At 37.5% G+C, this 144,179-nt stretch overlaps 1 pseudogene; it reads left to right on the top strand.

The window, feature by feature from the left end:
- The first annotated feature begins 29,345 nt into the window (after nt 1-29,345).
- Nucleotides 29,346-124,505, top strand: LOC131279082 (eukaryotic translation initiation factor 4 gamma 2 pseudogene; annotated as a pseudogene).
- The last annotated feature ends 19,674 nt before the right edge of the window (nt 124,506-144,179 follow it).

The following is a 144,179-nucleotide window of genomic DNA, read 5'->3' as shown; positions in this document are numbered from 1 at the left end:
GAGACAGTGGGCATCCTTGTCTTGTTCCTGAGTTTAGAGGGAAGGAGTCTAGGATTTCTCCATTGTAAACAATATTGGCTTTAGGTTTTTCATATATACTCTTTATCATGTTCAAAAAATTCCCTTGTATTCCAATCTTTTGGAGTGTTTTTATCAAGAAAGGGTGCTGTATTTTGTCAAATGCTTTTTCTGCATCAATAGATATAATCATGTGATTTTTTTCCTTCCATCTGTTTATATGGTGTATTACGTTGATTGATTTTCTTATGTTGAACCATCCTTGCATACCTGGGATGAATCCCACTTGGTCGTGGTGTATAATACGTTTAATGTGTTGTTGAATACGATTAGCAAGTATTTTGTTAAGTATTTTTGCGTCTAGGTTCATTAGAGAAATTGGTCTGTAATTTTCCTTTCTTGTGATGTCTTTGTTTGGCTTTGGTACTAGGGTAATGTTGGCATCATAGAAGGAATTGGGTAATGTTCTTTCCGTTTCAATGTTTTGGAATAGTTTCAGCAGGATTGGTGTCAGTTCTTTCCGGAATGTTTTGTAGAATTCACCTGTGAAGCCATCTGGCCCTGGGCTCTTCTTAGTTGGGAGATTTTTGATAACCAATTCTATCTCTCTGCTTGTGATTGGTTTGTTAAGATCATCAATTTCTTCTTTCGTCAATATGGGCTGCTTATGTGTTTCTAGGAATTTGTCCATTTCCTCTAGATTGTCATTTTTGTTGGAATATAGTTTTTCAAAATATCCTCTTATGATAGTCTTTATTTCTGTGGGGTCAGTGGTGATATCGCCTTTCTCATTTCTTATTTTGTGTATTTGCATCTTCTCTCTTTTTTTCTTTGTTAGTGTTGCTAAAGGTTTGTCAATTTTGTTAATCTTCTCAAAAAACCAGCTCTTGGTCTTGTTTATCTGTTCAAGTGCTTTCTTATTTTCTATTTCATTTAGTTCTGCTCTTATCTTTGTTATTTCCTTCCTTCTTCTTCCTGTTGGGCTACTTTGTTGTTGTTTTTCTAATTCCTTCAAATGTGCAGTTAGTTCTTCAATTTTTGCTCTTTCTTCTTTTTTGAGGTATGAATTTATGGCTATAAACTTCCCTCTCAGTACTGCTTTTGCTGCATCCCATAAATTTTGGTATGTTGTGTTATCATTATCATTTGTTTCAAGGTAGTCATTGATTTCTTTTGAGATTTCCTCTTTGACCCACTGTTTTTCTAAGAGTGTGCTGTTTAATTTCCAAATCGTGGTGTGAAATCTGGGCTTCTGTCCCTTGCAAATCTCCAGCTTGACTCCACTGTGGTCAGAGATAATGTTTTGTATGATTTCAATCTTTCTGAATTCGTTCAGCCTTTCTTTGTGGCCTAGCATATGATCTATCTTGGAGAATGATCCATGTGCGCTTGAGAAAAATGTATATCCTGCTGTGTTTGGGTGTAGCGATCTATATATGTCTATTAGATCGAGCTCCTCTAATATACTATTCAGATGTTTTGTTTCTTTGGTGATTCTCTTTTGAGATGTTCTGTCCAGAGTTGATAGTGGTGTATTAAAATCCCCCACTATAAGTGTAGATGTATCTATTCTTTCACTTAGTTTTTCCAGCGTTTGCCTGACGTATTTAGAGGCACCCTTGTTAGGGGCATAGATATTTATGATTGTTCGATCTTCTTGACAGATTTTCCCTTTCACTAAAATGTAGTATCCTTCTTTGTCTCTCACAATTGTTTCACATTTAAAGTCTATTTTGTCTGATATTAATATAGCTACTCCTGCCTTTTTTTGGTTATTGTTAGCTTGTATGATTGTTTTCCAGCCATTCACTTTCAATCTCCATGCGTCTCTGGGTCTAAGATGTGTCTCTTGTAGACAGCATATGGATGGGTCATATTTCCTTATCCAATGTCCCAGTCTGAATCTTTTGATAGGTGAGTTTAATCCGTTGACATTCAATGTTATTACTATCAAGGAATTATTTGTGTTAGCCATATTTTGATTGGATTTGTGTTTGTCATATTTTGTTTGTATATATTTTTTTGTCTTTTTTGTTGTTGTTGTTGGTCTTATACTCTCCTCCAACTTTGCCTTTCCTGTTTTTTCCTTTCTTCCTGCAGAACTCCCTTTAGAATTTCTTGAAGGGGAGGTTTCTTGTTGGTATACTCTTTCAGTTTCTGTTTGTCTGTGAATATTTTGAACTCTCCTTCATGTTTGAATGCTAGTTTAGCTGGATAGAGTATTCTTGGTTGGAAGTTCTTTTCCTTTAGTACCTTGACTATATCATACCACTGTCTTCTTGCCTCCATGGTTTCAGAAGAGAAATCAGCACTTAATCTAATTGAGCTTCCCTTGTATGTGATGGTTTTCTTTTCTCTTGCTGCTTTTAGGATTTTCTCTTTGTCTTGAGCTTTGGATAATTTGATAAGTATATGTCTTGGGGTGGGCCTGTTGGGGTTTATGACTTGTGGAGTGCGCTGTGCTTCTTGGATATGTACATCTGTCTCTTTCAGTAGATTTGGGAAGTTTTCAGCCATTATTTCCTGCAACACTCCTTCTGACCCCTTTCCCTTCTCTTCACCTTCTGGAATGCCTATAATACGTATGTTTGAGCGTTTTGCATTGTCATTCAGGTCCCTAAATCCTAATTGGATTTTTTCTATCTTCTTATTGACCCCTTCTACTATCTGTTTGATTTCTGATGTACTGTCTTCCACATCACTAATTCTCTGCTCTGTCTCTTCTAGTCTGCTGATATTTGCTGCAAGTGTATTTTTGATTTCTTGAACTGTGGTGTTCATTCCCATCATATCTGTTATGTTTTTACGTATGTCTGCAATTTCCCCTGCAAGTGATGTCTTCATGTTGTTAACCTCTTTCATTACTGCATCAAATTTGTCGGTGATAAATGTTCTGAGTTCTTTCATTGCTTGTGCCAAGTTTTGCTCCCCTTCGTGATTATTGGTTTGTTGATTGGATTCAGTCATGTTTTCCTGATTATTGGTTTGGTTTGTAGATTTTTGTTGCTTTCTGGTCATCTCTTTATTTTGACGAATTTAATCAGTTCCTTAGCTTCTTTGTCTGCTTTTGGAGGTTAATTAGTTGTTATTTTTGCATAGGTGTTATATCTTCTCTTTGTCGCTTTTTTCTTCTTATTCAAGTTACTTGTTGTTGGTTAAGTTCACTTTAGAAGAAAGTATTAGTGTTGGGGAAATGCAATTGTGTCAGCAAGGGAAAAGTGTAAAGTAGTATTAGTAATGTATGTTAACAAAGCAAGAATATGAGATCTGGGAGGATGGAGGTTAGATTCATGTAGATTGTACAGAGTTATAGCTGTAGGTAGAGTACCTTTTATGAAGTAGATGACTGAATATGGGCGGAATATGGTATGAACTACAAAGCTATTGTTTTCATGAGAGAGGGAAAAAGAAAAGAAAGGTAATAGTTTCAAGAGTGGATAACAGACAGAAAACAGAGCAAAGGTATTAGAAATTAAGAGTTAGACACTTTGTGGATCAAAGAATGGGAGGTGGGGGTTGGAATATAGTAGAGACAGTAGATGATAGTGGATATCAAGATGCAGGGGAAGGGGGATAGTGTAGGTAACCTAAATCAGTTCACACAGAAATGAGGCAGTGGAGGATGGGAAAACCCAGCAAATGTGAGGTGTTCCCTGTAGCACCTATTGTGTACTTGAATTAAAATAAAATAAGTGGAAAATGAGGGACAAGAGGGAAAGAGAAAACCGAGAAAAAAAAAACTAATTATAATAAAGAAAAAAAGAAAGACAAGAAGAAAGGAAGAAAGAAAAAGAGGATAAGCAAACGGTGGGGAACAGATAGGGGGAAGAGTGATACAGGTATACACGTGTCACATTTGCAACACTATCTAAAACAACAACCAAAAAAACCCCTAAATAACTGTATATAAAAAAAAAAAAAGGACTTTGGGGGACACGCTAGGAGAAAAGACTAGGGGATAATGCAATATTAGCAATCAGGGCGTCAAAAAGAGTAAAAAATAAGATAAAGTGAAAATAAAAACAAAACAATATGAACCAATATAGATAAAACACAAACGTTAAGGTCCAAAGCACTCAAGGATCCCAGGTAGACCCCAGAGCGTGATGGATTCAGGTGTGGAAAGTCTGAGACACTGAAGACTCAAGAGGTGTGAGTCTGGGGTGTGGACCGCCAGAGTCCAGGGGACCCAGACCTGGGAACCTCAAATCTGGTCCACGGAAAGCTTAGGAGCCCCGCAGTGCAACACAGCCCTCAGGGATCCCCGTAGCTGGGTGCCAGCCCCGTGGGGGAAGCCAGATCCGCGAATTCTAAATTGAATGTCTAATCCCTGAAATTCACCTACTCCTCAGGGTATCAGCCTTTGGACAGCTCGCTCCCTGTGCTCCCATGCAACGGCCACTTGAGGGCGCCTCTACACCACGGCCCGTTCAATGACCCAGATCCCAAGCCCCACCGGGTGGGGTGGGCTTCAGCTGGAAACGCGGAAAACAGACTCTAAGATCCGAAATCCCAAACTTCGCAAAATATTCCCCAATCAGCTTCCAGACGTGTCCTCCTCCCTCACTGCACCCTACAACAGTCTCCCAATTGTGTCCCCTTATTGCTCAAAATCCAATTCCGTTGAAGATCGGCAGCCGGACCTGTGGGGATGGGGCTCCAGGCGGAAGCGCTTCCCCCCCTGTCCGGCGACTAAAACGTCCCCCGCTTCACAAGAAAACACCGTCTGTCTCCCCAAATCAATCCGCCAAGGAGTCTTGTCCCAACAATCCCCCACCAGCCAGCACAGTATCCGCGAATTTCTCAGCACCGCAAAGCCTCCAGATAAAGGAAAAAAAAACAAAAACCCTGGCCGCCGCGGCTCCGGAGCTGCAAGAGCACCCGCTACCGCGGCTCCGCCCACCCAAGGAGGGAACTTCCGCGCCCAGCTGGGATCTCCGTTTATATATTATAGACGTATCCTCTCTGTTACCTTCCCACTGAATTGACGTCCAGACACCTTCCAACCAGCAAAAATCCCCGAAACAGCGCGGTCCTAAAGAGCCTTCAACGCTGCCCAGCCGCCCCCTGCAGAGACACTACCAGGCAAGCTCACGCAGCCACCATCTTGCCAGCCTCCAATCTGTCTGTACTTGTTAACACTGAATTCCCTAAACTGACAGAGTTCATGCCAGATAGTAAGTGCACAGTATGTATTTCTTGAATGAATAACTATAATAATATTTGGACATTACCTGAAAATATTGGGGGAAAGACTGACAACTAAAAAACAACCTCAAATTAAGCAGAAAAATAAATGTTGTGAAATGTACATAATGTGTGACTTTTAATTATACTCTGTCACTTAGATATAGTGCTCAGCATAACTAGATTACCAAGTTAAACTGCCTTTTGGTTGAATAAGTTCTACTTTAACAGAAAAGAGCAGGCACCTGATGCCTTTCAACTTTCCTGTTTTTCTTTCTTGATTATTACTAAAAACAGGAACAATATGAAAAATGAACACTGAAGTGTTCATTCATCATCTAGCCCCTAAAGAACAACACAGACAGCTGGGGAATCCCATCCAAAGGCCACATGAAGTCAATTAAAAACTTTCACCAGACAGCCTCCATTTGGCTTGGGAGGAGCGTGGAACAGCTACAGATAAAGGGTGAGGTAAAATCTGCCAGGCATTTACAAAGAATCCTGGGAGATGGACTGTCAAGTGGTTGTGTTTTACCCTCACTTATTTAGAACAATCAGATCTTACCACTTACCCATTTCAGACAAAGTCTTAATATTTATCTATAACTTGGAGTTTACAATACACCGTCAGATGATCTGATACTGCCTCACAACCTGAGTCACAGTAAGAACATTATTTGCATTTTACAGATGAGATGCCTGAGCCCAAGAAAGTACCATAGCTAGTAAGTGTAAGAGAAACCAGGTCTCCTAATTATTCTTAGCTTCTATTAATTCAGAGTTCATAACTGCTCAATAAATAGTTATTAATCAAAGAATATAGCCAAAAAATGACACTATTAAACAATTAAAAAGTATTTCAGAGGCAACTTCTACCGAACACATCATTTTAGACACAAAGAGGGGATTTACATCAAAACATGGAGGGTTTCCATGCTGCCCATACGGAAATCCTGGTGGTGGTGTTAAGATGAGATATTTTCATACACCACAAGCAAGAGAAACAATATTTTTGCATAAAATTTGAATGATACCCATAGAGATTTATAATTTGGGGGATTTGATAAGGAACAATGTTATATAGTAAAGTACTAGATTCCAAACATTTTTGGTGCTGGAGAACCTAAATGCCATGGTTTTCTATACTGAACACAATGAAATACAGATATTTCATGTTTAACTCTATCTTGTGAACAAGGAAAATAATTGTTAGATAATTCTATGAAAAAATGTACAACTACGAAGTCACATCTAAGCAAAAATATGAATTATTAAAGAAACCATGATAGGCAATAAACTAATTTTTGACTCGAGAAAGTGAATGAGGACAAATAGCAGAGGAGCGAAAGTGTAGAGAATATAGGGTGATTTCAGATTGACATAAGAAAAGCGTCCCAATGCGTGACAGGTGAGAGTCTGTCGGTAATACCACAAAGGAAACACCTTAAAAATTTCATAATTAAAATGCCAATTATAATAGCAACAGAAACCTCCAACCAAACAACACACCTTTTGAGTGGATATACGGAATGAGCTCAGCATCTGAAGTCAGACTGCCTGAGTTCAAAGGCTGGCTCTACCACCTGTAAGGTGTGAGCAATTCAGTTCAGTAGCCCCATTCCCTCAGGTTCCTCCTCCGTTAAATGGTGATGAAAGAAGTACCTACCTCACAGTGCTGTTACGAGGAATAAGTGGATTATTAGACTACTGTCTGGCACACAGCCTGCCCTCAATAGAGATAGCTCCAGTTTACATTATTACTCCCTACCAATTCATCCTCCATGAGGTAGAAGAGATTTTTTAATGCAAATTTGTTTCCGTCACCTGCCTAAAACACTCAAACAGCTTCTTTTGCTCTTAGTCGAAGACCAAGCATCCTAAAACGTGGCCTACAAGGGTCTGGAAGGCCTTGCCCGCAATCCCTCCTCCAGCCTCATTTTGTACCAAGTTCCCTCTCACTGTCTGTGCTCCTGCAACACTCACCTTCCAGTTATGCCTTCTCTCTCTTTTCCTTCTTGCCACAGTATGCTTGTACATCCTTTTGTCTGTAGCATTCTTCTTATTCTCTCCCCCACCCCCAATGGCTCCCTCATCTGTTTGCTTGTTGTTTTCTTTGCTCATTATCTGCTCATTTCTTCTTTAGGAGGCACCAAGAACTGAACATGGGACCTCCCATGTGCGAGGCAGGTGCACAACTGCTTAAGCCACATCCACTCCCTACTTGCTTTGTTTTTGCTTGCTATCCACTCATTGTTATACTCATTGTTTGCTTGGCGTTTTTTTCTAGTGTCTGTTTGTTGTTTTTTCTTGTCTGCTCATTGTTTTTGCTCCATGTCTGCTCATTGTTTGCTTGCTGTTTGTTTATCTTCTTTAGGAGGAACCAGGAACTGAACCTGGGACCTCCCAAGTAAGAGGCAGTTGCAAACTGCCTGAGCCACATCTGCCTCCCTCTTCCAGCTCTCTCTTTTTTTTTTTTTTTATTGACTTTGTAATAATATTACATTAAAAATATATATGTGAGGTCCCATTCAACCCCACCCCCCCACACCCCCTTTCCCCCCCCAACAACACTCGTTCCCATCATCATGACACATCCATTGGATTTGGTAAGTACATCTTTGGGCACCTCTGCACCTCATAGACAATGGTCCACATCATGGCCCATACTCTCCTCCATTCCATCCAGTGGGCCCTGTGAGGATCCACGATGTCCGGTGATTACCCCCGAGGCGCCATCCAGGGCAGCTCCACATCCCAAATACACCCCTACCTCTCATCTCTTCCTGCCCTTCCCCATACCCATCGTCCACCATGTCCACTTTTCCCAATCCAATGCCACCTCTTCTATGTGGACATTGGATTGGTTGTGTCCATTGCACCTCTATGTCAAGAGGAGGCTCAGATTCCACATGGATGCTGGCTGCCATCCTCCCATTTTCAGTTGTAATCACTCTAGGCTCCATGGTGTGGTGATTGTCCTTCTTCAACTCCATCTTAGCTGAGTGTGGTAAGTCCAATAAATCAGATTGTAGGTGCTGGAGTCTGTTGAGGCTCAGGACCTGGCTATCACATTATCAGTCCAGAGATTCAAATCCCCTAACTATATCTTAAACCCCAACGTTAACTGCACCTCCAGCAGATTAGTATGAAAGTCTTATGAAGGGAGATCCCATCTGAGTCCAGATTCATCACACATAAACACCATTTCCAGAGAGGGGCCATCTGCCCTGGTAGTAAACCCCATTGGCCATGACCATAACTCTCATGGGTCTCTTTAGCCTTCATAGGAACTAATATCTGGGGGTTGTATCTGCTTTATCTGTCTCTCTGATTCTGCTCAGTTGTGCATGAGGGCAATCCTTCTGCCAGCCTCCAGACTCTTTTTTAGAAACTCATAGCCATATAAACTCATTTCTCCTTTCCATTTCCCCCTTACTTTAGGTCAAACAGCATTTTAAAGTCATGTTGTTTTATGTAGACATGGATATTCTGCTGATCCGCATTGAACCTTCCATATAAGGTCCTTCTCCAGTTGCATCATCAGTTGGTATTTGATAGTGGTCCCTCGTTGCCAGGGAGGCTCATCCCCGGGTGTCATGTCCCACGCTGGAGGGAAGGCATTGCATTTACATGCTGAGTTTGGCTTCGAGACTGGCCACATTTGAGTAACATGAAGGCTGACAGGAGGAAATTCCCAGGCACAATGTTGCTCTAGGCCTTGTTCTTATTTTAGGTTTATCAGCTCACAAGCATAGTCATTAGCATCAGGGGCTCACTGTTGAACCCTCACTCCCTCCCGGTCCCCGCCGCTGTACCTGGGAGACTATCGCTGCTCCCCTAGGGACCACGACAGAGCACCACTGGCCAGGAACCCAGTACCCCCCCTGCTGGGTTTTTAATTGTTGCCACTATGAGTATATCCAATCATTACCATGCACCCTGGACATATGTTCTGTGCAGCTCCCTGTCAGCCATATATCACCTGTCATTGGTATCCCATACCAGTATCCCTCCATTGCCATTGTTGAAACACTCTGTGATCCAGAACTCCCCGAAATTTGAAGCCCAATATAATGTCATGGTCCCTTACTAGGGAATGGCATATAGCTATGGGTTTAAAGGATAGATAAAGAACTTGGATAAAGTTAGATAAAGAACTTAGATAAAGAATGTTGACTTGAAAAAATTCCACATCCTATCCTTCCCCCCCCCCCCCAATTATTCAGCGTTTCTTCGTAGGAGTCCTAGACCACAGCAATGCATATATATAATATACAGCACTCCCATACATCCACAACACCTTTTTCCTTCCACAGCGATACTCTTACAACCTATTCACATCATATTTACTTAAGGTGATGTACAGAGTCTGAGATATTAGCTTTCTAACATGGTAATATCTGTGCTTACATTATGGTGCATACTTTAGGATACACAGTTCTTTACATTTTTAGTTCTCCTATGTTTTACATTATGGTTTACATTATCAGTCTGTCGTCTCCTATATGTTATGGTGTAATATTACATGTTTTATATCCATCCTTGTGTACTCTCAAGAAACTCCTCCCTTGCCCCCCATTAACTTTGGTTCCACACATTTAACGTCCATTTTCCCTTCCACCTTGGTACCCACAGTGACAGTCAACCTCCGTTTCCTGAGGAGCCACTTCCAGAGATAGATGGAATAGTGTTTAGGGCCTAACTTGCTCATCTGCCCCAATGCCCTGGGAGCCACCCTTTCTCTCAAGGGATAGAGTTCCCTCTGTTTGGTGGCATTAGTCCTCCCCAGGATGTGGGTCCACCCCCACTCTCACTACTTGGGATTCTACCCCATGGTGTCACCCACTCTGGCAGAATGCCAGCTCTCTCTTATGCTTCCTGGAGCTCTCAGCTTAGTTGTCATTTCAAGGAAGCAGCCTCTGCCAATCTTCTTGATCATGTTAAATATCCTCTGTTTCAAGGTTAAACTCACACTTTGTGTCATTCTTCTCAAACGAAAATTCCAGGGAGAGAAGTACTGACTGGCTTACCTTGGGTCTTGTGTCCATTCTTGGGTGAAGGGAAGAGAGGGCACCTTGGTTGGCAGGTGCATCAACTGCAGTAGATGCCCCAAAACAAAATCAGGGAAGTCATAGGAAAATAGTGGGAAGACAAAGCACACATACGCCTGGTGTATGTTACTATTTAGTCATTCATTAGCATGACGGTTTTGAGAACAGGAACTATGTCTGTCTTGGCTAACCATTTTACCCTCAGCACACAGCAGTGCTTAGAAATTAGTTGTCCCAATAAATACTTGTGCAGTGATACTGCAGGGGCTAGCACTGGGAATATAACCGAGAAGAGAACAGATTTGGTCCCAACCCTCCTAAAGCTTACAGATAGAAGATCGACTAGATAACTTCAGGATTTTTCCAAAATAAGATCATGACATTGTATTTTTGCATGAAAATATGTTATGCGTGCATTTTTGAGAAAGTCTTGAACTTTTCAAGATGATGTATAAAATCTCAAAATTTCACCTATTTTAAACTTGCAGCTTTTGATAAAGACCAAAAATGAAGGACAATTTTCCATTATTAGAGTTTTCAAGAATATTTTAAAATGTTTTTTATGCTGCTCAGAAGCTTTGAGAATAATTGACTTGGTTTAAAATGACAATATGTGTGTTTTTCTTTAGAATCTGATAGATGAATTGCTTTGGGTTTAGATTTAATTTTAGTAGATCAAAGTATCCTACTGTTTTGCAACATGTTAGGATGGAAAAAAAAAAAACCTAATCAACCAGCATTAAAGGAAAGGTGCTGCTTTTATGGGACAATAAACACACATGCTTATCTTTGTTGGAAATAAAAATAAGCAGAAATCAATATAACAAAAATGCAGTTACATTATCATAAGCTATTATAATTACTTTAATATTAGGTAGTAGGTGTTTTAGTTTACTAAAAACTGCCAAAAAGCAATATACCAGAAATGGGCTGACTTTTGCAGTGGGGGTTTATTGGCTTGCAAGCTTACAGTTCCAAGACTATGAAAAGTGTCCAAATCAAGGTGTCATCAAGTGACACTCTCTCCCTGAAGACCAGTTGTGGGTAGTCCTGGGCTCCTCTGTCACAGTCTGCTGGTCCCTGCCTCCTCTTCCAGCACCTTTGCTTTCAGCTCCTCTGTGGCTTTCTCTCTCAGCTTCCATGGGTTTCTCTCTGAGGTCCTGTCGCCTTTTCTCTTCGTGTGTCTCTGTATTCATTCTGTTTTTATAAAAGACTCCAGGAAGAAAATTAAGACCCATCTTGGGTAACATCTTACTGGAGTAATCTAATCCAAGCCCCTCAAGTGAGGTAACTTAATCAAAAGATTCACACCCCCAGGAATGGATTAGCTCTAAGGACATGGCCTTTTCTGGCATACATATTGTCTCATACTACCACTGTAGGTATGCAGCAAATCCTACTGGTATGTTCCAGAGTCACTGTTAAGTTCTTTACATCCATTATCAGATTTAGTTTTTGCAAAAGCCCTATGTGAAGACAGGGAAACTGAGGCTCAGAGAGGTTAAGTAGTATGCCTAAGTCCAGCAAAGGGTCTGCCCAGTACCTAAGCCTGAACTTGATGTGCATCAGCTTTCAGGCCAGGCATGGTATTAAGGACTTCATGTGCATCAATCTTATTTAGCATTCGTAATTACCCTGTAAAGTAGGTGTTTTTATCATCACCATTTTAGAGATGAGAAAACTTAGGCCCAGAGCTCACAAGCCTTGACCATGGTCCCAAAGCTGTTGGTCACTGAGCCAGCATTTGAACCCATATCTATTTCTAAAGGCTGGATCTGTCTCAGTGCTTGTCAGTGTGGCCTTGTGTCTTAAATGCTACATTAAACTGAACCTGGACCACCTGGAAGATCCTATGATCTACTTGCAGAGGAATATTATACTCCAATAAAGGACAAAAACATCAAGAATAAGAACATGTGTGAACTACAAATAGTATAATATGATTTTAAAAAAACGTTCAATCTTTTTTCTCCTTCCTTTTCACTTACCTTGTGCATTAGTCAGGGTTCCTCAGGGAACAGAATCAACAGGAGATATCTGTAAATAGTATGAGATTTTATAAGGTTCTTTCACGTGACTGTGGGTATGCACAAGTCCAGGTTCTGCAGGCAGGATGCAAACCAGGGTCTCCGGTGAAAGCCCAATGAAGTTCCTTGATGAGTTTCTGGTAAAGAATGGCTGTCCAAAGACTAGCTAGGAAAATTCTCTCTGAATGCTGAAATCACTTGTCCTTTAAAGGCATTTAACCGACTGGATAAAATGTTGCTGACAGCAATCTCCCTTGCTGATCATAGATGTAATCTGCCATCTATGAAGTAAACTCACTAAGAACTAAATCCCATAAATGTCCTTGTATTACAGTTAGCCCAATGCTTGCTTGACTGAACAACTGGACACAATTACCTGGCCGAGTTGACACATTAGCTTAACCATCACACCTTGCATTGATAACCCTTGGAGAAGGCAGAGGGAAGTTCTTGGGGCCAGAAATATGCTACCAATGGTGCACTGGACTTTTAAACTCACCACAAATGATGGCTTCATGCCTTTAATGAGGATAATGGGGCTGAGAAGGATATGTGAGAAGCTATAGGAAAACAGGTGACTGTTGATTTTTTTTTTTTAATTAGAATTCTTTTGTTCTGAGGTGAAACCATAATGGAACTTTGCTCACCAGCTAGAAAATCAGAGTTTTGGACGTCAGAGTCTCCTGCCTTTTTGATTCCTGTTGGCTCCAAATTAGGAGCATATAGGTCCATTAATTAGTCAAAGAAATATTACTCCTATGTACATTTGATGATTTGAGCATGAGACCATTGGCCTTTATGAATAAATTAAATCAAATATCTTGCAGGGTTGTAATAATGTCAAATGCATTATAATGCTTTTCGGTTTTTTTGGTTTTTCATTTTCCCATGTATCATTGCTTCTAATATGAGGGTATCTGTTCAATTCACTCTATACTTGAATAGCCTCTTATATTTAAAAAAATCATAAATTTTAAACCTAAGGAGTGAAAGACTTAATGGATGATTTTCCACTGTATAATATTATGAAAAAGGATTAAGGATGATAAAAAGCACAATACAAATACATAGAAGCCAGAAAGTACATTTCAATTCAACTAATGCATTAATGTTAGAAACTTTATTAATAGTGATTCAAACTACTTAAAATGCATTTTTAATATTTAATATATCCTGAGAGATAAAATGAACGTACACTAAGATGAAGAAAAACTGCAACAAAGAAAATAGGATGATAGCAATAAGAGAGAATTTCCTTGGTTCCTCCCAAGACAGCAATAAGAGAGAATTTCCTCGGTTTCTCCCATGACCATCCAACCAATTGACCTCAAGGACAACCTGCCTGAGTAACTTTTATATTTCTATATTTCTGTATTTTATATTTCTATATTCCCAGTTTGTATGTAACACTTTCTTAAAAATCTGCTCAATTCCTATGTCATCTAGGATGTTTTTTCCAAAAAGTCAAACCAATTATCTGTAGTGATTTCTTTGTTTAAATTCCAGTGTTCACTTGGTGATTTGATGATTTAATCAATCAACTTGATGATTGATTAATGATATTTAATTGCACCTCCTCTTAACATTTATTATATGCCTGTTATCTGCAAAGCATTGTTCTAGGCTCAGGGGATATATTAATAGCAATGATCAAAAGAGACAACAGCCCTTTCTCATGGAATTTATATTCTAGTTTGGGATAGAAAACTAGTGAAATAATTTCGTTTTGTGTTAAAAAGAAGAAAAGCACAATGAACTCTGTGGTATTGGATTGGAATTGGTAGTATCCATATAAACTCATGATTTCAATATTTGTAGATAGATCTAGAAATAAATAAAGAAGTAAAAGTGCATATCTATCTCCCTACCTATCATCTATCTATCTATCTATCTATCTTTCTGTCTATCTATCTATCTATCTAGTTTTATCCCTTAGAGTACAGTGAGGCAGGCTAGAAAAATGGGGACTCAATAGATGAATCTGGAACCTGGCAGAAAAACTGCCACCATTAAGCCCATAGCCTTTGCTACCTCCAAGATGGCTGCTGGAAGACCTTTGTGAGAACTCCCATTCAGAACGATATTTCCTCCAGAAGCCAAGAGAAGCCCTGAATATTCTCCAGGGGCCTTATCATTAGGCTGTCCCGGGATTGATGGCTAGGGTAATCAATCAAAACTCCTCCCCTGTCATTGGCAAAGGGGCAGAATAATTAATGGTTTAAAAAGCAAGTGCCAAAGCAGAATGGTCCTTGTTCTTGCTTTCTGCCCCCTGCTCTTACCTTCTTCCCCCCTGCCTGGAATGAGAAACAAGTAAAACCTAGGTATTTATAATCTGTAATGTGGAATTGTGTCTGTAAATCCACCCTCTTTATTACTTTTTAGCCCCTTCCTCTGTATTTGGGACACATGATCTGTTATTTTCTCCATTTTCTCTTCCCTCCTTTCCTTAATATATTACTGACCTGACTGTAGCAGTTTGATATTACTGATGAATTCCAAAAAGAAATATTAGATTATGTTTGTAAATAGTCTGTACCTGGCCATGATTAAATTATGATTTGGGCTTTGATTGGGCCACATCAGTAGGGTGTTGAGTCTTCGCCCCTTGGTGGGTGGGAACTTACAGATAAAAGACATGGCAAAGGACAGAGTCAGAGATTTGGTGTTGTGGATTTGATTTTGGAGTTTTGATTTTGGAGTTTTGAGCCGAAGCCCCAGAGAGTAATCCCACAGGGGAGTTTGGTCATGAGGAAAGAGAAAAGGCCCTGGGAATAGGAATAAGCCATTCGCCTGATAGTTTATAGCTGGCCTTGTGGAGATAGCAAAGATGCTGAGCCCAGGGACAAGCAAGCTGTGAGAAGAAAGGACCCCAGGAAGCCTGAGCCCTCACAGATGTTGGCAGCCATCTTGCTCCAACACGTGGAAATAGACATTGGTGAGGGAAGTAACTTATGCTTTATGACCTGGTAACTGTGGGCTTCTACCTCAAATAAATACCCTTTATAAAATCCAACAGGTTTCTGATATTTTACATCAGCACCCATCTGGCTAACTAATACACTGACTAACCTGATTTACTCTTGAAATTCATTTCTTGTAGCTTAGCCAAGAACATAGAGAAAATTCACCAACACCAGCAGCAGCAACAACATGATAGCAATGAATATGCCTGGTCTAGACTTTGGCTTATAAACCTATTCTCTGCTAAAAACAAAAAAAGATGCAAGCAAGCAAACACAAAACAATAACACAAGAAAAATAAGGATCTTTGGAGGAATAGCCGATTCTAGAACTCCATCAGGAAAGTAAAAGATGAGCCCAGAACATTTTTGTTTTGTGCCAGAAATAAAGGAAATGCTCAAATAATGTTGAAGCAATGTCAAAAAACAGAGAAGCCAACTTGAAGAGGCCCCTTTGATAAAACTGGGGAGAGTGTAATCATCAAAACAATAGTGATGAATTACAACCTCTTGAGGAAAATAATAAAACCTGAGTCCATACTGATAAATGTAAATAAATGAATATAAAAACTTGATGAACAGGGAAGCGGACTTGGCCCAATGGATAGGGCATCTGCCTACCACATGGGAGGTCAGTGGTTCAAACTCCAGGCCTCCTTGACACATGTGGAGCTGGCCCATGTGCAGTGTTGATGTGCACAAAGGAGTACCCTGCCGTGCAGCGGTGTTCCTCACGTAGGGGAGCCCCATGCGCAAGGAGTGTGCCCCGTAAGGAGAGCCGCCCAGCGCGAAAGAATGTGCAGCCTGCCCAAGAATGGCGCCACACACAGAGAGCTGACACAACAATGACTCAACAAAAAGAAACACAGATTCCTGGTGGTGCTGATAAGGATAGAAGCATTTACAGAAGAACACACAGCAAATGGACACAGAGAGCAGACACCTGGCAGGGGGTGGGGAGGAAGGGGAGAGATATAAATAAAAAATAAATCTTTAAAAAAAATGATGAACATTATACTTAAACACTTTCCACAAAATACTTATTAATTACAAAACTAAAAATCTGTACAGTGGAGAAGTCTGGTAGCCACCATCTTAATCAAGTGATCAAAATGAACATAATTGGTAATGAGACAAATGGGAAATCTTATGCCATCTGATAAGATGCATTGAAAAGAACATAGCATCATTTCTGTGATATTCTGGCCAAAGATTTGAAGATAATTCAAATGAGCCCAAATTGAAGGACCATATTACAAAAGAGTTGGCCTGTAATCTTCAAAAGTGTTAAAGTCATGAAAGTCAAGTCAAAATTCAAAAACAATTCCGTACTAAAGAAGCCTAATGACACATGTCTTAGTTTCCTGGGCTGCTCAAGAAAATACCATGAAAAGAGTTAGTTTGAACAATGGGAATTTATTCGCTCGTGGTTTGAAGCTGGGAAAAAGTCCAAATCAAGAAGTCATCAAAACAACAATGCTTTCTTCCCAAAGACTGTGGCCTTCTGGAGTTGGCCACTGGTGATCTTTGGTCCTTAGCTTGTCACTTGGCAAGGCACTGGCACCATCTCCTGGTCTCTCTTTTCTGGATTCTGCTATTTTCAGCTTCTTGCTTCTTGTTGCTTTCTCTTTATGTCTGAATTTCGTTCTGCATATAAAGGACTTCAGTAATAGGACTAAGGCCCATCCTGACTAAGGTGGACAGCACCGTAACTGAAGTAACTCTGCTTATAATAGGTTCACACCCACAGTAATGGATTAAGTTTAAAAACACATTTTTCTTGGGTATATACAGCTCTCAACTATAATACATGATAACTAAATGAAACACAGGATTTTGAATGGGTTCCTTGTGCTATAAAGGATATTTTTGGGACAATGAGAGAAATAAAATGGATTTGAGAATTAGATAGCAGTAATGAGTCTAATTGTGGTTATACTGGTGAATGACCATTATAAAGAAAAACACACTAAAATGTTCAGAGATTATGGAGCTTCAGGTTAGCAACTTACTCCCAACTCTCAAATAGCTCAGAAAAAGAAAAAAATATTCTATATAAATATAAATGCATATATTTTTATACTGTACTTGTAATTTTTTTATTTGTGATTGTTTCAAAAAAATTAATTGTATAATAAAGTATGTTTAGAGGAAATATAAGCATCTGAAAATCATATTCCAGACATTTAACTTAGACCTAAATAGTGTCTCCAGAAAAGAGAAGAGTCCATAGAGAAACAGAAGGAAAAGATTCAATAGAGAAGTAAGAATAGAAAAAAGCTTTCATCTCAAGTTGCAAATTGAAAATGTACTTGGTGTACTGGACAGAAACCATGAAAATAGAAATTAGATATTGTTTTGTGTAATATTGACCTTTGGAAAATGATTCTTATGAATTTTCAGGATAAGAAACTAGTTATTTACAACAAAATATCAACTAAGTTTTCCTGTGGTTGAAGGAAAATAAAATAAAGAGTTCGTAGGTCAACTGTGGACTAAAATTTCTACCTGTGGGAGCAATGTGGCTCAAGCAGTTGAGCACCCACCTCCCACATGGGAGGCCCCTGGTTCAGTTCCCAGTGCCTCCTAAAGAAAAAACAGACAAGGAGCAAATACAACAAGCAAACAGATGAGGAAGCCATCTTGCAAGGGAGGAATTTCTACATGGCATTAAGTTAGCATTTACGGAAGAAGGAACAAAAAATACATAGTCAGACTCAACAACTCAGGTAATATATGCCCCAATTTATGTTCCATAATAAATTTCTTGAGTATGTCAGTGAAATGAACAATGAATCAAATCTAAGAACTCAAGAAACGATTGTTGGTGAAGGTTGAAACTGATTAACAAGTAGTAATAACTTGAAATGATTGTTTTATATTTGAATACAAAGTTGATTATGTATTTTTTCTCTTGAAAAGTAATAATTCTGGTTTAACTGGAGAGCAAAATCCCTATATCCATGAACAAATACTGGGAAAGAGTGAAAATGGGAGAAATGAGTTTCTCATAACTCACAGTAGGGAGTCATATGTATCAATTTCTTACGGGCAGTCATGGTTAGTTATAATTTTAAGTTTAAGGTAATGAAAAAGAAAAAAGCAGCCTGATTTTCTAAGAATCGGGGAACCGCCTGATTTTTAGAGCTATCCCTTGGTATTGTTAGAAGCCAGTTTATTACTCACCGCTAGGTTATATTGTATACTCTCTTTTTGGAAATAAACAATTTCATAAGACACTGTCAAGGCCTTTCTGTGACAATGGTAAAGTGAGACAAAAAAGACTACTGCATAATTTTCTCTAAGCACAGACAAAACCAAAGTCACTGTGCAAACTACAAAATACCAAACATCCCCTCTCTTGTTTAAAATGAGTGACTGTCATTATCAATTACACCTGTATCTTTGCTCTTGTCTGCCCTCCTTTTAAATAAAATTTGTTAAGATACCCAATTATAGCTTTTTCTCCACTTTCTGATAGTACAGAATTTAGAGTAAAATTACCTAACCAAAATTCAAGCCCTATAGTAAAACTTTTCTAACACCCTCTGACTAAGAAGCCCCAGAGTTCCCATGGTGTGTGGTGTCCCTTGTTGCAAGGAACCTGAAAGATATTGACAGTCACCACTAGAAATCAATAGTGGCATAAAATAAGTCATAGGGTAAAGGGAATCTTTAATTTATTTACAGGTTTTAAATTTTGCCATTTCATTGCATAAAAATCAGTATAAATTTTAGTTATTTAGAATGACAACTGCTTATTATTAAGAATTTTATGAAGAATAGATTTAATACATTAAAAACTGTTAATATGATACAAGCCATCCAAAAGACAGTACAAAATAACCAAAGGAATGAAACTGCATGCCTTTTTAAGGGCAGCATCCTGGGCCCACATAAATATTTATAATTCTCATAATATTCCAATCAATAAAACTTAATTGAAGTAAAACTTAACTTAAAAAGAAAGCATTTCACTCCATATATAATAAACTGGAATCTAACTTCTGACAAAATATGTGTATGAAACTATGCTAATTTAAAGGTTGGTAACAGAGAAGTGACTGTGTGGTATTCTCTGGAACAATACTTTGATATAATAACATACGTATTGGTGTCTCTTTTGACAGTAGAAATTTCAGTTGGCTGTTAGTATAGTGAAAAAATGACACTTTCAACAAAAGTGGAGAAATAAGACCAAACTATTTATATAAAGAAAATTATGAAGTTGTTAAAGAGACAAAGTTGGTTCAGAAATCAAAGTTCCTGGTAATAAGCAAGAGATGGGGAAAAATAAGAATGTGTTTGGTTGAAGAAAAATAAATACTGAAATCATTAGCATTCACCTTTCCTTTTCTACACATCAATTAAGAAGAAATGTAAAAACATTCATTTTCAACATTTGTTTTTAATATAGTAAGGACAACTCAAGTGAGATATACTGTATTTATTCTTTAAGAGTGTAGTTTCTTTTCCATCCAGTTTTATGTTTATGTTTGGCAAAATAGAGTAGATAAAACAACTTCACATATAAACACAGTATGAACAATATAGTTCTGAGAATTAACCTAGCTGTACCAACACTTACATTTTTTTTGATCATTGGGTCCCCGTGTGTAGCAAATGAAGCAAGCGAATTCAAGCAACTTCTCTAATTGTTGAGATAAATTGTGCCCCCACCCCCACCCCAAAGATATGTTCAAGTCCTTACCCCTGGCCCCCCGGGAATGTGATACTATTAGGAAATAGGATCTTTGAAGATGTTATTAGTTAAGATGAAGCCAAACTGGATTAAGCTGGGTTCTAATTCAATATGACTGGTGTCCTTATAAGAAGAGGAATTTTGGATATAGTTCGTAGGAGAGAGAGAGATGGCCATGTGACAGAAGCCAAGATTAAGTTGTGCCAAGGATAATCATGGGTGGCCAGCCATCGCCAGAACCCTACAGACATCTGGGGAAGCATGACCATGTCAACACCTTGATTTTGGACTTCTCTCCAAAAGTATGAAACAATAAATTCCTATTGTTTTAAGCCACCCATTATATGGTACTTTGATACAGTCCTCCCAGGAAATGAAAACACTAATAAAACCCATGAAACACATCAATGGACAAGTTTGAGCCAAGATTCGCTATGAATTATTCAGTTGTAGAGTCCTGCAAAGGAGATATAATATTATGAATATTATGGATGATTATGCTTTCTTGTAAGATTTTGGAAAAATAATTCAAATTAATAATAATGAGAAATAAAAAGGTCTTAAAACACTATAGCAAAGAAAAGGATTATGGCAGCCTCTCATTGCTGATATAATTACTATTAAAAAATAACTACTGAAATACTTTTGAGTATTTAGTCAATTAAATGGTGGCTGAGTTATACAGGCAGAGCAAAACTCTCAAAACAAAATCACTACATATTTCACTTTGAACATTTTCTAACTATTAAAGACTGGAATTGCAGAAAAAGAGAGAGAAGTAAATAAATCATAACTCCAAAAAGATGGTTTATTACTGATATAGTTATTAGCTAGTTAACATACTATATTACTGCATTTAATATAATTTTGCTTGAGCTGTCAACAATAGCAATGACTTATTTTACAACTTGTTATTAAGCTATCTGATAAATAAAAATGTCAAATAGGGATGCTTGGCTAATTTAGGCTCACCTCACTATGCCAATATTGTTGTGGACAAATTAATAAAGGTGTAAAGAAAGGTAAGAGGCCCACATGTATACACTGGCAAGTGTATCAAATGGACTAGTTCTAAGACTGAAAATCTCTCAATCATGAACACACACATTGTTTGTGTTGTAATAGTTTGTAGGTCCAGGCGAGTTAAACATGCTACTACCATTTGGCAAGTCATCTATGGCAGAAGTGAAGTCATAAAAATACTATGGATTTCCTGGAGTCAGGGCAATCTTTTTCTTTCCTTTATACACTTAAAAAATATAGTTGGTTCACTGGTTCCTAAAGCTTCTTAAGGTTAACTCTTGAATGATTCAAAACTATTAAATGCCTTTATATTCTTCCACTATCAGGCAATCTCATTCTCAAATAATAATAAATGAGTAAAACAAGAAAAGTAGATGCCCTTTAAGTAAATATGAGCCAGATTATTCTTTTTAAAATATCTGTTATGTTGAAGAGCATATCTTCTTAATCCAGCCACTTTTATAATCAGCTACATAATTTTACCAGTGAAGGCTGTGGGTGGTTTGGAGCTATCTAACTCCAAAAAACATGTTCTTAAACTTGATTCATTCCTATGAATATGAAATCTTATAAATAGGATCTTTTGATGAGGTTACTTCAGTTAAGATGTGGCCCAGATGAATCAGGATGAATCTTAATCCTATAACTGAAGGCCTTCTAGGGTAGATCACAGAAAGAGAGAAAGCCAGAGGGAGCAGCCAGAAGCTGAAAATCAAAGGATCCCAAAATGGAAAGGAGAAACCAGGAGAGGCCTCATTTGCATTATCATGTGACACAAAAGCCAAGGATCAAGGATCACCAGCAGCCAGCCCTCGCAGACTTAGTCTTCAGGAAGAAAGTATTGCCTTGATGACACCTTGATTTTGGACTTCTCCTAGCCTCAAAATCATGAGCCAATAAATCCCCATTGTTTAAGCCAAACCATCACATGGTATTTTTTTTGGCAGCTAGGGAACTAAAACCAATGCATTACAATCACTTTGGTGCTGCTATTAATAGAAACAGCTACCTAAATATCTCTTTATTACAGCAGTCCCATTATTTTATTAAAGGAGTTAGGTAAGAATACAATGATTGTAGTTGTTTAAATTAGATCATTTCTAAGGAAGAAATCAGAAAACTTCTGTTGACTTAAAAAATCTAATAAGATTAGTTATTCCTGATATCAAAATAAGACTGTGTGTGTGTAAATTTTATGACTGGTTTTCTGTCATAGATACCATAATTTTTAGTATTCACCCTCTCTTAACTGAATGTACATATTATATATGTTACAGAAGTTTCTGTGATTTATTCTCCTTGTTGCCTGTTTATTACTGTCTAAATGATGATCAGTTGGGATGGCAATATTAGATATTCATTTAAAGATTGCAGGAAGTTTATCATTCAAATCCAGTTTCCCTGGACTTCTATTTTCCAGTTGTCTGCTATTTCATGATTGTTTGGATACTACCAAACAAATGCCAGTACACCAGTATGGGTGGATTTTCAAACAAAGATTTAACAAATAGTCAAGAAAGAGATCCCATCCTTCAGGCCATTCATTGGTTTTCAAAACTTGAGGCTAACAGAGAAACAAGCCCCAGGCCCACACAGAACAGCTGCAGGGCCCATTATTATGGCCATTATCAACTAAAGAGATACCCTAGGCTTCACACATGCCTCCCTGTTCAAACTGGGCGAGAGACGCTCATGTCCATCTTTTCATGTTCCTCGCTGTTGTGAGGGCCTGGAAAAGAGTAGCAGCTAGGAAGAAGAAACTAATTTATAACAATCAGAAATTGAGACAAAGTAAAATTACTACATGGGACAAAAGGTTATTTTATAATTTGGGGCACAATCTTTTGAACAAACTTGAGGGGGTAGATTCAAAGAGAAGCAACCTAATATGAAGGTGGCTGTAAGCCAATTTCCATCCCCAAGAAGACATCACATTTCAGACATGGTATTAAACATGAATTTCCAAGTTATTCAATTTTAGAAACACTGTCTAAAATTTTGAGCCCAAAAAACAGAATTGCAGAGGTCAGGTAGGCCTTTCTCATCTCTGATTTAGTGTACCATCTAATGTGCATAGACATGGAGTTAAAGACAAAAATAACACACATTAGGATCAAGGAAAATATAGAGGGAGACACTAAAGTCCTGGGTTGCTGCAAAGGGCTTACCTTAGCTTTCTGGCTGCTGAAATACATATCATACAAACATTGGCTTAAAAAGGGCAATGTACTGGTTCATGGTTTTGAGACTAGGACGAATCCAAAATCAAGGAGTCCACAAGGCAATGCTTTCTTCCCAGACACTGTGGTATTCTGGGTCTGGCTACCACCACTGCTGGGGTCCCTGGCTTTCCTGCCACTTGGCAATGCTCATGGCCATATCCTTTATTTTCTTTTCCACTCCTCCCTTGGCTTTCTCTCTGTGGCCTTCTCCAACAGGCCTTCCCTAATAGGTTTAAGATTAGAACATATATTTGAGGGGGACATAATTTGACCTACAACAGGACTCATCTTTGCATTATTATGAATTCCTGTGCTCAGTATCTCTGTGAAATGTGGCGTTGTTTTAAAAATGAGAAGACCAGGAAAAATAAATTTTAAGTGGCAGGAAATCCTTTAGCCAGTTGTTTATCTACAATCTAGACCAAATTATACTTGTGCATCAGCAAGGACAATTGAGTTCAGTCATTCTACAAATATGTATTGCGGCTTACATGGGCAAAGCACTCTCTATAGGCATCATGGCAGAAAATGGGTGGGCAAAGCCAAGGTTATAGCCATCCAATAGTTTAGGAGGTACAAAACATTCTCAAGCACTTGGAACACAATTACCCCTCCTGGTACCAAAGGCAGTTGGTCCATTACTAAAGTGTTACTAGTGGGTGGGAATGGTGCTATGCAAGGTATTTGGAATAGATTTCATAGGCATTTTTGGCTAGTAGGTAAAGTCCCACTGAGTTTTGTAAGCATTGTTTTCACTTGAGATTCTTTCAGACTCTCAGAGAGCTCTAGGCTGTGTTAGTCAATATGAAAAATGCACTGAAGTGTTGCTTACATGACAACCACAAGCTATTAAGGACTTTTATGTCTTGCAGACTTTACACATCTAGGAAATGAGCTGCCAGAATATGTGATGAAACTAGAAGTTACATTTTGGAGCTCATTAAATGTGTGTCTTTCTGAAATTGTGGAAACTAACTCTTGTTGTACTGTAGGCAGAAAAATATGCAAGCTCCCGTAGATCTCATACTCACTCAATGGGTCTAACTACATTATAAACACAAATAAAAATCCCTCTCTTATAAGAACAGAGCCAACCTAGATATATGAGTAATTTGAATGACAAAGAGTTTATTGATGAGTAATGTAAGTGACAATCTTATTAGTAAATTGTTATCAGTTTTAATGTACTATTAATCAATTAGAGGCAGGAGTCTATCATGAGGGACATTTTATACATAAGGTCTGCTCTTACCTTACTAGCTAAACATTCAGCCAGAAAGTATTTAAAGTTGTTTTTGGATTTTTTTCCTGAATATTTTACTTTTTTATTGCTCTATATCTTATTCTTATGAAGAATGGTCCTTATAGCTGTATTAATACATACATTAACATTTAATGAGCATCTACTATGTGCCATTCATAGTGAGCAAATGATTAAGAATCGGTTCTTGCTCTTTTGTTCAGCTCCAATCTGGAGTTGGAGCTTAATATTATGTGTTTACAGATGTTCAAAATACATAATGCATTCTTTGCCATTTTATATGAAATTTGGTAAATATTAAATTAAAAAATATATCTCATGGTAATTCAAAACTCTAATACAGAATTACGTTTAATCAAATTCTCAAGGATGATTAACTGGCTCAAGTGTTTTTCTTGGGTTGTTTCATGTAACTCTCATAACAATCCAGTGAAATTTTCTCTCCTCAATATAACTTTACAAAAGAAGTGAGTTTTGGAGATGCTAAGTAACTAATATAAGACTTTGCAGCTAGTTTGTGGCATAACCACACTCAATTCCAGTTGTCTGACATTAGAGCCCAAAAACTCAGCCATTGTGTGTTTTTTTTTTCCACTGGGCTTGTAAAACCCCATCAGTCAATCGGATAATTGCTAAGCCAAACACTTAGCCTATTCTAAATGTCAGTAAAAGACAAGAGTGGCGTTTTGAAATATTGAGTTCTTTTGGAGAGAAGATTTACCAGAAACCTACAACTATTGCTTTCCTATGTCTTTATGTTATAAAGCCATGTCCAGTTCCTTCATCTGTACTTGGCTTTATCCATTCCTTTTCCTTTGCACACAATTATCTATTTGTAATGGTTAATTTTCTGTCAACATAGCGAGGTTATGACACCCAGTTGTTTGGTCAAATGCGGCTGGGGCGGCTTGCACCCCAACGCTGACGGGGGGGTCTGGAGGGGTCAGGCTAGACCGCAGCGGCGTCTGAGGCTGAGGCAGACAGCCTCAGAGGGGCTCTCAGGTGTGGAGGACGCACGGCAAGGGGAGGAAGAAAGCCGCGGAGACCAGGTCTGTGCGCAAGTCCGGTTTATTGCGGAAGGGGACACAGCTTTATAGGGTTAGGGACTGCGTGGAGGGATTTGATAGGTGCGGGCGGGTACTGCTTCCTGATAGGTGATTGTAAGCGGTTGCTAGGCAGAGGGCTGGCTGAGAGGTTTAGAATAGGGGAGGGGAAAGGGGGAGTGAGAGCTGGCCGGATGTTGGGCTAGGCGGGAGATAGAAAGGGGGAGGGCAGCGCCGGCCAGCCGCTAGCAGCAAAGGCCTAGTCAGGCGTAGTCACCTTATCTAGGCCCAGTGGGCAGAGGCGGTATCACCTCTTGCTTCACTGTTTGCTACTGTGGCAAGCCGGGCGCCCTTCCTCCCACATCTCCCCCTTTGTTTTTAATATGGCGGGGCTCTCAACGCTGGGGGGGGCAATGGGCTTGGGGTTTTTGGGGTTTTCGTGGCAGGCGTGGTGGCTGTTTGCACCGGCAGGGGCTCTTGGTGGGACTCGGAGGGGAATGTGGCAGATGGGGGGCTTTTTGGGCTTTACTTTCTACTGGTCCCCTTCAACCCCTAGCTTTCCACTGCCAATCTCTTGGACCCTGATACCTATCTGAAATTGGCCCCGCCTATCAACAAGGCCAGCCACAAGCCTGAAAATCCAGCAAACGCCCGCCTTGAGACTTCCATGGCCCACCTTGAAACATCTCTCAACTCCCTGTCCGAGGTCGTTCTCCAAAACCACAGGGGCCTAGACCTCCTCCTCCTAAAAGAAGGGGGGCTCTGCACAGCGTTAGGAAAAGAATGCTGCTTCTATGCTAACCACTCTGGCCTCGTTCGAGATAACCTCGCACAAGTTAGAGAGGGCCTCCGCAAGAGAAAGCAAGAACGTGAAGCCGGATGGTCTTTCTCTTGGGGGCTGCCCAATGGAATCCTTTCTTACTTTCTCCCCTTTCTAGGCCCACTCCTCACCCTTATCCTCCTATTAGCCCTAGGACCCTGGATCATCAGGCGAATTGTCCGGCTCGTAAAAGTCCAGATTAACTCTGTCACCAGCCTAACTCCACAGGTCCAATACCAGCAACTCCCTACAACCGACACCACCGAGCCAAGACCCTGCCAGCACAGCCGACAACCTCGTCAGCGTCGGGGTTAAACCAACCCCAGCCGCAGTCAAACATAAGTTTAGTTGTCCCTGGGAATGTATTTTTGTAGTTGTGATTAACATCTACATTCAGTTGTCTTCATATTATGGAGATTAACCTCCATTATATGACTGAGCCTCATCTAATCGGGTGAAAGTCTTATAAGCAAAAACTGAAGTTTCTCAGAGAACAAAAAATTCTGCTTCAAGACTGCAGCATAAAAATTCTGAGTTTCCAGCCTGCCAGCCTTCCCTATGGATTTGGGACTTGCCAGCTGCCACAACTGTGTGAACCAATCCCTTAAAGAAAATCTTTTTATAGATACTGTTTATTAGTTGTTTTTCTGGAGAACCCTGACAGATACAGTATTTAAAATAAAAATTGAAATGATTAGAGACTTAAGTTTCAAATGGACTAATCAGTATGAATTTTCTCTGAATAAAGTACAAATTTTCTCCTTCCAAAACTTATTGAGCACTTATCATCCAAAATGTATCCCCTGCTAGGTGCCATAGGGGATACAAAGCTGTTTCTAATCTATCAGTAATCTTATAGAATTGAAAATTGCTTGCTTTTTCAAAAGAACTAATTTAGCTAATCACCCTTCTTTTTTTTTCCTTCAATTAAACTCTTATTGAATAATCTGATTCACACATGTGGTTTCAGCTACTATTACTGTTGAACTTATAAAGTTAAATCCATATCTTAAATTCAGTTGGCTTTTTAAAATTCCATATCAATTTATCTAACAACTCTTGGCTTTTTTCAGTTTGCCTACTGAAAGAAATCTTATCTAAAATTCAGCAGATGGGAAGTGAACTTGGCCCAATGGATAGGGCGTCCGCCTACCACATGGGAGGTCCACACACGATTCAAACCCTGGGCCTCCTTGACCCATGTGGAGCTGGCCCATGTGCAGTGCTGGCGCGCAAGGAGTGTCGTGCCACGCAGGGGTGTCCCCCACGTGCAAGGAGTGCACCCCATAAGGAGAGCCGCCCAGCGCAAAAGAAAATGTAGCCTGCCCAAGAATGGCCCACACATCCAGAGAGCTGACACAACAAAAAGAAACACAGATTCCAGGTGCTGCTGATAAGGATAGAAGTGGTGACAGAAGAACACACAGTGAATGGACACAGAGAGCAGACAACTGGGGGGCGGGGTGGGGGGAGAAATACATAAAAAATAAATCTTTAAAAAATAAAATAAAATAAAATTCAGCAGAACATCTTTCTCTTTACTCATTCTAGCCCCACTTTTCCTCAATTTAATGTAACTGTCTTGTGATAATATTCACTATTTATTGTACATTAAGCACTTATTCTGCATAAGCCCACACCTTATGGATGATTTCCTTTATGAACTTTTAAAATAGCATTTGTTCAATCAACTTTGGGACTCATGAATTAGCAGGATTAACTAAGTACTGTAATAAACTGTACTAATTTTTCAAAAGTACTATCTCATGTTGCCAATAAAATTAGAAAATAGAATATAAAGAATGCCTCTATATTATTCAAATCTTCTTACACCTCCAAATAAATAAATGAAATTTCAAAGCAGGAAATATCCCTAACTTAACATTTAATCGATTCAATTTTAACAATGTTTTATTTTTTATTTTTTTTTAGATTTGTTTTTCTCCCCTTCCCCCCTTCCCCCCGCCCCCCCCAGTTGTCTGCTCTTTGTGTCCGTTCACTGTGTTCTTCTGTGACCGCTTCCTATCCTCATCAGTGGCCCTGGGAATCTGTGTTTCTTTTTGTTGCTTCATCTTGTTGTGTCAGCTCTCCATGTGTGCAGCACCATTCTTGGGCAGACTGCACTTTCTTTCATGCTGGGCGGCTCTCCTTACGGGGCACACTCCTTGCACGAGGGGATTCCCTATGCAGGCGACACCCCTGCGTGGCAGGGCACTCCTTGCAGGCATCAGCACTGCACATGGGCCAGCTCCACACGGGTCAAGGAGGCCTAGGGTTTGAACCGCAGCCCTCCCATGTGGTAGGTGGATGCCGTATCCATTGGGCCAAGTCCGCTTCCCTTAACAATGTTTTAAAACAAAGAAAATGAAGGTCAGAAAAAGATAGATTTCCCTGCACTCATATTCCTCTTACTACCCTGGTGGCAAAATTCAGATGACAAGAGTCTGGTGCCAATCAGTGCATGCAACATGAGTGGCTTGGCCTCAGTCTATGTTAAATACCTGACTACATTGGTCAAAGCCTAAGTATTCAGAAATGTTTCTCTTTTGTAGAAATAACTTCTTAATTTATGACTCTGACAGGTAGTTTAAAGCAAAATACTATTTTGGGAATAAGTGAACTTTTTAACCTGGTCATCCCAAAGCCAAGTATAGGGTATTCATGTAGATCATAGCAGTATAGGAATCACTGGCTTAAAAAGCGCCTAAGACTTTGATTGGACGGTCTCAGTGCGCCCCCTAACGTCCTAAAGCTAGAAATAAAAATGTAAAATAATATAGAGCTTACTTTGTTTAAGGATGCAAAATATTCCCCTCTACAGCAACTTCCTCTAACGCGCATAAAACTCGAGTGTGAATCTTACATTTTATTAGGGTCAACAGATCTGCAGATAATTTCAAATTGGAGAAGCTCCATTGTGAAATAACCCACCATACACATTCTCTAAGATGATTTATTTTTATTATGAAATCCATAACCTCCACTACCATCACATTAAATATTAAGATCAGTTTTGTTTACAGACGCCAAGATGTTGGTCCAAACAGTGCCCGTCCCAGATCTTCCATCTAGCCGAAAGCATCTTAGTGCAGCTCCAGTAAATGCTTCCCAAACTCCGCCGGGGGTTACGCGTGTGTCTGTGTCTGTGTCTTAGAGTTCACGGGTATGTCAGCGTGAGCGCCCGCGCGCCTTCCTCTTGGTCTCCTGGCGCCTGGAAGCAGTGCCGCCCGACTTAGACTCTTACCTGGGCGGGACGAGTTGGCAGCTGCTGAGTGTCAGCCACCCCCAGACGTGGAGCACCGTCCCCAGCCCTGCCAAGGCCGGAACAAATAGAGGCAGAAGCAGCGCCGCTCTCTCGGAGCCGGACAGAAACTCTCTGACTCAACACCTTGAGCCGCTGAGTGCAAACCTGTAGCCCTGAGCGCGAAGCAGCTGCCCCGCTGGGGGCGCCCGGGGCCAGGGACCTACTCGTCAGGGGATGCCCGCGGCTGGGAGAAGACGGCGCTGGTACTGGGTGGCCCCTGCGCCCTGCAAGTCCTGGGCCCGCCCCCCGAGGCGGCAGGAGTTGCTGGAAGGGTAACGCTCTCCTCCAGATTCACACCTACCCGCAGCCTAGGGGGCACCTGCGCACACTCCGAACTCGCACGTTCTCTGTTTCCCTCTGCTCTGTCCCGCGTTCCCAAAGTCCTGTCTCTAAAGGGGCCCCCACTCCTCTGGGGTTGCTCCTCGATATTCCCTACCATCCAGAAGCGCGCTGCGGGTCAGCCACGAGAGACACTGGAGACAGGTGGGTTAAAGCCTCTGCGTCCAGAAGGGTCCTGTGTCTGTGGCTGTTTATTGAACAGACTCTACCGCCCTCTATATGTCCGTATTTATAAAGAAATGTCAATTGGCCGCCTAAAAAAAAAATTGAACTCATGCAGTAGATATTTTTGACACTTTTACACCTATGGAAAAGAAGTTTAGCTACATAACTGTTAGAATGTAACCTCTTGCCCACAGAGTTCACAAGTGCTCAGACACCAGATGCCCCGTCCCGCAAGGCCACTGAACATTCCTTCCCCAAGCATCCTGCAATTCCCAAACCAGCACGTGCCACCCTGAGAAAGCGAACTTGGTACTTCTCCACCAGAGACCTTCCGGCCACATTTAAGCTCCCCTTCTGAAAGGCACCCCTCTCCCCGCTTCTCCCAGCTTAAAAGCAGCAGTCCTAGGAGGGCCAGCTGAAGTCTCACTTCAGACTCCTCCATGCAGGTGATCTATTAAACTCCTGCCTGAATCTTGATCTGTCTCCAATCCTCATTAACCTGGGATCTAACATTTGGTGCTGAAACCCGGGAGGCTTTGTTGAGACAGAGCAGACTGGCAGTGATCCTCCACCTTGCCATTGCAGCTTTTCCATCTAACACTGGATGCAGATTTGTCTTTGAGTCTCAGAACCTCTCCAGAGGATCCTGTTCCTCTTTCCAGAAATCCTAGCTCTAGGTCAGAGATCCTTTCTAGTATCGGGGGAACTGTCCCCCTTACCTGACCTTCCTGGCTCAGGGGATACCCAGTCCCAGGTTCGGTGACCAGCCCTTAACTGGCCCTTAACCAGTCTGGAAGGGAAAAATTCAAGGATGCTTGCTTCTTTCTGCCCACACCCTCTTTCCTAAAAGGTCCCCAAACTCACCCTTGCCTCACCAAACATGGAACGCTCCCAGTCATTACCTCCAAAAGAAACCCCCCTCGGCTGTCTCCTCTGTAACCCCAAAACTCTCTACCCTGGAGGAGAAATCAAACTGAAATAGCTCATTTTTACTCTACCACTCTTTGGCCTCAGTATAAATTAAACAACAAAAGCCAATGGCCAGAACACAGCACTTTCGATATCCAAGTTCTCCGAGATCTCAAGAGCTTTATCCAACACACTGGCAAATGTTCAGGCTTTTTCCTTCCTCCACCACCATCCATCCCTTTGCCAGTCCTGCACCACCTATCAAATTCTTCTTCCCTAGGACTCACCTCTCCTCCCTTGTGAAAATTTCTCCTCCGACTTCAACCCTTCTGATCACACCCCCGTCCCCCAACCTATGTCCCATCAGCTCCCTCGAAATCCACCCCATCTTCCTCCTGTTCCACTATCCCTCCTCCCTTGCCCCTGCCCCCCTTTTTCCCCATCCATCACCTGCTTCTGGACTCAACTCATTGCTCCCAACTCCCCATCCCCTGTCTCCCCTACAGGGAAGCGGCCAGGGCCGAAGGAATTGTTGGCCTTCACGTCCCCTTTTCCTTCTCAGACCTTGCCCACATCAAAAAACATTTTAGGCTCCTTTTCCACCAGTTCTGCAGAGTTCACTAAGTAATTCCAGCACATTACCAGTCATACAACCTAACCTCTCAGGATGTCTCTATTATTATCAGCTCCTCCACCACTTCTGAAGAAAAAACCCGTGTTTGGGCAGTGGCTACAGCCTTTGCCAACACCCTTCATATCTAGGATCCTAACTGCCACCCTGCTGGCCCTATGGCAGTACCCACTACAGTCCCGGACTGGAACTATGAACCCAACTCCCCAGATCTTGCCTGTATGTCACATTTCCTAACTTGCATAACTGAAGAAATGAAAAAAAGCATCCTAAAAGCAGTAAGATATGACAAAATCCAGGAAAAAATCCAAAAGCCCCAAGAAAATTTGATGGTATTCATGAACAGACTAACTGAAACCCTTTTAAATATACTTTTTAAAAAAATTTCCCCCCCCCCCCCCCGTTGTCTGCTCTCTTGTGTCCATTTGCTTTGTGTTCTTCTGTGTCCTCTTGCATTCTCAGCAACACTGGGAATCTTGTCTCTTTTTGTTGCGTCATCTTGCTGCTTGAGCTCTCCGTGTGTGTGGCGCCACTCCTGGGCAGGCTGTGCTTTTTTTCGCATGGGCTGGCTCAATGCAGGGTGCATTCCTTGCACATGGAGTTCCCCTACGTGGGGCACACCCTTGCACGGCACAGCACTCCTTGTGCATGGCAGCACCGCGCGTGGGCCAGTTCACCCCATGGGTCAGGAGACCCTGGGTTTGAACCCTGGACCTCCCATGTTGTAGATGGACGCTCTATCAGTTGAGCCACGTCCGCTTCCCCTTTTGAATATACTGATCTCTATTCCAACTCAGAAGCAGGAAAAATTATATCTACACACCCACTTTATCTCCCAATCTTCCCCAGATATTAGGAAAAGATTACGAAAAGTAGAAGATGAGCCACAAACCCCTCAAAAAGACCTAATTAAAACTGCTTTTAAGGCTTTAACAATAGAAATGAAGAACTTAACAAAAAATTAAAACAAGTTCAAACTAAGTATAAGTTAATTGCAGCCACTATCCAGGACAGCTGAAAATGACCTTCTGACTCTAATCAAGCTCTACCAGAACCCTGCTTCAAGTGTGCCCAAGAAGGACACTGGGCAAAAACATGCCCCAATCCCAAGGCACAGGGTTAAAGGACGTTGGAAATCAGACTGCCCTCAGGCCCCAGGCCAGAAAGCTCTCGTCCCCAAAACAAGCCCAAACCCAGAGCTGGGATTGTCCCTCCCAGAATTACTGGGACTGGCCACTGAAGACTGATGCTTCCCGGGGTCAGATGCCCCCACCATCTCTATCATCTCCTTTTTAATAGACACAGGGACCATATATTTGGTCTTACAAGAATACTCCAGACTTTTAGTCCAATCGTCTATCTCTTTTGTGGGGATTAACGGCCAAGTGTCCAATCCCCTCCAAATCCACCTTTAACCTGTCTCTCAGAAACCATTTCCTTTATACACACCTTCCTAATTATACCTGCCTGTCCCACTCCACTAATAGGGCAATACTTGCTTACAAAACTTCATGCCACCATCACTATTCCATTCTCTAACTCCCAAATATCACCCCTCCTCCTTTTAGCCCCACAGCCAACTCCACTTCCCGATCTCCTCTCTATCCTCCTAGAGCATGTAAGCCCTATAGTGTGAGATACTGAATGTCCTTCTATAGCAAAACACCATACCTCAATTAAAGTGACATTCAAAAATAATAGCCCTTTTTCTAACAAATCCCAATATCCGCCCCCTTCCCAAGCTTTGCTAGGGTTAAAGCCGATCATTAACAAACTCCTTGCCACCAGAATTCTGCGCCCACCTGACTCTCCCCCTAATACTCCAATCCTAGCTGTTAAAAAACCAAACAGCTCCTATCACCTGGTCCAAGACTTCTGAACCATCAATGAGGGCATTCAACCCATCATTTCAGTTGTCCCTAAACCCATATACCCTCCTTCACACATCCCTCTCGAAACCTCCCATTTCACAGTCTTAGACCTCAAGGATGCTTTTTTCACCATCCCTCTAAACTACTCTTCCCAAAACTTATTTGCCTTTACAAGGACAGACCCAACCACGTAAATAAACCCAACCACTCAACAACTTACCTGGATTATCCTTCCCCAAGAGTTTCATAACAGTCCCTACCTTTTCGGTCAGGCCTTGTCCAAGGACCTCTCACCATTACCCCTAAGCCCTCACTTGCTCGTACAGTATGTCGATGACCTTCTCCTATGTAGTCCTTCCCTCCCCCACTCCATAACCCACACCATTTAACTCATGAATTTCCTCATTGAAAAGGGGTACTGAGTATCCCTGGCAAAAGCCAGTTCTTTCCAACAGAAGTCACCTATTTAGGCCTGCATGTTACTCCTGTCCACTGGAGCCTCAAGCAAAACAGAAAGAAATTTATTTCTGACGTCCCTTTGCCAAACACCAAGTCTGAATTGCTCTCCTTTTGGAGGCTTCCCAATTTCTTCCACCTCTGGATTCCTAATTGCAGTCTTATAGCTAAGCCCCTATACCAAGCGGCCTCCAGGAATCCACAAGAACCCCTTGCCTCCCCTAATTCAATTACAAAGTCTTTCCAGTTAAAACAAGCCCTAACCACTGCACCAGCCCCAGCCCTCCTCAACCCCACCAAACCCTTCTAACTACATGTAGACTCAAGACAGGGCTACATGCTAGGCCTCCTTCCACAGGCCTATGATCTCGATGGTCATGCCATAGCTTACTTCTCTAAACAATGGAACCAAACTCTTCTGGGATAGCCAAACTGCCTCTGTACCCAACCACTGCCACCCTTCTAATCCTTGAAAGTTCAAAACCACTACCCTTTCAAATCCTTGCCATTTATATCTCTCATTCCCTAGAGTCCCTTCTAACCCATCAAGCAATATCAATAATCTCAAACACCTGTTTATAGGCCCAACCCACAACTCTTTTAGAAAACCCTGTCACCCTCCACCAGTGTTCCTCCCTTAACCCAGCCACCCTTCTTCCAACACCAAGTTGTCACCCCCAGACAACACCAACCACAGTTGCTCAGAAATATTAAATCATTTCCTAAACTCCTTTCCTAACATCTATAATCCTTCGCTATCTACTCCCAACTGGTTCATTGATGGCAGTTCCACCAAAATGAACAATTCCACTCTAGCAGGATATGCCATTGTAATTCTAAATGGTATCATAGAATTAAGTGCTTTCCTACCGGCACAACCTCACAACAAGCAGAACTCATTGTCTTAACTAGGGCCCTAACCAGGGCCAAAGGCCTCACTGTAAACATATACACAGACGCGAAATATGCCTCCACAACATCCACTCACATGCCCCAATCTGAAGAAAAAGAAGATACCTCGCAACTACAGAATCCACCATCAACACTCACCTCATCCTAAAGCTCCTTCATGCAGCATCTCTCCCCCTACAGGCAGCTATTCTCCATTGCCAAGGGCATCAAAAATGATCCACACCCATATCTCAAGGCAAAAACAAGGCAGACAAGAAAGCTAAATTACAGGCCACATGAACTCAAGTCACCCCATTATTCTTTCCCTTCCTTCCTTCCTTCCTTCTTTCCTTCCTTCCTTCCTTCCTTCCTTCCTTCCTTCTTTCCTTCTTTCCTTCCTTCCTCCCTTCCTTCCTTCCTCCCTTCCTCCCTTCCTCCCTTCCTCCCTTCCTCTTAACCCTACCTCTATCCCCACCCACTTATCCCTCAGAAGATATAAATTCCTCACACTAACCCTGGAGCATCTCTCAAAGAAGTTTTGTTCATAAAAAAAAACACAATCATTTTACCAAAGCAAAAAAAAGTCTTAACATTCCTTCTGCCCTTCATAACCACTTCCATGTTAAACCCAAACCACTAACATGATTACTTTCCCAATTCCTGGACCATCCCGATTTCTTCAAAACCTCTCCTCAATCTCCTCCTCCTGCTCTATCTGTCAAAAAATCTTCACCTCAAAAACACCTCCCATCTCCACCTTTCCCAACACACCAAGCCCAAGGTCAAATTCCTGGACAAGACTGGCAAATCGACTTCATACACATGCCTCTGGTCAAGAAGCTCAAATACTTTCCAGTTTTTGTAGACACGTTTTCAGACCTGATAAAAAAGCCTCCCCTACAACCTCTGAAAGGGCAGATGTAGTTGTTAAAATCCTAACCAATGAAATCATCCCCTGATTTGGTCTTCCCACCTCCATACAATCAGACAACAGCCTGCTTTCACCTCCCAAATCACACAAGGTGTCTGCACTTCCCTCAACATCACCTGGAAACTACACATTCTTTACATACCTCAATCTTCTGGCAAGGTAAAACAAATAAACAGTTTAATCAAAACCCATCTCACCGAACTCATGATTCCAATTCAGGCTACCTAGATAGACTTACTACTTATTACCCTCCTAAGACTCTGTTCCATACCTCACCACCCTCACCTCCTAAGTCCATTTGAAATAATGTACAGATGCCCTTATGCACTGGAAAACATACCCTCCACCTCCTTCTTGCTAACAAATTATCTCCCTATATCCTAAATCAAACATGACACTTTCTGTGAAAAGCAGCCCACAATATTCTACCAAAACCTGTGCTGAGACATTTACCCACTAATCTAGATCCTGGAAACTGAGTCTATTTAAAAACCCTACATCCCAAACCACTCCAGCCTTTATGGTCAGGCCTATATCTAATTCTAACAACTCCAATGGCAGCAAAACTATCAAGTTTTCCCTCTTGGATTCACCATTCCAGGTTAAAACTTGCCCACAAATCAGCAGACTCCAGTCCCACTCCGTCCTCATGCCTTAACCCCATCCTAGAAGAATCAATTCCAGCAAACAAAGAAAAGCCTCCTACCTTCACCTGCGAACCCCACAGAAACCTCAAATTACAAATAAGAAAGCTCCCTGGTGAGATCCCCCCAATTCCTCTCCTTGATGAACTTCCACCATAATTTCCTTAAAATTTTGTTCTCACACTTACCTCCCACACCACAGTCCTTCACCATAATCCAACTCCTAAGCTTTATCCAAGATTTGTGGCTTCAAAGAGACCTCATATCCTTCATCCCTATCCAAATCCAGTTCTTCTCCTTTGTCCTGCTGATACTCCTTTTCATAATTAAAACACTCTTTCTCGTTCTGTCCCTTACTTTCGTGTTACATAACCACATTGCCCCTACCTCCCCACCCCTAAATCAAATTGCCCCGATACAAAACCTGCCTAATGCCCAACAACCTCAAATGAACTCTAAACTTAACCTTCAATCTGCTGAATAACACCAACCCCTCTCTAGCCTAAAACTGCTGATTTTGTATCTCACTATCTTCCTCTGCATATATGGCACTCCTTACTCTAACAAACTGAATTAACACCCCAACTTCATTAACATACTCAATTAGGGAATATCATCAAAGACAGAGCCGACACCCTCTTAGGCAACTACCATACTGCCCCTGCCAACCACGCTTCCAAATTATGCATAGCCTAGATAAAAATACTCACTAAATTTCCCCATTTCGTTACTCCATTATGGGATCCCTGACAGCCAACACCTGCTTCTCACACAGGCCCCTCTGTGTATCACCCACCAGCACAGCTGGGAAGCAGTCCCGTTGGATCACTACCCCCAACACTCCGCAACACCACGCTTACCATTAACCCACCACAAAACCATCTGTATTGGTCAGCCAAAGGGGTGCTGATACAAAATACCAGAAATCTGTTGGTTTTTATAAAGGGTATTTATTTGGGGTAGAAGCTTACAGTTATAAGGCCCTAAAGAGTCCAACTCAAGTTACCATATGAGATACTGTCTGGGAAAAGAACCTAAAGACCCCCTCCAATACCTGTTTTCCATACACATTTCTACCTGTCTACACAGGCAGGGAATTTTCTTCCTTTGCAGCACAGCTGCCTACTATGCTTTCCCACCAATTGAACTGGAAGCTGCACTTTAGTATTCCTCTCTCCCAATGTAAACATAGCTTCAAATAACCAGAGCCTGCCAGTCCCAGCTCAAAAAACATATTCAACTAAAAGGAGCTGTCATTGTACTCCCTCTCCTGGCAACCCTGGAAATAATGGATACAATAGGCACTGGAATTGGAGGACTAACTATATCTCTTACCTATTTCCAAACATTGTCTCAGGTTCTCCAGGAGAGTCTAGATGAAATCTCCAAAAGCCTTATACAAGTACAAGGTCAGGTAGATTCCTGGCAGTGGTCAACTTACAAAATTGTAAGTTGCAAAAAAGGCAGACTCTGCTTACTCTTAGAAGAACGCTGTTTTTAGGTCAACCAATCTGGAATAGAGATGCAGCAAAAAAAGTAGTTGACTAAGCCTCCAAAATCTGCCAACACTCCTCAAACTCCTGGGGACAATAAACACATAATCCACCATGGCTTTCATGACTAATTCCTATTCTTATCCCACTTACAACTCACGTTCTCCTCTTATCAGCAGTTCCATACATCTTCCATGCGATAACTCAATTTATCCAAATGAACATCTGGAATGTCACCCATAATCATGTAGATAATCTTCTCCTGTTGTGGGAAATACAGTACCAGCCACTGAACTAGAAGCCACAATATCTCAACTTTGAAAAGGGAACAACAGAATCCAACACCAACCTATAACAGCAGGAAGTAGCCAGAAGAATCTTGATGCCCCCACTCCCACACCTTCCCTCTTTCAAACTTTTAAAAGATTTTCTTTAGCCAAATTTGGGAATGTTAGAATGTAACGTTTTGCCCACTGAGTTCATAAGTGCTCAGACACCACATGTCCCATTCCAGCCCTTGCTTATCACCATCTCCATAAGGCCACTGAACATTCCTTTCCCAAGTGATCTGGCAGTTCCCAAAACAGCACACCCCACCCTAAGAAAGCTAACTTGGTACTTTCCCACCACAGACCTTTGTGTCACATTTACATGCCCCTTCTGAAAATTCTCCCAGTTCTCCAAGATCAAAAGCAGCACTCCCAACCTAGGGAGGCAGGCTGAAGTCTCACTTCAGACCCCCACCATGCCAGCAATCTATTAAACTTCAGCCTAAATCTTGATCTGTCTCTGAGCTCATTAACCTGGGATTTAACAATATCAAAGAAATGAATTTATATCTTGGCATTAGTGTTCCAGATACTTATTGACATTTATAAATAAGATGCTGATGTTTCCCTTATTGCTTCATTCCACTGTATGACTCATTTTGAAAAATGTTTGTCCTCAATTTTAAACCAAGCTATGCAAGATGTCATAGATAGACTTGTTAAAATTGTTCATTGTATACATGCAAATAGTATGAATCTTCATCAGTTTATGGAACTGTTGAAAGAAATAAAACATGATTTATTTCATTATCTTGTACTGTTTTGCTAAATGTTCTTTGGTTGCATATTAGAAGAGTTTTACTAATTTGCTTGACACAAAAGCAATGCTTGACAAATATTCAATATTCAAAGATCAAAAAAAAAGTGGTGTGATTTATGTTTTTCCACTACTATCTCACTGCATATAAATGAGCTAAATTCCAACTACAAGGAAGAAAAACTTTTCAAAATACAAATAAATAAGATTTTAAGTATTGTCTAACATGAATCAACATGCAGAAGATTTTAATTTGATCAATAGCATTGTATAAATTGACTTCAAAATTCACAAGAAAAATTTGAAGGCTGCTTTGTTGATAGATTAAAATTTAAGGTTGCTTTTAAATTTATGCAATTCTTCTTTGAATTTAATATTAGTAGTAAGTTGACCCAAGAGTTAACAAATTTACTTAACTTGCAGAGACTCTGAAACAGAGGTGCTTTTGCTTCTAAGAATGATGAATCAATATTAACAACTTAGGTGTAAATAGTGAAAGAAGATGATTTTTTGGTACTCTATTGGAAAGTGATTAAGAATGTTTGACACAGTTCAGGTACATGAATATATTTTTCAACTATAAATTTTATAAAACCTAAATATAAAGCTAGTATTTCTGATGAAAATGTAGTGTTCTGAGATGTGCTATTCACTGAATTTCAAAGATGTTATGAAAAAAATAATCTAAAATAGCTCATTAATAAATTTATATTGATTTTGTGATAGGTAATATTTTGGATATATTGTATTAAATAAAATACAATATTAATTTCACTTGTTTCATTTTACCTTTAATTATAGCTACTATTTTTTTAATTACATATATAGACAGAACTGTTCTAGAGTAATAGCTAAGTTGCCCCTTATCTTCCCAAGGGTATCTTTAAAACATTGTAATTATTGTGCATGCTATTGTAATGACAGCTACAGATCATTATACATTTTCAGAAAATCTATAAAATTGTGCAGTACAAAATGGAAACCATAATGTAAAGTATAGACTATGGTTAATAGCAATACTTCAGTATTTGTTCATCAATTGTAACAAATTTACCATGCTAATGAAAGATGTTGTTAATGGAGGAAAGTGTGGGAGGGGAGGGAGTAGGATATATGAGAATCCCCCTATATATTTTCAATTCAACTTTTATACAATCTAAAACTTCTTTAAAAAATAAAGAAAAAATGAAAAAATAGAAACACTCATCTTTTCCACCTCAGAATATTCTTTGAAAACTCAGATACAGTATTTTGACAGTATGAAGTGCTCTCTATACAGTCACAAGATTTATAAATGGTGATGATGAAGATCATAGTTAAAAAAAAACCCATATCGCAAGAGGCAGAAAACATTTAGCCAAATTGTTAGCCCTACCTAGAATTAAATAGTAAAATTTAAAAGGCACATACACAGAAGTTTCCATTTAAAAGTAAAACTCTACAAAATATCAATGATGTCTCACGCATAGAATATAAAGCCCTAAAACTTTTAAACAATTTCAAGCAAAATATCTTGCCCATTTTGTTAGCATATGTACACCCTCTTATTTTGTCTCTCTCTCTTTCTCTCTCTCACATACAAAAGCTGATAATTATTCATATTATAATACGCGAGGCATTCAGCTAAAATCATTTCATATTAATTATCACAACAATTGATAAAGGTACAAGTATCATGTCCTCATTTTTAAGAGGCAAAAACAACTGATGAAAACCTAGAGAGATTAAATAACACATCCGCATCAGGTAACCATTAGGAAACAGGCAAAATCCAAATTCAGGGCCTCTTGACCCTAAAGCTTTTGCACTAAACTACTTCTACATCGAATCTTATATGTACATTATCTAACTACATATTGGACCTATATTAAAACTAACTAAATGTGACTTATATATATGGACATCTCAGCATTAGGTGAGCATGGATTCTTACTGCATACATAGAGCATTTTCATTATTTCAATAATAATAAACAATAAACAATGACAAGGAAAGAGAATGTGTTTTCAGGTTTAAGTGGAAATCTAGCCTTTTCAGTAACAAAATCTAATGAAATATTCCATTCTTCCAGATAAGTGTAACGAATATCAAATTTGGTGATATCCAGAAATTACACTTGCTCTCAAAGAACAAAGTAGAAGCTATGACATTATTGACTGATTTCTGGATTACTGGAAAAGAAACCCACATAAAATTTTATCCTACTTTAATTTTATATCTTGCCATAACCTACAGAATTGAGTGGGAGAGAGTGTGAACTACAGTGTAGCTGTAATCCATGCTGTGTGGCAATGCTCAAAATGTGTTCGATTGTAATGAATGTACCACACTAATGAAAGAAGTTGTTAACGTGGGGTAAAGTGGAACATGTGGGCAGTGGGGCATATGGGAATCTCATATTTTTTTATGTAACATTTTATGTAGTCTAACTATCTTTTAAAAATAAATTTAAATATATATATGTGTGTAGATTTATTAAACTATCTTCAATTGCATCCTGCTTAAAGTACTTATCTTTGCTTAGAAAATCATATTTGTATAATTTTCATATTTTAGTTAATACATGATTATTAATGCATGTAATATAAAATATAATTTCTTATGAATATCTAATTTAAAATATATGTTGAGAATCATAATGTCATCACCAAGAGATAATTACTGTTAATATTTTGGTTTTTTTCTGCTTGCCTTTTTCTATTTTATATAGTTTTCAATGTTTATTTTAATTTGTATGTATTTTCTCTCATATAACATTTTCATATATCAGTAGTCTGTCTTTGAAAATGATTTTCAATGACTTCATTATAGTTCATCAGATTGTAATATCATAATTGATTTTAAAACTGCCTGTTCACATTGTGAATGTACAGCATTCACAATAATAAATAATCTCTAATATGTATTTATTTATTTTTATATTACTAAGTATTTCTATTAGATTTTAAGTTTCCCTATTTCAAATGTATCACAACATTGTCCATAAGTGTTTTGGACACTGTCATTTTTCTATATGAATACTATTTTTTTAAATTCAATAAACAAATTAAGCATCTGCTGTGTAGAAATAGAGCTCTGTTCATGAACACTGTTTCCATTAACACATGGTGTTTTCTTAAAACATGCACTGTTGATCTAATTCCTGTACTTCTGTTTTCTGAAAAGTTCAGTTTTTGAAGAAAAATACAAAAGTAGGGAGTTGGAGGCAGTAAACTCAGTAGATTAAAAAATTAGCCACAGGGTAGAATGAAAATGGTAGCACACCTTTTTGGCTTTTCAGAATTGAGGAGAGGGTGAGTAGATAAATCAGGAGACTTTGCAATTTCTTCATACCTGCTTTCAGAGCAGCAGGTGGATAAAGCTGCTATATTTTATGTTAATAATTGTGAATAAACTATTTCTCTCCCCTCGGTGTATCTCAAATATCCTTCTAATAAGTGAAAACCCTACAATATCTTGACAGTAGTTTATATTGACTTTGGTTTTGATTATATGAGTTTTAGTCTGTGTCTGATGCTTCATAAGTATTTTCCTGTAAAGTTATCTTACAATCCAGCAATTGCACTCTTGAGGATTTATCCCAGAGAAATAAAAAATGTTCACACAAAAACATGTACATCAGTACTCACAGGAGTTTTATTCATTACCTGGAAACAACCCAAATGTCTTTCCATGTATGCACGGTTACATAAGCTGTGGTACAGCCATATTTTAGAATACCACAGAGCAATTTACAGAGAATAACCACTCGTGGCAGTTTAAGATTATTTTATGAATACCCAAAAGAGAATGATTATGTTTTTAACTAATCTTTTCCTGTGGATGTGATACTGTTTGATTGCATTAAATTCATGCATTAAATAATGCATTAAATGCATTAAATCAAAGGAGTCCTTTGATTAGATTATTGAAAAGGTTGATTTAGGGCTTTTAATTAGAATTTGTCAGTGAGATACCAGTCCCTTGCTGGGTCTGATAAAATCCCAGAGACACAGACAGAGAGAGACAGAGACACATAGGAAAAGGAAGCCACCATATTTGATTCTGCCATGTGACAGAGGCCTAGAGAATTCCTTAAGCATGAAGACTCCAAGAGGCTGGGCCCATGGAGCAGCTCAAGAAAAGGCAAGTGTTATGCCTGGTCACCCTCAGCTGAGCTCAAACCTCGACAGAGACCAGTGGCCAACACATGGCAGCTGACTTGGGTGAGACAGCACCTCTAATGGTGCCTTGATTTGGACTTTTCATGGCCTTGGAACTGTAAGCTTTTATTGCAAATAAACCCCTTTATAAAAGCCAACCCATTTCCGGTACTTTTCATCAGCAGCCCTTTGGCAAACTAAAACACCATTGACACATGCAACAACTTGGGTGAATCTCCAGTAAATTATGAGTGAGAAAAGCCAATCCCAAAAGTTTACCTACTCTATGATCATACAAAATTCTTGAAACAAGGATTTTCCCATAGAATGGGGTCAGAAAGTTAATTTCACTTTTCAGCAACTTTTATTGCTATTGAAATAACACTACTAGATAATATAACTTGGAAAATGGCAAATACAAATTATTTTTTCCTCTACAATTCTCCTAGGCACAAAGCTTTTATTTTGGTTTTGAGATTGAGGGTAGAAACAGGAGATGAGTGGTTTTAGAATATTCATGCTGTTTCTGCTTCTACTTTTCTAGCTAATTTGTAAGCATTTAAACAGCATCAATTTGCTATTCATCATATAAATAACAAAAGAGTCTTTCTGATTATATTTAAGTGTTTTTATTTAGTGGGAATAAAAAAGTATCTTAATTTGTCACATTTTTTCTAACTGAATATTTCTCAGAAGAAAAAAAAAGATTTTTAAAGACGTGAGTACACAGTATGTAGCACTAAATTACAATAAAAGTCAATAATCTTTAATATTAAATTATTGTGAGTAGAACCATTTTTTGTGGAGGAGGTAATAGATTGGCACAGTGGTTTGGGTTTACCACTTAACTCTTTTTTTAACAGTTAGATTACATTTTTGGAAAATAACTCATCATTTATCACCAAAGCTCCAAATGTCCATGGTCACTTATTAATCCTCTTCAAACTTGTTATCATGATCCTACATATTTTTCCTTTATCAGCCAAAAGTTTTCCTGATGCAAAAATTTCAATGTCTATAGACACAATCACTTCTTGACATAAGATGCTTTGCGATTAGCGGCAAGATGGTGGCAGCGTGAGCTTGCCTGGTAGTGTCTCTGCAGGGGGCGGCTGGGCAGCGTTGAAGGCTCTTTGGGACCGCGCTGTTTCGGGGATTTTTGCTGGTTGGAAGGTGTCTGGACGTCAATTCGGTGGGAAGGTAACAGAGAGGATACGTCTATAATATATAAACGGAGGTCCCAGCTGGGCGCGGGAAGTTCCCTCCTTGGGTGGGCGGAGCCGCGGTAGCGGGCGCTCCGGCAGCTCCGGAGCCGCGGCGGCCAGGGTTTTTGTTTTTTTTTCCTTATTCTAGAGGCTTTGTGGTGCTGAAAAATTCGCGGATACTGGGCTGGCTGGTGAGGGATTGTTGGGACAAGACTCCTTGGCGGATTGATTTGCGGAGACAGACGGTGTTTCCCTGTGAAGCGGGGGACGTTTTAGCCTCCGGACAGGGGGGGCAGTGCTTCCGCCTGGAGCCCCATCCCCACAGGTCCGGCTGCCGATCTGCAACGGAATTGGATTTTGGACAATAAGGGGACACAATTGGGAGACTGTTGTAGGGTGCAGTGAGGGAGGAGGACACGTCTGGAAGCAGATTGGGGAATATTTTGCGAAGTTTGGGATTTAGGATCTTAGAGTCTGTTTTCGGCGTTTCCAGCTGAAGCCCACCCCACCCGGCGGGGCTTGGGATCTGGGTCATTGAACGGGCCGTGGTGTAGAGGCGCCCTCAAGTGGCCGTTGCGTGTGAGCACAGGGAGGGAGCTGTCCAAAGGCTGATACCCTGAGGAGTTAGGTGAATTTCAGAGATCAGACATTCAATATAGAATTCGCCGATCTGGCTTCCCCCACGGGGCTGGCACCCAGCTACGGGGATCCCTGAGGGCTGTGTTGCACCGCGGGGCTCCTAAGCTTTCTGTGGACCAGATTTGAGGTTGCCAGGTCTGGGTCCCCTGGACTCTGGCGGTCCACACCCCAGACTCACACCTCTTGAGTCTTCAGTGTCTCAGACTTTCCACCCCCGAATCCATCACGCCCTGGGGTCTACCTGGGGTCCTTGAGTGCTCTGGACCTTAACGTTGGCGTTTTATCTTTATTGGTTCATATTGTTTTGTTTTTATTTTCACTTTATCTTATTTTCTACTCTTTTTGACGCCCTGATTGCTAATATTGCATTATCCTCTAGTCTTTTCTCCTAGCGTGCCCCCCAAAGTCTTTTTTTTTTTTTATATATATATACAGTTATTTAGGGGTTTCTTTGCTTGTTGTTTTAGATAGGGTTGTAATTGTGACACGTGTATACCTGAATCTCTCTTTGCCCTCTCTGTTCCCCACCGTGTGCCTATCCTCTTTTTCTTTCTTTCTTTCTTCTTGTCTTTCTTTTTTTTCTTTATTATAATTAGTGTTTTTTTTTCCGGTTTTCTCTTTCCCTCTTGTCCCTCATTTTCCACTTATTTTATTTTAATTCAAGTACACAATAGGTGCTACAGGGAACACCTCATATTTACTGGGTTTTCCCATCCTCCACTACCTCATTTCTGTGTGAACTGATTTAGGCTACCTACACTATCCCCCTTCCCCTGCATCTTCATATCCACTATCATCTACTGTCTCTCCTATATTCCACCCCCCACCTCCCATTCTTTGACCCACAAACTGTCTAACTCTTAATTTCTAATACCTTTGTCCTGTTTTCTGTCTGTTATCCACTCTTGAAACTATTACCTTTCTTTTCCTTTTCCCTCTCTCATGAAAACAATAGCTTTGTAGTTCATACCATATTCTGCCTATATTCAGTCATCTACTTCATAAAAGGTACTCTACCTACAGCTATAACTCTATACAATCTACATGAATCTAACCTCCATCCTCCCAGATCTCATATTCTTGCTTTGTTAACATACATTACTAATACTACTTTACACTTTTCCCTTGCTGACACAATTGCCTTTCCCCAACACTAATACTTTCTTCTAAAGTGAACTTAACCAACAACAAGTAACTTGAATAAGAAGAAAAAAGTGACAAAGAGAAGATATAACACCTATGCAAAAATAACAACTAATTAACCTCCAAAAGTAGACAAAGAAGCTAAGGAACTGATTAAATTCGACAAAATAAAGAGATGACCAGAAAGCAACAAAAATCTACAAACCAAACCAATAATCAGGAAAACATGACTGAATCCAATCAACAAACCAATAATCACGAAGGGGAGCAAAACTTGGCACAAGCAATGAAAGAACTCAGAACACTTATCACCGACAAATTTGATGCAGTAATGAAAGAGGTTAACAACATGAAGACATCACTTGGAGGGGAAATTGCAGACATACGCAAAAACATAACAGATATGATGGGAATGAACACCACAGTTCAAGAAATCAAAAATACACTTGCAGCAAATATCAGCAGGCTAGAAGAGACAGAGCAGAGAATTAGTGATGTGGAAGACAGTACATCAGAAATCAAACAGATAGTAGAAGGGGTCAATAAGAAGATAGAAAAAATCCAATTAGGATTTAGGGACCTGAATGACAATGCAAAACGCTCAAACATACGTATTATAGGCATTCCAGAAGGTGAAGAGAAGGGAAAGGGGTCAGAAGGAGTGTTGCAGGAAATAATGGCTGAAAACTTCCCAAATCTACTGAAAGAGACAGATGTCCATATCCAAGAAGCACAGCGCACTCCACAAGTCATAAACCCCAACAGGCCCACCCCAAGACATATACTTATCAAATTATCCAAGGCTCAAGACAAAGAGAAAATCCTAAAAGCAGCAAGAGAAAAGAAAACCATCACATACAAGGGAAGCTCAATTAGATTAAGTGCTGATTTCTCTTCTGAAACCATGGAGGCAAGAAGACAGTGGTATGATATAGTCAAGGTACTAAAGGAAAAGAACTTCCAACCAAGAATACTCTATCCAGCTAAACTAGCATTCAAACATGATGGAGAGTTCAAAATATTCAGACAAACAGAAACTGAAAGAGTATACCAACAAGAAACCTCCCCTTCAAGAAATTCTAAAGGGAGTTCTGCAGGAAGAAAGGAAAAAACAGGAAAGGCAAAGTTGGAGGAGAGTATAAGACCAACAACAACAACAAAAAAGACAAAAAAATATATACAAACAAAATATGACAAACACAAATCCAATCAAAATATGGCTAACACAAATAATTCCTTGATAGTAATAACACTGAATGTCAACGGATTAAACTCACCTATCAAAAGATTCAGACTGGGACATTGGATAAGGAAATATGACCCATCCATATGCTGTCTACAAGAGACACATCTTAGACCCAGAGACGCATGGAGACTGAAAGTGAATGGCTGGAAAACAATCATACAAGCTAACAATAACCAAAAAAAGGCAGGAGTAGCTATATTAATATCAGACAAAATAGACTTTAAATGTGAAACAATTGTGAGAGACAAAGAAGGATACTACATTTTAGTGAAAGGGAAAATCTGTCAAGAAGATCGAACAATCATAAATATCTATGCCCCTAACAAGGGTGCCTCTAAATACGTCAGGCAAACGCTGGAAAAACTAAGTGAAAGTATAGATACATCTACAATTATAGTGGGGGATTTCAATACACCACTATCAAATCTGGACAGAACATCTCAAAAGAGAATCACCAAAGAAACAAAACATCTGAATAGTATATTAGAGGAGCTCGATCTAATAGACATATATAGATCGCTACACCCAAACACAGCAGGATATACATTTTTCTCAAGCGCACATGGATCATTCTCCAAGATAGATCATATGCTAGGCCACAAAGAAAGGCTGAACGAATTCAGAAAGATTGAAATCATACAAAACATTATCTCTGACCACAGTGGAGTCAAGCTGGAGATTTGCAAGGGACAGAAGCCCAGATTTCACCCCACGATTTGGAAATTAAACAGCACACTCTTAGAAAAACAGTGGGTCAAAGAGGAAATCTCAAAAGAAATCAATGACTACCTTGAAACAAATGATAATGACAACACAACATACCAAAATTTATGGGATGCAGCAAAAGCAGTACTGAGAGGGAAGCTTATAGCCATAAATTCATATATCAAAAAAGAAGAAAGAGCAAAAATTGAAGAACTAACTGCACATTTGAAGGAACTAGAAAAACAACAACAAAGTAACCCAACAGGAAGAAGAAGGAAGGAAATAACAAAGATAAGAGCAGAACTAAATGAAATAGAAAATAAGAAAGCACTTGAACAGATAAACAAAACCAAGAGCTGGTTTTTTGAGAAGATTAACAAAATTGACAAACCTTTAGCAACACTAACAAAGAAAAAAAGAGAGAAGATGCAAATACACAAAATAAGAAATGAGAAAGGCGATATCACCACTGACCCCACAGAAATAAAGACTATCATAAGAGGATATTTTGAAAAACTATATTCCAACAAAAATGACAATCTAGAGGAAATGGACAAATTCCTAGAAACACATAAGCAGCCCATATTGACGAAAGAAGAAATTGATGATCTTAACAAACCAATCACAAGCAGAGAGATAGAATCAGTTATCAAAAATCTCCCAACTAAGAAGAGCCCAGGGCCAGATGGTTTCACAGGTGAATTCTACAAAACATTCCGGAAAGAACTGACACCAATCCTGCTGAAACTATTCCAAAACATCGAAACGGAAAGAACATTACCCAACTCCTTCTATGATGCCAACATTACCCTAGTACCAAAGCCAAACAAAGACATCACAAGAAAGGAAAATTACAGACCAATTTCTCTAATGAACCTAGACGCAAAAATACTCAACAAAATACTTGCTAATCGTATTCAACAACACATTAAACGTATTTTACACCACGACCAAGTGGGATTCATCCCAGGTATGCAAGGATGGTTCAACATAAGAAAATCAATCAACGTAATACACCATATAAACAGATTGAAGGAAAAAAATCACATGATTATATCTATTGATGCAGAAAAAGCATTTGACAAAATACAGCACCCTTTCTTGATAAAAACACTCCAAAAGATTGGAATACAAGGGAATTTTTTGAACATGATAAAGAGTATATATGAAAAACCTAAAGCCAATATTGTTTACAATGGAGAAATCCTAGACTCCTTCCCTCTAAACTCAGGAACAAGACAAGGATGCCCACTGTCTCCACTCCTATTTAACATTGTCTTAGAAGTACTTGCACGAGCACTGAGGCAAGAACCAGAAATAAAAGGCATTCAAATTGGAAAGGAAGAAGTCAAAATTTCATTATTTGCAGATGACATGATCCTATACATAGAAAACCCTGAGAGATCTACAACGAAGATTCTAGAACTCATAAATGAGTTTAGTAAAGTCGCAGGTTATAAGATCAATGCGCAAAAATCAGTAGCATTTCTGTACACCAATAATGAGCAAGATCAGGAGGAAATCAAGAAACAAATACCATTCACAATAGTAAATAAAAAAATCAAATACTTAGGAATAAATTTAACTAAAGAGGTAAAGAACTTATACAACGAGAATTATACAAGATTGTTCAAGGAAATCAAAGAAGACCTAAATAAATGGAAGACTATTCCTTGTTCATGGATAGGAAGACTGAACATTATTAAGATGTCTATCCTACCAAAACTGATCTACACATTCAATGCAATCCCAATAAAAATCAACGCAGCCTTCTTTAAGGAACTAGAAAAACTAACTATGAAATTTATTTGGAAAGGAAAGAGACCCCGAATAGCCAAAGACATACTGAAAAAGAAAAACGAAATTGGAGGAATCACACTACCTGACTTCAAAACATACTATAAAGCTACGGTGGTGAAAACAGCATGGTATTGGCATAAAGAGAGACACATAGACCAATGGAATCGAATTGAAACCTCTGATATAGAACCTCACATATACAGCCACATAATATTCGATAAACCCACCAAACCCTCTCAATTGGGAGAGAGTGGCCTATTCAACAAATGGTGTCTGGAGAACTGGATAGCCATATGTAGAAGAATGAAAGAGGATTACCATCTCACACCTTATACAAAGATCAACTCAAGATGGATCAAAGACCTAAATATAAGAGCCAAGACCATAAAAACCTTAGAAAGCAGTGTAGGGAAACATCTACAGGACCTAGTAATAGGAAATGGATTTATGAATATCTCACCAAAAGCACGAGCAGCAAAAGAACTAATAGATAAATGGGACTACCTCAAAATTAAAGCCTTCTGCACCTCAAAGGAGTTTGTCAAGAAAGTAAAAAGGGAGCCCACACAGTGGGAGAAAATATTTGGCAATCATATATCTGATAAGAAACTTATAACTTGCATATATAAAGAACTCCTATATCTTGAAAATAAAAAGATAAACAACCCATTTAAAAAATGGGAAAAAGACTTAAACAGACACTTCTCCGAAGAAGAAATACAAATGGCAAGAAAGCACATGAAAAAATGTTCCAAATCTCTAGCTATCAGGGAAATGCAAATCAAAACTACAATGAGATACCATCTTACACCCATAAGATTGGCAGCTATGAAAAAAACAGAAGAATACAAGTGCTGGAGAGGATGTGAAGGAAGGGGAACACTCATCCACTGCTGGTGGGAATGCAGAAGGATCCAACCATTCTGGAGGACAGTATGGCGGTTTCTCAAAAAACTAGCCATAGATTTGCCATATGACCCAGCAATACCACTACTGGGTATATACCCAGCAGAACTGAAAACAAGGACACAAACCGATATATGTACACCAATGTTCATAGCAGCATTGTTCACTATTGCCAAAAGTTGGAATCAACCCAAATGCCCATCAACAGATGAGTGGATCAATAAAATGTGGTATATACACACAATGGAATACTACTCGGCTGTAAGAACAAACACACTACAAACACATGTGATAACATGGATGAATCTTGAGAACCTTATGTTGAGTGAAGCAACCCAGACATTGAAGGACAAATACTACATGACCTCAATGATATGAAATAACCAAGCTGCCCTAGATAGCAAGAGACTGAACGATAGGCTTACAGGAAATCGGAGGGTGGAGGAAGGATATGAGCCGATGTCTGCAGGGGTGCAATTTAAGACGAGAGGGTGGTAAGTATGAACACAAAGAAGAGATAAAATGGGGGCAAGGGGTTACCTTTTGTTGGGGCTTTACGGGTTTGAGGGTGGCTGGGGAGGGACGGTTGGGTAACGGTGCCCAAAAGTGGGGGGAGGGAGGGGTAGCATACGAACACAGGAGAGGGACAGGAGGTGGTGGAGAGTAAAATGCCGAGAAAATCATAACAAAATATAATAAAGAGGGTTACCTGTTTAGAATGCTCGGAGGGGAGGGTCTGAAGCAGGACGGGCTCCTGGGGAATGTCTAAATGCTCATTCTGCCAGAGTGGGTGACACCATGGGGTAGAATCCCAAGTAGTGAGAGTGGGGGTGGACCCACATCCTGGGGAGGACTGATGCCACCAAATAGAGGGAACTCTATCCCTCGAGAGAAAGGGTGGCCCCCAGGGCATTGGGGCAGTTGAGCAGGTTAGGCCCTGAACACTATTCCATCTATCTCTGGAAGTGGCTCCTCAGGAAACGGAGGTTGGCTGTCACTGTGGGCACCAAGGTGGAAGGGAAAATGGATGCTAAATGTGTGGAACCAAAGTAAAAGGGGGGTAAGAGAGGAGTTTTTTGAGAGTACACAAGGATGGATATAAAACATGTAATATTACACCATAACATATAGGAGATGATAGACTGATAATGTAAACCATAATGTAAAACATAGGATAACTAAAAATGTAAAGAACTGTGTATCCTAAAGTATGCATCATAATGTAAGCACAGATATTACCTTGTTAGAAAGCTAATGTCTCAGACTCTGTACATCACTTTAAGTAAATATGATGTGAATAGGGTGTAAGAGTATCGCTGTGGAAGGGAAAAGGTTTTGTGATGGATGTATGGGAGTGCTGTATATTGTATATATGCATTGCTGTGGTCTAGGACTCCTATGAAGAAATGCTGAATAATTAGGGGGGGGGGGAAAAAAAGGATAGGATGTGGAAATTTTTTCAAGTCAACATTCTTTATCTAAGTTCTTTATTTAACTTTATCCAAGTTCTTTATATATCCTTTAAACCCATCGCTATATGCCATTCCCTAGTAAGGGACCATGACATTATATTGGGCCTCAAATTTCGGGGAGTTCTGGATCACAGAGTGTTTCAACAATGGCAAAGGAGGAATACTGGTATGGGATACCAATGACAGGTGATATATGGCTGACAGGGAGCTATACAGAACATATGTCCAGGGTGCATGGTAATGATTGGATATACTCATGGTGGCAACAATTGGAAACCACAGCAGGGGGGGTACTGGGTTCCTGGCCAGTGGTGCTCTGTCGTGGTCCCTAGGGGAGCAGCGACAGTCTCCCAGGTACAGCGGCGGGGACCGGGAGGGAGTGAGGGTTCAACGATGAACCCCTGATGCTAATGACTATGCTTGTGAGCTGATAAACCTAAAATAAGAACAAGACCTAGAGCAACATTGTGCCAGGGAATTTCCTCCTGTCAGCCTTCATGTTACTCAAATGTGGCCAGTCTCGAAGCCAAACTCAGCATGTAAATGCAATGCCTTCCCTCCAGCGTGGGACATGACACCCGGGGATGAGCCTCCCTGGCGACGAGGGACCACTATCAAATACCAACTGATAATGCAACTGGAAAAGGACCTTATACGGAAGGTTCAATGCGGATCAGCAGAATATCCATGTCTACATAAAATACCATGACTTTAAAATGCTGTTTGACCTAAAGTAAGGGGGAAATGGAAAGGAGAAATGAGTTTATATGGCTACGAGTTTCTAAAAAAGAGTCTGGAGGCTGGCAGAAGGATTGCCCTCATGCACAACTGAGCAGAGTCAGAGAGACAGATAAAGCAGATACAACCCCCAGATAATAGTTCCTTTGAAGGCTAAAGAGACCCATGAGAGTTATGGTCATGGCCGATGGGGTTAACTATCAGGGCAGATGGCCCCTCTTTGGAAATGGTGTGTATGTGTGATGAATCTGGACTCAGATGGGATCTCCCTTCATAAGTCTTTCATGCTAATGTGCCGGAGGTGCAGTTAACGTTGGGGTTTAAGATATATTTAGGGGATTTGAATCTCTGGACCGACAATGTGATAGCCAGGTCCTGAGCCTCAACAGACTCCAGCACCTACAATCTGATTTATTGGACTTACCACACTCAGCTAAGATGGAGTTGAAGAAGGACAATCACCACACCGTGGAGCCTAGAGTGATTACAACTGAAAATGGGAGGACTGCATCCAGCATCCATGTGGAATCTGAGCCTCCTCTTGACATAGAGGTGCAATGGACACAACCAATCCAATATCCACATAGAAGAGGTGGCATGGAATTGGGAAAAGTGGACATGGTGGACGATGGGTATGGGGAAGGGCAGGAGGAGATGAGAGATGGAGGCATCTTTGGGACATGGAGCTGCCCTGGATGGTGCCTCAGAGGTAATCACCGGACATTGTAAATCCTCACAGGGCCCACTGGATGGAATGGAGGAGAGTGGGGGCCATGATGTGGACCATTGTCTATAAGGTGCAGAGGTGCCCAAAGATGTACTTACCAAATCCAATGGATGTGTCATGATGATGGAAACGAGTGTTGTTGGGGGGGGAGAGGGGGGGTGGGGGGGGGTGGGGATGAATGGGACCTCACATATATATTTTTAATGTAACATTATTACAAAGTCAATAAAAAAAAATTAATTAAAAAAAAAAAAAAGATGCTTTGCAATCTATTCCACCAATCAAAATTCTTTAACACTTAAGTTAGTTCTCACCTTCACTATAAACTTGACTCTAAGTATCCTAGTTTCCACTGAGCTATCACCATGCCAAACTACTGTTGCATTAGTTATCTGTACTCCTCATTCTGTTTCATTGTTCATTTTCTTCTATTATGCCTTCTACTCCAAACTGATACTTAGGAGAGAAAATGAATTCCCCGGAACACCTGTGAGCAGCGAGAGACACCTTAAAGTTGGACTGCTTGTTCTTCAATATTTTGAGTGGGAGAAATATACTGGTAATTAGTTTCGGAGAGAGGTTGAGATGGTCCCTTGTGAGTTAGTGCTATTGAAGAAATAGCCTCAGCTGTTGGTCCAGACTTTTCTCTCTCAGAAGTTCTCATGAAGATTTTTTAAAATATGGATGCCAAGACTTGAGTTCCAAAGACTCAGGTATACTAAAGTGATAACTAGGGAATGTAACACCATGGAAAAAGTATAAATTATTTGCTCACCAGAGTTCCAACCTTAGCTCTTCCAGTTCCAATCAGCTGAATATCTGGGTAAATGGAAATTACAGTAATACTTTACTAACAGTGTTTTTGCAAGTATTAGATGGTATGATACATATAAAACAACTTCCTCATTTTTTATCCCTCTTTTATATACTATATATTTAAGTACTCAAATATGTTTTATAATTCTTTGTGAACCTTTATTGATGCAGTTTTGAAATTTCAGTTTCACTTAATACCAATGCAGCCTGTCTTAGTACAGAAAACTTTTAAGTCATAAATATTCCTCACCCAATTTTTGTGGTTAAAAATTACTGGCTAATTTAAATGCAAAATTTGTCAAAATATGCCACCTATTTGACTCTATAATCCAGGTTTATTTTAGAGTTTATCAAGTTGTTCTCTAATTCATATTCAATAGATTTATATTTGTGCACTGTTTTAGTTTCCTGAGCCACTCAAGCAAATACCCTAAAATGTGTCTGGTTAAACAATGGAAATTTATTAGCTCAAGGTTTTGAGGCTAAAAGAAAGTCCAAATTGAGGTATCATCAAGCAATGTTTTCTTCCCAAAGACTGATGTTCTGGGGTAGGTTGCCAGTGATCCCTGGTCCTTGACTTCTCTGTCACATGGCAATGCTCACGGCAACCTCTTCTGGTCTCTTTTCTGGGTTCCATTGATGTTCAGATTCTGGCTGCCCCTTCTGTGGTGTTCTCTTGGTCTGGATTTCATTCTGTTTATAAATGACTCCGGTAGTACAATAAAAGCCCCCTTGATTGGAGTGGGCCACATCTTAACTGAAGTAACCTTATTAAAAAGTCCTACTTACAATGGGTTCACACCCACAGGAATGGATTTAGTTTAAGAACATGTTTTTCTGGGGTACATATAGATTCAAAACATCATAAGCACTAATCTGGGCAAAGGTATTGGTGAAGTTCAACATTATATAAGTTAAAATATATTCAACAGATATTACAAATTAATGTCTTTTAAAAGTGAGGAACAAAATAGAATAGTATAAGCCTTTGTGTCACATACTTCATGATTCCAGATGAAATGATAATGGGACATTTTTATTTTAATTTCACTTTTCTTTGGAAAATATCTGCATGATTTTAGCTTTAATTAAATTCCAAAATGTTTTATCTCTAAGTCAATTGACCTCCAAGGGCACTCCCTATTTATTTCATGCTCTGTAAAAGGAGATTTCAACTAGTGCTAGTCCCTGTGACACATCAATTAATATTTTTAAATCTCTCTTTTTATAATTTTTCACTTTTTAAAATTTTCTCTCATCTGCCATTCATTTTCTTTACTAGTTTTTCTTTTTTTTTAACTTTTTATTTTGAAATACTTTCATATTTACTGAAAAATTTAAAAATAACATAAACGCTATGCAGAGAATTCCAGCAAACCTCTACACTCCCAGACACCCAGACCCACAAATTTAACCACATTGCTGCATCATTCTATCTATCATCCATCTATCTATCTATCTATCTATCTATCTATCTATCTATCTATCTATCTATCTATCTCTCTATCTATCTTCTGAATACTTGCATGTAAATTGTATACATCATGTTCCTTGAACACTTGTTATTTCCATACACATTTCCTAAGAATAAGAATATTAACTTATGTAACCATTTCAGGTGTATTTATCAATTTTTAGATATTTAACATTGATATAAACCTTACAGTCTGTGTTCCAGTTTTTCATATGTCTTTATAATGTTCCTTGAGCCTTTTTTCCTCCCTTATTAGATCCCATTCAGAATGATGTGATGCATTTAATTATCATTGTCTCTTTAGTTGTTGTTTCTTTTGTTCCTTTTTTTTTTTAGTGTGGGAACATATATGCAACTTAAACATTCCCATCTCAATCACTCCCAAGCATATCATTCAATGGAATTAATCACATTCACAATATTATGGGACACTCACCACCTCCCATTACTAAAATCTTCCCATTTCTCTGAACAGAAACTCAACACCCATGTGGAGGCTTGAAGCTATGTACCACAGAAAAGCATGTTCTTAATTTAATCCATTCCCATGGTGTAAATCCATTGTAAATAGGACCTTTTGATGAGGTTACTTCAGTTCAGATGTAGTCCAACTAATTTAGGGTGGGTCTTAATCCTATTACTGAAGTCTTTTATAGGCAGAATAAAATTCAGATGTACAGAGAGAAAGGAACAGGTAGCAGGGAGAAGTTGGGAGTCAATAGAACCCAGAAGAGAAAAAAGAAGCCAGGATAGGCTGCCATGAGCATTGTAATGTGATAGAAAAGCTAAGGACCATGAGTCACTGGCAGCCAGCCCCAGAATGCTACAGTCTTTAGGGAAAAACATCACCTGATGACACCTTGATTTTGGTCTCCTCTCTAGTGCCAAAACTGTGAGCCAATACATTTGTGTTGTTTAAGCCAATCCATCACATGGCATTTGCTTTAGTAGCCAGGAAACTAAAACAACCCATTATACATGAACTCCCCAAACACTCTGTCCCCCACCCCAGTACAAAATGCTGTTTTAGTTTCCTAGGCTGTTCAAAGGATATACAATGAAATGAGTTGGCTTTAACCATTGGGAATTGTTTAGCTTATAGTTTGAGGCTGTGAGAATGTCCAAATCAAGGGATCTTCAAACAATTCTTTCTTCCCCAAGACCAGCTGCTGGTGATCCTTGGCTCCTCTGCCATGTGGCAAGGCACATGGTGGCATCTGCTGATCTCTCTTCTCTTCCATTTTCTGTTGATTTCAGCATCTTGCTCCCATGGCTTACTCTCTGTCTCTCTGTATTCATTCCATACATAAAGGACTCCAGTAATAGATTAAGTCCCATCCTGAATGAGATCGGTCTCACCTTAGCTGAAGTAGCCTCATCACAAGATCTTACCATGGTTTGACACCCATAGGAATGAATTAAATTTAAGTACATGTTTTTCTGAAGTACATACAGCTTCAAACTGTCACACCTATATATGAATTTTTGACACTACAAACTTGCATATCCTCCAATATTTTCTTTGTAGGTGCCATGGGGCATAAATTTGACATCTTAAATCTCTAACAATCTTATTTCCCTTACTACCAAATTACTTTTAATAGTATACACTTTCCCAACTCTAATGAAGCACATGAATATACATATCCAGGAAGCACAGCCACTCCAATCAGAATAAATCCAAATAGAACTACCCCAAGACACATAATATGCACAGTGCCAAATACCAAAGATAAAGAGAAAGTTCTGAAAGCACCAAGGGAAAAACCAAAGATCACATCCATGGGAAGTTCAATAAGGCTCAATGCAGATTTCTCTTCAGAAACCATGAAGGCAAGAAGGCAGTGTTATGATATAAAAAGGTACTGAAAGAGAAAAACTGCCAACCAAGAGTTCTTTATCTGGCAAAACTGTCCTTCAAATATGATGGTGAGTTTAAAATATTCACATAAACAGAAATGAAGAGAGTTCATAAACAAAAATCCAACTCTGCAGGAAACGCTAAAGTGAACTCTGCAGTCAGAAGAGAAAAGAGAAGAGAGAGAGTCTTGGAAGAGAATGTAGAAGTGAAGACTATCAGAAAGAGCAACCAAATCGGTAAAAAGATGGAAAAAAATAAGATATGACATACAAAAGCCAAAGAGTAAAATGGATGAAATAAACAATGCCTTTACAGTAATAACATAGAATGTTAAACTCTCCAATGAAAAGACAGGCTGGGGAGCTGATGTGGCTCAAGCAGGTGGGTGCCCATATCCCACATGGAAGGTATGGGGTTCATTTCCTAGTGCCTCCTAAAGAAGACATGCAGACAACAAGTGGACACAATGAGCAGACAGATGAGGGAGACATCTCAGGGCAGGAAGGAAGGCATAGGCTGTCAGAACAGATAAGAAAATATGAGCATTCATATGCAGTCTGCCGGAAACTCACCTTAGACACAAGGATGCAAATAGTCTAAAATTAAAAAGTTAGAAAAAGATATTTCATGCAAATAGTAGCCAAAATAGAGCAGGGAACAGGGGTAATATACTGGTGTCAGACAAAACAGATTTTAAATGTAAAAAAATGGTAAGAGATGCAGAATGCCATTGTATATTAATAAAAGGCACAATCTACCAGGAAGGAGTAATGGTCATAAATACCTATGCACCTAACCAGTGTGCCCCAAAGTACTTGAGGCAAGCTCTGGCAAAACTGAAAAGAGAAATAGACATCTCTACAAAAATAGCTGGAGATTTCAACATGCCACTCCCATCAATAGATTAAAAAAACTAGATAGAAAAGCAACAAGGAATCAGAGAACTTGAACCTAATGAAAAATGAGCTGGATCTGGCAGACAATACAGAGCATTACATCACAAATCAGCAGGTAATACATTCCTCTTAAGTGTTCATGGATCTTTTTCCAGGATAGACCACATGTTGAGTCACAGCATGACTCTCAATAAATTTAAGAAGATTGACATTATACAAAGTACCTTCTCTGATCATAATGGAATGAAGCTGGAAATCAATAATAAGCAGAAAATGGGAAATTCTGCAAATATGTGAAGGCTAAACAACAAACTCCTAAACAATCAGTAGGTCAAAGAAGAAATTGCAGAGGAAATTAGTAGATATCTTGCAACAAATGAAAATGAGAACACAACTTATCGAAACTTATGGGATATAGGTTTATATCTCTATATGCCTATATTTTATAAGAAGAAAGAGCTAAAACCAAAGATCTAACTGTACAACTGGACAAACTAGAAAAAGAACAGCAAAACAATCCCAAAGCAAGCAAAAAGAAAGAACAAAGACTAGAGCAGAAATAAATGAAATTGAAAACAAAACAAAACAAAAAAATAGAGAAAATCAACAAAACCAAAAGCTTGTTCTTTGAGAAAATCAGTAAAATTGACAAACACTTAGCAAGACTCACAAAGAAAAAAGAGAAAAGATGAAAATAAATAAAATTAGGAATGATGGGGGGGACATTATAACTGAGCCCTCAGAAATAAAAAGGATCATAAGAAAATATTATGAGAAACTTCATGCCAACACATTAGATAACCTAAATGAAAAGGACAAATTCCTAGAAATGCATAAATAGCCCACATTGACTCTCTATGAAATACAGGAACTGAACAAACCAATCACAAACAAGGAGACTGAATCAGTCATAAAAAAAAAAAAAATTTAAAAACTTCCAATAAAGAAAGGCCGAGGACCAGATGGATTCACAGGTAAATTTTATCAAACATTTTGAGAACAATTAATATCAATCCTGTTTAAACTCTTCCAAAAAATTGAAAAGGACAGAAAATTACCCAATGCATTTTATGAAGGCAACATCACCCTAATCCCTAATAGCAAAGCTAGATAAAGATACTACCAGAAAAGAAAATTGCAGACCAATCCCTCTAATGAACACAGATGCAAAAGTTCTCAAAAAAATACTTGCAAATCAAATCCAGCAGCATATAAAACCTATTATACATCATGATCAAGTGGGTTTTATTGCTTATATGCCAAGGTGGTTCAACATAAAAAAACAGTTAATGTAATACACCACATTAGCAAATTGAAGGGAAAAAATGATATGACATCTTGATAGATGCAAAAAGGCTTTTGACAATATCCATCATCCTTTCTTGATAAAAGCACTTCAAAAGATAGGTATAGAAGGAATGTTCCTCAACATAATAAAGGGCATATATGAAAATCCCATAGCCAACATTGTACTCAAAGGGGAGAGGTTGAAAACTTTGGCTGTAAGATCAGGAACAAGATAAGGATGCCCACTCTTACCACTGTTACTCAACATTATGCTAGAAATTCTAGCTAGAGCAATTAGGCAAGAAAAAGAAATAAAAGGTCTCCAAATTGGAAAACAGGAAGTAAAGATTTTACTATTCACAGATAACATGATCCTGTATTTTAAAATCCCAAAATATTTACAACAAAGCAATTAGAGTTAATAAATGAATATAGTAAACTAGCAGGATATATGATCAACATGCAAAAATGTGTAGTATTTCTGTACAATACTGTATTAGTCAGGGCTTTCTTGGGAAACAAAACAGACAGGAGATATCTGTAAATAATATGAAATTTTACCAAATTCTCTCACACAAACATGGGGACACACAAGTTCAAATTCCACAAGACTGGCTGCAAGCAAAGGCTCTGATGAAGATGAAGGTCCTTGATGAGTTCCCAGGAGACATTGGCTGTATGAAGTGGAATTCTCTCTCTGAATACTGAAATCACTTCCCCTTTTAAGGCCTTCAACTGATTGGATAAGATGCCATGATTGCTGACAGAAGTCTCCTTGATTGATTGTAGATATAATCAGCCATCTATGCAATCAACTTACTGATGATTAAAGCCCATGAAATGTCCTTGTATTACAAATAGCCAGTGCTTGCTTGACCAAACAACTGGGCACCATTACCTAGATGGGTTGACACATTAGCCTAGACATCACCCCTGGTCAACTTGGCAGGCGTACACATCACCTTAAACCATACTTAGTCTCTAAATAAAAATGATAACATATACCTGCCTAAAATATTCAACTGTCCTGCATACAACAATAAATGCACTAATTCCCTCCAGAATAGGATAAGTCCTTGGGTAATAGTCACTCTTAAAATTGAAAAGCTAGTAGGAACCCTTATTCACTGTGAGTGGGAATGTAGAATGTGGAACTGTGGAAGTCTGTTTGGTGGTTCCTAAGGAAGTTGGATATAGGGGAGGCTTTGATTAAATTACCTGTTAAGATTAGGGCTTCGATTTGAGCATGTCAGTAAGGCATGACTCAGGTTGAGTTCCTACCCTCTTGGTGGGCTAATATAAATGGACATTCACTTAAGAATACATACAGGGAGAGAGAGCTATGTCATTTTTGATCTTGGGGACCAGGGGGGAGATTAGCCATTTGCCTGATAGTTTGCTAGTTTGCTGCTGATATAGAAAACCCAGAAAGACATGAGCCCTATACTAAGAAAGAGATGAAGCCCTGAGAAACAATCTCTATTCCAGTCTACAGCTGAGATTGAGAAGAACCTGGGCTACAGAGACTTAAGAGGAAGAAGAAGCCCAGATAGTAGAGACTAGACAGAGATCAGCAACCATCTTGCTCTAACATGTGGCAACTGACTTTAGTGAGAAAGCAACCTTGAATTGGATTCTTTAGGGCCTTCAACTGTAAGGTTTTATCCCAAATAAATACTCTTTATAAAAACCAACAGATTTCTGGTACCTTGGATTGGCATCCCATTGGCAGACTAATGGAGAATTTGGTACCAGGAATGGGGTACAGTCCAATGCAATTACCAAAAATGCTGGAATGATTTTATAAATGGGTAAGGGGTATTTTTTTTTTTGAGGAATTGCAAGATGTTTGATGAAAAAGGCCTAGATTGCTTTGAAGAGACTATTGGTAGGAATATGGAGGGAGTCTAAAATTTTTTCTGATAAGACCTTAGAAGCAAATTATGAAACTTATTGGAAACTGGAGAAAGGCAATGCTCATTTTAAAGTTGCCTCCCCAACAGAATCCAATAAAATCAAAAGGGTGTTACACCCAGAAGAATAGATTAGTTTAAAATGTAATCTTTCTCTTTTGGAGATTCATAAAGTAATCTCAAACTGCTACACGTACTAAGTCCACTTTTCTTGGACATAACAGTCTCTAACAAATGGTGCTGTGAGAAGTGGATATCCACACTAAAAAGAATGAAAGAGGACCTCTATCTCACTTCCTATACAAAAATCAACTCTAAATGGACCAAAGACCTAACCATAAAAGCCAGGACCATAACACTCCTAGAAGACAACATAGAGATCATCTACAAGAACTTGTAGTATGTTGAGGTCTCTTGAACCTTACAACCAAAGCACAGACAAAAAAGGAAAAAAAAAATGGATAAGTGGAACCTTCTAAAAATTAAACACTTCTGAAACTCAAAGGACTTTGTGAAGAGAATCTACAGGAGAAAATATTTGGAAATCACACATCCAACAACAGCCTAATATCCATGATACATAAAGAGATCCTACAACTCAACAATAAAAAGCCAAATGACCCCAATTTTAAAGTGGGCAAAAGATCTGAATAGACATTTTTCTAAAGAAGGAATACAAATGGTGGTAAAAAAACACATGAAAAAAAAATGTTAAATATCACTGGCTGTTAGGGACATGCAGAGCAAAGCTACAGTGAGATATCATTTCACACCTACTAGAATGACCACTATTAAAACAAAAACTACAAGTGTTGCAGAGGATGTGGTAAAATAGGAACCCTTATTCACTGTGAGTGGGAATGTAGAATGTGGAACTGTGGAAGTCTGTTTGGTGGTTCCTAAGGAAGTTGGATATAGATCTACCATGTGACCTGGCAATACCTCAATTAGGTATGTACTCAGAAGAACTTAAAGCAGTGACATGAGCAGACACCTGCATACCAATGTTCATATTGACATTATTCACAATTGCCAAAAGATAGAAACAACCCAGATGCCCATCATCTGATGAATGGATAAAAAAGTTGTGGTACATACACACAATGGAATATTATGCAGCAGTAAGAAGAAATGAAGTCATGAAGCATATGACGATGTGAATGAACCTGAAGGACATTATGTAAAGCAAAGCAAGCCAGGCAGAAAAGAACAAATACTGTATGATTTTGCTATTATGAATTAAACATAATGAGCAAACTCATGGAGTTAATATCTAGAATATAAGTCACCAGAGAACACAATGAGTGTGGAGAATGGAAAGCTGATGTTTAATCAGAGCAAAATTGTGAAAAAGTTGTTTGCAAAGGTTTGTAAATGAATAAAAATGGTGAAAGCACATTATAGGATTTGTGACTAATAACGTGGATATGATGGTTTGTTTTTTCCTGTTTTTTTCTTTTGAGTAACAAAAATGCTCTCATATTGACTAAAGTGATGCATATGCAACTCAGTGATTATATCAAATACCATTGATTGTACACTTTAGATAGATTTTATGGTTTATGACCAAAAAAAAAAAAAAAAAAAGAACATCGTTGGTGGGTTGGGGGGAAAATACACCAAATGTAAGATATGGACTACAGTTAGTAGTAATAATTTCATGATGTTCTTTCATAAATTTTGCAAATGTTTCACAGCAATGCAAGGTATTTGTGGTAAGGTGATGTATGGAAGACCTATATGAGGTTATGCATGTTTGTTTTATAAATTCACAACTTTTAATATATACTTATTGTTTATATGTGTTCGTGTATGAATGATATCCTTCAAAAATGTTTTAAATTGAAAATATATAGTATATGCAAACTCTGTTCCTAAACCCCTCTATTCCCCCAAATTTGTTACAAATAACACATTTAAACATCATGAGGACAAAACTACTGAATGAGCATTATAGCTTATCCTTTGCCTTTTAGATACTGCAAGAAGTAAAAAGTGGAATAAAACCCAAACATACAATAGTACAGGAACTGATATTTACTTATGTTGTTACCATCAATGAAAATTGTTATTTCTTCCTGTATCTTTACTCTATCATCTATAATCCTTTCTTTTCAACTTGTAGAACTCTCTTTAGCATCTCCTATAAGTTCGGTCTAGTGATGGCAAACTCCCTCAGCTTTTGTTTATCTTAGGATGTCTTCATCTCTTCCTTACTTTTGAAAGACAATTTTTTTTTTGGATATAGAATTCTTCAGTGGACATTTTTTAGTTCCAGTTCTTTAAATGTCATTCCACTGCCTTCTCGCCTCCATGGTTTGTGAAGTTTAAAGAAGCCATCACTAAAGTAGGCTTGGGACTGAATCAAAAAATACGTAAAGATGGAGTCTATATTTCTAGTTTATGGAACAATATAAGCTGACAGCCCAATGTCCTTGAAACATGGTAAATGAGTAGCAGAGGAAAAGTAATTTTGAAAAAATTGCCAATTATAATATTTGTCTGTGTTCATGGAACAGGAATGAAGATCTACCACCCATTCGTCAGTCTTTCTGTATAATTGGGTTCAGAGTCTTAGGTAATAGATCAGGTAGAAAATAAAATCAAAGCTGATAGGAAGGGGGAATTTTGTGGTCTATCCTGGGTTTTTGAAGAGTTAGAATTGAAAAGTAGGTGAGTTCTGGAAAGCAGCAGAAACTAATACGATTTTGGAATTCCTGGGTAGAACATATGGATGTTGAGAGAGGACAACAGTGTACTCTTCCACTCACATTGCTCAAGATACATGGCTGATTATCTGATTAGAATATTAAAGCTTGAACCCAGCCAAGCAGGGTGCCCATGGGAATTTGCCTAGGGAATCTGACTGGAATCCAATGAAAAATCAAACTCAAATTTATACAGTCAAGAGACTGGGAAGGCAAAAATAACAGGTAGGCTCTAGTAATCTGTTTATTAGTACCTAAGAAAGCCAGATATCTTTACAATTAAACATTCTTTTTCTTATGCCTTTCTTTCTTACTTTTCCCAATAAATGTTATCAGCTTTTTTGTTTGGAAGCAACAAAAAAAAAAATAGATAAAAGGAAGTGAGATTTGAGAGTTCATAGAAAGAAGAAGGGCTTGCATGAGTGTTAGATTTCTGCTAGCTAAGAACTTTGGTGGAAGCATAGGAATCTGAAGGAGCTAAATAAACTCATCAAGGTTGAGTGTGTGTGAGTAGAGGTTTTATGGCTGAAGTTGGACTCCTCATTCTGGCCCTGCAAAGTTTCACTATATACATAAAAACAAGCAAATCTGCCAAAAGTCAGGGTTGAGACATTTTCATATGCTGCACGGTGATTATGTCACTGAGAAAGATTTCATTCACACCCTATTTTGACAATTCAGAGCAAAATGGGACTTTAAATTTGGTGCTTCTAATATTTTAATAAATAATTCCCTCATAAACACAACTAATTTTCATAAAATAATTTCCAAGATATAAGCAATATTCAAAATATTAAAATAAATATTATAACTTCTGAGAGGAATTGTTGCTAACAATCTTTTAGGCTTTATTAAATTCCTCCTGCTTTGGAAACCAAACTTTCTATCTGTACAAATTTGTGCAATTCACCTCATGGTGTGTAGATAGAAAATTATCCATCAACAAAAATTTTACTTCCCAGTTATCGGCTTACTCTCAAGTATAGACTCAAAATACTATATTACTATAAGGATACCCCTGCACAGAAGAAGAAAAAGTTTCAAATATAAAACTGCCCAAATTCATTTTGCCTGGGAAATTATCAATAAAAACTGCCCAAATTCATTTTGCCTGGGAGATTATCAATGAAAAATTTTCATGCTATTTCTCTTTGATAACTAAAATAAACACTATGTTAGATTTGTATAGAGGAGACAGAAAGTAGCACATAATCTCTATTCAGATACGGTCCACGCAAATGAAAATTAATAAGAGGCAGTTCCTCTCTTTATGAAGTTTATTCTCAAGAAAGGGGAATATAATATCAGTTTAGAATTTTTAGTGTATTACTGCTCTCCTCTGGAGATTTCACTTTAACCAGTGCCAGCAGTTAAGAGATATAGTGCTTCTGGGTCATTTTCCTGTATTTTATGCTCTTTATTTATCCATTTAGCCAATTTCCCCAGTTCCATGTCTATTTTGTCCAGATCTGATTGATAGGATCTATATCCTGTGATAAATGCTTTAGCCACTTCAAACCATGGACAAATCAGCAACTACCAGCCATCACATTCTTGTCATCTTTCTTTTATCTCATTTTTCTTGCCTAAAAGTACCTAAGCCATTTTAAATCATTGATCTCAATGACAATCCTACCACTATCACTAATAAGTGTAATCATGAAGGCCAAATGGTGAATTCAACCCACATAACTATCAAGTTGAGCACTGCACCAAGCTTTACCAATGATTAAAGTATGCAAGACAGGAGCAACATCATATGCCAGACTCTGGATTCATCAAATTCAACTTTTTGAGTCCTGCTTTCCAGATTGAGATACATTTTCATTTCAGAATGAGGAGAGTTAATTGCCTGTGAAACAAACTAGACAAAGAGGCTATTAATTTTGGAGATGCTAAACTTGCTAATCAGAGAGCTTCTGCAGCTACATGACAAATTTCATTCTTTTTTTTTTTTTAAAGATTTATTTATTTATTTAATGTCCCCCCCCCTCCCCTGGTTGTCTGTTCTTGGTGTCTATTTGCTGCGTCTTGTTTCTTTGTCGCTTCTGTTGTCGTCAGCGGCACGGGAAGTGTGGGCGGCGCCATTCCTGGGCAGGCTGCACTTTCTTTTCACGCTGGGCAGCTTTCCTCACGGGCGCACTCCTTGCGCGTGGGGCTCCCCCACGCGGGGGACACCCCTGTGTGGCAGGGCACTCCTTGCGCGCATCAGCACTGCGCATGGCCAGCTCCACACGGGTCAAGGAGGCCCGGGGTTTGAACCAGGGACCTCCCATATGGTAGACGGACGCCAAATTTCATTCTTTAGTGCCATTGTAGGCATAAATTGTAGATTTATTCACAACAATCAGAATGGAAAACTGAATATGATCTACTGAAATATGATCTACCAGTATTCAGGACATAGTAACTCTAGTAAGACCCAGAGCTAATGGATTCATTTATACGAAGTGATTTCCTAAGCTTTAAGCCTGACTTTGAAGAACCAATTCAGCCCTTAGGGCTAGTAATGGGTACAGAGACGATATAATATGTTATCCAAACTGAGACTCTTCTGACAGTAAATCGGAGTACTATTAATAATTAGGCAGGGAAAACAGACATTAACAAGTCACCTCCCCATTGACCTCCTGCTGTCATTACTACTCATTTCTGTAGGTCAAACCCAACACTTCATTGTGTGACACTGAACAAAATTTTAATCTCCCTCTGGGGCAGATTTCTCATCTCTAAGAGGAAATAAAAATTGTATGTACCTCATAGGGTTGTTGGGATCTAATGATGCAATATGTGTGAAACGATTAGATGAGTACCTTACAAATAATAGAAATCATTAAGATGATAAAAATTATGATTGTTATTCATATAGACACACTGGGTATGAATGTTTGAAGATTCAGATCTTTACATAAAGCCCCTTTTCATCTCATTCTTCTGACAAATATTTAATTATGCATGGAGGGTATAGTATTCCTTAACATGTTGGAAGTTGCTCCCTGCTCTTTTGATTAAAAATGACACATGAGGAATGAAATTTTTACAAGAATAATGGGTCACAATTTCCATTAAATTTCTTCACTATTTCAGCCATAATATCTAATAACATTTGAGCTAGTTTTAAAAACTATTTATGTTATGCATATATTCCTTCTGAAATTCTTATGAACTGTAACAACTCTAGAGTGTAAATCTGCTTTATTTGCAACTTTGTCATCTCAGGATGTTGAAGGACCTTAGCTCTTCCTTTGTTCTACTTCAGTGTGGACAACTCTGAAATCATGTAAGGTAATGACTTAGCTATTTATATTCCACCTATTTAAAGAAGGTACAGAGGCAGCTTACCTGATGCAGTAGGCAAGAAATTGACCAAGCAAAATCACTTTATTCAAAGTCAAATGATTCTAAAGTTTAAGCTAAGTCAGCTGTGCTAGGCATTGTGGAATATTTCCCACCACATCCACCCAAAGTAAAGTTGATGGCATTGTCCTTGCCCTCTCACTTAAGTCAAGATACAATTTATGGGAAGTGCCCCAGTGGTTAGGGTGTCCGTCTACCACATGGGAGGTCCGTGGTTCAAACTCCGGACCTCCTTGATCCGTGTGGAGCTGGCACATGCGCATTGCTGATGTGCGCAAGGAGTGCCATGCCACCAGGGGTGTCCCCGCGTAGGGAAGCCCCATGCGCAAGGAGTGCACCTCGTAAGGAGAGCCACCCAGCGCAGAAGAAAATTCAGCCTGCCCAGGAATGGCACCGCACACAGGGAGAGCTGACACAACAAGATGACACAACAAAAAAAAGTGGCACGGGTGCTGCTGGCAACAACAGAAGCAGACAAAGAAGAACATGCAGCAAAATAGACACAGAGAACAGACAACTGGGGGGGGGGGCAAGAAAAAAAAAAGAATACAATTTATATTAATGAAGATGATTTTTACATTAAGCACCCTTGACGATAAGTCTATGTTTATAGTAGCTCCAAGCAGTCTGAATTATATAACGTTTAGAGTTGTAGAAAATATTTTCATACTTCTTATGGTGTTTATTATGTTAACATCATCATACTTATTTTCTTGAATTTTTATCATACCAATTTAAATTCAGTAGCTTTATTTTTCAATTACATTGTTTGTCTCTGTATTCAAGTTTTATTTATAGTTGCTTGGCTTTGAAAATAATGCTCTATTTAAGAGCAAACCATTCAAAATTTATAGGTATTTTACTTGCGTAGTTTTTTTTCAAAGACGTTCAACATTACACCACCATGCAGTGACTACAGATGTGAAGATCATGAGTTCCAGTCTTGTAAACAAAATCGGTCACTTAGTCAAAACAAATATGTGAATGTGAACCCAAGCAGGCAATGAGCCCAGAAAACAGTCAGATGGCAACCATGACTAAACAGCAAAATTCTTCAGATGAAGAGCTAAGAAAACCAATGTTTGAAATCCTTAGGGAAATAGAGTTGAAGACAGTAATGCTGTGCCTTCACGCCCAAGGTTGCTACACATTTAATAATTAATGATAAAGAATGAAAGTTGGAAGTCCTGAACATGACATTCACCTCAGTTTTGCAAGATGCATCCTGCTGAAGATGAGAAAAATACATTTAAGAAAAAGATACCCCAAAGTCAACTGAGTAAAATCTCCTAAATAATTTTTCCAGTCTTTATGAAAAAAAATTCCTGGTACTCTTCAATCCTGGAAATGGCTATACAATATATGCACTCACTCCTTGCAGCATTTTGGCAAAATACAGGGCTGTTTGGTTTTTCTAGGCCTAAATGTGTAATTTTAATCATGTTATCTTATTATCTAATAAAATTTATATATATATGTACACACACACACACACACATATATATATATATGCACACACCATAACCATGTTAGGTATATTATAAGCATCATCTAGCACAAAATAATATCTCTTTTAATTTATTGTTATTATTATACATTTTCCATAAGGTCCAACAAATTTCTGATATATGTTTATTTTGAAAAATCTGTATTTTGAAAAAATACAGGTATTAAATATAATATGATCTGCTATAGTGACTATTTAAACAACTTAAGGCCTTCCTTTGTGTAGCAGTTTGATATGGTTATGAATTCCAAAAGTAGATATTGGATTATGCTTGTAATCTGATCTGTAGCTGGGTATGATTAAGTTATGATTAAGGCTTTGATTGGGCCATGTCATTAGGGCATTGAATCCCCACCCCTTGGTGCGTGGGGACTCACAGATAAAAGGCATGGCAAAAGACAGAGTTGGGGGATTTTTGATATAAGTTTTTATGTTGGAGTTTGATGCTGAAGCTGGAGCTCTGGGAAGCAAGGAACCCTGAATTCAGAGAGAAGCAAGACCCTGGAAGGGAGGAATTCAGGAAGCCTGAACCCTGGCAGATGTCGGCAGCCATTTTGCTCCAGCACCTGAAAATAGACTTTGGTGAGGGAAGTAACTTATGCTTTATGGCCTGGTATCTGTATGCTCCTACCCCAAATAAATACCCTTTATAAAAGCCAACCAATTTCTGGTATTTTACATTGGCACCCCTTTGGCTGACTAACACACTATGATATGAGATGCCTGCCCACAGATTACAAATAATAGGATTTTAGTAAACAAAGTACAGATGAATGAATAAGAAAAACATGAAGAGGAAACACGAAGAAAATGTCTTTTCAATTTAAGTAAAACCCCAATATTAACTCCTAACTCCTGTAGGTATTCTAACTGCTCTGTTAGGTAGTTCATTCTCAATTTGCCCCTGTTCCTGCCCCTTCCCCGCTCTGTGATGGGAGGCTGGACAGCCGCACTTGGCTTCTCTTCCTGACTGGCTTCCTGTCAAGTTCCACGGATGGGGGCTAGAGGGCGGAGAGAGGAGGAAGAGAGAGCTCAGCCCATTTTGTTCTCTTCTTTTCCTTCTCTGATACAGATGTTCTGACTGCAACTTCATTCTTCAACCACAAGTACTTCCACTGGGAGCTTCTATGCTTGCTAGTTTCTGGAAGCACTATTTACTCCACTGGCCTCTTGGGTGTTCAGGTGGAAACAGACTGCCACTGTTGCTAGTCTCTGAGTGCCTCAACAACACCTTGCTTAGGTGCCTTCCCACGTGGTTAAGTAGATTCAGCCTTCAAGACTAATTCAATTAAACCATCTAAGTGAGCTATTGTTCTTCCTGACACCTTGACTGATACAAAATAAATCACCCATCTCTGTTTTAGGTCATTTATTTTTTTTATTTTTTTTTTTTATATGGTAAATTTTTTTTTTTTTTTTAAAGCTTTATTTATTTATTTAATTTCCCCCCCTCCCCTGGTTGTCTGTTCTTGGTGTCTATTTGCTGCATCTTGTTTCTTTGTCCGCCTCTGTTGTCGTCAGCGGCATGGGAAGTGTGGGCGGCGCCATTCCTGGGCAGGCTGCTCTTTCTTTCACGCTGGGCGGCTTTCCTCACGGGCGCACTCCTTGCGCGTGGGTCTCCCCCACGCGGGGGACACCTTGCATGGCACGGCACTCCTTGCGCGCATCAGCACTGCGCATGGCCAGCTCCACACGGGTCAAGGAGGCCCGGGGTTTGAACCGCGGACCTCCCATGTGGTAGACGGACGCCTTAACCGCTGGGCCAAGTTTTAGGTCATTTAATGATACTTAATCCATTACAGATTGATAGGATCATTTTGAGCTACACTCTTGAATTTTTAAACTCAAGATGCAACTCTCAGATTTCGGCAATTGCATTGCTTCTCTGAGGGATTCATTGCTCCACCTTCTTCTGTCTATAATTATGGAGAACTACGGAGAAAAATCAAGAATACATTATTGCTTTATGTCCCTGAAGTCTTGTTTTCACTTTATCTCTTATTTCCTGCTTTCTAAATAAAGATCATTAGTGAGTTTAAATATCACGATTTAGAAACATTTTTGAGATATACCAGTCATTTTTAGATGCACATACATAATCAAAATAAATAGACATTAAAGATCATATTTATTTCAAACATTTAAGTTATATTAATATGTCACCGAAATAGCTGGTCAAGTCAGGTATTTTCACTGATGGCTGTATATATCCAGTTGTTGGGGAAGGAGGATGGTATAAAGAAACACTATTTAATATTTTTAAATTAGAGAATACACTGGTATATTAATTTCTTCTTGCTTTTCCAATAATATTCATCTTATTTATGATTAAGTCCACATAACATCAAATTTTTGGAATGGTAAAGCTTTTTGTGGTTGTGGAATCATATAATTAATTATGCTGATTATGATTAGGACTACAGAGACTCAGAAAGAAGTGTTTAAGCCAATATGTTTCATTTCCATTTAATGACCTAACTGTATAGCCCATAATTAATTTCCTGTACTAACTTCATGTGTCTGTATCTGAAATCTTTTTTCCTATCTAATTTTTCATAGGTACACTCTTCCTTCAATTTTTTAAAATATGACATTTTATATTTAGATACTATCATGATAGTGTCGTGTAAAAAAACACCCCAAAAGTCAGTGACCTAAACTATAATTATTTATGCTCTTATAGCTGGAAGTTAGCCGGGGTTTGGTTGACCCATGCTGTGTGTGGCTGGGTGGCTCTGCTTCACATGCTCTGTCTGTTTCTCTCTGCAGATCCTTGGACAAGAAGCTGATCCATATTCTTCTCAAGTTGATGAGAGAGGCACAGAGGGTAAGCAGGAATATGCAAGATCTCTCAGTGTTTAGACTAGGAGCTAACACACTGTCACTTCCATTGTGTTTTATTGACCTGAGAAAGTTACATAATCAAATTTATTGAAAAGGAATGAGGAAACATGTTCTGCCCCACCAGTGAGAGAAACTGAAAAGGGTGTGGATGTAGACAGGAATGAACAATTGGAGCTAATTGGCTTTCTAGTATTTTTTTTAAATTTTCCCCTTTGTTATTGGTTACCTGTTTCTTAAGTTGTTATATACCCCCTTTATTTTCTAAAGATATTTTCATGCATTAATGAAACTATTCTATGCGATTTGATTACCTATTTTCCCCCAAATTCTCATTTATTATTTAAATCGTAATTATTGGAAGAGAGTTGAATTCTTATTCATTTAAAGTTGGTAGCATAATGATTAGCCAATGTAAAGTATTCAAAAGTTTAGTGTAATATAAAGTATTTTTACATTGTAAGAAAAGTAACTAAGAGTTTGTTGAAATAAATGATATCTTTTATAATCAATTATCAAAAGATATATAATTTTTTCTTACAAAAATGGGATCCTGTATCACTCCAGTAGAGATGACTCCTGAGAATATGTTTCAATAATGTGACTTCAAGGTTTATATAGATTTTTATGACTAAGAGTCATACATATAAGGAAGCAAGACAAAAAGGTAGAAATATATCTGAAGTGGCTACTCCATGTGAGGGACTGAAAAAGATGATATATACCATTATGTGTAATTAATCTTCACAATAGCTTAAAGAGGCAGGTATTATTATCTCTACCTTATAAATGAGGATGCTGGATGTCATAGAATTGATAAGCACTGACCCAAGAGATAAAGATTCCAGGCTATATCTGTGAGCATATGTATACTATAAATAGATTGAGTGATATTTTGGAAAGAACTCTGGGCTTCATACCTGAGGATGTAGATTTACATTTCAAAAGCCTAGTTTACTATGTGAACTTGGGGAGCAACTCAACTTCTTGTAGCCTTTATTTTTCGATAGTGTTGGAGATTGGAGTAGAGAAAACATAACAGTCCAACTGAGATAAGATAATAAAAGTATTCTCTAAATTTGAAATCTCTCTATAAATGGTGAGAACTATCATAATTTTTAGAAGAGCCATTGGTGAATTTAAGGTTTATATGATATTTAGCTTGTTCCTTTGTCATGTAGCTCCACAGGGCTTCTTCTTAAATTTCATATAGGCTGTCAGATTGGACATTTTGGGAACTTAAGATTTTGAGAGGAACTTACCCTGTGCCAGGTAATTTGTCATGTGCTGCTAATTCAATACTCATGATTAACCTGTAGGTTAGCCTGTAGACAAATTTGTGGATCACAGATGTTACATAACATGCCCAAGTGTATACTGCTACTTTGTATGAAATCTTCACAAAGTCATTGGAACTCTAAAATGCGTTTGGAATAATTCTGTGACATTTTGCATTTTCACTGGTAGAGAGAATAGGTTAGATATCTTCTGCAAGGATTCTATATTAGTTATCTTTATCTATGCATTTTAAATATTGAACACATTTTAAATTTAAATATTAAACCAAATATTACTGCTATGATTTTGTCTCTTTAGTAACTTTGAATGCAGTAAATAAATCCATAAATGGTAGACAGTAATGTCATTATTTTTCAGTCCTGAAGTTGATTGCTTAAAGAATAACACAGGCTGTGTTAATTATGGAAAGTCTTCCTTGAATAATTAGAGAAGTCACAATGACACGTTGTCTTTTAGCTGTGTAAATGTTCCCTTCCCATGATTGTTTCTCGATGCCCCATTTTATACCAAGAGCAAATTTTTGGGTAAAGAATAGAAATACTGCATTTGGCTTAATAAAAATTGCCTTACATCAGAGCCCATGAATGGCAGCAACTGTTTCAATAATGTTATTTAAAAGAACCTGGCCTTGTGTCAAAAAGTTATTTATTAGAGATTTAATGATGGTGATGGTACCAACTGCAGGGTCACACTTGGAAGTTTCCTGAGGAAATGTCTGATGTGTAGAGAGAAATAATGACATGTTCCACCCTTTATCTACAACAGTGCACCTTGTACTGATGTGTCAGGCACTGTGCTGATCACTGTATATGACTTGGCTCTAATCCTCACAACCCTCCTGCAAGGTAGCTGTCATTATCTCTATGTCATAAACAAGTAAACAGAAGCTTTGAGAAGCTAAGTGGGTGGTCCAAGACCGCAGAGTTAGTGAGTAGTAGAGCTGAGATGAAACCACAGCGGTGTTGCTCTCACCCTAACACCTGTCACTTCATTCCATCATGGTAACTCCTTTAAAAAGAACATTTCAATCAAATTTTCCCTTAAGAGAAAGTATCTAGGAAACTTAAAATATGTTTTAACACCTTAGGTTTAAGTAGACTATGTTTTGTGAGTGTGTTTCTACAGAGTGATTTTTACCACAATTTATTCTTCTTCTGCCATTGAAAGAGTTTACTATTTAATATTCCCAAACTATTTTATTGTACTGGTGATGTAAAAATAGAGAATGCTTGTTTATTGAAAATGTTTTGCTGGAGAGAGCTATGGAAACCAAAATACTCATTTCCAAGGGTGTCTTGGGAAGGAATGACAAGAGCACTGATACGTAGCCATTTTAACGCTATAATAATTTAAACAAGATGTTTACTTTAGAAAATGGTTATATAAATATTATAACTGAATGTTCCAGAGAACGTGCCCTTGATAATATTTCTAGTTTACAAAGGTCGTTTCTCTTTGGTCATAAATTTCCAGAAAAAATTATGCTTTGATTAATTTTATTTCTGATTGAAGATAAAACATGCCTCATACCTTGAAAGATAATAGCTTTTTAGAATAAATATGCTGAATGTTCTCAAGGAATTTTTTCCAAGTCATATGTGAATAGAATTTCAGTAGAAAAGATCGCAATCCATCGTGCAATGAAGCAATGTTTTCTGTGTGAATTCAAGTTCAAACTTTTCAATAACTACTGGCAGAAACCAAAAAGAATAGCTGAGAACATATATCCCAAGAGTGTACTGCAGACTTTACAAATATTTGAAAGGAAGTATCAACCTTTTAATGTTATTGGAGCAAATAGAGCTTTCCCCTGGTGAAAGATCTTTATATGTGAGTCATTACTTTCCACTAAGTTAATATTTGACAACTACTTGGGTCAACAAAAAGAAATTTACCAATAGTGGAATAGTCAAGATTCTGGTTATACATAGGATTTCCATGCTCTTAATCTAGCTAAATATACCAGCCTGTGTGTTCAGGATTTAAAAGAAAGTATGATGGGCCAAAAGAAAAAAATCTGATAGTAATGCTAATAAGAAAAAGATAGCTTTTTCTTACTTTCCTGCATTTTTATTAGCCTTAAAGTTCTTATGAAATTCTTTAACTTACAGTGAAATTGCCAGCAAATTTCTGAGTTTTATACATATATGCTTCTTGTTTGTCCTTTTTTTTATTTGTTTGTTTTCATCCAAAATAGCATATGCATGACAGAGTTGAGCTTGTGAATTAAAGTCATATTTGCCAAATGCTTTTAAATCCCCAGAGTGGTTGAAAGTAGGAAAATCATACATTTTTTCTTATGACCTGAAGTAACCAACTCTATCTAAAAACAATAAAATGCTATATCTACTGTTTTTTATATATAAATTAAAGTAAAGCAAAACATCTAGCATTTATTAAAAAGAAATCTAAGTTCTGCTAGAGCTCAGTTCAATCTTAGGAATTAAAAAAAAGTTAATCAGTTCTGTCGAGGAGACCAAGTGCATCTGAGTAATTGAATGAGTTTTTTTTCTTATTCTGCATCCCTGCTCCCATAGAAATAGTAATTTTCTCAAGGTCCTAGAGTGTCATCAGGGTGTTGAAACCACTAAGCAATCATATTATACATTTGATACATGAAAGGGACATTTTCTAGGGATGGGAATGGGGATGGGAGCTCATGGTACAAGGGTACTTTAAATGCAGGCAATGGAGCACACATTTATTAAACTTGACTAGAGCTAAGGCACTGTGCTATACAGTATGTCATTGAGAGGAGAATCCTCAATTTATATAGATGATTCAGATGAGGATTTTCTTTTATTAATCCTGTTACTTAATTTCCTGTGTGGATTGGAGAGTAAGTAGAAAACTAATAACTAAAACCTCTTAGGAACTTCCAAAACCAATTTACCTTTTCTATTCATGTTTCTGTTCATGAATTCATGAGATGCCATGAAATTTTAACTGCATATATGATGATTTGCAAAACTATTTCATCTTCAGTTAGCTAGACCCTATAAAGAAATTGACATATTTATCTACCTTGAGTCTATTTAAATTTCCAAGAAACAGTTTTTAAAGTATATATTTTAATTCAAATAACCATTCTAAAATAATGTAGGTAATAAAATCCTTTATAAATATTTTCTGGTTAGTTTTTTTTTGTAATTCATTAAAAATATATATATAGCCAATAACATGCAGCACTGTTCATATAATTTTGGAATCATTTCTGACTGTACAACATTAAAAACAGCTTAAAGCTGTTATTAGGATAGTGTGAAGTTGACCTGCTATTAGGATGTTTGCTATTACGGTAGAGCATTCATTTATTTCTTTCATTTTTATCATTGCCTGCATACTGTGTTAGGATCTTTCAAATCACCTGATAAGGGCTTACTATCCATATTCCAGAAAGTAAGGAGCCTTTTGGAGAGCCAGAAGATGATTTGTAACCATTCAAGATACAGTGGGAACTCAGATGAACCAAAAGATGAGCTAGAGACATGGGCATCTGGTCACTCACTCAGAAGTAGGCTCTTTCTTGTTCCCCACTCTAGTGACGCCACTCTACCTAAAAGTCAGCTCCCTTGTCAGTTTCTCCCTCTATTACCTGTTTATACTTACAGGTCCTAATTTCTACCAGCCCTCTCTAGACATCAAAATATTCCAAGAAAGGGGTCAGAATAGATTCTTTAATCACTGTTTACAATTCCCAGCTGCTGAAACAAATACCACCCAGTAAGTTGACTTAAATAATGGGAATTTATTGACTCACTGTCTGGAGGCCACCATCTTTCAGTATGGCAACACTTTAATAACATATTCAAACATAATATTTGCAAATGGGTTCACACCCACAGGACTAGGGGTTAAGATCTTAACATGCCTTTTGTGGGTGACATGATTCACTCTCCAACAATCATTATTCAGTATAGAGCAATCTTAATAACTAAGCATCTTCAAACTACATCATCTCATAGGCTGCTGGGCTCTGATACATCTAGCCTATAGAAAGAGTTGCTTTAGTTAGAGTTGTGTCAATGGGATGTGTGCTTGTGACTATATTTACCAAGTCATATGAAAAGTGGATTGTGATGGCTAGGTAATGTGTCAACTCAGTCAGGTAATTGTGCCTAATTTGGTCAAACAAGCACTGGGCTAATTGTTATACAAGAAGATTTATGACTTTAGTCATCAGTGAGTTTACCACATAGATGGCTGATTACATCTACAATCAACCAGGGAGACTGCTGTCAGCAATGAGTAACATTTTATCTCATCAGTTGAATGCCTTAAAAGGAGAAATGATGTCAGCATTCAGAAGAATTTTGCAGCTTGTCTTTGGACAGCCAATGTCTCCCAGAAAGTCATCAAGGACCTTCATTGGACTTTCATTGGAGCCCTGGTTTGCAGCCTGCCTGTGGAACCTGGACTTGTGCATCCCCATGGTCACGTGAAAGATTCTTATAAAATCTCATGCTATTTGCAGACATCTCCTGTTGATTCTGTTCCCTAGAGAACAGAACTAATGCATGGGTAAAAGCATGGGAATTTCTACAAAAAGAAAAACAAAACAAAAAAACAAAACACTACTTGGGATCACAGTATATGATTGGGGGACTCATGCCAGGGAAGAATTACCTCCAGCTTAATTATGTGATGTAGAGCATAACAAATAAAACTAATAAAGATCTCTGCCTTCAAAGAGTTTTCTGCCTTAATATATTAATAATGTGTTTGTAAGGTTTTAGTGTCTTTAAGAAACTTTCCACCTTAGGTCTTTCCACCTTAGGTTAGGAAAATTCATTCCTAAACCATTTGAGACCTTATCAAGTGTGTATCATAAGAAACACTTGATATGAGATTCTTAAGGTACTGTTATGGATTGAATTGTGCCCCACAAAAGATATATGAATGTGATTCTATTTGGAAATAAGATCTATAAAGATGTTATTAGTTAAGATGAGGCCAAACAAGTTTAGGGCAATCCCAGGTGACTGGTATTCTTATATGGGAAGGAAATTTGGACACTGGCCTTAGGAGACAGAGTGGTAGCCATGTAACAGAGGCAGAGATTGAGTTATGCCACATGCCAAGGAGACCATAGATTGACACACTTCCAGAACTCTCCAGACTTGAAAGGAAATATGGCCCTGCTGACACCTTAATTTCAGACTTCTAGCCTACATATTGTGAGACAATAACTTCTTGTTATTTTAAGCTATTCAGATTGTGGAACTTTGTTACTGCAGCCCTAAGAAAGACAGGCATCTTGCTCCTTCTCTCTAAAGTTCAGTAGTGGCTCCATTCAAAGGCCATGTTAGTGTATACACACACACACACAAACACACATACAGGAATGGCCTCATTATTACATGAAAATAATACTTTGTAGGAATTAAATCAGTTCCTTTCATAAAAATATGAAGTTCTTTATTTACACTTTTTGTAAAACAAGCATGGAATTGATAATTCATGGTTTGCATTTTAAGAATCGGTGATTTTTGTAAATAATGCCCCCAAATTTTAAAATCTCTCCTCCAGATTAATTAAAGCATGAAATTCTTCAAGTTAGTTCATTTTCATGTCTTTAAGTAAATGAACATTCTTGACCTAAAAATATTTGCAAGGAGAAACATTTTTAAAAGATCCTTTGGGGAAACAGTTAATTATTAAGGTAGAGTACAGTCCTAGTTAAACTCAGCTTGGATCCCTTAGAGGTATCTCATCCACTTTCTTCATTATCATATTCTAATATATCAACTCCAAATGTGCATAGATACAGGGAAGATCTAAGATTCTTGTACATAGGAAATCTATCAATTTTAGAGTAAGAATTATATATCAGGGTCCTTAAACAACCATGGTGTGATCAGTACTGTGGGCTATTATTAGAGGAATGACTAAGAAAATACCAGGGTGAACCCTTCTTTTAGCAGTGTGAGCTATATTCTTTCTTGTGAGGAAGAGTTCTTTAATAATACACTGTTGTTATTTGGCACAGAGGGCAGTATTGTTGGCAGTGAGCATCATGATCTGGCTGTGTGGGATTAGGAAACAACATTGACAAAGTTGCCAGATGGTTTTGTCCTGGGTTAAAAGAGGATTAGGATCATAAATATCCAACAGACTCTATATTGAACAATTTAGAAGCATGTAACAAGTTTTGTGGCCAATGATCAAAAGAGCCATTCTTGAAAACCCTGAGGTTGTTAAGGATAGATATTCCCCTGTAAATTCATCAAATTGAGAGTCTATTTTACAAAGATGGTAGGAACTCCAGGAGTATGGTTGAAGGTGGTTTGTTCCAAGGAATGTGCTCTGTTCAAAAGACAGTGCTGCATCTGAGTATATGTGTATCATTATACCAGGTAGCCCCATTAAAACTTGGACTCCCATTACTGAACTAGCTAATATGACTACAAGGTTCATCCCTAATTGTATTAGCTATTCTGAATTGTTGCAAATAATGTAACCTCAATTTTATGGAGAAAGTTGTTGGATTTTATAAAATAATTTCAATTAGTAGTAGATGAAGAACTACTTTTTTTTTCCATAAAGAAAATTGGGTCTAAAAAATTCAAAGTAAGTGTCTAATCTGGTTACAACTCCATTTCATCTAACTGGAGAGAACTAGGAAATTTATACACTGCTAATAAACTTAATTCATTGTATTGTATATGGAAATATATTTCTTTATTCTGTGAAAGGACTCACTCATTATCTAATGGTCAACATTTTTGTATCATTTACTACCATGTGAAAAATAGTAAAATTAAAATTAAGTTGTTAACTTTTGTTTGGGGATTGACTCATATCCCCCCAAAATACATATTCAAATCATAACCCCTGGTCCTCTGGGTACAAAGCCGTTTGTAAATAGGGTCTTTGAATATGCTATGTTAAAGTGTTGCCTGACTGAATGAGGGTGAGCCTCAATCCAATATGGCTGAAGTCCTTATAAGCAAAGGAACCAGAGCAAAAGACACAGGACACAGATTGTGGTAAAGGATTGCTGGAAAGCCATTATTAGAATGCTACAGACCAGAGGAGCATGGCCTTGCTGACACTTTTTTCTTGGATGTATACCCTCCAAAACTGTGAGTCAATAAATTCATGTTTTTCAAACCAAGAAGTATGTGGTCTTTGTCCTAACAGCTCTTGCAAATTAACACAGCTAGTACTCCATTTATTAATACTTAATGATATTGATGAAGATGATGATAATGGCAATTCAACAGTAGAATACTGTGTAATGTTACATTAGGGATATTGATGCACAGAATTTTTTTGTTGCTTCTGAAAAAGTTTTAATACAAATCGTAGATATAACTGTCACAAATGATGTCTGAGCAGGACACAAATTAACCCAGTGTGCATCTCACTGTCTTCTACAAGCAAAAACAAAATTATTTACCCAATTCTGTCAGAAAACAGGAAGCATATTAGCATTAACTATGGAGCCAAACATTATGCCAAAGATATTATTATTTTGATATCTGATTCCTAGAAATAAAAATATTTATAGTAAAATGCAAAATGGTCAGCCAACAATATATAGTATTCATGTAATAAAAATCCAAAATACATTGACTTTCTTCTACTAAAACACCATTATTGCTTTGTGATTCCACCAGGAAAAAATTAATGCTGCCATACTATAATGTTAGTCACCAGTATATTTCCCTGCTAATGATATAGATTGCTTTGGGCTTATGCTATGATCTACTTACATTTCCATTTTTTCTGATTATACTGATTTATTTTTATAGAGGAATCAAGTATGCGACTTAACAAAGAAATCTCATCATGAAATTAAATTATAGATGTGAAATGTCTTAGAAAGAAAGTTGTGTCATAAAGAGCTAAGTGCACTTTAAATAAAATGGGACATCAACTTTGAGACAATGGGCGGTAAGTGCTTTTATCCATGGCAAGTTAGTTCAATGGAGTTATAACTCTCACAATTTCTGTTCTTACTGAAGTCATAAGAACAATGTCCTAAAATCTATTTCTCAGCTACTATAAAAAGATTTGACAAGCGAAAACTCTCGAATCTCACATTCCTTTTCATTTCGGTATTAAGGCAACAATTTTGTGCAAAGTTCCTTATTATGCCACTCATCAAACAGCTCTGGGAAGAGATCCTAACGATGTCAAAGACTTAGGAATAGGAGACAATTAAACGCAGACATCACTGATTACGGAGGTGAGAATCTGATGCTGAAAAGTAGGTTTTAACTGGAGAAGCCTTCATTGCTCAGTGACAATAGAAATATTTGAACCTTTTGTTTCAAACCCTGCAGTTGCTGCAGCAAATGAAAGAATGATATATAAAGTCACTAGGACAAACGTTATGCAGTAGGAATGCATCAACATTTCTTTAAATCATCTGGGGTTCATATGATTTCTTTCATACTGTATGCAGTGATTGTCAAACCTAGTTGGGAAGCTTTTACAAGTTAGATTCCTGGACCTTCATCCCAGACTGAATTCAGAATTTGAGGAGGAAAGCTCAGAAGTATCTGCACATATTCTTAATTTCCACACATTCCTTCAAAAAGTTGAAACATTAATACTAAGAAGGAAAAGATTTTAGGGAAAAATTTTATTTTAGCACCTAAGAATTCAATCTACCTCTTCTAGGAGACTTGAGTTCATTTGAAGGAAGTACATGTTCTCTTGCTAGTTTCTCTCCTCTTCCCAGCTTTCTTAATTATTTCCAGGTTTCCCACCTGGAAATTATTCTTCCTCCTGAAAAAAGATGGAAAGATTAATTGATTCATTTATTTTTTTATTTTGCTTATTCCAAATTGTCTACTGGGCAGCTACTGGCTTCCAGGCACTCTTATGTGCTGGTGTTCATTGGCACAGACATGAGGGGTCTACAGTCTAGTAGAGGAAAACAGAGGCTAAACAATAAGTTCATAAGACTCAAACTACAACTGTGATAAGTGCCACAAAGGAGGATCACAATAAGCCCTACCCTGATTAATGGAACTAGAGAATGCTTCCTCTAACTACCATTCAAAAATGCACAGTCTCCCCAAAAGCATAAAATAGATTTATCTCATACTTGGTTGTCATCTATACAAAACAAATCCAATCATCCTGGGTTTATTCTAGGATTAGCCTTTCTGAAAACAGTATATTTTAGTTGTTAAATTAATCTGTAGTTAATCAAACAAAGAAATAATTTTTAAAGACTTTATTAAACATGGTTTATTTTGGCCTTTATTATAAAAGATAACTCTGGGCTTATTAGTCATTTGGGATTTGTTAGTAAATTTTATACATATTTGTAGTAGATAGAGAGCAAATACAAATTCATAGAAAAGGATCTGTAATAAATTAATGTAAGGATTTCTAGTATTGAGTGTTAAATAGGGAGGCCAAAGTTTTTCCCAGTATCTCTTAAACAGTGTTGCGAAGTGCCTACCTCATTTATTGGTAAAGCAAATCTTATCTAGATTATAGCAGGCATAAAACTCTGTCTAGGGAGATTGTGGGAAGATGGTGATAGACTAACAAGCAGAGCTGAATGCTCTCACAAAAACAATGAAGAAAAAGCCAACAGAAGATCTGAATAAATGGAAGCACATTCTGTGGTCATGAATTGGAAGATTAAATATCATTAAGATGTCAATTAAACCCAAACTGATTTACAGATTCAACATAATCCCAATAAAATTTCCAACAGCCTTCTTTACAGTATTGGAAAAGCTAATTATCAAATTTATTTGGAAGGACAAGTGGCCCTGTATAGTCAAAATCATTTTTAAAAAGAAGAATAAATAAATTTGGAGGTCTCTTGCTTCCTGAATTTAAAGCATATTACTTACCTACAAATAGCATGGTACTGGCATAAAGGTAGACGGATTGACCAATGGAATTAAACTGGGAGTTCAGAAATACACTTGTGCCCAAATGATTTTTTTATTTTATTTTTTTAGGAGATACTGGGGTTGAACCCAGTACCCTGCACATGAAAAGCAGGTGCTCAACAACCGAGTTACATCTGCTCCCCAATGAAAGTTAGTTTGTTAGTTTAGTTTGTTTGTTTTCAGGGGTACTGGGGATTGAACCTGGGACCTCTTACATGGGACGCAGACACTCAACCACTGAGCTACTTCTGCTCCCCCAGTCAGATGATTTTTGACAAGGCTGCCAAACTCATCCTACTGGGTCAGAACATTCTATTTCAACAAATGGTGCTGGGAGAACTGGATATCCTTACCTAAAAGACAGAAAGAGGAGCCATATCTTACACCTTATACAAAAATTAACTCAAAATGAATCAAGGACCTAAATATAAAAGTTAGAATCATAAAACTCCTAAAAGAAAATGTAGGAAAACATCTTCAACTTCTTGTGGTAGGTAAATTCTTAAACTTTAAACCTAAAGCACATCAATGAAAGAAAAAATTTGATAAATGGGACCTCTTCAAAATTAAACACTCTGTGCTCCAAATGAATTTCTCAAGAGGGTAGAAAGGCAGAATACTCTGTGGGAGAAAATTTTGGGAAACCTCCTACTTATAAAGGTTTGATTTCCATGTTATATAAAGATCATACAACTCAAGAATAAAAATACATGCAACCCAATTTAAAAAATGGGCAAAAGACTTGAATACAAATTTTTCAAAAGAGGAAATACAAATGGCCAAAAACCCATGAAAAAAAAGCTCAACATCACTACCTTTAGGGAAATGCAGATCAAAACTATAATTAGGTATTATTTCACAACTTACAGGATAGCCATTGTTTAAAAAACAAAACAAAACCAAAAAAAAACAGAGAAGTACAAGTGCTGGAGAGGATGTGGAGAAATAGAAACACCCCTTCACTGTTGATGAGAATGTAGAAAGGTGCAGCCTCTGTGGAAGACAGTTTTGCAGTTCTTCAGAAAGCTGAATATAGAACTATTACATGATCAAGCAATCCTGCTACTAGGAATATATATAGAAGAACTGAAAGCAAGGACACAAACAGATATTTGCACAAGGATGTTCATAGCAGCATTATTCACAATTGCTAAAAGATGGAAACAATCCAAGTACCCATCAACCAGTGAATGGATAAGCAAATTGTTGTATATACATATAATGGAATACTATTGCGCTATAAGAAAAAACGACATGACATGACATGTCATGTTCATCCACATGACAATATGGATGAACCTTGAGGATATTATGTTGAGTGAAATAAGCCAGACACAAAATAACAAATACTGTATGGTCTAACTAATATAAACTAAGTACAATAAGTAAACTCATGGAGGTAAACTCTAGAGTATAGGTTACTAGGAGATAGAATGTGGATTGAGAACAGGGATCTGATGCTGAATGTATGTAGACTGTAATAAAGTTGGTTATAAATGTGTGGGAATAGAGTAACATGTTATAGTGAGTATAACTAGGACTGCTGATTTATAAATGTGATTTTTGCTTAAAGGGATAGTCTAGGGAAGTAAAGGGCAATTGAAAGAAATGTAGCTTATGGAATATAGTTAACAGTATTATTGTAGTATTTTTGCAGCAATGGCAAAGAAGGTACTGTATCAGTGCTAAGGGTCAATAATGGGGGACATAAGGGGATATGGGATTTTTCCTTTTAGAGTAATGGAAACATTCTAAAATTGAGGTGATAAGAGCACAACTCTGTGATGAAACTAAGAGTCACTGAGTATACACTTTGGATGGACTGTACAAAGTGTGGGACTGCATAACGCAGTGAATCCCATGGTGAATGATGAACTATGGTTAACAGTACGAAAATGAGAATGTTTTCTCATGAACTATAATAAATATAAAATACAAATAATGGTGTTATAATAGGATTGTTTGTGGGGAAAATACACTAAATGTAAGCTATGGACTATAGTTACCAGTAATATTATGATGATGTTCTCTCACCATTTGTAATAAATGTCCTACAAAAATGCAAGGTGCTGTTGATGGGGTGTTGTATGGGAATCCTGTATGGTACACATGATTGCTTTGTAAACTCATGGCTTCCCTAATTAAGAAAAAACTCTGTCTAGAATGCAAAGATTGCCTTAGGGGTTAATTCAATAGGTATTTAAAGGGTAAGCAAGCCTCACATAATATTTACATTTTAAACTATTGACAACAGGCACAATTTTTCTAACAAATTATAAAAGGATTTCTTTTTCTAGAAATTTTAACCTGGCAGAAATATCACTTAAGGTGTCATATTTTTACTTAATGAAATGCCTCTAAAGACAAGATTATAATGCAAAAGGAGAGAGTAAATTTTGGGTGAATTTTGAAAAGAAATGTGACAAATAAATTAGATATAATAAATAAATGTCATATACATACAAGTGACAAAGTAGGCATCTTAGAATGTCTCCTATTCAATTCCAACCTGTTTAGTTGCATAGAATAAATTTAAGAGAAAACAATGCTAAAATATTAATACATTTCTCATTATATTGCCACATAGCACAAAGATTAATAATATAGAATCTGAAGTCTATTTGCCTATGTTTAAATTCTAGCTCCTCTAATTCCTAATTGTATCTCTTTGGGCAAGTTATTTAATTTCTCTATTGCCTCAGTTTCCTAACCTTTAAAATGTTAACATGAGAGTACCTACCCCATATGCTTGTTGTAAGAATGAAATGAATGAATGCATGTAGAGGACTTGGCATCCATTTTGCACATAGTACCCTATAAATGTTTTATTATTTTCTCTAGTTCAAAAGTGATTTGGAAGGTTTAGATACTTAGTGAAAACAAGTTTTGTAAGCTTTCATTTAATAGGCTGAGAGGAAATATTTTTTAATGTATATGCATTGCTTATATAACTTTTTTGTCATCTTCTGGTATTCTATGCACAAATTTGCAGATGTTCATCACGTAATATCCATTTTTTTATTCCCGCCCCCTCTTGCGGCTTGCTTGCTGTCTGCTCTCTGTGTCCACCCACTGGACACTCCTCTGTGTTTTCACTTGTCTTCCTTTTTTTTGTTGCGTCACCTTGCCGAGTCAGCTCTCCATGGCATTTGTGGGCTGGTGGCACTTCACGGTGCTTGTGGGCCAGGCAGCTCTCCGCGGTGTGCTGGCGAGCCTGCGTTCACAAGGAGGCCCTGAATGCAAACCCAGGGCCTCGCATATGGTAGACAGGAGCCCGACTGATTGAGCCACAGCTGCTTCCCACGTAATATCCATTTTAAAGTAATTCCATGACTTCACAGAATTAAACATATGAAAAATCTTCATGTAACTCTTTTCTACTTTTCCACCAAAGGGCCAAGAAAAATCAATTAGATTTTAAGATGGTGTTTACATAACTGTATTTTAAATTTTAAAATATTTTTTTTTTATTTAAAGGTATTCATGGTCATTATTGAAGACATTTTAAAATATGCACATGAAAGGAAGAAATGCAGAAATCATCTATACTCTCACATCTAAGAGATAAAGGGTTGCCTATAGTCCCCCACTCTCCCAGGCACGTGTTCTATTCATACATTATGACCACAGACCTTGGCCACCATGAATTATATCATGCATAGGCTTCTGACCCAGTCTTGGTTAAACACAGTCCCTCCAGCAGGAACTTATATTTGTAGATAAGTAAATCCAGATCATGGACTATATGTATTTTATTTTTTTCATAAAGACTTTAATGAAATAGATTTTCTTAACATTTTGAAATATTCTATCTTTCACTAATATATAGATATATAGGTTTTTAACTTACAGCTTTATTTATATGGTCAATCATGAAATGTGTTTTTAAAGAACCACAAATAGATGAAACAAAATACACTCCAGATCTCAAATCCTACCCGTTGTGGTACAGATATTTGAATTAATTCAAAGGATATTCATTAGGAACTCACTGGGGCTACCTGGCACCAGAGTCATATTTTACTGCTACATAATCCTGCTTGAGGAGCTGGCAGAGTTCATAGCAGATCTCAAGTGTGTATATCTACAGTGCCAGGCTCATCCTATGGCAATTAAAATAAAGATATATACGTCTCTAAAGAAAAAGAACGGAAAATACTAGTTTATATTCTCAACATAAAATTGTAGCTATAGATTTTTCCAGGAACTAAGCAATGTACTTTTAAAAAATAACTTCTGATCATTATTAGTATCTTCTGTCTTTATAAATATATCTATATATGAAATTTTCTCTCATTTATATATTTTTATAAGCAGTTTTTTTCAGATATATTCACATACCATACAATCCATCCAAGGTGTGCAATCAATAGCCTTCAGTATAATCACAAATTTGTGCATTCATCACCACAATCAATTTTAGAACATTTTCATTACTCCAAAAAGAAAAACCCCATACCACTTAAAAATCTCCTCACAATCCCTCTATCCTTTCCCAGACTTACATAACCACTAATCTAAATCTGTCTTTATAGATTTATTTACAGTTACATTTTACACAAATGTAATCATACCATATGTAGTACTTTGTGACTGGTTTCTTTAACTTAGCATAATGAGTTTTTTAATTTTTTAAATTTTTTTAGTTAGAGAAATTGTGGGTTTACCTAAAAGTCATGTAAAAAATATAGCATTCCCATATGCCCACCTGTTGTTGACACAGTGCACTTCCTCTTTTCCAATTTGCTTGATTTTTATTTCTTTTTCTTTCCTAATTGCTCTAGCTGGAATTTCCAGCACAGTGTTGAGTAACATTAATGACAGTGGACATCTGTGCTGGGTTCTTCTTTTATGAACTCATCTTATTAAAATCATCTTATTAAGCAAACCCATTCCTGTGCCTGTAAACCCATTGTAGATGGGACATTTTGTTAGATCACTTCAGTTAAGAGTCATTGATTTGATTGCCATACCTGGGATAGGTCTTAATCCTCTTACTGGAGTCCTTTATAAATGAAGGACTAAAAGCAGCAGATACAGAGGGAAAAAAACAAACAAAACAAAGACCAGGAGAAGGAACACAGGAGCTCTAGAGGAACCCAGGAGAGAGAAATGTATTCAGTTGCTTAACAGAGCCTACCAAGTACGGAAAACAAGTGAAATGCATCAACTATAAAATCCTAATAAGATATGCAGACATTGTCAAACGCAAAAAGACATGTCTAATCTTTAGGGGAAAGGGATCACTATGTTTTACAGCTCAGTCAATTGTTGCCTTGTGGAAATTTAGTCCCATGTTTGCCAGAGTTTTGATTTTTCAAAATAATCTAAATATCTATAATTATATGTTAAATATTCTGGTTTAAATGATGGAAATTGATGTTTGCCTACCCAGAATCCATTCTCCCTTTTCTCCTTCCTACCAGAGCACTGGTTTTTTATCAGAATCTATTCCTTCTACTCACCCACACAGTGGGTGAAGAGCAGACTCTCTGCTCCTGTTCTAGAGTGGCTTGAATAACCTAGGGATAATTCCATTCCCCTCCCAGCTGGAAGTCAAACAGCACATAGAAAACCCTAGGACAATTATTGGCAGAGCTAGCCAGGCATTTGAACCAAACTGGCTAATTTCAAACTAAAGGACCTTAATGTAATCTTTAGCCATTGATCAACTGACCTTGAAGTCCACCCTATATTTTTACTTCCTTTTTTTGGAATAATATATTTTCCTACAGTTTAGGCCAATTTGAAATGAGTTTCTGCTGCTTTTGGCTAAAAGTATTTGAAATGACTCAACAACAAAATAAATTACGACAGTGAGAACACATAAGGACAAAACCTAGTCAGCAAGCCCTGCAACTGTGACCTTTGAAATACAAACAGGCAGACAGTATGCTCATTTACATGAAATTACATCATCGATCAAAATGTTGTGTTTTCCCCCAAACAATCAAGAACAAAAAAGGTGAAAATGAACTTAAATTGCCATTTTTAAATCAGAAAACATTTCCTTTCCAATACTGGTTCTCTTAAAGTTTATTTGAATCCAAGGATCATCAGATTTAGGAAGAAACTAATGAGAAAAGTTGTTTCTCCTCTAGAAAGAAAAAGTATAATGTCCATTTGACAAGCATGGTTTGGGTTCCATCTAGGTTAAAATTAGTGAATAGGACAGACAACTACTCAGGTCTGAAGTGCTCTTTTTTTCCTATTATCTCAATGTTAGTGTTTGTTTTCTATATTATGTGTTAATAAGAATATTCCACAGATGATTTAAAGGGGCAGCTTCTCAACAATTCATAATTTAACCTTTTCTAAATTCCCATGAAAATAAGTTAAAAAGTCTCAATGTAAAATTTACATACTTTCTAATACTGTAACATGAAGGATTTGTCATTGATTATAGGACAGAAGGAATCAGAAAAAGGAAAAAATTGCTCTAAATTAATTCCACTTTATCCTTTGTAAAATAAATCAGGAGAAGAGAGAAAGCAAATACAACAAAAATGTCAGCTAGCACAGTCCCTGACATATGAGAGAGTTAGAGGGAATGTTGTTGAATGTATTAATAAGAGAATGAGTGAACCAAAGTATGCATTTACAACTATTTGCCACGGGGATCCTATCTCAGTTTGACAGTTTAGGCGCTTTTGCATAGTCATAGTGAAGAAACGGTCATAAAGAATCATCAACAGAAAACTATGAGAATCATGACCAACTTATATAAAATTCCACCATATCAAATGCTTATAATCTTCAAGGGAATGAAAAGCATCATCTACGGCTTCCTATACCGAGTTACACCTGATACAGTGCTGAGGAAGAAAGTCCCTCCCCTAGGCCTTCCATAGCTCTACTAAAAGCAATCTGTTAGAAATCTCTGTGGACTGGAGATAAGATCACGAGGATGCCTGGAAAATGGGAGCAAAACCTTGGCCATATGAACGATATTCATAATCCTTCAAAAGTGGCTTTGGTTTGGAACAATGTCATGGAAAATACATACTATTTTATTTTATTTCAAATTGTAAAGGAACACATCTTCATTGCAGAGATATAAAAAATACCATAAAAAAATATAGAAAAGAAAATGATAATTACCTGAAATCTTACCACTAACTATTGCTTGGTATTTTCCTTCTACAAAGGTGTTTATGAGAGTGTTTACATATGTGAATTTTTATGAAATTGAGACCACATTGTATATATAATTACTACTCTTTTCATGTTATTTAGGGTTCTTAGAGTTACATATGATTTTTAAAATTATTTAAAATCTAATGGGATTATTACCCATTTCTCATCACTAATTTAGAATACTCTGTCCTTATTCTTTACATTATTCCTATTGGATTTCTCAAAAATCTAACTACTAAATGCATTTATTCATTCTATGTTATTGTTTTATAATTATTAATCATTTCGGTTTAAAAAATACACAAAACTCCTATGCTTGCTTTCTTCAAGTGTAATTTGTGAAAATGACTTGAGTAGAACAAATATACCGTTTATTTTACTTTGAAATCATTTCAAGCCTTGAATTTTCATATCTGAGCAGCTTTGGCAGTATAAGTTTTAATTTTTAAAATATGTGGTTTTCTAATGTTTTATTTAATTTTAAATAGTATAAGTATAGATTTTATTTTCTCTCCAACTCGACATATTTAATCAACTCATTTCAGATTCTAAAATAGTTTGCAGTTATATACATTCTCCATATATTCACCTCTTTATTGCCAAATTCCTTTAGAAAAGATGGGAAAGCATGCTGAATTTTTTTATACCATTGAGTTTGTAAGTTTTCCTTTTTTAAATTTATAAAAATATTCACACTCTAATTCAGCTCATAAAGATACCTAATAGTTATTCCTCAATGAAGAATCCCTTTGTTGAAATAATATAAACAGTTTTCTAGCAAGAAGCATTGTACCACAAAGCTTGAGAGTCATACCAACTTGTTGAATACTGGTGCTACTAACAGCTTGAGAGAGTTAATTGCTCTATTTCTTCCTCAAATTCCTTCTTTGCAAAATTTGGGTGCATGCACTATCTAGCTCACTGTCTCTAACGAGCTTGCAAATCCCATTTTGAGAGGTGGTATTTAGGTTACTATTTAGTCTTAATTATTTGCAATTTCTATTATGATTGCTTGGATACATGAATATTCATTTCCAGATATATGAGGGTTCCATCAAATAGCATTACAGCAAGAGGATAATATAATAGTATGTATTCACTGGTTTCAGTAAATGTGTGCTGAAATATTTACTATTTTTGTGGCCCCCTCAATTTCTAACAGTAATATAGTCAATATTTTCCATATATATTGTGAGTCTAAAGTGTTAGATGCATGTTATGTTATGTTTAAAATTATTATCTAATACTTTTTTATTTCCTAATAGTTTAATTAATAAGACCAGGTAAATGGCAGATCAGTCTCTGTTTTATATATATATATAGTTTATTTTGAAATTCACATGTTAAAATATTAGGCAAATGACTAAGATTTTATACTCCCTGCTCCATATCAGAAGTTTTGAGGAAATTCAGAAATTTCCTCTCATTTAAATATCTAAAGGAAGGAAGTGAGGCACTGCAACAATCAATGGAATGTTGGAGGATGGTGATATTTGAGGAACAAGGGAGAAAAGTAAGAATGTTCCAAGAAAGAGGGTGTGATTTATTAGAACTGCAAAATGGAATAAGAATATCAAAATATAATTGAATTATTGATAAGAAGTATAGTATTGATTTCATAGGACCAAAATGTAAGTTGGAGGTGAGTAAATGGACATGTAAAAAGCAAAACTTTTCTGTTTGGTTTTGTTTTATTTTTTGAGGAAACAGTATTGGTAAAAGAGATTAGAAAAAGTTGCAGCTTAGCAATTAGGATGAATAAACTCCAGAAAGACAGAAAATTAGGAGATTAAGGGATTTAAAGGGTAATTCTGTAGGGCTAAAGCAGGTAAAAAGCGATGTTAAAATGCATGTTCTTGAGTTAGTAATATGACAATCAGGCCATGAAGTAAATACGTTAAAGACCAGGCTTCCAACATATATTAAAGAAGGCTAACTAGAATTAATGCTTTAAAAATATTAGGAAGGTTTACTTTAAAAATGAATTTCTATTATTTATCCCCTTATTAGATGTTTTACATTTTTCAGGCAGAGAATTATAAACCCAGGATAGTTTACAATAAGTGTAAATGGATTGGATAAAAAAATCTGTATACAGCATTTCCACATAGAATTGTTTGCTTTGGATACCATGTTAAGCAAATCCTAATTGAAAAGTTTAATTAGAGGATAAATCTTCTATTGATGAATTTATTAGGTCTTCTCGGAAATTCAGTGAAGTTTATTTATATTGATAATTTAAGGAATAAGAGTTTAAAAAACACAGAAGATTTACATTATCCAAAATTATGAGAACTTTAAAAAAAATATTTTGAATGGCCTAGACCATGAGGAGAGCAATACATTATTGTTATGAATTATACTAAAGCTTTATGAGCACATTTCCTTTAAATTTTCAGATAAAATTTCCTTTTGGTCTACAAAAAAGCATTTAATGATTTGCAGGTGACAATGTTCTAGCAAAAATAAAAGAAGCCAAAATAATTTGACAGCATGCCCAGAGCTAATGGTATCAGAATTTCTTCAAACTAATTCAATATGGTGTATCTTAATATTATCATAGAATATCTATCAGTCGGGGTCCTGTAGGGATAGGGTTATAATGAAAAGAATTTAATATAAATTTAATGTAAAGAATTGTTAACTAGGTATTGGAGAACAGAAAAGACCGAAGAGAAACATGATGGTATCATTGAGGTGGTCAGTACAGGAAGAAGGTACTATACCAAAGGCTGGGGGAACAAAAGGGGAAGTTTGCGATTTAAAAACAGAAATTTGTACAAGGAGCATCACTAAGTCTGAGCTCCAACCTCAGAGGAGGGGGTGCTGTCTCTCAGTGGGGCAATGGGGCTGGTTCTGACACGGATACAAAAACTGCTGGCTGGAATGACTCGCTGCAGCTGGAATGATGCGCTGCTACCCGAATAAAGCATCATCGCTGCGGTGCCCCTGACAGGAACAGAAACAAAACACGAAGGAACAAGTCCATCCTTCTTCCATCCGCCTTGCAGTCATTCTTTGTGCCCCTTACTTGTGAAACCTAACAGAAAGCCCAATTTAAAAAGGAAAAGAGAGATTTTCAGCTCCAGCCTTATAAAGCTGAAGATAGAAGTGTGTGACTTGAAGCTGAAAGACAATAGCTTAATAATCAGAAATGATGAGAAACTCTAGAAAGGCAAATAGAAGTGTATATCAATTAGCACAATACCCAGGCAGTTAAAACCTGTTTCAGGAATGGGAAAGACAAAGAGAGAAGAGAGATGCAAATTTCCTCTTGGCAAGTATCCAGAGACAGTGAGCTGCACACCCATTCAAGTGGAAGAGGACACCAGGACAGTTAAAAGCCTGTTTTTTGCAGGGATTCAGAGAAGAGGTGGAAGTAGTTACAGTGGAGAGGCATCATTACAGCATTCCATTTAGTCAAATTCAGTATTATTTAGGGGAAAGAGAGAGCAATTTAAATTAACATGGGCCACAACATCCCGTTCTTTGAGTATACCCCTAGACACCCCAGACAGGTGCGGACTTCGCACCTGCTGTTTCTCCTAGTGTAAGCACAACTGCTGCAGAATGTGGTTCCACTAACTACAAGGCCCCTAGACTTAAGCCAATATCATCTGGTGCTCAAAAGACAAAAATGTAATCTGGAGGAAATACTGATTGTATTGGATTAATTGTAAATAACAGCATGTGAGTAAACTGTACTTTATATGTAATTTATGCTATTTTCAAAGGGCATTTTCAGCAACCACTTTACAAACTGACATTAAAACCAAACCTATATTTAATTAAGATGCAACACCACTGTACAATTATCAATAGAAGTAAGGTAGGGATGAAGTAGACTGAGCAAGCTTGAAGCTGAAGCATAATATTTGGAGCAAGTGGGAAACAAGGAAGCCAGAATACTTGAATTGAGATATTGAGAAGAAGAGTAGGAAGAAAGGACGTGGGAAAGATAATTAAGGAGTCAAACCCTGCAGGGTCTGAGGATCCTACATTTTATTAGAGAAAGTTGAAGAGCCATTGAATGTTATTTGTCAACATCATCAGCCATAAGGTATTATTCAGTCAATGGTCACAGTACATAAAAATTTTTAAGCCATTTGCACAGTAGTGCATACACGTACACATATGCATAACATGTAAAGATACAACTTAAATGTACTGTTTTCTTTTACCAAATCCCCCCTACCCTCCTTGCATAAACCATAACCCCATGTCTTGTCAAACCCCAAAAGCAAGAAATAACATAAAGGGCAAACTGGTTTAGCACCGCTAAAAGATCATTAATAAATATTTAAATTACCCATCTTAATAACTCAACATTTACAATTTAAAAATTAGTACCAAATATTTTAAATTGTATTTTTACTAATTTTTAAATAAAATTTTCTTTTAAAAATTAGTACTAAATAGTTTAAATTATATTTTTCACTAATTTTTTAAAATAAAAGTTTCTATTAAAAATTAGTGCTTAATACTCCACGTCCTTGTAGCTTAAAACAAAGCAAGGCACTGAAAATCCCTAAATAGGTCTTAACGACTCCATAGACACACAAGTTTGGTCCTAGCCTTACTATTAATTTACAGCAAAATTACCCATGCATGTATCAGCACAGCAGTGAGAATGCCCTCGAGCTCTTCTAGATGAAAGGGAGCAAGCATCAAGTACACTAATTGCGTAAGTAGCTCATAACGCTTTGCTCAACCATACCCCCACGGGACAGAGCAGTGATAAAAATTAAGCAATAAGCGAAAACTGGACTAAGTTACGCTATTAATAGGGTTGGTAAATTTGGTGCTAGCAACTGCGGTCATATGATTAACCCAAATGAATAGTTCTCAGAGTAAAGAGTGTTTAATATATCCTGTCAATAAAGTTAAATTTTTACTATGCTTTAAAAAGCCCTAGTCAAAACCAAAATATCCCACGAAAGTGACTTTAAAAAATCTGAATACATCACAGCTGGGACCCAAACTGGGATTAGATACCCCACTACGCCTGGCCCTAAATCAAAGGAATTTACAAACAAAATTGTTCACCAGAGTACTACTAGCAACACCTTAAAACTCAAAAGACTTGGCAGTGCTTTATATCCTTCTAGAGGAGCCTGTTCTATAGACGATAAGCCCCGATACACCTAATCACTCCTTGCCTATATAGCCTATATACCACATCTTCAGCAGACCCTAATAAGGTATTATAGTGAGCACCATAATATACACAAAAAAGTTAGGTCAAGGTGTAGCCTACAGGATGGGAAGAAATGGGCTACATTTTCTAAAACAGAAGAAGATTCATTGGTCTCTGGCATAATGAGGGCAGATTGAGCCTCCACAGCTTACAGCACCAACTACGTACTTGGCTCCTGCTGTACAACCAGCAAGGGAGAAAGGGCAGAACAAATACTCTAGTAAGCCAGATGCCAAGGCACCAACAAAAAAATTACAATCCACACCAAGAAGCAGGAAGCTATGGCCCAGGTAAAGGAACAAGATAAGACTCCAGACGACATAAAGGAGTTGATACAACTAATCATAGATGTTCAAACAAATCTCCTTAATAAATTTAATGAGATAGCCAAAGAGATAAAGATATTAAGAAGACACTGGATGAGCACAAAGAAGAATTTGAAAGCATACATAGAAAAATAGCAGATCTTATGGGAATGAAATGTACAATAAATGAAATTTTAAAAACATTGGAATCATATAATAGCAGATATGAGGAGGCAGAAGAAAGGATTGGTGTGTTTGAAGAAATGGCCTCTGAAAGTGAATGTACAAAAGAACAGATGAAGAAAAGAATGGAAAAAAATTGAACAATGTCAGTGAACTAAATGACAGCAAGAGGCATGCAAACATACATGTCATGGGTGTCCCAGAATGCAAAGAAAAGGGTAAAGGAGAAGAAGGAATTTTTGAAGAAGAAATAATGGTAAAAAATTTCCCAATCCTGTTGAAGGACATAGCTATCCATGTCTAAGAAGCAGAACATACTCCCATCCAAAAAAGTCTGAATAGACCAACCTTGAGACACAGACTCATCAGAATATCAAATGCCAAAGACAAAGAGAAAATTCTGAGGACAGCAAGAGAAAAGCAATGCATAACATATAAGGGATATCCAAAAAGATTAAGTGCTGATTTCTCACTAGGAACCATGGAGGCAAGAAGACAGTGGTCTGATATATATAAGATACCATGAGAGAAAAACTTTCAGCCAAGAATCTTTTATCCAGCAAGACTGTCTTTCAAAAATAAGGGTGAGATTAGAATATTTGCAGATAAACAGAAACTGAGAGAATTTCTAAGCAAGAGACCAATATTTCAGGAAATTCTAAAGGGTATGCTAGAGCCTGAAAAGAAAAGACAGGAGAGAAAGGCCTGGAAGAGAGTCTAGAAATGAAGATTATATCAATAAAAGTAACTAAAAGTGTCAAGAGTGAAGAAAATAAAATATGGCAGATAAAATTCAAATAGTCAGGAATAAACTTAACCAGCAATGTAAAGCACTTGTATTCAGAAAACTGCAACTCAGTGTTAAATCAAAAAAGTCCTAAATAACTGGAAGAACATACCATGCTCATGGATTTGGAGACTAAATATTATTAAGATGTCAATTCTACTCAAATTGATGGCAGATTCAAAGCAATCCCAATAAAAATTCCACCATCATTAAAAAAAAAATTGAAAACAAGATCATCAAATTTATTTGGAAGGGTAAGGGGTCCTGAATAGCCAGAAACATCATAAAAAGGAAAAGTGAACCCTCCTCTCGAGACTTTAAATCATATTACCTAGCTGTAATGGTAAAAAAACCAGCATGGTACTGGCCTAAAGACAGACACATAGACCAATGGAACCAAACTTATGGTTCAGAAACAGACCCTTACATGTATGGTCAAGTGATTTTTGACTAGCCGGTCAAACCCACACAGCTCGGGCAGAACAATCCTTTCAACAAATGATGCTGAAAGAATTGGATATCCATAGCTGAAAGAAGGAAAGAGGACCCCTATCTCACACCTTATCCAAAAATTAACTCAAAACGGATCAAAAACCTGAAAATAAAAGTAAGAACCATAAAATTTCTTGAGGAAATTGTAGGAAAATATCTTCAAGACCTGGTGGTAGGTGGTGGATTTTTAGAGGAGATAAGAGGAGGACTGAGATGGACTACTGATGTTTAATGTATGTAGATGTTTTAATTAGCTTTACTGTAAAAGTGTGGAAATGTATAGAGTAGATGGTAACATATTGTGAATAACAGCTAGTTTATAAATGTGAATATCACTGAAAATGGTAGTCTAAGGATGTAAATGCCAATTGACAGAATGCTAGAAAATAATCTAGGAACTGAATAGCACAATAAACCAAGAGGAGTATGAGAATTGTGGTTGGTGGTAAAGATGCAAGAGTGTCCTTTGTGAGCTAGAGCAAATATACATCACTACTGCATGGTGTTGGGATGTGGAAAAGCATGAGAAAAATACAGCTGGAATGACCTATGGACTGTGGTGTGTAGTAAAAATATAATATTCTTGCATCTATGTGAAAGATGTACTGTGTTGATAGTGAGACAGTATGGAAAATGTGAGTCAAATGCACACTATGAACATGGTAACAACAAATGATATTATCTTATCTGGAGTAAATATTCCACCGCAGTGTGGTGTGTTGATAGACGGTTGTTATTTGGGAATTCTGCACATGTGCATGATTGTTTTATAAGTTTACAACTTCTGTCATAAAAAATATATTTAAAAAATAATAATAGGGTGGGTTGGGGGAAAAATACACCAAACATAAGATAAGGACTATTAGTAGTAAGATTTTGACAATATTCTTTCATAATTTGTAACAAACGTCCCATGACAATGCAAGGTGTTGGTGGAGGGTTGATGTATGGGACACCTGTATGATGTTATGCATGTTTGCTTTGTAAGTTCACAATTTTCACTATACACTTAATTGTTAATGTATGTTCATATATAAATGATATAAAGATAAAAATAATAGGGTTTGTTCAGGGAAAAATTCTTTGGTTAGTAGTAGTATTTTGACAATGCTCTTTAATCATTAATTTAAAAGATTTAACAACAAGGCAAGAAATTAGTGGTAGGGTGCATTATGAGAGTTCTGTATGATGTTACATATGTTTGTTTTGTAAGTTCACAACTATTATTATACACTTATTATTCATGAATATTTATGTATGAATGATATACTTTAAGTAAAAAATAAAAAAGAAATTTAAAAAAAGAGAAAATAAAACCTGCCATATTGCTAACATGATCAGAAACGTTGGACACCTTAATAAAACTCTATGGACTTGAAATATAAAGAAACCTATCATATGACTATTGTAAACTTCAGTTGAAATAAAGCCTTCTTAAAATTATAAATACAAGGGAAATTCTAAATAATAACTTCTGGCTTAATACACCAATGGTATAGATCATTTATGAACAAAATATTTCTTAAGAAAAACATTCAAATTTGAAATGTTGAAGAGATTAGTTGTTATAGGTTAAAAGAACATTTCATCCTGGAATTTTGACAGGTGGAAGCTGAGGTACTGTATGACTGAGAATGATTGTTGTATAATAAGCTGGTCCTGTTTGATGCCTTTTTCTCCCCAGAGACTATGAGCTGTGATCAAATCTTCTTCAAATAAAAATAAAATCCCATCTTACCTCAGCTTCCTCCATACAACCAATGAAATATAGGAGGAACGTGTTTATTTTCAAGCATCTATGCTGAAAATGAGAGAAAACAGTGAAAGGAAATAGCAGTTATCTCAGATAACAGTTGAGATATAAGAAAAAAATGAATTTAGGCAGGCTTCATAACTAGGAGATAGAAATACAACAAATTTACTGTTGCAGTTTGAGATTATTTTATGAATCCCAAAAAGAAAAAGATATTTTTATAAACTAATCTATTCCTCTGGGTGTGGTGCCCTTTGATTGCATTAAATTCAGTTGAGGGGTCTTTGATTAGGTTATCGATGAGATTGCTTTAGGGCTTTTCCACTAAATAAAATGTGACTCAGGTTGAGTCCCCACCCCCTAGCTGAGTCTAAGAGGCAAGCCCTATGCCAGCCTGCAGCTGAAATCCAGAAGAAGTGAAGCAGCTGTAGAAGTGAGAGGTAGCGTGGAGGGGAAGGAAAAACCTGGGCAGAGATCAGTAGCCATCTTGTTTCACCACATGGCAACATACCAGGATCAACAGAAGCTGTCTTTGGTGAGAAAGCATCTCTGATTGTGCCTTGAGTTGGAATTTTCATGACCTGGAAACTGTAAGCTTTTACCCCGAATAAGTACCCTTTATAAAAGCCAACAAATTGCTGGTACTTTGCGTCAGCAGCCTTTGGCCAACTAATATACTTACCATTTAATCTCTTCGATGCTCATATATACTTTGATAAGGTGGCCTTAATCTTCTCATCAGTTGGATTTTTTTTTTTTTTTACTTTTTATTCTGGAATGTTTTCAAACTTACAGGACAGTTACAAAAATAATCAAACCCCATACAAAGAATTCCAACATATCCCTTATCTCCCCAGCTACTAATTTTAATATTTAGTCTCATTGGCCTTATTATGCTATCTGTCCAGCAGTCTTTCAGTCCATCTATCTATCTGTTTGTCTATTTTTTTTTTTTCCTGTGTGTCTTCTTTTTTTTTTTTTTTTTTAATTTTTTTTATTGACTTTGTAATAATGTTACATTAAAAATATATATGTGAGGTCCCATTCATCCCCACCCCCCCCACCCCCCCTCTCCCCCCCCAACAACACTCGTTTCCATCATCATGACACATCCATTGGATTTGGTAAGTACATCTTTGGGCACCTCTGCACCTTATAGACAATGGTCCACATCATGGCCCCCACTCTCCTCCATTCCATCCAGTGGGCCCTATGAGGATTTACAATGTCCGGTGATTACCTCTGAGGCACCATCCAGGGCAGCTCCATGTCCCAAAGACGCCTCCATCTCTCATCTCCTCCTGCCCTTCCCCATACCCATCGTCGACCATGTCCACTTTTCCCAATTCCATGCCACCTCTTCTATGTGGACATTGGATTGGTTGTGTCCATTGCACCTCTATGTCAAGAGGAGGCTCAGATTCCACATGGATGCTGGATGCAGTCCTCCCATTTTCAGTTGTAATCACTCTAGGCTCCACGGTGTGGTGATTGTCCTTCTTCAACTCCATCTTAGCTGAGTGTGGTAAGTCCAATAAATCAGATTGTAGGTGCTGGAGTCTGTTGAGGCTCAGGACCTGGCTATCACATTGTCGGTCCAGAGATTCAAATCCCCTAAATATATCTTAAACCCCAACGTTAACTGCACCTCCGGCACATTAGCATGAAAGACTTATGAAGGGAGATCCCATCTGAGTCCAGATTCATCACACATACACATCATTTCCAAAGAGGGGCCATCTGCCCTGATAGTTAACCCCATCGGCCATGACCATAACTCTCATGGGTCTCTTTAGTCTTCAAAGGAACCATTATCTGGGGGTTGTATCTGTTTGTCTATTTATCAATCCATTTTCTGAACACTTGAGTGTAAGTTGTATCCATCATGCCTCTTATGTAATTAATACTACCATAAACATTTCATAAGACTAAGGTCTTCACTTATATGTCCACCTCAAGGGCAGTTATCAAGTTCCAGAAAGTTGACATGAATATAAAGCTTACAGTCTATATTCCAATTTTTCCTATGTCCAAGAATGTTATTTTGAGCCTTTTCTCCTTCCTTGATACATCTCATCCAGGATCATATACGGCCTTTAATTGTCATTCTCTTTAGTTGCAATTTCTTTTCTTTTTTCTTTCAATTGTGGGAATATATATACAACATAAAGTTGCCCATCACAACCACTTCCAAGCATAACATTCAGTGGGATTAACCACATTCACTATGTTGTGGTACTCTCACCACCTTCCATTACTACAACTTTCCAATCTCTGCCAACAGAAACCTTAGTCATTTTGTTTTCCCCTACTCATAACAACTTGTACCATAATTACTGTCCCTATGAGCTTATATGTTTTCTGATATTTTCTTTGTAGTTAACAATGGTTGGATTTTTTAAAGGTTTCTACAAAAGACTTAATGTTCATGGACGTTGGAAAAGTTGAAGTTACTTTTTTTTTTAAAGGAGGTATGGGGAATTGAACCCAGGACCTCATACATGTGAAGCAGGTGCTCAGTCACTGAGCTACACTGGATCCACAAAAGTTATCTTTTGATAATAGATAGCAGAATAAGAAAGAACAGCAAGAGGATTTTTCTCCAATAATATCAATATGGAATCTATTAAGTTTAAAGAACTATATAGATAAGCCCCTAAAGTTTAGGTTCATAAAATTTAGCAAGCTAGTTTTTCATTTTAAATAAAAAATCAAATGGTAAAGTTAAGAAGGAAGGACCTTCAGTGAATTATTTTGTTTTGTTTGCTCTGAAGTCTTGACAAAATTGGTAATCACCAAAAGCAAATAAAACATCTTTCCCTTCAACTAAAGTCCACATAATCCCTTTGACAAAGACTGTAGTTTCATTAAACATGAGAAAATACAAGGTTAAATAGTATTAAATGAGGTCCTGGAGTTGAATTAACATTTAAATAAAGTGAAACTTATTTTACTCCCATATATTTGTTGAAAATATCATTGCAATTTTTTAAAACAGAATAAAATAAAATAAAATAAAAGGCACAGTAGAGTCTAAGAAAGAAATGGTTTGGGGAGACAAATGTGTAACTGTGATAAATGCAGAAAATACTTTCTCATTTTTATTCAAGGTTAGTAAGAAATGAGGTAAAAATTCATGTGTATAATAGCAATAATATCTGAAGTGCTTTATAATGCACACAATATTCTTATTTAATGTTTCTGATTCACTTTAATATTCTGAGGTGAATATGAATATTAAAATATTAATGAGAAAACAGACACAGTTTTAAGGTATCCATAATTTACTTTAAAATATTTTGGAATAGATAGGATAAAATACCTGTTGCTTAAGCTATGCTCTAGGAAGAGACAGTAGCCCTAATCATGGGAGCACAGGCTCAGGAACAACAGATTCTCAGCAAATGACCTCTTTATTACTTACACAGAGTAAAGGGTCCAAATGAACAGGGGAAGAGATCTTATTGTTGTAGAAGTTGAGAGAGGTTCAATTATTTGTGTATAGAAAGGCCAGGACTAGGGAATAATTTTGGGAATGAAAAAGGACTTTTTTAACGACCATCTGGGTTCCGAGCTTCTTGTTCAAAATCCAAGCCCCGAACAAGATTTTTGAGTTCTTTTTATACAGAGGAAGGGCCAAATGGTTCTTTGTTTCAGTGCTCAATAAGCTTGAATTAACATACATCTTCCACATCCTAGGTAAACTTTTAGCATGGACTTCATACATTCTAGATAAGCTTTTAGCACATTTGGTTTGCATTTTCCCTGAATATTTAAAGTTTACAGAGTTTGCATTGCTAAATTGTTTTTCAGGAACTGGGGTTGTTGTCATGGTTACCAAAGGCGGGTCTGCAGTTCTCACTGCCCCAAACACACAGCTCAGTCAGGTTATCTCTGAAGAGAGGAACAGCTCCCCCTCCCATAGCCTACATCATTATCATGGCTGGTTCCCTAGCAAGGCACACTGTTGGGATCTGGGTCTAAGGGAGGGACAGGGTTGGGTGGGGAATTTATATACCCTGATACCCCAGCAGGCAGGAAACCCTTCCACTGAGAGTTCCCACCCTGATAAGTAGCTAGAACTGCTTTTTCTGGGTTTAGGTTTCCAGTTTAGGGTAAGATCAGCTGTTCCATTAGACCTAATGTCTCCTCCCAGCTGCAGAATAGAAACATACTGGAACATCTCCACACAAAAGAAAAGGGGTGGGGAGGTGAGGGCTGGGAGATGGCCACTAGGCATGTCCCTACTTCCCCAGCATGATATTCAGCTAGCACTTAACTAGAAAAACCATAGCCCAGAAGGATTATTACAAGCTATTTGTATCTCCAGTTTTTGTCACCTCAAGGCTGTACTGATAAGCACAAAAATGGTAGCAATGGTTCCTCTCCTTGAAGATAGTAGCTTGTTAATTAGCGTTATGGATATTAAAAATGGGATTTCATCGTTAAAAGTAACAGTATTAAAAGTATAAAAAATGGCTAGAACATTCCAGAGAACACTCTCACCTTTGAGTGAAGCAATTACTTTATAATTGTATTCTTAGTAGAATGCCTAAGGCCTGATCTTTAAGCAGATCCCTTTCCAGATGTTTTGTAAGAAGATTCAGGTCACCTGATGCTTTGAGTAGTATAAGAGCAGTATAATAGAGTGCACAACAGTGTTGTCCAAAACCATAGCTGTTAGCCATGTGAGGCTATTGTGCACTTGAAATGTGGCCAGTATGAATTGAAATGTATTTTTTTAAAAGATTTATTTATTTATTTATTCCCCCCGACTCATTGTTTTGCACTCACTGTCTATTTTCTATATCCATCACTGTGTGTTCTTCTGTTTCTGCTTGTCTTCTCTTTAGGTGGCACCAGGAACCAATCCTGGGACCTTCCGGAGCGGGGAGAGGTGCTCAATCTTTTGTGCCACCTCGGCTTCCTGGTCTACTGCATCTTTTATTGTATCTCTTCTGTCTCTTTTTGTTGCATCATCTTGCTGCGCCAGCTCTCTGCATGAGCCAGCACTCTGCATGGGTCAGCATGCAGCGTAGGCCAGCTCTCCACTCAGGCCAGCTCACTGTGCAGGCCAGCTTGCCTTTACCAGGAGGCCCTGGGAATTGAACCCTGGACCTCCTATGTGGTAGATGGGAGCCCAATCACTTGAGATACTTCCTGAAATGTGTTTTAAATATAAAACATAGTCTGGGTACCAAAATATAGTACAAAAAAAGAAAGTAAATTATTTCATTAATAATTAAATTACATGATGAAATTACAATATTTTTGATATATGGGTATGAATAAAATATATTATTAAAATCAATTTAACTTGTTTCCTTTTACTTTTTTAATGTGGTTACTAGAAACATTAAAACTATACATGTTATTTGCATTATATTTCTATTGAACAGTCCTGTTCTAGAACATTTGCATGTCTGGCTTAAATCAACTTTTCATTAAAGTGGTTTCAGAACACCTAAAAGTACAGAGAATAAGTGTTTCATCAGGCTGCAGAATAAATCATACTGTTGTAGAAATTGAGAGAGGTTCAATTATTTGCTTATAGAAAGGCCAGTACTCAGGAATAATTTGGGGAAGGGAAAAGGATTTATTTATACTGACTGGGCTCAGAGCTTCTCATTCAAAATCTGAGCCCCAAACTAAATTTTTGAGTTCTTTTTATACAGAGGAAAGGCCAAATGGTTCTTTGTTTCAGGGCTCAATAAGCTTGAATAACATATGTACATATATACATATTAGGTAAGCTTTTAGCATGGACTTCCATACATTCTAGATAAGCTTTTAGCACATTCGGTTTGCATTTTCCCTGAATAGTTAAAGTTTATAGAGTTTGCATTGCTAAACTGTTTTTCCAGGACTGAAGTTATTGTCATGATTACCAAGGGCAGGGCTGCAGCTTCTCACTGTCCCAAAAGCACAGCTCAGGACTCATACAGCTCGGGTTATCTATGAAGAGATGAACACCGCCCCCCTCCACCCATAGCCCACATCATTTCTCCCCTTTATGCCAGATTATCTTGCTAAGCTTTAGCATAATTATTGTTGGAGTTATGAGGTGAGTGGCTGTTCATTGTTTTGATTGATTATCTCACTTATCAATTTTCCAGTGAGGGTCCAAAGACAAAACTCCTGGGTAACATCTGGGGTTTATCCTGTTTTTAGAAGTTCTCATCCTGGACAGTAGAATCCTGAGGATGGGTTCCCCCAGCAGTCATTCTGGGGTTATTGGTGCTTATGTGGGGATTTTGCTAAGCTCTAGATCCATCAATTAATTTTATTTTATCCTTAGAGAATTTACACCTTTAATCTTAAAGGGGTGCTGAAGGGACATGATCTCTTTTCTGTAACTACTTCCTGCTGGTCATGGGTGGTAATCCTTACCAAACAAGGTGTAAAAACTTTGTTATTTTATTTTGACTGGAGGAAAATGGATCTGGCATTCTGTACAAAGCTGGATGAAGTTTTCATATGGTTAAAAAGATGTTCATTCTGAAAGAAACAAACTTAAAATTTTTGGAATACCTGTTTTTTTTTTTAAAAGAGGACATTGGATTACAGAGGTAAACAAGGTTAGGTGCCTATAAAGATGGCACCCTTTTTAAAAGTTGGTGGAGAACAGTATATATATATATTTGTATATATATATAAATTTTAAGTTATTTATTTTCAGAGAGAAATTGTAATAGATAAAAGTATTAGGTACTTAGCTTTGTTCTAAAGACGCATTTCAGGCTTTTTAATGATTGGCACTCATGTGCTCTGTCAGGGGCTTATGGTGAATGGGCACCTTTTGGGTAGTTGGTTTCATTCAGGATTAGTGCACCAAGTTGGAAATTCTCTTAGTTTTCAGCTGTAGGAGTGATCAGAACTGCAGAAAAAAGTTTTTTACATTTTGGTTTTAATTGAATAATTTCTGGTAATTTTGACTGTTCAATAGGTGACCCATCACTAGCAAGCAAGCCTCATTTTGCTACACAGTAGAGTACAGTAGAGTAGCTGGGTGGCTGAGCCTGGCACCAATTAACCCGCTACCTGCAAGCCACTGGTGGCCCCATTGTTTTCAGCTAAGACCACCACCTTATTTTATAGACATGTTTATTAACTATTTGGAAAATGAAGTTACCAGGAATTTAACATGTCTAATGTATTTTTGTACCTGATCCAGAATAGAAAATATAACATTAAAAATTTTAAGCGTATATTTAGAACAAGATAAAAGTACAGCACTTAGTATTAATTAATATATTACTTAATGCATAAGGATTCTGAGTTGCAATTAATAGTTTTAAGTTTCAGGTTTGTAATACTTTACATGTAATCTCTCCATCAGCGCAGGCCATAATGCCAATTGTGTTTAGGTTTTACTTGCAGTATCCTGGTAATCATGGCTCCACTTAGCATTTTCTTCACACAGTGAGCAAGTCACAGCATCGTTGGTCCTTGAGAGTTTCCAGTATTTTACTGGCCTAGTGCACAGTGCTCTCTGGCACTATGGAACAGTGCCAGTCTGGAGGTGATATCCATTGTATGTTTGGCTGCCTGGAGCCATCATTGGCTGCTGCAGGAGCTTAAAACTGCAACATAGTTTCTGTTAACTTCAGGAGCATAACCAGAGGCATGATATAGCAAACATTTCTATTTGAGGGGTCAGTGACCAGCCTAGCCAATATCTCACATGGAGAGGCAACCTGTAATGTATTCAAAGTCTGGTTTGAAGATACAAGAGAGTTTGACAATGTTAAAGTTTATCCCTTGTTTTTATATATTTTTTAAACATTTTTAATGCAACACATTATATATCAAATGACTTTGTTTATTTTTCACACTTTTACCATGAAGACACTAGCAGGCATTTTACTTTAGTAGTAGAAGGAAAAAAAAACTATTTTTCATTGTTAAAATGAAAATGGGAGATTCCCAATAGAATTAAGGTAACTTTTCATTACCATTTATTTAAATATGCACCCTACGGTGACTAAGTAGACAGGTTTTATTACCATGAAGTTACTTTTTGCCATCAATACCAATCCAGGTTTTTAGTTAACAATGACTTCTAGAACTAGAACCATTTAAATGTTTCAGTTTGGAAGATGATTTTACAAACTTTTTACAATTAACCACAACCACATAGACTAGTTACCTTACATTTAAATAAACTTATTAAATTACAATTACCAACCAAAGAAGTTTACTTTATTCATTTTAGAGAGCTTATCTACAATTTTTCTTTAGCTTAATTTCATTAACATGAACTTGCAATTTCCAAAGATTTTGTACATATAATGTTAATTTACTTCATGGGTATTTTATAAACCAAGGGAGATTACACCCAAGCTAAATAAAATTGAAATCATCATAGTTCATGCAAGGAATGTTCTCTTTCCTTTCTTTACAGGAAGACAAAATCTCTTTTCTTTAAGTTCTGAAATGTGAATAATTTTTAAAGTGTGCTGACTACTAGGTTCTGAAATATATTATAATTGCATAATTTGTTTAATCATAATTTAGGAAAGATTTTTCCATAGCTTTTATGGACTTTTTTTTACTTACTGAAATTTGGTAGTAGAATTATTAACCACCCTAATTTTAAGGCTGTTAAAAGGTTTAAACTGGGGAATTACAGGGCAAATTGACTCTTAATTCTCCAGCCTAGAAGACAGTTTTAATCTGCCACACCTAGCCCCTCCCTCAAAGCTCTGCAAAGAGAAGGCCCTTTCCCAATAGTTCCTATAATCAGATTTCTATATGACCTTTCCATCCTGCTTAGTCTAATTTGGGCTCCAGGAATATTTATTTACATATATAATTGCATATTTAATTTTTAACAATTTGAATAGAGCTCTTTTAAGAATTTTCATTTGTTAATTTGATATTATCATCCTGATGTATAAAGATGTACACTGAACAAATAGGCAGACACAAATAGAGTTAGACACAGAAACACAACTCATTGATGTTACTTATAATTTGCATTATTTTATATACCATTTAGTTTAATTTGGGTTTTAGAAATACATGTTACTTAAATAACTGCATATTTAACCCCAACAATTTGAGCAAATAGGCAGATATGAATAGTTTGACACAGAAACATAATTTAATTACTTAAAACTTTCATTTTTTTACAAAATAATTGTGACTGCAAAACATTTGAAAGACTCCTGAAAGGTTATTTTCTTAATTTACACTATGACCATGCAGTTTTGAATAAGAATTTTGTTTCTTAACTAATGGCTTGTAACCAAAATGTTCCCAATGCTTTAATACAATTTTCCTTTGTTTCAGAGCCTTATATTTTACTTTGACTTTAGCAGATTTTGGATGAGCAAGACGAATTCTATGTACATGCACTGAGACTATCGAAGCCTCAGGGAGACTGGTTTCTTGAATTGCCACTCTCAGGAACATTGACAGTCAAGGCAGGGGCATCCTTCATTTCCCAGTCCTTGAAGATAAAAGGACCCCAGGGGATTTTCAACCCTGAGGGTCAAGAATTCCACCAGGCAGCAATTTAGTCCACACTTGGAATCATGAGAGAAAGCAGGGTTACTAATACCAGTAAGACAGGAGATAGGGATGTCTCACGTCTGCTTTCCCCTGGGCTGTAGGGGCAGAAGCTGTTATGAAATAACCATAAGCAAGGGGTGAGGCTAGGCCTGAAGACCATAAATGAAGATAAGGTTAGTTTAGAAGTTACACTTACAATAATAGGTTCAGGCTAAATTCACCCAGTTATAAATTCAGTTATTATCTTTCTGCTGTTTTATAATGTAAATGCATCTATAAAGGATCTTAACTCTTAGTTACAGTTTTCATTAAGTTTTTTTCTTTAAGGTGAATTGGACTCCTTTATTAATTAAGTTACCAGAACCTTATTAGTAATAACCCTGCATAGTTTTCTTGTTGTTTTTTTTTTCCTGTAGTATTTCATGACCCTTACTGCTGACTGCTTTCAGCCAAACCATTAAAAGGGCTATCAAGTGATTAGAGGTTTATTGCTTTCAAGCAATAGCCTCTTTCCTTTAGACCAAGGTATTTTACCAGTTTACAGCTTTAAACATTTTAAAGCATTTCTACATAGACTTACAAAGATAGAGATCTCCTTTATCTCCCCCTTCCAGGTTGATCAGTGACTTGAGAGGAATGTGGTTTATGAATAGAAGGCATAGATTCACTAGAAAGGAGCAAGTTCCTCCCCCTTTCCAGCTCTCCACTTTTATTTTGCATCCTCCTAAAGGGAGGGAGTGGAGATAAGGTGCTGGTAGCAAGTTTCAGGCTACTAAAATGGCTTGATAGAATTTTTCAAATTCAGCACCTTTCCTGAGGACCCCTGTCCTGGCAGGGTTATGATTTAAGTTACTGGCTCCACTAACCCACTGACTCGGCCAGCTCCAATAAGCTTGGGTGCAGACACAGACACAGACAATCCCTGAGTTCTGGCAAATGGGGCTGACCCAGAGAGGCAAGACAGCAGAGCATGTGTACACACATTCGCGCCGCGGTTTTGTTTTATAAACTATAATCAATTCACTCCTTTTCCAATGGCAAGCGAAGGTACAAGTTTAACCAATTTTACCACTTTACATAATTACAAAATTCTAACACTAGCATTGAGTTGACACAGACAGAAGCACAAAACTTATTAATCTGACTTACAAGTTCTATATATATTTTCTTTGGCACAGCTGTCCCCGCAGCCTTTACAAACTTTAGAAAGTGAGAACACTTAACATTAACATCTGATATAAAATGAATTCATTCCCAATTCAGCATCATAATAAAAGATTCTAGCTAGACCTTTTCACTGTTTAACTTTACACCCAGACCAAGCTTCACTAAAAAGCCAATTCATTTTCCTGTAATCACATTTTCAAAATCCAGACCAATTTCCAGGACATGAGGACTTGAATCTCTAAACATCTTTTCTTATTATAATCAAGCCTTCACTATTTCAGTGGAGACAAGACCAGAAACCAGATACCAGCATGCAGTTAGACAAACCCAAAACACCAGGCTTTTCCCCTTTTTTCTTTCTTTCCTTTAAGACCTGGAGGAGACGGCTTCCCCCAATTTCTGGAGGTAACGGGGTCTCCTGAGAGGTGATTGGGCTCCCTCCATAGCAACTATAGCTGGGGTTTTCCGGACTATGTTCCCTGGGAAGTCTTACCTTCTTCCATGTTTGGAGTCTTTTTCATTCCCAGAATTTTTTCTCAGAACTTCCATTGCCCTCAATTTTTGTCGAGAAGATTCTGGTGGAGCCCACATCTATTCTGGATTAAATATAATCCAGGGGCACCCAGATTGAGCTTCACCTGAGTCCTCCCAGCTTCCTCGGGGATCCAGAAGGGGTAGCAAAATGCTACCATCTCTGGTCCTCATTTACAAATCCTGGGAGAGCCCCCCAAAATGTTGTAGAAGTCAAGAGAGATTCAATTATTTGTGTATAGAAAGGTCAGGACTCAGGAACAATTTTTGGAAGGAAAAAGGACTTTTTTATGACCAGCCAAGCTCGGAGCTTCTTGTTCAAAATCTGAGCCCCAAACAAGATTTTTGAGTTCTTTTTATACAGAGGAAGGGTCAAATGGTTCTTTGTTTCAGTGCTCAATAAGCTTGAATTAACATATATTTTCCACATCCTAGGTAAGCTTTTAACATGGACTTCATACATTCTAGATAAGCTTTTAGCACATTTGGCTTGCATTTTCCATGAATAGTTAAATTTTATAGAGCTTGCATTGCTAAACTGTTTTTTAAGAACTGGAGTTGTTATCATGGTTACCAAGGGCAGCGCTGCAGTTCTTACTATCCCAAATGCACAGCTCAGGACTCATACAGCTCAGGTTATCTATGAAGAGATGAACAGCTCCCCTCCCCCGCCCCATAGCCTACATCAATACACATGGTATGCAAGTTTGCTAATAAATGTTTGCTCAATGAATGCTTATAATTTCAGCAGAATTTGGACTGAGCTTTCATTATTACTTTTCAGACAATCAGTGGGCTGGAGAGTAGCAACTAAGTCTCACCCAGTTCAAAATTTTTGGTTTACTTTACTTCAAATAAAAGAGTAAAATAGATTTAAAAAACTAACTAGCAAACAAGCAAACAAAAACACTAAGAATTTCAGTGTGACCAAATTAGCCAAAGTTCTGGATTTTAAGACCACCAACTGTTTGAATGAAGAGCTTGCTCTCTTTGCTGAGGGCAATTACCTTGGCTGATTGTAGATGCAATCAGATGAATATAGAAGAAAATTCTCTATTAAATACCTCACAGTAACAATCAAGCTAGTGTTTGCTTGGCCAAATAACTGAATACCATAACTTAAGTAAGTTGACACATGAAATTGATCATCACAGTCCACATACCTCTTGTCTCCTTGGACCCAAACACATCTCCTTAAGCCAAATAAAGACCATAACAGAGCCATCCTTTTGCCTAACATAATGCAATTGTCCTGTGTACAGCTGAAAATGGACCTATCCCCAGAAGAGGCTTTAAGTCCTTGGGTGATATTCACTCTTATCCTTGATATTATATAATTTAAATACTAGGGCATGAAGTTAATATAACTTAAGTTACATGATAAGGTGATAAGAAAGGGAAATAGACAAAGGTAAATGGTATACATATACAAACATACAAATACATTTATGTTTCTATACATACGCACAACATACACAAACATATTCCTAGTAAATTAAGGAAGAAGTATTTATAATAGTTACGGTCCTCATTTCTGTACTTGGCCACATCGTTCACAGCCGTATTTATGACCACCTTCTTCCTCTCCCCTTTCCTTATTCAAAACTGTCTTAGTTTGCCGGGCTGCTATGACAGATACCACACAATGGGTCTACTTAAACAATAGAAAATTATTGGCTCATGGTTTTGAAGCTAGATGAAGTTCAAAATCAAGAGATCAGCAGTACTTGCTTTCTCCCAGAATCTGTAGCATTCTGGGGCTGGCTGCTGGAAATCTTTGGGATGGCTTGGCTTTTATATCTGCCTCCCATCATGTGGTGATGTCTTTTCCTTTCTGGCTTCTGTGATTTCCAGGATCTCTTTATAAGGCCTCAACTAATATGGATTAAGACCTAGCCTGATTCAGTTGCTCACACATTAACTAAAAATATCTTCAAAAAGTTCTATTTATAATGGGTTCACACCCAGAGAGATGTGTATTAAGATTAAAAAACATATGTTTTAACTTAACCTACTACAAGGAGGAAAATCAGATTCATAATAATGAAAAAAATAGAATAGCATAAAGTGAACTAAAATGGCTTAATAAATGACTATAATGAAGACAAAGAGTGAATGAACTTCTCAAGAACTTGTATGACAATAGATAAAAGTTTATCTTAATAGTATTTATTCGCATTTATTTTTAATCACCTCAGACAAAAATATGGGTTAAAACTATCATCATATATACAGCATTTTCAAAATATCTCCTTTTAGAAGCAAATAGATAAATGATTAACAGAATCTATAAATGGAAAGAAAGTAGATACATGAATGACCTAATGGGTCCTTCATAAATCTATATGCCAATACAAAGGTTTTCTGCTAATTGGGAAATGAACAAAGCTAACCCAACAAATGTATAATATTTGGAAATAATCTTTCATAATTGCTACAAAAGTGTTAAAATGCTAGTCGAAACTTCCTACAATTGTTTTTTGCATGGGAAAGCATGTAGAGGTATTTGCTTCTTCAATTGTCTCATAAAAAGACTGCAAAACCATCTTCATTCTTTTGAGATAGTCTAGATAATTCAGTAAAATTAAGAGTCCTTATGTGGACAGAAGGCATATTATCGAAGACAGGGGTATAATGAATATAAACTCCACAAAAGCAAAGCGGAGATTTATCATAACAGGATAGAAAACATTGATGGAAGAATGGCAGGACAGTCCTCATCAAACTAATATGATTTCAAAACAAATCTTTTTCTGTGTTGTCTCAGCTTGCAGAGTGTTTCCATTGTCCCCCCAAAAATGGTAGGGCTCGTGCACTGACACTCAGGCATAGTTTCATTTGGTTTAATATCTTGCTCAAACAATCTTGGTAATCATGTCTTTGACACAAATGGAAAAAGAAAATTGCTCCTAGCTCTTATTCAATCTTTCTACTGTGATTAAGAAAGACTTCAGAGAGTCTGAAGTTTTATTTCACCTCTTTATGAAAAAAAATTTTTTTTTCTAATCAACTGGGGTGAAGAGAAAAATTTATCTCAGTCAAAACACTTCACAGTTGTCAAATTATATTAAGGTTTTGTTTATGAAAGGTAGCAGAATGCCAACTGTGGAAGAGTAAGTTTCTATTTAGTAAATAAATATGGACATCGATGTTTTCATTCTTCATATTTTTATGTTTCTTTTTCTTTTTAATTTTATTTAGTGTGTCCTTTGGAGCTATCACTGCATTAAAAGCTCAGGAAGTGGAGAGAATATGAATGTTGCATCGACCTATGAAACATCCACTATTCCTCATCAAAGACAAGAGTTTACTTACTGAGTTCCATGCTTGGCCCACAGGATTCAAAGCTCTTAGTTCATATTCATTAGCTTTGATGAACAGAACAGAGTTACACAAAACTGTCTCTGGACTATGTCATTCAAATCATTCCTAATTTAAGCTTGGTTTACATGATAGCACTCAATTCTTTTTTAAAGAGTGATAAGGTATAACAAAGAACTTCCTGGAGATTCTGCAAACAAGGAGGACCCAGAAGGGGCACCAAGTGCCCTTTCCCCTATTTTCACCTCCAGGAGAGGGCAGCACTTGCCTGGCCCAGGCACCTCTTTCAAGACGAAAATGATTCCAGACATGTTTGATATTTCTGATCCTTCTTGTATTACCATGTGGCTGTTTTAGTGGATAACACAGGACTCTTGATAAGTTTCAAATTATAATCTATATAACAGAGTTTGTCATAGCAGTGCCGATGCCCAGGACAGGGTTGGGGACCTCACTGTACAATCTTCTGTGCACCCACTGTAGTCATATCTATCAGAAACTTGACTTCCGACTGCTCCTCCTCCCTGAGGCTGTTAAATAAAAATTGAGAGCTTGCCATTTAAAACTTCCTTTCTCCACATGCCCAGTCAGAGGAGAACCAATGGCTCAACCACTTGTCTAACATAGGAAATCATATTCATTTTCCTGCCTGGCTTCCTTATTTAAAACAAAACCTACCCAATAACTTAACCTTGAACATCTTTATTACTGGGTTTTAATTTCTCCTTTTTGTGTAATCAAGAAAATATTAATTGAGAATTCCTCATACCTTCAGGCTGTCTTTGTTTATCCTTTTCTTCACTCCACCAAGAGGAGATAATCACAGCTAGAATTTCAAGAGGTCTTCTGTGAAATATATCTTCAGAATTAGTGAGTTTGGAAGAAGGTACTTTGCTCTCAGGATTAACAGGCTTCCTTATATTCTGAAAAATCTTTTCTGAAAATTCTTGTCAGTTTCTTTTTTTGGTAGGGGAGGGAGAGTCTTATTGCAAGTTTTATTTTTTTTTCCATTAAACTATCTCATAAAATGATAAATATACACCATAAATTTATATCATTCTTAGGCATGTCCTGTGTGATAACTTGTTTCTCTTTTCCTGAATTAAAAAGAACCAACACTTTCCTTTTAATTGCTCTAAATTAAACTCACTTTCAAATCTTTAGTATGGAGAGTGGCCAGAATCCTATTTACTGCTCCATCAGTGACTTAGTCAATTTTGCTAACACCAGTATAATTGATCACAACAGGAGACATATTGTGTGCTTCATATACATCTGTTTAATTAATTCTCACAACCTCTCTATTGTACATCACTGTGTGCTCACATTCCCGAGATAAGAATAATGTGAAGTCAATTAACCTGTCCCAGGCCTTATAATTCTTAAAGAATTGAACCAGGGTTCAAGACCAATCTTTCTGACTCCCAAAAACAAATTTTTATGAAAACACTAAATACAGCCCCTTCTGATGAGTACTTCTCAGAGCTTCAAGGCTGAATTTACAGCGTGGTCAGCCTCATAGAATGTTCTAAAGCCCTTGTCCAAAAATATCTCTACCAATTGTCTGTGGAGATACTTAACAGTCATCCTTGGCATTTTATTATTGGCATTAAGAGATTGTCCCTCATTTTATATACCCTTTGGAGGCAATGAATTAAACCTTTCTTGTTAATTTGCTCTCTATTCTCACACACCTCTCTTCACCTCTTTTCTCAGGAAAATATTCTTTCTATTCACCTGGAACTATTGCCCTACTTTTCTGCTTCATCTAAAGCAGTGGATTTCAAATCAGTGTTCTAACATCTTGCTCTTCCAAATAACCACACTCTCCTGCATCTTAACTCCCTTTTTACTATCTCCCTCCTGTACATATAGTGACCCATCTTGCTCTAAAGTTGGGTGGATGAACATGATCACTGAATGTTTTTCTATGCTTCAGTGCTTTGGCCAATCATTATGCACATCTCTGTGCTAGCTGAGGAGAACTTTGTTTTACTCCACAGTAAATAAGATTTTGTCAACTCTCTTATTTATAAGATGCTTCTGTAAGTTATGTGATAATGCCTAAGATTCAACTAACATGCATCCCTTACCAGCGATGGCTTCTCTCATGTTCATTAATTCAGAAGCTACAATTTCTTCTTCACAATTTGGCCTTAAATAACCAATAGTTATTATAGGGCATTTGGAGGGAACTGTTTTGATTGATTAGTAGCCGTGCTTCAGTTTGGTTCACCAATTGTAACAAATATACCACTAATGTAAGATGTTAATAATAGGGGAAATGTGTATGGGGGGAGGGCGGGCAAGGGTTAAGGCAATCCCTACTACTTTTGATGTAACTTTTCTATAATCTAAAACTTTTCTGAAAATAAAGTTTATTATGATTTTTTAAAGCTAATAGCTACTGAATATCTACCATTTCTTTTGTATAAATAGACAATACTGTGAAGTAGATTTTTATAAATCTTATTTTTCAAATGGGGAAATTGAAACCAAGAGAGTTCAAGTAAGAGAGTTCTAAGGTCACATACTCGTGCAGGACAGCCAGGATTAGAAGTCAGGAAGGTTGGTTCCAATATTTTTTTCTGCTAAACTATACTTAAATGTGCTTTGCAAATAAGAATTCATTTAAAACTGCTCCCGCAAATGGTTACTTGCTTGGTCCTATCTGTGGTTTACTCTTTAAGAAGTTGTAACACTTAGGTCCCTTTCAGTTATAAGTAACAGTAAACCTAAATTGACTTAACAAAATATTACTAGCTAACGTAATTGAAAATGCCAGTATAATTTGATGCTGAGATTCAAACAATGTCTCACACTAGATGAGCTCCATTACTTGCATTATTTTTGCACCAAAGACCACTCTCTTCTTTTATATAGTTCCAGGGCCCAAAGAAAGTACTCTTCACTCAAAGCTGAATAATAGTTCAAGAATCAAGTTTTGAGAGACTTCTCCAAGGCTTGAAGGATGAGAAAAGTTGGTTATGTTAGCTCTATAGGAAAAAGTTCCAGGAATAGGAAATAGCATCTGGGAAGGCTCTAAAATAAGAGCTCAGGTTCTTCACAGCCCATCATGGTAAGAGGTAAATTACTAGGAGGAGAGTGGCAAAAGATGAAGTAGGAATGGTAAAAGAATTCAGTACATTGAGCCTTATAAACTAGGAAAAGTACTTCCTCTTTCATCTAAGGGCAATAGCAGGCTGGTAAGAGATCTTATCAAGGCAGTGGTTTGTTCTCGCTTGAACTGACTATTAGAAATGGGCAAATTTTGGAGGAAAAGCTAACAGGGAATTGCAACCATTTAGGGGAAAGAGGATCACATGTTAGATTAAAATGGTGACAGAGGATGAGAAGAAGTAGAGAACTGAAAACTGTTGAGTTTAGGATCCCCTGTGTAGACAGAGAAGAGAGAAGTGCCTAATATTGAGTGCATATAATCACCAAAATTTAATTGTCAATTAGAAGAGTCTCCAGCAAAGAGGACTGAGAAGTAGCTTTGAGAGGGATAGAAAGGTGACCAGGAAAGCCTGGTATTTCATTGAACCCAGGGAAGAGAGTGTTTTAAGAAAGGAAAGATTGCCAACAGCGAACACAGTTTTGCTCGAAAATCAATCAAGATAAAGAATTTTTTAAAATGTCAGTGGATATAGTAACATAGAGTTTATCATACATACTGTTAACAGAATTGGATTTTGTAACTTTGAAGTTACTGAGAATTTTAACAAAGTAACCTTGGGTAAAGTGATGGGAACTGTGATAGTTAGGCTAACATGTCAACTCAGTCATGTAATGGTGCTCAGTTGTTTGGTCAAGCAAACACTGGGCTAATTGTAATAGAAGGGCATTTCATGGACTTTTTTTTAAGGTTTATTTTATTTATTTATTCTACCCCCTCACTGTTTGTGCTTGCTGTGGCCATTCATTGTGCACTGTATTAGTCAGCCAAAGGGGTGCTGATGCAAAATACCAGCAATCAGTTGGTTTTTATAAAGGGTATTTATTTGGGTAGCAGCTTACAGTTACCAGGCCATAAAGCATAAATTACTTTCTTCACCAAAGTCTTTTACCACACCAAAGTCACCTACTATTGATTCTGGGGTCCTGCCATTGAGCAAAGATGATCATATTCGACCCTCTTCCAGAGCTCAGCTGTAGGCACCTGTCCATAAGGCTTCTCTCTGTCTTGGCTGCTCCATTTTCTTCCCAAGTTCAGCAGTGAGCCATCAGGCATATGGCAAGATTCACGTAAGCTGCTCTATGACCCAGCCAACTCACAGGTCTCAAGAAATTAACATTGAACTTTTTCTCTGATATTAAATCATTTGATTGAACAAAAGAATAAAACCCTAAATTCAAAAATCAATTCTATTTTATCTTTGGAGTTTTGGCTGTTAAAGAATTCATCTCATCATCTTTTTTAGTTTCCTGAGCTTTTTAAAGCAAATAACATGAAACTGTTCAGTATGATCAATGGGAATTTATTAGCTTATGGTTTTGAGGCCAAGAAAATGTTTACAACAAGGCATTTCGAAGGCAATGTTTTCTTCTCAAAGACCAGCTACTGGGGTGGTGGGGGGAGGGGAGAGAAATAATAAGTAAGTAAATAAACAAATAAATAAATAAATACCAGTTACCAGTGATTCTTGACCCCTCTGCCATGTGGCAAGGAACATGGTCTCTCCCTTCTCTTCTGGGTTTTGTTGTTTTCCACTTTTTGCTATCATGGCTTTCTCTCTTTGTCTGAATTTCATTCCATTTATAAAGAACTCCAGTGATAGGCTTAAGATCCATCCTGATTGGGCCATGCCACACCTTAACTGAAGTAACCTCACTAAAATGCCCTACTTACAATGGTTTCACATCCACAGGAATGGATTAGATTTATGAATATGTTTTCCTGGAGTTCATAGAGCTTCAAACTACCACACTCCACCCTCTGGGCCCCCAAAAGACATGTTCTTTCTACATACAAAACACATTCATTTCATCACAACATCCCCAAAGCCTTAAGTTACTTAAATAGCAATGCTAAGTACAAAGTCTCATCAAAATTTGTTATAGGTGTGCTCTGTCCTGGGGCATAGGTCCCTCTCTCTGTGGACCTGTGAAACCTAGAGAACAAATTATCTGCTTCCATTACACAAAGGAGAGACAAACATAAGATAAACATTCACATTCCCATAGGGGAAAAACTGGAAGGAAGAAAAGGGGTTATGGGTCCCAAACAATTGAAAAATCCTGCAGCACACATGCCATTAGATTTCAAGTTCTGGGAGCCATCTACAGAATGATGTTTTGTCTTTCAGGCCTGATGGAATAACAGCCCCAGTGCCTCCAAGCACTCATGCAGCAGCCTTGCTCTTCCCAAACACTGGAGTGAAGGCTCCACCCTCCTCAAGTCTTGGGGTGAGGGACAGACTCTTCATAATCTCTGAGGAACAGGCTCAACTCTTTTTTTTTTAATCTTTTTTTAAAAGATACATAAGTCACACAAATTGTTACAAAAATATATATAAGAAAAAATATATATACCCCACTCCCCATGACCCCCACTCCTCTCACATTGACAGCTTCTTTCATTAGTGTGGTATATTCATTGCATTTGATGAGTACATTTTGGAGCATTGCTGCACAGCATGGATTATAGTTTATGTTGTAGTTTATACTCTCTCCCAGTCCATTCAGTGGGTTATGGCAGATATATAATGTCCTGCCTCTGTCCCTGCAATATCATTCAGGACAGTGCCAAGTCTCAAAAATGTCCCAATATCACACCTCTTTTTCCCTCTCCCTGCCTTCAGCAATGCCTTCAGCAACTCCTGTAGCCACTGTCCCCATATCAATGATATAATATCTTCCATTGCTAGAGTCACAATAGCTCTATAGTAGGATATCAGTAAGTCCACTCGAATCCATATTTTATTTCTCCATCCTGAGGACCCTGAGATGGTGATGTCCACTCCACCTCTAACTCAAGAGGAGGCTTAGATCCCACATGGCTGATGGATGGAACTCTGCTCGCAGCTGTAGACTCTCTAAGTTCCCTGGTGTGGTGGTTGACCATCATCACCTCCCTGTTAGCTGACCTGGCTAAGTCCAATGAACTGGAGAGTAGGTGTTGCAACTCTGCTGAGGCTCAGGGCCCAGCTGGCACATAGACAGTCCAGAGATTCAAGTCTCCTGAGTATGCACCAACCACAGATTCAGTAAAAGTGACAGAAGAGGCATGCATAGAGAGGTCACATCTGAGTCCAACTCCATCACATTCAGGAGGCTCAACTCTTTCAGAACTGTAGGGTGGCAACCAGGCTCTCTACAATCCCAGGGGAATATGCTCCACTCACTATGAAGTCTGGGTGGTAGCACTCTTTTTCAACAATGGGGCAGAAGACACACCCTCTCCAAAGTATGCCAAAGCATACTCAGCCTTTCCACATCTTTCCACACACATAGGTGGGTTTGCTCTCTTGACCCAGGAAGATGTCTTTGATCTAGACCCCAATTTCCATGGTCTTGAAGTGATTTTTTCTTCAGTTTTCCCTTTTTCTGTCCCTTTTAGCCCAGGATGGTAGTGGTTCCTTTCACACAGATCTCACAAAAATCTTGTCAGTTTTGTTTGTAGTACACAGGGGTCCAAACAGTAGGACCTTTCACAGATCCTTCCTGGATAACTGCATCTCCAATCCTGACATGTACTGACATGGCTGACTGGATCCATTGTCAGTTAAACCCTCACAAGGAGCACTATTCTGTGGGACTCACTTTCCAGAAGCTCAGAATCCTCCAAACCATCAACTCCTGGTTTCTATGTGCCCTGGATTTCAAATCTTAACTCATCCCTTTTCTCTTACATTTTACTAGAAGCTGCAAAGAGAAACCAAGTTGTACTTTCCACACTTAGCTTGGAAATCTTAACTAAATATCCAAGCTCATCACTTTCAAATTTTGCCTTCCATCCAACATCAGAAGTCAATTTTGTCAAATTCTCTAACACTCTAAAACAAGGGTCACCTTCCTTCCAGTTTCAAAAAAACACATACATCATTTTCTTCTAAGTCTTCATCAGAAGTACCTTTAGCAACCATATTTCTACCAACAGTCTCCTCAACACAATCTAGGCCTTTTCCATCAAGCACCCCACAATTCTTCCAGCCCCTGCCCATTACTCAATTCTGAAACCGTTTGCACATTTTTGGTATTTGCAATAGTCTCACCCCACTCTTCTGGTAGCAAAATTTGTTTTAGTTTCCTAGGCTGCTTAAAACAAATATCATGAAATGGTTCAGCTTGGGACTTTATTGGCTTACAGTTTTTAGGCTGAGAAAATGTCCAAACCAAGGCATTGTAAAGGCAATGGGTTCTTCCCAAAGACCAGCTGCTAGTGATCCTTGCTTCCTCTGCCAAATGGCCAGGCACATGCTTGCATCTGTTAGTCTCTCCTTTTTCTTCTGGGTTTCATTGCTTTCATGCTTTCTCTCTCTTTGTCTGAATTTCATTCTCTTATAAATGACTCCAGAAATAGGATTAAGATTCATCCTAGTTGGGCTGGGACACAACTTAACTGAAGTAACCTCATCAAAAGATCTTATTTACAAATGGGTTGATGCCCACAGGAATGGATTAGATTTAAAAACATGTTTTTCTTGGGTACACATAGCTTCAAACCACTACATCAATCCAAACACAAAGATAAAAAACAAAGCAGTTTATAAAAACCACGTCACTTAAATCCATTCTGTCAAAATACGCTCTTTTCACATCGTCAGCTTTCTGAGAAAACTATCCATTTCCTCTTTTTCTATGAAAAGACTAATTACCTGGATTTTATCATGTACTAACAGACTTAGAAATCCAAATTGCATATATGTGATGTAACAAAATATCTGAAAAGGCAAATATCATAGAGTGATTAGTGTGAGATGGTAGAATACTCTGCTTATGTCCAAACATAGAACCTCATGAACAATAGAATCTCACTGCCATTGTGTCCCATACTTTGCTAGGGTGAACACATTTATCTTCAGGTCTCTAGAGCATCTATCAAGGTCTAAAAATATACATATATTTCTTCCATGTAATTTTTTCCCATTGTTTTTCATTTTAGCTTCTGTCTCTTTATATCATCCAAATCCACATATCTCTTTGTAAAAGAATATACTGCCATGTAAATATATTTTGAATTGCAGAAATAATGGTAAGCAGAACCCCCAGAATACCTGCTCTTATCAAATATGAAGTAGATCACTTCTCAACAATACCACCCATCCTTTAAAAGAATCTGTTGTGTAGCAAGTTGGAAATCTAAGGATGCTTTAGACATTCAGGTGCTTCCCAATTTCCATATTACAATATGAATTTGAAAACTGAACCAGAAATGCTGATATCTATGATAAGCATGAAAATCCCCTCCTTCTAGAGGAGAAGGAAAAGAGAGCCATTGCTAAGATCAAGATGTTGAGGAACATCAATTCATTGGAGAACTTGGCAAGCTTGGTCTTATTCATGAATCTGTTCTTCATAAGTGCATCAAAACATTTTTGAAAAAGACTAAGAGAGCCTAACTCAAAGATAAGGGAGAGGATTTGGAATACCTCTACCAGATAATGAGGACAGTGGGACTTAGATTAGACCATGAATTAGCTAAGTCCTTAATGGATCAGCACTTTGCTCAAATGTGCTCCTTGATGTTAAGGAATTGCCAGTAAGGATTCAATTCATGCCACAGGATACTGTAGAGTTGAGAGAACACCATTGAGTTCCTCGCAAGGCTTTTCTTGACAATGGACAAAAGATGACCAATCAAATCTGTCAAGATGCAAAGAAAGATCTAGGATTGTTTATTACTGCTCTTATGGGTTAAGGGATGAGAAGTGACTTCTTTCTGGAGGGACCGTTCATGCCACCCAGGATAACACTGGATAGGAACCCACTTGGAAGACTTGCTGATATGTTTGGGCAAACACTAGGTAGCAGAATTGGTACTGGTCCAGGAGTTATTCAAGATAGATTTCCACCGACCATGGGGCATTATTGTTCAAATCAACTCTTCAGTGGCCATGGCGGACACATCATCCCTCCCACATAACCACAGTTTGGGGAGATGGGAGGCAAATTTATGATAAGCCAGGGGCGAAGCCAACTCTATCATAACCAGAGTCATGGACTCTTAAGCTAGCTGCAAAGACAGTCGAAGGATATGCCACCTCAGGTTTTTAAAGAAAGGACAGCTTCAGTGAAGCCTGCTCAACCTTTCCTAATGAATGAAAATCAAGTGCCACAGCTTCAGTCCCAGATAACTATGATTCCTCGTAGTGTACAACCACTGTACACTCAAACACCACCTCTAGGACAGACACCTAAGCTTGGTCTCAAAACTTATCCACCACCCATCCAGGAAAAACCTGCCAAGACCAGCAAAAAGTCACCAACATCAAAGGAAGAGCTACTTAAATGAAACTGTTGTAACTGAATACCTAAACAGTGGACATGGAAATTAGGCAGTCAATGGCATAAGAGAAATAAGGCCTTCTAAATACTTTCTTCCTGAGATGGTGAGCAATGTAATCATCCTGTCACCAGGAAGAAGTGATGAATATAAAGAAAAGCAAGTTCTTTGATCAGCTTGCACAACATGAATGTATAGACACTAGTGACAACTTCACGCAGGCTTTCCTGAATGTATTGGTCCCGTTACCCAAACTGAAGGTTGACATCCCCTTGGTGAAGTCATATTTAGCACAGTTTGCAGCTTGTGCCACCATTTCAGAGCTAGTGAGCATTTCACAACTAGCTCAACCACTGGAAAGTGGCACCCATTTTCCTTTCTTCTTACTTTACCTTCAACAGTTAGTTAAACAGAAGTTTTTCAACAAAACAAGATCAATATGCAGAAAATGTTCCCAGAAATTGATCAGAATAAGGACCACATGTTGGAAATTTTGGAAGGGAATTGGCTGGGTTTTTATTCCCATACATAAAACTAGAGAAGGAAGAGTTGAAGCAAAGAAAATCAGCTCCATCCCCTCAAAGCATATATAAATGGATTAAAGATAACATCTCTACCAAACTTCATGTAGATAAAGGATTTGTGAACACCTTGATGACTAGCTTCTTACAGTATATTTTTAGTGAAATAAACCCACCCCATGATGAAACAGATTCTTTCTCTGCTCCTTCCTACAAACAGAGCAGGAAAAACAATTGCTTTCTTTCAAGCCAATAAGGCAGAAATTTCTTCGTGATTACATTGACTTATAAGTCAGTGCTCTCTATGTGCTTCAGGTGCTCTGCTACAATAGCAAATTCCCTAAAAGCATTACTCCACTGTTTTGTTCATTTCTATGACATGGAGATTATTGAAGAAGCTTTCTTGGCTTGGAGAGAAGATATAAACCAAGAGTTTCCAGGGAAAAGCAAGGTGTTGTCCCATGTGAATCAGTGGCTAACCTCGCTAGAAACTGCTGAAGAAGAATTGGAAGAAGCAGCTGAGTACAGAACCAATCAAAGCCTTATATTGTGCAAAACATAATGTTGCTATGATATAACAGCATTTGACCTACCCACTGAAAATTCATTCCTCTGTAATGTTTTCACAATATTCAAAGCAGAAGCACATATGTCGGATTTCCTCCTGCATAAGGTTTTCTTGGTTGTTAATATCTTAATCATAGCCTACCAGCAAATATTTCAGGAATATTTTTATGTTTATATAGTATATTAGCAGCATGCTGTAATTACATCATAAGTTCTCTAGCAAAGGCAATCTATTGCAAGAACCTTCTTTGCTGCCAGTTATCATAGGCTGTTTTAAGTTAGAAAACTGAGTAGCAACACTGAATACTAATACTTGAGTTGTTGAAATATTTGATTATCCATTTAGTTGTTACAGAAAAATTCTTAATTATAATTGATGGTTGTTGCCATAATAGTATATTGCTTGCATTTCTATCTCCAGTAATGGGCTTTCTGTGCTAGATTTTAATATCCTTGAGCCTGGGCAAGTGCACAAGTCTTTTAAAAAGAAATGTGGTTTACTTGCACAAAAGTGATCAGTTTTGAGAGACTGTTAATGCCTTGAAGTGTTTTGTACGGGTGTGAAACAAAGAGTGAGAATTTGAATTGGTCCCTCTTATTATAGTACTGAAATTAAGTCTACTCAATTTATCAAGTTGTGTTCATGCCCTGATTTTATATACCTGTATCTATCAATAAACACTGTGATTCTAGAAAAAAAATCTGTTAGCACCTCATTGATTGTAAGAAGATGAATGAGCTCATAAATATTAATTTTCCCTTAAGAAACCTTTTAACTCAGAACTACCAGGCTTCTTTAACTTTCAGAGCTGCCAATATTAAAATGTAAAGTATACTTAGAAGGCTAATTATTTTTAATATATTTTATTTATTTTTAAAAGGTACATCTATCACACAAAATGTTACATTAAAAAAATAAAGGGGATTCCCATATGCCCCACTCCCCACACCCCCACTTTTCCCACATCAACAACTTCTTTCATTAGTGTGGTACATTCATTGCAATAGATAAATACATTTTGGAGCACTGCTACACAGAATGGATTGAGGTTTACACTCTCTCCCAGTCCATCCAGTAGGTATGGCAGGATATGTAATGTCCTGTATCTGTCCCTGCAATATCATTCAGGACAACTATAAGTCCCAAAAATGCCCCCATATTACACCTCTTTTTCCCTCTCCCTGCCTTCAGCTTCACTGTCTCCACATCAATGATATAATTTCTTCTATTGCTAGAATTACAATAATTCTATAGTAGACTACCAGTAAGTCCACTCTAGTCCATATTTTATTCCCCAGTTCTGTCGACTCTGGGAAGGCGATGCCCTTTCCATCTCTTAATTGAGAGGAGGCTATAAGCTTAATTATGTAGCTTCCTAATCAGTTTGTGCTAGGCATATCTTATCACTTCATTCCCTGTCAGCTAATAGATGCAGCAACCATCTTTAGTCACGTGTGTGGAATACAGATTCAGTACAATATCTTTGACCCTTTCCCATTCTTGTAGATGCATACTTTAATTTATGCACTAATTCAATGTAGGATTCATTGAATGTTCTCTTTCATTAGGAAAATCATTGTTATAGAAATTATGCTATCTCTTATCACCTTCTGTTGTTGACTCTCTAAAATCATGTTAACACATTTTTTCCTTAGAAAGAAGTAAACAGTAATTTATCTCAACAAAAATCACACAACTGCTGGGAGAAGCAGAAATTAAGATGATTTTGTCAAAGCATGAAAATCCAGAACCAACTAGGGAAAAGAACAGAATTTAGAAAGTTTCATAAAGAGAAAGGTTAAGTGGGCAAATGATGCTGCCTATTGTGATTTTGGAAAGGTTTTAAAGATTACATAATATTAGTGCATTCAAAGATAGCACTTTGGTTCAATAGCTAAGGAAATGCGTTTGGAGGGGGCATACTTAGATGTCCTCTAGGTAATTCTGTCATGTCCAAACAAAGTGCCAAACCTTTGTTCTTTATGCCAACTCATCTCAAATAATCTAGAAGTAAAAATATTTAGCTGTTACAACATTTATTTATATATGTGGTTGAAAAAAGAATTTCATTTTAGAAGTTTGGTTTATTTTCTGAATATTAAGAGTAAAAGAAGGGATTAACTAAATTCCTGTTGTTCGTAGTTCTCAGTTTGAGATTGTTCTTTAATTTGACAGACATATTTTGGGTATTAACAAAGTTCCCAGGAAGCAGACTTGGCCCAGTGGTTAGGGCATCTGCCTACCACATAGGAGGTCCGCGGCTTAAACCCCGGGACCTCCTTGACCCATGTGGAGCTGGCCCATGCCCGGTACTGATGCACACAAGGAGTGCAGTGCCATGCAGGGATGTTCCCCACATACGGGATCCCCATGTATAAAGAGTATGTCCCATAAGGAGGGCTACCCAGAGTGAAAGAAAGTGCAGCCTGCCCAAGAATGGCACCACACACATGCAGAGCTGACACAACAAGATGATGCAACAAAAAGAAACACAGATTTCCTGGTGCCACTGATAAGGATAGACTTGGTCACAGAAAAACACACAGCGAATGGACGCAGAGCAGACAACTTGGGGGAGGAAGGGGGGAGAGAAATTTTTTTTAAAAGTAATTTGAAAAAAACAAAAAACAAGTTCCCACCATTATATTAGCAATAGGCATGCTCTCTGCTACCAAAGAGCTCACCATCTAATAGAAAGTCAAAAATAGAGAAATTTACCAAACAATAGAGTAACTAACAATAAGAGGAGCAGAGTGACAGGGCACTTGTGTCTGTGCAGGGCTGTTAGAGAAAGTTTCACAAAAACCATTATACTGCTTGTAGAAGAAGGAGGCTCACAGATCCAGAACATAAAATGTTAACTCAGAGTTGTGCTCTTGTGCATTAACAAGCTGATTAAGTAGTCATTCTAAACTAAAATCTATAACATTGGTTATCATTTTGAATCTAGAATGACCTAATTTGTAGTAGTTTTTATCTCTTTCTCTTGTCTAGTCTCCCTTAGTATTAGTTTACTTTATCACTCATAAGTTAATGTTGGGTTGCTCTAGGATAACCAGATAGATTATCAAAGTAACATGGGTTTGTAGAGATTGAGGGATGTTAAAGAACTGAAATAATGACAAAATTTAATATGACAAGGAACTTATAAATATAATATTATGCATCTGTATATATTTTGAACAGGAGTTAGAACTCTAATTTTGTTATCCTTTGTGTTACTTTGCAAACACTAGTTGAACATTGTAGTCCACCTGCTCTTCTTATTTAGAATTTGATTTGTATATGTGTGCTAAATAACTCCTTGCTAGCAAGTTAGATGCGTGCTAATATTTCTTGAGAGTATTAGGATAGGATTTATCAGCAGATAACATATGAAAATGTTCATTTTCAGGATCAAAAATACTTCAGGTGAGTTCTGGGAAGATGATGTGAGAATAGGTAGGCAGGGCTCAACTCTCTCACAAAAACATTGGAGAAAGGGCCAAAAGCTATACTTTGGGATCTGTAGACAAGGACAGTTCTACACCACTCCAGGAGAGTGAGGGACAGAGAGATGAAGAATCTAAAACAACAAAAGTGAGTTACTAAATCCCCATAGGCAGACAGGAAGGACTCTCTCCCCCACACCCAATATATTCACCCTGGGTAAAATCCCTGGTTCATTACAGCCTACTGAGAGGGAAACAGACATCTTCCTCCCTGTCAGCTATTACAAGGGAAAAGGGAGAGGGAATCAGGGGGTTTCTCTACAGTGAATTCAGCTAGCAGAATCCACTTTGAACCTTGGATCAGGCCAGACCAAAACAAAGGAAAGTGGAGATCGAAAGAAACACCTCCATGGAAAGGTGCATTGACAAATGGCATCAGTCGGCCAAACTGGAAATTGCAAGGAGGAAAACTGCTTTTAGGATTCTCTTAACCTGGACATCTGGGAGAAAATCTGCACCCCATTAGTGAGTACCTGGAATGATTTTGATAACTTAAACTGGGTAATTTTAAAGATAGAATAAGTTGAACCAAATAACAAAGAAGAGCTGTGAAAAGAAACAATAAGCAAGAGGGATAAATTAGCCATTCGAGTAAATTTGCCAACATATTTAGATGCCTAGGCATCAGCAAAAAATTACAAGCCAGACTAGGAAAAGGAAGAGATGGCCCAGCCAAAAGAACAAATAAATATCCTAAAGAGATACAGGATTTAAGACAATTAATCAGTGATAATCACACAACTATTCTAAATCAGTTCAAATAATTGAAAGAATAACTAAAGGAATAAAGGATTTAAGAAGACACTGGGTGAGCATAAAGAAAGTAAAAGACCTTATCAGAATGAAAGACTCAATGGATGAGATTAAAAGTGCATTAGAAGCACATTAGAGTAGATTTGAATTGCTTGAAGACAGAAATAGTGATTTTGAGGACAGAACATCTGAACTGGAAAAGACAGGAGAAAAGATACATTACTGTATCCCAGAAGGAGAAGGAAATGGAAAAGCAGGAGAAAGAATAGTTGAGGAAGTAATGGCTGAAAACTTCCCAACCCTTATGAAAAACATAAATATCAATATCCAAGAATGGCAATTGCACCCCAAATAAGTAAATCTGAATAGACATACCCCAAGACACCAACTATTCTAATATAAATAGATATTTATTCAGAGATAGAGGATTTTGAAAGCAACAAGAGAAAAGCAAAGCATCACATACAAGGGAAATTCAGTAAGATTAATTGCCAACCCCTCACCAGAAACCATGAAGGCAAGAAGAATTTGATATGATGTATTTAAGATACTGAAAGAGAAAAACCTGCCAGCTAAAAATTCTGTATATGGCAAGACTGTCCTTCAAAAATGAGGGTGAATTCAAAGTCTTCACAGACAAACAAAAACTAATAGATTATGTAACCAAAAGAATTACAAGAGATACTAAAGGAAGTGCTGCAGCCTGAGGAAAAAACAATGGTGAGAGATTTGGAGAAGAGTGTAGAAATGAAGATGATTAGTAAGGGTAAAAAGACAGACAATAGTAAGCTATAACAACAGAATGTAAAGGACAAAAGGGATGAAGTAAATAATGCCTTTATATTAATAACATTGAATGTTAATGGTTTGAATTCTCCAATCAAAAGACATAGTCTGATACAATAGATTTTAAAAATGAACCTTCTATATGCTGACTACAAGAGACTCACCTCAGACCTAAGGACACAACCAGGTTAAATGCAAAAGGTTGATTATGCAAAGAATAACCAAAAAAAAGCTGGAGTAATGATACTAATTTCAGACTAAACAGATTTTAAATGCAGAACTGTTATTAGAAGTGAAGAAGGTCCTTATATATTAATAAAAGGGGAAATTCACCAAGAAGAAATAACTACACTAAATATTTATGCATCTAACCCAAGTGCCCCAAGAAACATGAGGCACACACTGGCAAAGCTGAAACGAGAAATAGATGACTCCAATAATTGTTGGAGACATCAATGCACCACTCTCAGTATTGGATAGAACATCTGGACAGAGGATAAATAAAGAAACAGAAAGCTTGAATAATATAATAAATGAACTAGACCTAACAGACATCTGTAGAGCATTGCACCCCAAAATAGCAGGATATATATTCTTTTCAAGTACTCATAGATTTTTCTCCAGTATAGACCATATGTTGGATCACAAAACAAGACTTAATATATTCAAAAAGATTGAAATTATAGAAAACAATTTCTCTGATCATAACAGAATGAAGCTGGAAATCAATAATGGATGGAGGGAAGCAGATGTGGCTCAACTGATAGAGCATACCCCTACCATATAGGAGGTCCAGAGTTCTAACCCAGGACCTCCTGGCCCATGTGGTGAGCTGGCCAACATGCAGTACAGCCATGTGCAAAGAGTGCCATGCCATGCAGAGGTGTCCCTCCTGTAAGGGTGCCCCACGCACAAGGAGTGCACCCCTCAAGGAGAGCTGCCCCATGAGAGAAAAATGCAGCTTGCCCAGGAGTGGCTTCATACACACAGAGAGCTGACACAGCAAGATGACACAACAAAAAGAGACACAGATTCCAAGAATGGAAGTAGACACAGAAGAACAAACAGCAAATGGACACAGATAGCAGACAACTGGGGTGGAGGGAAAGTGGAAAGAAATTAATAAAATAAGTTTTGAAAACCCTTTCTTATAAAAAAAAAATAATGGATGGAAAAAGGGAAAATTCATAAATATATGGACATTAAACACCACACCCTTAAATAATCAGTGGGTCAAAACAAAATTGCAAGAGAATTCAGCAAATATCTTGAGACAAATGAAAATGAGAACATGGCATATCAAAACCTCTGGGACACCACAAAGACAGTGCTAAGAGGGAAATTTATAGCTTTCAATGTTTACATTTTAAAAAAAGAGTTAAAATTGAAGATCTTACCGCACATCTGGAAGAACTAGGAAAAGAAGAGCAAACTAATCCCAAACCAAGCCAAAAGAAAGAGTCAAGATCAGAGCAGTAATAAATAAAATTGAGAAACAAAAAACAATACAGAGAATCAACAAAACCAAAAGTTGGCTCTTTAAGATGATCAGCAAAATTGGCAAACCCTTAGCTAGACTGACAAAGAAAAAGAGAGAGAAAACACAAATAAATAAAATCAGACATGAGATTGGGCATGTTGCCACTGGCCCTGTAGAAATAAGAAAGATCCTAAGAGGATACTACGAACAAATGTATGCCAAAAAACTAGACAATGTAGATAAGATAGATAAATTCTAGGAACACATGAACTACCTACACTGACTGTAGAAGAAATAAAAGACCTGAACAAACCAATCACCAGTGAAAAGAATAAAACAGTCATCAAAACTTATCAAAGATAAAAGCCCAGGGCTAGATGGCTTCATAGGTGAATTCTATCAATCACTCAAAGTTAATCTAACAGAAATCTTCCTCAAGCTCTTCAAAAAAAATTGAACAGGAAAGTATTCTATCAAATTCATTCTATGAAGCCAAAATCACTCTAATACCCAAACGAAATAAAGTTACTATGAAAAAAACAAAATTAAAGACAAATATTTCTCATGAACAGAGATGCAAATATCCTCAACAAAATACTTGCAAACCAAATAAAAAGCATATTAAAAGAATTATATATCACAGTCAAGTGGATTTATCCCAGCTATGCAAGGGTGGTTCAACACAAGAAAATCAGTTAGTGTAATAAACCACACTGATAAATTGAAGAAGAAAAATCATATGATCTTCACAGTTGATGCAGAAAAGGCATTGACACAACACAGCAGCCTTTCTTGATAAAAACACTCCAAAAGATAGGAATAAAAGGAAACTTTCTCAAAATGGTAAAGTGCACAGATGAAAAACCTTCAGTTAGCATTGTACTCAATGGTGAACACTTTCCTGCTGAGATCAGGAACAAGACAAGAATGCCCATTGTCACCACGGTTAATCAATATTGTACAAGAAGTTCTAGCTAGGGCAATTAGGTTAGAAAGAGAAATAAAAGGAACTCAAATAGGAAAGGAAGAAGTAACCTCTGCACTACTTGCTGATGATATGTTCTTATATCTAGAAAGTTCTGAAAAATCCACAACAGAACTACTAGAACTAAATAGACAAGTTCAGCAAAGTGGTAGGATACAAGATTGACATGTAAAAATCAATTGTGTTTCTATATACTACCGACGTACAATCTGAGGAGGAAATCAGAAAAAAATCCATTTATAATAGCGAATAAAAGAATCAAATATCAGGGAATAAATTTAACCAAGGGCGTAAAGGACATGTATTCAGAAAACTATAAAACATTGCTAAAAGAAACTGAAGAAGACTTAAACAAATGGAAGAACATTCCGTGTTCATGGACTGGAAGACTAAATATTAAGATGTCTATTCTACCCAAACTGATTTACAGATTCAATGCAATCACAATAAAAATCCCAACAGCCTTTTCTGCAGAAATGGAAAAGCCAATTATCAAATTTATTTGGAAAGGTAAGGGGCCCTGTAGCAGTTTGATATAGTTATGAGTTCCAAAAATTGCTGAGACCAGTCCAGCAATAGGTCTGCACAAAAGGGAAGGCGATGCAGAACTGAAGACGTAAAAGGACAGAAAGAAAGACACAAGAGAGGGAACAAAGATGGGACCAGGGGACTTCACAGCTTTTGAAGCTGACAGCCTCAACCCCAGTTTCATCATCATATTTATTTGAAAGCTTAACAAGCAACTGTGTGCTACAGGAAGCAACTTGCAACATCTACAATAAGGTAATTTACTATAACAGGAAGCAACTTAGAACATCTTATACAATAACAGGAAGTAACTTGAACATCTACAGTAAGGTACAAGAATATCTTGCACAATAACAAGAAGCAACTTGTAACATCTTCAATGAGGTACAGGAACATCTTATACAATAACAAGAAACAACTAATAGGCAAGCCAGTTTCCCACAACATATCCCCCTTTTTGTTTTTATAAAACAACAAAGGCAGATTAAGTGGTATTTTACTGCCTCATACCCTGAAGGGCTCATTGTGTGCTTACTGTTTAAGTGACAATGTTAAATCAGAAAAGAGCATTTTATACATAATCCATAACTACAGCAGATTTATACAAACTTCCAACTAACAGATGATTTCTCTCTCATGGGCTAAAGATTTCTTACGAGCAAGGCTATATAGGTCAGTACTTGATCAAAAATGATCTCATTTCTCCCAAGTTGTATAGTTTGAGGCATAGGCAATGACGAATTATTGTTACTTCCCCACTTTGGTCTGTAGGGCAGCTAGAAGTTTATCACATAATTTCAATGCCTTCATTGGTCCTGTACTTAGCATCTTCATTGGACCAGAGGCCACAACTCAGTGTCGAATTAGCTTAGTCCATCATTGTGAGGATTTATTTTCCAGGCAGAAAACAATAGCTGGCTTATTATAAGAGTCCTGATGTAGTGTCTGTAGCAGTGAAAGAACATCCTGCCCTCCCCAAGAGCAGGAGAGGACCGATGCCACAGTCACTGAAGTGAGCATGAAGGACACCCATGGGTGATGCCAACAGACTGCTGGTGAACAACAGGTAGCTGGAACCGCTGGGCTAGGCACAAGGTCTGGTACTCACGATGCTCACATTTCTGGTGGAGCCACTCTGCTTCTTCTCAGGTCTCAACTCTATGGCTCTGGATCTTCATGACAACAGTCCTGAGAAGGATGTTAGAAGAGTGGGCAGGGACACTGTCCCTGTCACTGCTGGCAGGTGTCCCCGATGTTCTTCCACAGAGAATCCTCCCCTGGATAGGGATGGCAGTCTTCAGAGTAACCAGACACTATTGGGTTAAGCTTTTCACTTTCAGCAGGGCCTCCTATGCTGCACACAATTGCTTTTTTATATTGTACTTAGTGCCTTTTCCCACAATTGTGACTGAAACCTGAGGGGTACTCAATTAGAATGTTGCCCTTGCCACAAACCCCACCTAAAGCCAATATTGCTGCTGGCCATATCCCATTCACAGGCTAAGTCAATATCCACCTTCTCCCCCTTTTTATTTATTTATTTATTTTTTAAAGCAGCCTGCTGGAGGGTCCTCCTACTCCCATGAAGGACCTTCCTAATGAACACAACTCAGTGGGGGATAAAAGATTTTTAGTATTCCAACAATATTACAAATTCTATTAACATGGGAAAACATGTACTTCATCAGTTACAGCAGAGGGTGTAGCTTTGTCTTACCCAATCAAATAATGTTTAATAATTTGACAAAGCAGCAGGGACTTTGCAGTCTGTCCCAATTGTTTGCCTATTCCAGGCCCCTAAAATACCATTGTCTCTGATGTTTCTTTGTAGGGTCACTGCCACAGGTTTCTTCTATGCAGCCACATTCTTTGCCACCCAGCCAGGGCAGATGGTTGGGCTATGCACACAGCCTTGGGGAAGCACTGCAAAAGTCCATTGTTGACTTTTCTATAGGTAGGAGAATGCAGGCTGGCTTGACTTGCCCAAGGAAACACCAAAGAAAGACCTAGCAAGTTTCAAAACAAAGTGATAGCGACACAGTTGGGTATTCATTTCTTACAATAAACCAACAATATCTGGGACTGCTGCATACTCCAATGTATCACTTTAATTTACAAAAGAGGTCGTTTCTGTGTCACATACTATTTAATATTAAATCTTTTGAAACTTAATAGATAGACCCATCAAATCTTACTCAACTTTAACCACAAAAAATTCCTTTTCTATAAACCTTCTGCACATTTTGTATTCATTCAGGTTTTGTCCTACACCTTACTCTTTCTTAATAACCAATCATTTTATTTTAGGACAAAATTATTTTCTGTTTCTTTAATAATAAAAACACACTCTATACATCCTACATGCATAAGTTACCAAAATGGTAACCTCTTACAACATACAATTATCATTAACACTAAACAAACTTATTAAAATAGTAATTCAGTTTGGTTATATGCAAATATAACTTTTCTTTCTTATTTCAAATACCTAGTAGCATGCAACATTAGAAACAGTGTTTTAGAAGCAAGTCGGCAGGAGAGGTTTTTCTGTTATACAACAAGTTTTTCTGTTATACAATTACCTTTCATTATTATTATCAATTCAGTTTTTGTTCAATAATGACTTCTTGAAATTTGCCATTTAAACACTTCAAGCAATGCTTCCACAAACTTCTTAAAATTATTTATAATCATATAGGCTATAATTATATTATTTTAAGATGAATTTCACCTTTACAGAACACATTGCCTTACTTAAAATTACCACAATGCCTTTTACAACTTGCCACATGCATTCAAGTTTTGTCCTGCATATTTCCATTTTGATTTTATGAAAACTAGCCATTTTTTTAAGGATAAAACATACTTTTACTTTTTATTTTTGAACAGATTTATCAAATTTCAGTTGGCACTCCCACAAACTTTTTACCTTTCTAAATATTCATTTAAATTTTACATCCTTCATTTTATCCTGTGAAGAAAAATAAACTATTCATTTCAATCTGAGCAAGAATTATTCTTTATGAAGAGACTTATAGTAATTTCATTAATCAAGACTTATAATTTTTATTATTGCAGAGATCTTATTAACATTTAAAATTATGCATTAATATTATTTAATTTTTGGCCATTTGAATAGAACTCTTTTAGAAATTTTTCTTTATTAATTTATATCACCATTCAGAGGTATCAAAATATATGCTGACAAGGAACAATCACAAATATACAACACACACTGAAATAATTACCACACACACACTGACATTGAACAAACAGATAAATACAAAACAATTACAATACATCAACAGAAACATAAAGCTTACTAATTTGACCCATAATTCTTAGTCTTTTCGTATAGTGGTTTCAAAGCCCTCCTTCATTTCACATCTTAGATTTTACTGCTTTTAAGATGTCTTCTGGTACTTATGTTGCCTGTAACATGCAAGCTTGTTCTTGGAAACACTTTTGTTAGTAATGAGCAACAAGTTAGGATAACTTGAACAGTATAAATGCAGTTAAACTCTTATTTAGCAGTTTAGACAGACAATACACATTTTTGGATTACTGCTTTTTAAGACTACATTGAGACTTGAAGTTCAGGAGTAAGCTATCAACACTGAAAATTTCTTTTAACACCTTGATAAAAATTTTGTACTAATTGTATTAATTTGGTTAAAGAGGCCCAATCAGAATCAGCATGGAAACAAAACAGATCACCAATGTTGCCATGTTTTCCTCCTCTTCCAGAGGTTTAATCCTGTTAGCCCCCGCACTAGCCCAAAGCCACATTATCATTTAGGCAGCAAGGGGTTTGCACAGTTGCTGCCAGAATATTTTCCTTATCATAGTCAACACTTTCACAGAGAGTTTTCTCACAAGCATGATTTCACTAACAAGGGCCTTATTTAGCACTTTTACCTGTACAGGACATTATATTTGTGAGTTAACCTTTCCTTGCACAAGTTGCTTAACATGATTTCCCTCCATTCTGGTCTGCATGATGCCCTATTGTAAGGCTGACAACTTTGGCTGAGCATCTCCAGGTATTGCAGGGGGAGGAGATGTCGGCTGGGAGAAAGTGACTTTCTAAAGTCAGTTAATGAAGGAGTTGAAGGCAAAACAACTTTAGATTTAGTGTCAAAACAGATTTAGTAATAATCCAAGTGGGCCAAATAGTAACAGGGAGCAAAACACTTGTACATGTAAAATTTTTTACTTTTTCCTACTCTTTCCTAATCTCCTAATTCTAAACTTCCTATTGCTGGGGACTATGAGCAATATTTTTCTATAATCTCTAAGGGTTCTAAAATATGAGGCTTGTTGGCCTTGGCTCCTCCTGCCTTGAGGGATTGTTTGAGGAGACAGACATAACTGTCTCCATTTCCTATCGTAACCCTGCTAAAATACCCAAGAGTGTCCTTACTCACTGAGGACTTGGAAGGCCTTCTAAACCCCTCAGGGCTCTGCACCATGACAACACCTTTTAGCTCAAAGCTCTTCTTTCCTTTGGGTCCCTGTTTGGGTACCAGTTGCTGAGACTGGCTCAGCAATGGGTATGCACAAAGGAAATGTGACACAGAACTGAAGAAATAAAAGGACAGACAGAAAAACACAAGAGAGGAAACAAAGATGGGACAGGGAACTTCACAGCTTTTGAAGCTGAGAGCCTCAACCCTAGTTTCTCCATCGTTTTATTTGAAAGCTTAACAAGCAGCTGTGGGCCACCACAACCAACTTGCAACATCTACAATAAGGTAATTTACTATAACAGGAAGAAACTTGCAACATCTACAATAAGGTACAGGAACATCTTATACAATAACAAGAAACAACTAATAGGTAAGCCAGTTTGTCACAACAAAAAATAGATATTAGATTATGTTTGTAATCTGGTCTATTGCTGGGCATGATTGAGTTATGATTAGGTCTTTGATTAGGCCACATCATTAGGGCATTGAGTCCCCACCCCTTGGTGGGTGGTGTGATGGTTAGGCTATTGTGTCAACTCAGCCAGGTAATTGTGCTCAGTTGTTTGGTCAAGGAAGCATTTATGGACTTTAGTCACCACTGCTTTTACTGCAGTGGTAAATCATAGATAGCTGGTTATAATTACATCAGTCAGGGAGATTGCCATCAGCAATGAGTGATGCTTAACCCAATCAGTTGAATGCCTTAAAAGGGGAAGTGATTCCAGCATTGGGAGAGAATTTCCCAGCTTGTCTTTGGACAGCAACATTTCCCAGAACTCATCAAGAACCTTCATTGGACTTTCATTGCAGCCCCTGGTTGCAGCCTGCCTGTTGAACCTGGACTTGTGCATCCCCATGGCTGCATGAGAGACTCTTATAGAATTGTATTCTATTGACAGATATCTCTTATTGATTCTGTTTCCCTAGAGAACCCTGACTAATACAGGTGGGGACTCACAGATAAAAGGCATGGGAAAGGACAGAGTTGGAGTTTTTGATGTAGGGGTTTTTGATTTTGGAGTTTTGATGTTGAAGCTTGATGCTGAAGCCTTAAGCTGGAGCCCTGGGAAGTAAGCTCACAGAGGAAAGAAAAGCCAGCCCCAGGAACAGAGGAACCCTGAGCCCAGGAAGAAATAAGCCCTGGGAAGGAAGGAAGCCTGAACCCAGAAAGAAGCAAGACCCTGGAAGGGAGGAACCCAGGAAGCCTGAGTCCTCACAGCCATCAGCAGACATCTTGCTCAAACACATGAAAATAGACTTTGGTGAAAGGAGTAACTTATGCTTTATGGCCTGTTAACTATGAGCTCCTCCCCCAAATATATATCCTTTATAAAAACCAACCAATTTCTGGTATCTTTCATCAGCACCCCTTTGACTGACTAATACAGAATTTGGTCCCAGGAGTGGGGCAGTGCTTTTGTGATTACTGAAATGCTGGAATGGTTTTATAAATGGATAAGGGGTATTTCTTGGAGGAATTGTGAGATGCTTGGAAGAATAGATGACAGTGCTTTGAAGAGATTGTTGATAGCAATGTGGATGCTAAAGAGATTTTTATAATGCCTTAGGAAAAATGATGAAACTATTATTGGAAACTGGAGGAAAGGCAATCCAAGTTTTAAAGTTGCAGAGAATTTAGCAGGATTGACTCCTGGTGTTTAAAGAAGGCAGAATTTGAAAATGGTGGGCCTGGGCATTTAGCTGAAGAAATTTCCAAAATAAACCTGTAGAATGTGACTTGGTTTGTGCTTGCAGCTTATAGCAAAATGCTATTCGAGAGAGAGATATTGAGGACTGAACTGTGAGGCACATAGATTTGGAATTAGAATATCACCTTGGGCCAAGAGAGGAACCCCACCCATGTGTACAGAGAGGGTGAGTTTACCCCAGCAGTTGAAGAAGGTGGATGTTCCCACCCAATGTTTTGGGGGAGTTTTGCCACTTCAGGGTACAGAGAGTGTGGAGTACATTCTCCAAGGATTAGGGCAGTTAAGGTCAGCACCCCACAGGTCTGAGAGGGATGGGCCTGTCCCCCAAAGGTTAGGGAAGGCCAGATGGTCAACTTCTTGTTCTGAGAGGGTTGAGCCTGTATGCCAAAGGTTATGGGGAATGTTGTCTTCACATCACTGTGCTAAGGGGTTAAGACTCTAACCCAAAGATTGGTTAGGGCATGGCAATCACTGCAACACTCTTGGAAGGAGAGGTCTGGAGCTTGGTCAACATGCAGATGCTTGATGAGGGTGGAACCAAGAAAATGGCCATTGGGCAAGCCTGTGGAAAGGATAGGTTCCCATAAGGCACCAAGGAGTAGAAACCATCATCTTAAGAATGACTCTGAGACTGAAATCTAATGGAGGATGCCCTGTAGGTTTACTGAACTGTAGAAGACCCACGACTCATGTTTCCCTCCCAATTTCTCTTTATTGTAATGAAAATGTTTATCCCTTGTCTGTTTATTTGTGTATTGGAAACAGATAAATTCTTTTGTAAGTTTCAAAGGTCTATAGCAGATAGGACATTGTCCCAAGACAAACTGCATTTCTTTAAATTGATTGTGATATGATTTAGTACTTGCATTGTTACTGATTCAAGGTTTATTTCAATATTGTAATGTCTTTTTTGAATTCAGAGGGTGGGGTGTAGCAGTTTGATATAGTTATGAATTCCAAAAATAGATATTGGATTATGTTTGTAATCTGGTCTATTACTGGGCATAATTGAGTTATGATTAGGGCTTTCATTGGACCATGTCATTAGGGCATTGTGTCCCCACCCCTTGGTGGGTGTGGACCAGATAAAAGGCATGGGAAAGGACAGAGTTGGAGCTTTTGATGCGAGGGTTTTTGATGTTGGAGCTTGATGCTGAAGCTTTAAGCTGGAGCCCTGGGAAGTAAGCTCACAGAGGAAAGAAAAGCCAGACCCAGGGATAGAGGAACCCTGAGCCCAGGAAGAAACAAGCCCTGGGAAGGAAGGAAGCAAGACCCTGGAAGGGAGGAACCCAGGAAGCCTGAGTCCCCACAGCCATTGGCAGACATCTTCTCCAACACACAAAAATAGACTTTGGTAAGAGGATTAATTTATGCCTTATGGCCTGTTAACTATAAGCTCCTCCCCCAAGTAAATATCCTTTATAAAAACCAATCAATTTCTGGTATCTTTCATCAGTTGCCCTTTGGCTGACTAATACAGGCCCAAAATAGTCAATGCTTGTGTCATGTCCACTAATATCCTATAAACCAAAGCAAGTCACACGACCATACTTCATATTAATGGGATGGGGAAGTGTACTCTTCTCACCATGAGGCTACAGCAAAGACAGAGATGCTAAATATACGGAAATAAAGAATGGAAACTTCCACCATAGCCTTAACATCCTTTATTTTCTGAGAAGGAAAGTTTGGATATGTTTTGCTAAGAATTTGGATTTTAAAAACATTATAGTTAACAGCAAAATGCTTAAAAGAGCAAAAATGCTTGGTAATAAATAAACACATATATATATTACTCTGAATCATCTTTAAGAGAATGTAAGATTTGTCATCTCCATAAAAAAGGGAGAAAATAATACTACTCAACAGATAAGATATTGCAATATAGAACTGAAAAATATTGAAATTTACAGAATAGGAAAAGCAATGGAGATGAAATAGACAAGACTGTGATAAGCTATGACCACTTTAAAAGATTGGTATGAGCTTTATTCTTGTGGGAATCAAACTGAGCCTAGTAGTATATCTATTGCCTAAGAGTTACCTCCTGAAAGCCTCCTTGGTGCTCAAATGTGGCCTCTCCTTAAGCGAAACTCAGCATATAAACACACTATCATGCCCCCGGCATGGATATGACTGCTGGGGATGACCCTCCCTGGCACTGAGGGATTATTACCAAGTACTAGTTAGTGATGCATTTGGAAAAAGACTTTGATCAAAAGGAGGAAATATTAAATATGATTCAGTTTTTATGGCTAAGAGATTTCAAAGTGAGTAGAGAAGTCACTCTAGAGGTTGTACTTATGCTCATCTTAGGAGGATCTCACTAACTGCCACAATAAATACTTCCTCAAGCAGGGGAATTCCTGATGGCTCTAGAGACATCTGGACACTATAGGCAGTACACACAACCCAGGAATTCAGCACCCTAACAGTGGGTCTTACCTTGGAAAATATGATAACTTATTCCCCCAATATATTGGGATTAGACTTATTTATAATTTTCCTACTTATAGTTCTTATGCCCCTTTTATTTGAACCTATAATTGGCATTATACCTATTAAATATGTGTACCAGAGACTTAAATCTTCTGGATGTTCATGTGCCATTTGAGTCCTCAATCTCAGCAGACTTGTAGCCAATACCTACTCTGAAGTTCATCAGACTCAGCCAGGATAACTAACAAAAGAACGATAATGGACAATGCCCATCCCCAAAAAACAGAGATTATCTACAACTGCAAGCAAGACTGTTCCACCTATCTGCCCCATGGGATTTAAGCCTCCTCTCAATAAGAAGCAGAGTGATCATCACCATACCAACATCCTTAAGACTGAGGAATGGACAGCAACTATGGATTAAAGTAGACATTATTATTCTAGTAATGGAAGAACTTACAACCTTTATATAAAGGCAGTAGTCACCAGAAGTTCTGAGAGAAGGGAAAGTGAAGAATAGGTGTAATATGGGGCATTACTGGACATTGGAACTGTTCTGCAAGACATTGTAATGATGGATACAGGCCATTATACATTTTGTCAAAACCAAAGATTTTATTAATGAAGAAAAGAGTGGGAGGGTGTAGGGGTGAGGTATATGGGAATCTCCTCTATTTTTTATGTAATATTTATGTCATCTAAAGCTTCTTTAAAAATAAAATTTACAAAAATCAGTAACACCAATAAAATTCACCTATGTAATGCAAAAAAGCAAATATTTGGAGTACACAATGGAGGATAATGTCAAGAAAAGGGACAATTTTTTTTGAGACAATATGCTAGAAATAAAGCCTGGGTCATAAAAAGTATATTTAACTGAAATATCTGAGGGATCAGAGAGGAAATAAAATTGAAATATTTTCCTGGGATAAACATGAAAAAAGAATGTCTCACATATTTATGAAGAAATTTTATAAATAATTTTTGCATATTTTTAATGTTCTAATTACAAAGTAGCATGCTATCTAATTCATTTTAAAATCAGTGTAAGTAGAATAATCTATTATTACCAGGGGGAGAGGAGAACCTGACAAAGATGGAGCAAATATTAAAGTTAAAACCAAGCTTACATATAAATTTAATACAATGAAAATAAAATAGGGTAACATTCACCATGAGGAATTGAAGCATTCCAACATTTAAATATATATATATTAAGTATTTATATATATACACATATATATTTGTTTCAGACAATGGCAGAGTAACTTATTTCACATCTGCCATTCTACAAAAAAGTATTGTAAAAGTTGGATAAAATATTCTTTTTAAAGTATATGAAGATACTTAATCCTCATAAAATTGGTTGTTTCAAATTCATCATCTAAGAAAGCAAGCAGAGCATTCAACAATGTCATGGGGTTACAAAAATTATGTTCAAGACCCCTAAAGGAGTGGGAAATCTGGGAATACTTCAGCCCTCTTTTGGACATGTAATGAATACTCCAGCAAATTACCAGAAACAATTATAAATCTTCCCTGAAGAAAGATAACATCATCAACAGCTTCAAATTACCTCTAACTTTTGCTATGCAAAGTACAGTTATTCAAGCAAAATCACAAAGTACACAAAATGACAAGAATTGAATAGAACCTGAGGTGAAAACAATCAAAACAGACCCACAGGCAATGCAGATATTTGAGTTATCACACACTGACTTTATATTAACTTTGATTAATACTTTTGATGACTACAATGAAAAAAGCACATTTTGAGAAAAGAACCAGAAGCTATTAAACCAAGTTAAATGGGATGTCTAGAGCTGAAAGCAAAAATGAATTACAGTTAAGAACTTAGATGTATCTAACAGTAAATTACTGACATAGAAGATATGAAATACACAGAGAAAAGCATGGAAAACAAAAGGGATAGAAAAACATAAAAGCTTATAAAGAATTATGGAATGTGTGAAAAAGATTAATATATGTAATTGGAGTTGCTGAAAGAAAAGAGAGAAAAAGAAGACAGAATATTTCAGATTTTGAACAATGAAAATCATGAAGTTACAGATTCAATAATCATTCTGAATCCCAAGCTGGATAAATACAAACAAACCACACTTAAATCCATCATTGTAAAACTGCTGCAAAGCCAATAAAAAACGATAATCTTTCTAATAAAGCAGAAAAAAATGGCACATTGATTTCAAAGATGAAACAATAAGATTAAGGTGATTTCACAGTAGAAACAATGGAAACCTGAAAACAATGGAATGACATCTTGAAAATGCTAAAAAATTAAAAAGTCAATCTAAGTTTCTATTCAGAGTAAAAATGTCTATTAAGAATGAAGTTGAAATAAAGACATTTTCAGAAAAACAAAATGAAGGAAATCAACAGCATTAAGTCTTCCCTGAAAGGAATTCTTCATGCATTAAAAACAACGAACTTTTGTGGAAGTGTAGGGATTCAGGAAGGTATGAAAATACCAATAAGAGTAAATAAGTAATAAATATAAAATAAATATTTGCTGTACAAAGCAACAATAATAATATTTGAGAGTTCGAAATATAATAATATTTGAGAGTTTAAAAAATACAAGAGGGAGATAAGCAAAGTTAAAATTTGACTACAAATTTTGAAATTGTTTCATTTTAGGAGAAATGATGAATGGGTAAATTTACATTTATTTTAATATAACATATATAATATGCACAGTATGCATATTACAATTTCCTAGGTAATCACTAAAAGAAGAATAAAGATATAAAACTAAGAAGCTCATAGAGTGGAAGTAAGAGGAAAAAATTTAAATATATTAATCAAAAGGAAGTTTCAAAAGGGAAAGAAAATGGACATAGTACAGGTGGAAAAAATATAAAATAAACGATAAGATGTAGATATAAACCTTTATATTAGATGTAAATAAACCAAACACTTCAATTGAAAGACTAAGCTTTTCAGACTAGATTGAAAAACAAGGGCAGATACACTGCATAGAAGAGGCACACCTTATTACATATAAGGC

This window comes from Dasypus novemcinctus, chromosome 7, assembly GCF_030445035.2.
Source record: "Dasypus novemcinctus isolate mDasNov1 chromosome 7, mDasNov1.1.hap2, whole genome shotgun sequence".
NCBI lineage: Eukaryota > Metazoa > Chordata > Mammalia > Cingulata > Dasypodidae > Dasypus > Dasypus novemcinctus.
The sequence above is the reverse complement of the archived record's forward strand: the minus strand, read 5'-3'. Positions and strand labels throughout refer to the sequence as shown.